Here is a 120,114-nt window from a genome sequence, read left to right on the forward strand (position 1 = left end):
GTAAAGCCCTGATCCAGACATAACAATCCAGTCCCTTTGTATAATTTGAAGTGTTCAGGGTGTTTCACTGTTCCTGGAAAGCAGCAGGCAGAAAAAGGGAATGAATTCCCACTTTTCAGTCATCTCTACGAGGTACACTAAATGTATATAGTCTTGTCAGAACAGTGAGAGTGCAGGGCGGACATGATGATATGATATAATGCAAAGGTGTGAAATTGAATCAGGGCAGGTGAGACAGCATGCTAAAGTGAGAAATGCTTTTTCATTGTGAAATGCATTGGTTTAATAGACTGTGCTCTGCCAAAAGCATGCAATGTCTGCTGCACTGATATAGGATATGCTTTATCCACACAGTATTCTCAATTTGTACTCAGGTTACCAATGTCTTAACTACACCATTCCCCTATCACAGAGAACACAAGGGATTCTACATATATAAAGTGTCATTATAAATGAGTGTGGCAGCCAAGGCTAACTCAGCATGATTAGCAAAAAAAAGTGCTGTAAAAAATAATTTCCCCACTGGGGACAATAAAGTCTTAAGTCTAGTCTAGTCTAGTCTAGGGGGAAACAGCTAGTCTGGTTTTGTCCAAAGGTAACAAAATGTACCTCTCTGCACACTTTAAGCTTAATGATGGACTTATGACATTTGTCCAATTCAAACACAAGTACACATAGTTTAAAAATGACATGTTTAAAGGAATCTATGTGCTTAAAGGAGCCTTCGCCCCTGGAAAAAGCCACTGTCAGTCAAAGCTGGTGTTCTCTGTAATCGATAGAAGCAATTCAATTTCAAATTGGCGCCATAGCTGCAGAGAAAGTTTTACAAACAGCTTGTGGTTTCACCCATTCTACTTTCCTACAACACCCAGTGTGCATTGCGCCCCTCCCTCTGAAAGGAACGCCCAAGCGAGAGAGCTGGAGTGAAATAAGACCGTTTTCCAGTCAAGGACATTGATCGCTGCAGGCAATGGGTCAGAGCGGTACAGAATCCGAAATACGATGAGAATATGCCAGTGAATTGTCTGGTCTGCAGTCTACATTTCAACTGACTATTTTGAACAAGACATGACATGGCGGGCATGCATCCTAGATTGAGGAAGTGTAGTTTAGCAAGCACCATGGCCTCAGCGAGATGACACGTTTTACATAGTCTGGCGGAGGTTTTTCAGGGCCCATTAGAGAAGCGGATAATGTCCTACAAAGTCACAGAGCGAAATTGCAATTTTCTTTCTACCATGGTGGCATTAGGTCCCCATAATAGCATGATAGGTTGAAAATCGGTGAACTGCCCCCTTAATTATTACTTGGATGGGTGAAGTGTCACCACCATGTGGATGCCACGAAACCAGCAGATAATCCAAAAACACACAAAAAAATGGTGGTGCGTAAACTCCTGTTTCACCATTGCTACCTGTGGTCAGAGCCAGGCTAGCCAAAAAGCAAAAAAAAAGAGTTGAAGTACATGTGTCAGATAAATGAGTATGCATAATTACAGTATGCCTGCCTAAATTTGTTGACAACTTTTAAGACTTTTTGAGTAGTGTGCAAATAAGTTATTCAGTCTTTTGTATTTTTTTATTTGTAACTTCTAACTTTTGTGTTGCTTTACCAAGCTCCATGACTTGAAGCTTGTACAGATGGGATTGCTGCTAGTAGCCATTGGCCTATGTCCTCCCCAGTTCTGTGTATTACCTCAGTGGTATGGAAGTTTCCCATGGTTGTGTGGCTGGAAAGACCATATCTGGACATTGTTGATGAATAAGCAGGATAAAACTTTATTATTCAATAAAACTTTGCTCTTTGACAAACAGAGATAGTTCTTTTACATAAATAAATGATGTTTACATCATCTGTAATACCACTAATGTCATTACTGTACAAACAGACAAACATTCTGTTACACAGACAGATTTATTGGAAAATCTGTTACGTCTTTCCATGTATGTTTTGTTTTGTATATGTGTGCGTGTGTGTATTTGTGTGTCTCAGGCTGCAATGCATTTATAAGCACTGAAGCTGTAAGGGTTTTTTGAAGCCCATGCAAAGCCTAAAGCAACGGAGAAGAGGTTAGTATTGCTATCATAATCTTATGAAATTAAGTAAAATGGTTCGATGCCTCTCTCGTTCGATGATTTTAAGTCCATTCCTCAATACAAATACAATTTAATGATACATACATGTTATAAGATTGGACAGATGTTTTGAATGTTTTGGCACAGTTTGTCAAGCTGCAGAATTGTTTCTGAGCTATGTCAATAAAGCGATACAATATGATGTAATGCAATTTATAATGTTATAAATATAGTATACAGCCGTGAAAATGAAAAGAGGTTTTGTGTTTATGCAAAGAAATAATACATGTTCAGAGGTCTTTTCTACACAAACCTCTGGAACATTTTTGTGAGATGTAGTGTGACGGTTGAGACATGTAATGGAGCAGTGGAAAAAAACCAAAATCTAGATAAATAAAATGCAACCGCAAAACCAGCGATCATAGAATCACGGCAATAATAACATATCCTTTTTGGTATTCAGCTGCTGCACTTTCCTAGTGATTTACAGTGAGGGCAACAGCTTTAAAGATCACCTATTAATAAGGATTATAAGGAGCCAGGACAACAACACAGCACCTGGCCTTCAGTTCTCTGTAGCATGAATGTGTACAGGGGAAGTGGTGTGAAAATAAAACAAAGTGCAACGAAAGAGGTAGTAATGATTTTGTTTCCAAGATCAAACTAGTCCTCAGTTTATCCAAACACAATATTGTCAACCATATGAGCAATAGAGCAGTAGTAACGCATTACTAAAAGTTATAATGAGTTTGTTCTGTGCCTTATGTGGTCATTATTAGCATGTAAACACTGTGCTTTGCCAGTAAAAGTCATTGTAAGGATTGTCTTCTATGCATCAGAGAAGGGGGAGGGGGGAAACATTACAAATCAGTGTGCTGTTGGTGAGTTGAAGTGGTGTGAGCAGATTCACGCCTTCAGTTTATAGCTAATCCTTATACTTTACACAATGGAACTAAAGATAACACCAATAATTTTGCACCTTGTCCACAATGTCGACTCAGAGTTGGTAATTACAGTGTAGAGAGGATGTAGGCCCCCTTCAGAATCACTATCCAAGGCTTTGTTACTGTCTGTCAACCTGGGCTAAATTTAGACTCTCTCTGTGGATCCAGTGTGCTGAATACTAATTAAAACTGTTGTAATGTGGCCTCCTTCCACAAGGGGGCTGACATGCACTCTAGATCCACAGTCACAGGAAGACACAGGGTCACAAACTGTGAGGTAAAGTTTACCTCAAGTAAGATAGTGGACATTTTGGTCAAGCTCATTCACTTTCTATTGTGTGAGAGTAAATAAATGATTCCTAGTAATGTATTTTTAATGTAGAAAATTTAAATGATTTTCTGTAAAATTAATCCACAAATTGAGCTCAGTGTCATAAATATTGCTCATTTTGAGGTACTTCCATTCTTCAAAGATGGTTACAATTCAGGCATCTTAAAGAGATAGCTCTGTTTTTTTTTAATGGAGTTGATGATGTACTTATCAATACACAGAGTATTACCTACGATTTAATTAACTATTGATAACTAAGAAACCCCATACAACCCCAAATTGTAAAATTTGACCTATCCCTTTAAGAAGCCTTCATTGTAATCCTCTTTGAGGAACCTATCCCTTTAATTTCAATAGATGTTTAAATCTCCAGTTTTTCTCAGAAAATTTTCAGTGCAATTTTATGAACTTATGACAAGTTTAAATTTGTTTTATTGATTTCCCAATAATTTAATCAAACCAGTGATAAAGGAGCCTTGGACAGCGCCATCAGATCTTACCTACATCCAATCTGAGGTTTTCACTTACAGTGTAAAAACTTACAGTAAGACTTGTCATTTCATTTCACCAATAATCTACAGTTATATGTAAAACAACATGTACAGTATAATCACTATACATTAAACATATTCAACTATATGCAACATTGGTTCTCCCATACTTTAACTATATGCTGTCTACTGCAAAAAGCCTGTAATGTCGGCCATAAAGTACTATGACTATATTTGTGACTTTTCGTAACTAATGCACCCAAACATTGTAATAAACATATTTACAGAGTTTGTGGTTTATATTTACATTCTGTTCATTGCACATAATGCTGAAAGGTCACAATGGGATACATGCAGAACAAATGATATACAATTCAAATGATCTTTCCATAGGCTGCTTTATCTTTTCAATTGTGCTCGGTTTCATCTAAGGTTTGTGAACATTGCAGTCAAAATAAGAGAAATATTGACAAAATAGTATCTATTGTGCTAAGATTTATACCAACTTGAGGCAGCACAACGTCTTGACAATGATAAATTATAGAATCATAGCAAATTGCACAGGGAGCTACCCTGCAGAGTTTAGTGCCTTTACATCTATTCATTACCTGAAGCCTGAAAAGGTTTGACAACAAAAACACAAAATAAATACTGATGTTCTTTTCTCCATCTTCCCCTTATATAAACCTAGATTGTATTACTGTTGTGAAGCTGTTAGCTTCAGCCTGCTCAAACTTTACTTTGTCATACAAAGTTTCAAGTACAAAACAAAAGATTCTGAAGGGATATCACAAAAAGTGTTTGTATGTGTGTTTGTAAACATATCAAAAAGATATGTGCAATATATGGCAAAAAAACACATGTAAAGTCAGATACAACTATTAAGACAGGCTTAATATTCTCAAATTATTTCTTAGGTTTAAATTACCCGCTGAGTCAAAATGAGAACTGTGCTTAATTGTCAGCTACAAACACCAGGGAATGAAGGAACGTTGCTAATTTGTGCTTGGATAAGCCATATACAGTAGGCTATGCAATGTAATATAAACTGTGCACTTAGTTTTATAGCCACTATATGTCAAATGTCCTCAGTGTCTTCTGTCCTCTGTTTTTAGTTGTAGAGTTTCTTTATTGAGGCTGATTGAGGCCTTTCACCTTTTGTAAAAAGCACTGTTTATTGACTCAGTATTAGCTAAATGATCTCTCTTAAATATGGATGTGTCGTGGAAAATTTCAAGGGAATAGGCTAGTGAGGACCTTTCTGTCTGTTTTGGAAAAGGCACACCTGTACTTGTAATATACTTTTTAAGATTTGGAGTTACTTTAATAAATGTACAATTGGAAGAGAAAAACAAATCTTAAAGATCTAATCTTATACCTTTTTCTAAGCTAAGTATGTAATGTGACACATTTAAGTAAAATGTACACCATTTTCCACAAATCATCTAGCTGTAGTCTCTCGCAGTTTAAAAACTGCATGTAATGGTGTAATCTAAGCAGCAGCTATTGTATGTCCTGGTTTGTCTGACAGTTCATAGCACTTTTCCTAATCAAGGGTTTGATTTTTAAAGTGCTTTGATGGACAAAAAGTGAAAAGGAGCAGAAAAACCTTTCAGGGGGTGGTCTTCAATTATGTCCTCTTCCCTTAGAGTTTCTCAGTCGTCTGTGTTTGTGCGTGCTGGCATGTGTGTTTGTTTCTGTCTGAATGTATGCATGTACTATGTACAATATATACAGCACATGTATTTATATGTATATTTCTGTGTCTGAGAACCTTGGTGTGTAGGGTCTATGTGTTCAGTGATATGCAGGTGAAATGTGAATTTTAAAGACAGAGAGGACGAGGGCAGAGGGTAGGAGGCAGTCAGGTGTGTGGATGTGTGTGTAAACCCGCTCTGAGTGTCTCACTCAAAGCGTTCGTAGTTCCTGGTCTGCCTCACACGGGGCACCATATCTTTCAGGAGTCTGTGGAGACAGAAACAGGGTCTTATTGAAACATGCAAAAATTAAGCTGACACGCATATCTTGCATTAACAGAATATTGGTGGTGCTTTACTGGATTGAATAGAAATGATAAAATGTTTGAAATCATTAGGTCAAGGAAATGTCGACATTATCACATACTTGACGCCATATGCCAAAATGATTAATCCAATGAGAACTCCGATGGTCCCGTCCAGAAACCAGACTTCAGGTTCGTGCTTGAAGACTTCCGCACTGATCAGAATAGAAAATCCCATAATAGCACCGACCAGAGAGTTAAAGCCTGAAAAACACAGAAATAGGGAAATGTCAAGTCTGTTTATGAGTATTTCAGTAGTGGCTTTAGCTTAAATACGCTTTACTACTGATAATGACCCATTAATAGCTTTATACATGTTTATTTTTACATGTTTTTAGTGGTACCAAAGGAGTAGTCAAAATTGACGTATTAGTGAATTCACTTTCTCACCTCTATAGAACACTATTTATTGAGTTATACCTCAAAGTGTTGTTTAAGGGGTATATTTCCTGGACTATGGCTTGGCCGGATGCAGTGATTTCCTGTAATTTAAAGGTGAGTGTTTCACTTTTCGTAAGAACCAAACTATTTGTTTCAGCCTTTATCTAGTCTGTATGCTTCGATAAGCTAACAAGCCGACTGTTTTGGCTAATATGTACCAAACAGAAATGAGAGTGGTATCGATCCTTTCATGAAAATATTGGCAGGAAAGAAATTAAACATTACCCAAAATGTGCGATTCCTTCAAACAGACCTTTTACCACAGAAGGTGGCAGATGAAAAACATTGAGTAGTAGTTTTTATTTTTAACTCTCAGTTTATAGCCTTGGTAATTGTTAACTACACCCCCTGTATTTGAGCTACCCTGTATACCTGCTGATGTTATTTTATAATTACATTTCTCCTTGCGTGAAAGCCAGCACACTGGGTTATTGTCTCGCCTGCAGTAAGTGTATAGTCTTGAGGGAAATAAATTCAAGCTCCAAGAACAGCAACCTCAGGTTTATTGGATTGATGCCCTGTGCGTTCTGAGACCTGGGGATATCAGTGTGCAGTGTGCATTTGTGTATGTGTGTGCTGAGAATTTTGCACGTGCATGTGTCTATGAACAACCAGGGGGGGGTTGGGGTCATGACCTGTTAGTTTTCTTCGTTCAGTTGTGTAGGCAACTTTCTCCCACACAGAAATAATCACAGTGTTTTGTGGTTTTGCGTTAATGCTTCAGTCTCATTTCGGTCATCATGCCTGTTTTGTGTTGTGTATTATTGTGACTGAACCTTAATCATGGACTTTTACATGTTATGTGGGGTTATGGAAGGGTTAGTCAAGTGTTTATGGTGCTTTATTCTTCTTCTTCACTTCATTTTATAGGGAAATGTTTTACTTTTAACTCCAGCACATTTGTTTGACATTTATAGCCACTCTAGTTACATTGCAGATTATTGGGCATATAAAATATGATGTATTGTTATGGAGAAAATTAAACCAACCAGCACATTATACAATAAAATTAACTCCCTCTATATCAGCTAAACCACAGAAATGCATCCGTTATAATTATACTGCATTTAAAGTAAAAGAATCCTTTTACTTTTGATACTTTAAGTGCATTTGTCAGATAATACTGTACTTTTACACTGTAATATTGCTAATTTAACTTAAGAAATGGGTCTGAACAATTCTGCCACAGTTTCTACATAAGAAATGTTTTAATATCAGCTTTATATATATTCAAAAGTGTGTGTTTGTTTTAAAAACTCTCATTTGAGTTGTGTTAGTTTAGTTACACACAGGGGCTGCTGTGGCTCAGGGAATAGATCTGTGCCTTTGCAGATGATAGGAATTGCTATTAAATCCCCTCTGACTCCTGTCCACATGTCCAAGTGTCTGAGGAAGCTGAACACCTAATTGCTCCAAATGCTCAAGCCAGCAGTGGTAGCTTGCTGCCATCATTGTGTAGTTTGTGCATTAATGGGTGGATTGGTTGCAACACAGTAAAGCGCTCTGGATAAATATAAATGTAGCCATTTACTCTATAATATGAAATAAAATGCTTTCATCTACATTTGATTTTTTTCCTAGTTGAGAACCATATAGTTGTTTATATACAGTTTTATACCTCCCACCAATCTCCCTCTATTCAGTGCATGAAAAATAATCTCTGTGATTTTGTCCCTGAAAAGCAAACAAGCTATAGAAAGTGTATCAGCTCTGAAAGTGTTTTGGTTGAACAAGTTTGCCCTAGCAGGAAGGAGACACAGAAAGTGATTATAATGGGCCAAAGAAGTGGCTAATGAGCAGCTAAAATAAAGCAACTATTTGTTCCATTTATCAGTGCTAAGAGAGACTAATTTATGTTTTTTTGCCATATGTGGGCACTGTAAAGAACACTTTTTTGTTTTGATTTTTTTGTGGTACTCATTTGTTTATATTTAACTAGGCCTAAGTGTGTGTATGTTTGTCCTGAATTTCCCCCCAGGGATTAATAAAGTATTTCTGATTCATTGTGTGTTTGTGTGTGCGTGTGTGTGTGTGTGTGTGTGTGTGTGTGTGTGTGTGTGTGTGTGTGTACCCTACCATCAGTGATAAGTGCCCGGCTAGTCAGCACTCTCCCCAGCCAGAACTTGGCCACGGCCAGCAGAGAGCAAGTGAACCCGCTCACTATAGACACACTGTACAGGAAGTCATCCTAGAAGAAGACAGAAAAAAAGAATATTAAAAGCGAGCTATTAAAGGTTGTGGTAAACCATGTGTAAATAAAAATAGAAAAGATAGAGATAAAGAATACAAGTAGAAGACAAGTAAAGTCCACATGGTGTCTGTAAAGCAGACACTGAAAGCATTAGCCTGCAGACAGAATGACCCACAAAGCTTTCGTAAGCTCAGCCATTAATAATATATATACATGCTTGACTTGGTGCATCAACACAAGGTCATACAGATGACGCCTCTAAGTGATGTAGAGGTCCAGTGTTTTCAACTTCAGTCTCACAGACTCAGCAAAAACCTAGACTTGACCCAAGAGTGTCTCTTTTTCAGATTTAATTGGCCCAACAGGGGGTAGGGAGAGAACAAGAGAAACGAATGCAATAAGAATGAGAGAATTTTTTTCTTTTCTAACTGTAGGTATTCATAACCTACGTATAAAGCATATAAAGAAATGCTGGTTTATGAGGGCCTCCACTCCCACAAACAAGTATATTAGGCCTAATCCCACACAGATATTTGACAGACTGATAGAAGAAATAACATAAAAGATGGCTTCAGAGTCCTAGTGTTTCAGATTTCAGGTCACATGGAGCCATCACATGACATTATTAGCAACACTTTCCCTTCTATTACAAGTTTCCTACTATATCTGCATAAAAGAAATCCAGATCTCTCCAGATTTCTAACCCTCATAAATCATCATTTGGTTCCATCAAAGACAGCTGTAGAGTTGAACAAGTTTTTACTTTTACATAAAAAAGATATTTTGTGTTATGCAGTTATTTACCTTGTTTACATTTGTGTTTCTCTCTATGACAAACGCGTAAACCAATATGCACAACCTTATAGTTTCAACTCCTACTTGAGCATCAGCTTTAAATCCCTGGCACCCTTTTATTCCCATTTCCTTGAATTGTGTAGATGCAAAAGAAAAGGGTGGATGGATGGATGGATGGAACCATGGATGTTCTAGAAAAGTGCACAAGATTTAATTTCAGGGAGCTGACAACATCGCAGTTTGACTTTTTGCATTTCTTTTCTCGTGATAACCTATCCCTTATGGCTGCCTGCTGCTTGTATTCAATATCTCGGTTTGCACAGATATTCTGTCTTCTTAATGGTGCTCTATCCTATTATGTAATACTTTATTGTCCCTCCATGTTGCACATGTATTGTATTTCTTCAAAAGGCAAGACAGACCAGAAAGTGACCCCTTTTAGTTCTTCTCAAATATTCCTTTTTTAGATTATTTGTTGGTGGTAATTACTGAGATCAACATGTGAGATCTGACCAAGTTTGCTGTAGGTGTGTCACTGCATGCATGTGCTTTATGTATGTATTTCTTGCATCAGTGTGTATTGTCCTCTCTGCATCCAGAGCAGGGGCCAATCTCAGGTCTCCACGTTTAATCAGGCACTCGACACAGACAGCCTGCCATGAGAGCACCTGCCCCAGGACGTGATAGGAATCAGGATTCCTGATTTTACTCACCCTCTCTGTCCACTCCATGTTATTTTACTGCCTTATTCTCCAAGGTAGCAACAATTTACAGTATGCACAGTGTTGCTGCTAGTGAATCTACACAAGGACAGGGAAATCTTTCAGAAGAGGACACAAGACGATGCCATCCAGAAACATCCAATTCTGACTGCAGACTTTAACTCCCCCTCTTCTGAAACTTTCATTTCCCATTATTTCTCTCTGGCTCCTTCAACCGCACAAGCTGCACAGCAAACACATCCGAAGAGAGCACATAAACAGATCACTGCTGGTACGATAAACCATCCCTGACTGCTGTTTGATGAAGACTTGAGTGAAAGAGCTTGTTTCTGCCACAATAGCCGAAAGGTGGATACAAAGAGAGAGGTGGGCTATGAATGACAAATATGAGAGTGTGAACACAACAAAGCAGTGAACAGAGTCATGGTAATGGAGGGAGACAGGTGAGCTTGTGGGGAGAGGTTAGGGAAAGAGAGAGACAGGGTGTAAAGATGAAACAGAGGCGAGATAAGGGTATGATATGGATGGATAGGACAGAAGAAGAATGGAGAAAGATAATGAGTCGGTGGAAGTAGACAGAACATAGATAAATGAGACAGAGAATGATATGAACCTATCCTTTATATTCAGCCAGTGACAAAGACAGAGCCAGACAGTTTCGGTCACTCTTACACAAACTGATCAATCAGATGTAGCCAGAAATAATCCACAGCATGACTATACAGAATCTATATTTGCCCTTTTCTTACACAACATTCAATAGAGGCCAAACACATATATTGATATGAAAGGGCTGCTCGAAAGTTTGTTACAAAGAGACACCTTGGTATAGCGTGCGTTTCGATGCAGGAATCTTTTAATTGAATATAAAAGAGAAGCAGAGCCAGGTGAGACAGAAAATGTTGGAGCGCCTACTGAAAGAATAAGAAGTGAAAGAGATGGTGAAGAGAAAAGAGGGAAAATGTCAAAGAGACAGGCGGTGGTAATAGGCTCTTGCTGGTGTCAGGAAGCTCCTCTGAGACCTAACACCCAGAGTTTCCATTAACATAATGGCACTGGAGCATCAAACGCAGTCTGCAGAATAGCTGCATGCCTTCAACCTGCGTCGGTGCTAGCGCCAGTCTCCTGGCTTTATCTCTTTTCATTTGTGGTCAAAGAGTCGACAGTGAGTCAATATTTACACCGTAAAGCATGCGCTTAAAAATGATGAAGACACACACTTGGTTTGCTTTTACAATCATCCTTCTCAGGCAATTTATTTTATCCAAACAAATAGAAAGTTTTCTTTACCTTTATCTACTCTGATCCATTGTTTCTCACATTGCTAATGTCATAGTTAGCCTAGTTATCCTTTTGTTATCTTTGGCTATGTGTGAGTAACTTCCTAAACAATTTGTTTAGTGCTTCATTGTTTTTAATGCTTTACTGTTTCAGCGTTGAGAGACATAAATCGAGGGGAATCAAAGAATTAAGGCATGGTTTTTCAACATCTGATGCATATAAAGTCAAGACTGAGCTAATGCAGGCTAAATTTCCTGGGTCATCACTAACTGAGACCTAAGAAGTTCCCCTGCAAGTTGATACTGTCTCAACTTCCATTAAAAATTCACCTTTACCCCAGGTATTATGAATTATCTTCATAGATATAACCTAAAACAACGAGATGAAAAAGAGAAACGTGGATAAAAATGTCAGTGCTTCTAGTTAGCTTGTAGCTAGCTTTTATCAGTAGCCTACATCATTTATGGGTGAGTTTAAATAAGCTTTTACATAAATTCCTACTGGTCACTGAGCTTTATGAATCTGCTGCATAAACATACACCTTCAAGGGGGATAAAGGTTGGAGACTGTGCATAGCCTTTGGTCGGTCCATCTGCTGCTAGCTAGCTTTAAGCTAACATCTGTGTAGTCTGTTTTATAGGCCTACTTTGGGCCAAACAAATACAGACTGCACAAACAGCCTGGTGGCCAAACTTTGATACTAACAAGAGCTGAAAACGACTATTTATGGATATCTTATGATCAGTAAAATAACCATGGTCAAAAAATATGTATTCATTAGACTTAAATCACTGTGTAATATAGGACAGCCAGCTACAACTTGTTAACTTAATAAAATATAGTTTAAGCAGAGCCATAAAAACACTCTTGTAAAGGTTATTAGAGTAAACTACAAGCAAGCAGACTTGTATTCTTCCTTAAACTAGCCCTATGCGTTTGTTTGTATATTGTGCACATGCACAAGGATGTACAACACATGTACTAGCACACATTTTAAATTTCTTATGACGATATTCACCATATTACACTTTATATAAATAATCAAAGAAAGGTATGCCACAGAAGACAAGGAAGAAGAAGACTGTTAGAAGATGTAAACTCGGATATAACAAATCCAACTCTGAAAATATTTAAATAAATCCGCTTTTCACTATTTTTTTTAATTTATAACTGGGAATTAAATTTATTCAACCAATTTGTTAGGCCTCAGGTATATAAACACTTGTATATCTGTAAACAGTAAAACTCCTGAGGGTACTTTTAAGATACACTCCCTGATTCTGTTAAAGGCCCAAACAGTCTCACATTTCCTGTCAGTTCACTGCTGCTCTGAAACTCAAGTGTAAACTGAGCTGAGATAGAAAACATCAACAGTAAGATGCAGAGATATTTTGGGGATTTGAGTGCTGGGCTCCATAACAAAATCTTCTTTCAGTGGAACTTAACACTGTGAAACTACATTATAAGAAACACAGACTGGAACTAGGTGTTTTTGGAGTGTAAAAATCTGGCCTCCTCTGTGCTTAGTGAAACTGACAGATGGTGAGGGTTAAATCATTTACAAACCAAACAGGAGGGTTCAAAGCAGAGAACTGGAAAGGATGCGGTGGACACTCCCCAAACACTGTGACGATAGAATAGCTGGGCCGTGCCCCAGCAACAGAAAGATGAGACTATTTTAGGACCTTATTCATAGTCTTAACACCTCCTGAGAGACATACGGTGGGGAGGGTGATGTTGACATTAAAAAGAAAAGTGTGTGTGCGTGTCTGTGTCGGAGAGAAAAAAAGAAACAAAAGTCAGGTGCAGGGGGAGACAAAAACTCTGACGTCAAAAGAGCCACAGCAGAGGGCTATAAAAAGATGCCTCCCTCGCTGCCATGAATGGAGTGTGTGGGTATTTGTGTGCTGCTCTGTGTGAACGTGCATTGTATGTGGATGTATTGATTGGAACTGAGCGCGTGTGAAACTCCAGGCTCTAAGGTGTCTATCATTTTGCCAGTTTGTATGTGTTTGTGTGTGCATGTGTGAAGTACATGGAGGGGAACTTGGTGTGCATGGTATCTGTATGGCAAGTTATTCATACAATGAACACACACACACTTGCACCTGGGTTTTTACTTAACACATGATATATATATTTTTAGTACAATTCTGCTGTATTTTCAAAAAATACTGCCCGAGCTCAAGGTAAGATTTAAACAGCTGCACTGTAATGACATTGGCAAACCCTGAAAAACTCATCAATAATCAATATCATAAATATCAAAGCAAATATTAAGCGCAATACAGCACCATAAGAATCAATATTATGTTAATCATAATAAGCAAATAGAGAGTGTATGAAGGGAGGGAGCAGCATAAGCGAGAACAAAGCCTTGTGTCAGAGAAATAAAACTTCTATTTTTGATAGTTTTCAAGACTATTTGTTCGATAGCACACAAACACGACTACACCTCCGCAAAACCCTGCCAGAAGGAGATGGTGTGGCTGTAAATCCAGCCGAAGCCAGTCTTCACTTTGCCCTGTGTGCCCTCTGTTCTGTGTGTGTGTGTGTGTGTCTGTGTGTGTGTGTGTGTGTGTGTGTGTGTGTGTGTGTGTGTGTGTGTTTGGGTGTAGCACTTGACCCCACTCAAACGGACACACAGGACCTGGAGGCTGTTTGCTGGGGGCTTCATACCACTAACACTTACATGTGGCAGTGTACAGATTTCAGACATGAAATGAGATGACGTGTCACAAGAATCACTACACAGCAGAATAGAACAATTGTATGATCTATTTTTTGTTTACTTTTCCAAGGAAGGAGCTTCTAAATGGTCGTATAATAATAATAGTTGAGTTTTATAGAAGTACAGTAGACAGTAGGAGTGTTGAGGTGGGTCAAATAAAGGTGGGTCTGAGTTGCATTATGATAAGTGTAGGATCCATTCTTGAAGCTTGACCTATGCCTGTGAAAACATAGTAAGTATCCACCTGCTTCTGATTTAAAGTGCTATGCTCGAAGATTTCAGTTTCGTTCTCTTTGGCGGCACCTATGGCGATAAACGGTGATTGTGGGAGCACACTTCCCAGATATCCAGACAGTGTCGCATGTGTGACGTCCACAGTTAGCTCCGGTTGTAACTCTTGATTTTCCTCGCTGGCGGTCACTTTCCTTTTTAGACTGTTTGCCTTCATCGTCGAATTGCATTCTTTTTCTTTGGATTTTCACTTATGTTTGAAGTTGTATCTGTAGTCATCGATCTTTTCTTTGTTTGTTCAGCCATAGTAGATTACTGTTTACTCGCCACACTTGCAGAGACCGGAAAGGCAGCCGCTTAGCTCAGCCTACCCTCTCTGGCAGACCAACCTCTGCTGGGTGATGAATAAACGCGTCACTAACTGTGTGCTGCTTGTGATTTTTTCTGTGAAAGTCGCCACAGACATGCAGTCTGTAATACTGCAAATGCAAAGGCTTTCATGTGGGCCATAGGCTCAATCACCATTGTGTTACCTCATTTGGCAATAGACAATGACTTAACAGACATTTATTTAAATTAAAATCTTCAATATTATTACTTTAAAGATTTCAAGGAAGGTTCTAGATTCTAGTCTTGTGACACTTTAACTGTTGGTACTTGATGTAAGTTTCAGACATAAATCCTTACTCGAAAAATTGTTCACTATCAACTAAATTCCAACAAAGTGTGGGCTGGTGTATATGAGTGTGTTCTTACCACTTCTGGAGGCATCCCTGTAGCCAGATTGTGGATGGCCTTTCCAAGGATGCACAGAGAGGAGAGAGCGAACACAATCCCAAGGATGACACATGCTCTGCAGACACGCAAACAGACAGAGAGCAGGATGTTAGGAGTTATCTGCAGTCAGAGTGATCTTTTAAAGCTGCCATGAGGAATTTCAAAGAATTCAACTAAGAAGAAAGAAAGGCTCTTAAAGAGCGGCCTCATTTTCTCCTTGTTATGTTTCCTCTTTCTTGTTTTTGACTCTGGACTATTTAAAAATTTCCTTCTGCAGGGAGGAATCAAACAATGTTCAAAGTATCCAGGAACCAGATGTTCTAAATAATTCTTGCAGTAGCCTTCGGCAGTTTTCAAAACTGGGTAAGGTTTTTTTTTTTTTTTTTACAACTACCTGTTAAATGTTAAAGGAACAGTTTAACAGAAAATATAAAATTCAACCTTGAAGAACTCCCGACTGCTGGTTTAAAGCACGGCCTAAATTCCAGACCTTTAAAAAGGACCTATTTTATTAGCACCATTCATGTTACAGAAGTGCTAGTGTCGGCCTATTGAAGTTATTTTAGGCTAATGATAGAATGAGCCACATAACACTGTGTCTGCCACAGTGCATCGTAAATAATGTTGCAGCAGTGACATTGTATGACTGAATCTGTACTTCTTTAAGCATGACTTCAGATAACAAATGTATTGCTGCTTTAGGGTGACACTTTATGATAATTATTTATGGAAACATGTAAGAGATAATGAAGTGAGGGTCTATACGGGCTGGGGCTACAGGAAGCTAATGCACACTCAGTTGCTCTGGAAGCAATAGAAAGAAGATATAATTATTTATCACCTCTGCTTTGCTCAATCATTCATTTCCTCTGACATTTGTGCTGCATGGGCCTGAATTATAATATCTGCCTCCCATCTATCTCACTACAGCACAGAGGCACTGTCTGACAGGTGCAGTGGTGTTTATCCTTTATGGTGGTGGTGAGAAAAAGAAACTTTGTAAGTGTTGTAAATTTAAAATTCAAAACAAGAATGTCTTAGAGAGAAAAAATTTTAAATATAGAGTCACTGCTATTCTTAATGTGTCAGCTTTATAATGCAATTTCTATTATAAAACATATAAAACTCTTAGCCTACAGCAACAAAACTAGGAAGGAACTGTACTCAAATACAAAAATAGCTAATAAATATTTTTTCAATACAGGTTAAATAATGGTCCACCCCACTCTTTTTCCAAAACAGATGTTAACAATTCACCATTTATGTGACTCTTTTTGCTCTGTCTATTCTGTCAGTGAGTCATACTGCAACCTGAAACCTCATTCTGTCTTGTTCATGCATTTTTATTATTTCATTTTTGTTCAGTATTACAGGAATATGCATATATATATATATTTACAATAGTCGTGTCTTCTATTTCCCATGTGTGGTGGGTCAGAAGTTTGAAATGACACGAAAATAAAAACTAGCAGAGTAACTTCAATGTACGAAGCTACAAAAAGTCTTTGGACCCTATCGTACACCCGGTGCAAAGTACACAGCGCAACTGTCATTGCTATTTCCCCCCCGACCCAGTTGTCATTTTCACACCCAGCGCCCACGTTGTTTTAATAGCAAATGATCTTGCGCCCACGTTAGTGCCCATGGGCGTGTTGGTCTTAAAATGAGGTGTGCTCAGGCAAACGGGTGGCGCATTGCATTCTTGATGACGCAGAAAGTGACTGCTCCATAGACCAACAAAAACCTGATCTAAAGTCTAGAGTCTATGGCGCAGTCTGTCTCTCCTATTTTAAGGGCGCATTATGGTCATACATCAGAGTTCACAACACGAGTCGGTGCTTGTCATGCGGGGACGCACAGCAGCGCTTCTACTCATAAGGAAAAAGCAATGTATTTGCAAATACAGTAAAATAACGTTGTTTACAGGACAGAGGACTGTAAGACGGCAAGCTTTTGTTTCCCTCCTCTCCTTAAATCATGATACTGCTTAAAGTTTGTTACCGATCTGGTGAGAAGTTCCTGGAAGACGTGGTCAAGCGCACTGCTGCCTCCACACACACACCTGCTTCCTCTCAGGCAGATTCCTGCTCAAGCCACGCACGGGCCAAAAACTGCTGAGACACCGAGCTCTCTATCATGCACGCTCATTTTAAAGTGTGCTCCCTCTCTAATACACGCAGAAACAGACACACTCACACATGCAACTAAGAGATACATTTATTATAATCCTCAGACATAACTATCGTGCCCATAACAATTGTGCCCACAGATATTAATACACTGTCCAGTGTCTTACACATACGCACTGGAGAATACAGCCATGTCATCCAGCAGCAACAACAAGTATGAACATCTCCAGCCGACCTTTCTTTGATGGTCAGCACACAGAACTTTAATGAACATAAGATCCTGTCCGTCTGGTGACTTTAGTTACACTGCTGTGCCTTGAGTGTAAAGGTACACAGGCCTCTCTTAATGTTCGTTTCTGCTGGGCAGTGGGATTGCTTCAGTGGCTTAAACATCAGTCTGTGCATCGACATATATTGTACAGTGACCTGTGTGTGCAGGGGCACAGTGGAAAGAAATAAATTAAATATGCCGGCCCCGCCCAGATTGTGCACCTAGCAAGTCGGTTGGACACGCCCAACATGCCCAACACGCCCACGTCAAACTGTAATTGTTTAGTTTCATTCAGAGGGTTTCATGAGTTATCATGTTTAGTTTGGTATTTAATTTATTCTGTGTTTCTGTCATGATTTAGTTAAGTCTAGTTCTGTTTTTTATTTGCATTTCGGTGTTCAGATATAATTTCCTTATTTTGTCACCTCTCCCGTGATCTTCCACTTCCTGCCTTTGTGTGTTTCCTGCTTCTTAGATTATGTGCCCTGCCCTTATTGTTTTCACCTGCTCCTTGATTATTTTAGTCTTTGTGTTTCCATGTCTCAGTGTCAGTTCGTTGTTTGTCTTGCATCTAATCCTTGTGTCTCGTGGATTTATTACTTGTGGGATTTCAATAAATAAATAAATCTAAAGTCTGCATCTGGGTCCTTTGCCTTTTTGTTTCAGCACAAACTGGACAGAGGGATGTTATAGGAATCACAATGTTTTGTTATGGTATGTTTCAGTGTATAAAATATGTGTATATGTGTCTATACATGTGTGTGCATGTATGGATTATCCATAGTGAGTAGGCTGTAAAGTAGAAAGGATGTAAAGTATAGAGATATTTTCTGTGCTAATGATTTCATACATTCAGACAGTGTGTGTGTGTGTGTGTGTGTGTGTGTGTGTGTGTAACTGGATGTTCAAGTCTTTATTCTGCAACAGCTCTGAGCTATGCAGAGGTGCTTTTGTAAGCGCTAGGCTCTGTGCAACCTGAGAGACACTTCATGAACCCAGTTGTTCTGCAGCAGCTTTCAAACCTGATGCACTAACAGGCTTGAGTTTGCACAATGACATGCAGGGAGTGACATTGTTCAGTTTATCTGTTTGACTCCCTTCCACTTTCAAATGAAGAAATGAAATGATTTGATCTTTCGAGCTGTGTGTCAGAGACTTATCAGACAGGGCTTAATGTCCCCAAGCCAAAAATATGACTGTACCCCATCAGCTGAAAGTTGAAGTTTTTCATCTACTTAACAAATAAAGATTAGAGCGTGGGCAAGAAGGCACAGCAATGCAATATCTGAACCTTGAAAAACAACCTCTACCTGTTCTTTTTCAGTCACCGGGTCTTAACCGAACACCCACAGTATGACAGATTATAAACCACTGTGTTCAGCAGCACGGAATGAGGAACTATGTTTGTAAAGTATGGGCTTCATCCCTCCAGTGGAGTTCACAGACTTGGATAACCTAAGCTCAGGGGCATTGGAGCTTTTGTGGAGGCCCCTGGAGGACCAAAACCCTGCTAGGCTTTTTATCTGTGTCATCTAACTGTATTTTTTCCATCTCTTTCTCCTCACTTCTCCCAGTTGCATGTAGAGTAACAACACCTGAGAGACAGATCCACTGCACTAAGTTTCCCTGCTTCCTCGGCTCGGTATAATCTCTCTAAAAACACAGTTAAAGAATCTCTTCCCCTCTTCCCCATTCATCCTTCCTCCTAAATCTATTCATCTCGACTAAATGTTACCACCAATAAAACTTTAATCACCATTTGTTGTGGCACAGTTTTTCATTACTGAAACCAGCCAGTAAAATACTGACAATACTAAAAATAATGCCATCATTTATTTAAATGTGCCACTTGAATTAAATGTTGCATTTGTGTCATTGTAAAATTCACGATCAGGGAGGATAAGCAGACTAAATAAAAACAAGAGAAGAGCATAGTAGAGAGGCGGTGAAATGCACAAGCTGTGTTGTTTTGCTGCAGTAGAAGGAAAGTTACCCACATCACATCACGCTGCAAAGATTGATCATTAATCAAACTTTAATTAAACTCAGCAGGTTGTTTTATACTCACATATACTCTCTGTGTGCAGAGTGCACAGCTGCTGCATTGCTGTAACGCCAAATGACAATGAATGATGACATGACGTCCAGCGTGGCATCAAACTGTAGCAGAAACAGGAACACAAGAGAGAAGAGGGTCTGTAGTAACAAGTTATTTAAGAGGCTATCTCACTTTTTATATTAGCTGCAGCATTTTATCGACACAGAAAGGAAGGTTTTTCAAAGGGGAACCTAATAAGTTCATATCACCTCAGTGTTCGAGTCTGGTATTAGATCTACTGCACAAAACATTTTATTTTACAAAAATCAATATGTCACATGAAACCATATCAATGCTGCTGGGATGCTTCTGAAATCTACATGTGCCACAACACTCTAACATATCAAATGTGTTGGGACAGACAGTATCTCCCAAGTATCACAATCTTATCAGTGGGGTTGGAAATAAAACGCAAAAATCACAACAGTGAAGATAAACAGTGAACTATTAAGATAAGGTTATATACACTTTCTTGTCCCTGAAGGGAATTTTGCCTTAATTGGCCAATAGTGCAATAAGACATACACCTTAGTACAACTTGATATAACATGAAAACAAACACAACAACAATACAACTGTCAATAACTGTCAATAGAGAATAAAAGACACAATAAACAAGATTTATGAAATGCACAATGATGTTGTCGGGTAGAAATCTGTCGATACAGAGTCTGTAGATATACTGAAACATACAGGCAACTGACTTTAGACACAGGCACAATAACAGATGTGACAAAGCAGTGTTTAAGTATTTAACAAACACAGGTTTTTTTCCCCCCACTTCCTGAAAAGTAGTGGTTTCGGAGATACAAGGTTTCAGACGATATGAAAGGGTGGGGTGGTAATAATGATAATAGTAATTAACTGGGCATTAGAATATACTTGCATAAAATACTGAACAGAGCATTGATCCTATTGATCTTATTGGGCACTTTTGAAGATCCATTTAATGTTTGCTCTGCTGCAAATCAAACAGGAACAGCTTTCAAATATGGTGGATGGCCAAGAAATGATATTGCCCCAGGTGTGGCTTGTAATTATCTTTATCATTAACATTAAAAATGACTTTGTACAGTATTTGTCAGTTATCGTGTCTCAGGAAGACGAAGGAAAGTAATATCTTCCCTAAAGCTTAATCATAAATCACTGCAGGATTGTTATAATTTAAGTTTCAAATCTCAAAAATGCACCCCTTAATCTAAAAGAAAAATGTCAAGCTTTATTTTAGTACTTGCTAACAGTGCTGATTATCAGTTGCTGAGATCTGACCCCTTGTGTTGGGTTATCACTTTATTGTCTTCTTGCTGCTTTAATAAAACCGTCATCGACAGCAGAGCACTTGCTTATTAAAATCAAATCTTTAATAAAGAGATAGCTAACACGGCAGATTATGGTTTATAACATTTTAATCACATTATGCTAATCAAGTTTCCCTCACCGCTTTTATGGATGCTTTAATTTTCACTTCACTTTGATTAAGTCTTTTTTTTTTTTTTACTTAATTACACTCTCAATCACTTCCTCTCAATAATAAGGAGTGATAAGAAGCTTTATTTTGGTGAAACTAGAAGATTCACCCTGAGCTCTGTGGTCAGTCCCTGTTCTTTGCCCTGTTACCTTGGAGACAAAAGAACCAATTGCACTATAGAGGAACAGGAATCATTAATAAATCACCAAAGTTATGACTAATTGATCAAATGGGGGGGAGTAGGAAAAGGAGGTGGGACTCACGGCAAATCCAAAGGCTGACGCACTGTGTCTCATGAATGATACAGCTGTGGAGAGAGACAGAGAGAGAGAGAGAGAGAGAGAGAGAGGTTACAACTGATTCATTAGCTTTTTTATATATAGCCATGGCTGAATACAAAAGACTATATAACTGTCACATTTTTTGCACAGAAAAACACAAGCAATTGCTCAGGAGTTAGAACAGGTGGCCCACTAATCAGAAGATTGTTGGTCCAATCCCCAGCCCAGACAAGGCCGCATGCCAAAGTTTCCTTGGGCAAGATATTGAACCCCAAACCAATGTGTAAAGCGCTTTGATGAAAACTAGAAAGGCACTATTAGGTGCAATCCATTTACCGTCCGTTTAATAATGTGAAACAGAAATATCTACATGATCATTGACAGAATGGTAACATAGCAGCTCAACTTGTTCTATCTCAGAAGGAATTACAGATCATATGATTGGTGTGTGTTGTGGAATGGGAATGATTGGGTGCATGTATCTTTAAGAACTGCTGGTAGGGGCACTCGCAATTTCGTTATATTCTGACAAAAAAGGTTTATCTTATCTTAACCCAGCGGTGTTGAGCTGGGGGTAAAAAAATGTGACAGTGTTTACAGATGTCTCTTGTTAAAATGGCCTTTAAAGATTTAGGCTATGTCACATGAGGGAGAGTGATGTACTGAATGTCAGCACCGCTGCAGGCTGAGTGATGCCAGCGTGCTGATATTTATCCCATCACCACCCCAAGTGTGATAATGCTTTTATACAACAAGTTACAAGCAGCATATAAAAGTAAACTCAACAAGTGGTTATTATTCTTGGTTTATTGATTCATTCAGTTGGCTCCACCAACCCAACTAATTACGACTTGACTGGGACTGGACTAACGCCGAGCAACACAAACATTTTGGCGCACTCATAGTACTCTGTGTTTGCTTTCATTTTCATTATCATTTTGTTTCAGAAGAGCAGCTAATTTGTATTAGCTATAAGTATCTGAATGTGTCAATTTCATTTGCAATCATGCACTGGTGCATGTGATTCATAGGTACTAGCTTGAACAACAAAGACAGTCTGCTGTAGTGTTAATTAACAATAATCAGAACACCTGGCTGAGGCGGAGTGATACACACAGTAAAAAGTCCCAGTGATGTCGTTCTCTATATCAGATTCAGATCAGATTACTTGAAACTGCCAGTTGTATGAACTAGAATGAATAGCTTTGGATGCTAGGAGGGGCCTTCTGAGACTATACACAACTATATGCTGTTCTGTAAACATTTCATCACAACTTTCTGAAGGCTCCGTTGAGCTTAGCTAGATTCATGAAGGTTTGAATGGGATGGAGGTGATTGTACATTCATTGCAGTGCAGTCCCTGTCTGCCACACCTGCGCTGTTATTTTACCCTTCTGCTTGTCCTTGTGTTACTGTCTCTCTCTCTGGCTCTCTTCCTCTGTGTTTTCAGTCTCAGGGGACAGCATATCGGCAGTTAAATCACCATGGTAACAGGAGATATGAGGCCAAGCTGGGAGTTCGTCTGAACTACAGGGCTTTCATCATCCACCCTCCTTTTTCTCGCTTCTCCGTTCTTTGTCTTTGTCCCCTTCCCAATCTTTTCTCCTGGACTCCCTTTCCTCTCACATTCTGATTTCTCTGTGACACATTAATATTTCTCTCCCCTCCGTCTCGGTGTCTCTTGTCACATCCTTGAGTGGCGGCCCTTTTTGGCTGTTTTGTCTTATATTCGGTATGATTAGAGCTCACTGCTCCACAATGGCAGACCTGTAATGACGCTGCATTTGGCCAGGCACTAATGAATATTTAAACACAAGTTACAAATAACTTCCAAGCCTATCTTTCGATGCTTACAGAATCACTAATGTGAAAAAGAGCAGCTTCAGTCTGACCTGTAGTTTCATTAAAAGGAACCACAACAAAGAGTAGAAGGTAGTATGAGCAAGATGAGGAGGTATTAAAGAGTCTAAAGAGGAGAGGGCAGACCTGTGATACAGGGCAGATGGTACCAGTCTGAGTGCATAACACATGACTGCCCACAAACACACTCACACATACACATATGCTGTCCCTGTACTTCGCTCTGTGCTGGAAACCATCACCCAGAGGCTCGCTCTCTTTCTTACTATGTCCTCTTTCTTGATTGTCTTCTCGCTCACGTACACACACGGGGTAAGATGACTCTCTGGAGCTACACAAGAACTCGAACCCATCTGGAGAGTCGACAAACTGAGCCAAACCGAGAGTGTGCCTGCATGCTTTTTCCAAGAAATCAAGAGCCTGACGGGGCATCAGACTCCTCACTTTACTCCATGTTACATATTTCTTTTTGTCACTTAAAGCAGTGTCCAATAAACTGGAAGATTCTTGTGAGCTGGTCAGACAACATTTAACAGAAAGTTAAAGTTTCTTTATCTAAAACAGGTTGTCTCATTAATATCAGGATGCCTTTTCAAGAAGAACCTGTATACAAATAAATAAACATATACAGTTTTAAAAGTTACAACCTTTAAAATGTTCAGGGGAAGTTAGAGAGTGTAACTTCATCGTCTTTTGGAGCTCATTCCATTTGTATGCAGGAAAGTAATTGAACCTAGATTTCCAAGTTCAGTGTGAACAAGAGGTACAGCTCATCTTAGAATGTCCTGTGTCCTGACATTGTAAGAACTGTGTTTAAATATAACCAGACAGCAGAGGTTGCAATGGACTAAATTTAAAAAAACAACAGTACACTGCTGCTACCGTATGTTTAAGTAGGACCATCCCACCTTTTTTATATAAGATGCAATGGTGGGTGAGAAATGAATGTCCTGTGATGAAGCACAGTGCATTGTGATACACAAAGTCGAGAGGCTTTAACATGGAGGGAGAAACATGTTATTCATTAACCATTAGCGTAGACACAATTGTAGCAAAAGAGAAACAAGAAACAACCCAACTTTAACCTTAAGTAGCCGAATAGATGTTCCACAAAGGTTTAAGGTGAGTCTGTGATTCAACCAAAGCCCCAAAGCATTTGTAACATACAACTGTTACAACTTCAGAACCCTGAAAGGTTTGGATATGGGCGGTACTTTTTGAACTAGAGAATAGTAGTGTATACATTTAGTTTTGCAGAATTAAGTACAACCTTATGTTTGATGAGAGTGATCTGAAATGTATCAAATGCAGACTGTATATTTGCAATGGAGCAACTGAAGAAGAGCCAGTAGCATATAACACAGTGTCATCTGCATAAAGAGATACACTACAGTTTGATGTGGCAAAATAATGTAGTTATATGCTGAATGAATGAGAACCATTAATGATGTTTAATACTGTTCTGTTCTTTGAGGAGAAAATTAGGATATCAGATAAATAAAGTGAGGAAGAAATCACATGCGTACACACATAAATGTCAAAGGGTCAATAACATGAATGCATCTTCAGACTACAAAGAATCGGTTTGTATTTGGGCTCTTGCCTACATTACTGACATTTCACAGCATATGAGTTAACTTCCTGAGGAAGAATGATAACTTGCAGCAGGTAATTGAGATAATGTAAAAAAAAAAAAATCTGCTTATTTTCAGTAACAAACCATGAAGTCATAAGTTATCCAAATCTGTAACAGAAAAGAACACTATTATATTAAAGAGGATATTCTTATAGATATTTAAATATTAATATAATTTCAGATCTTTAGAAATAAAGCAAACAAAATGTATACCAAATGTTGAGTAACCTGCACCAACAGACTTGTTGGTTTGTGCATATATTGTTGGAAGCTCAGTGAGGAAATGGTGGATCTGCTTCAAAAGGAGCAAAAGTAAGACTTTAGAGACTTTATAGGGAAAACTGCAACTTTATTTTTTGTCAACTAAATCACTGCATATTGTGGTACAGAGGGGGCCTTCTAATATTCGGGTGACTTTTTTATTTCGTGTTTCATATTGTCAACATGTAACATGTTTCTATTGACACCATACAGTCAAACTTAATGGAACACACCCTATTTCCACTGAGTACACATCAATGACTGTATAAAGATGGACAATGGGGTGCTGGTTTAGCTCAGTTGGTAGAGCAGGCACCCCATGTACAGAGGCTACAGTCCTTGACGCACTGATCGCAGGACTACCGGTCTGCAGATCATTTGGTGCATGTCATCCCCCACTCTCTACTCCCCATATTTCCTGTCTCTCTTCAGCTGTCCTATAAATAAAGGCAAAAGCCCAAAAATAAATCTTTAAAAAAATAAATAAATAAAGTGGACGATCTGTCTCAACCATCTTTAATTGTATAAAAGTGAAGCCACAGATCTGACATACAGCACCTTCCGCTATCCAAAACACACATTTAATTTACAGACAAAGTGGGAAAGCAGGGCAGCAGGGCAGCTTTTTGTGTTGATATTCATGGTTATGGACAGTTCAACAACTGTAGTGTTAGTGTTAGTTACATCTCCTCTTGCCGTTCCTCCTCTACTCTGCTATTCTGGAACAGATTGGCTGCTTCTTGTGTATTTGTCAACAGAGCTGTCAGTTATGGCGTTACACCCCTTTTTATGGCATCAAATAACGAATTAAACAAAACTTTTCAAAACACTTGGACATAAATCAGCATGATAAGAACTAACTATGACGACAGATGTTATTTGGCGTGCATTCTGATTTTATAGTTTGACTCATTTCAAAAGTAACCCTTTTGTCACATTGATGCACTCGAGCTGACTGACGAGTGTCTTTAATTTTGCATGCATGATCATTCAACATGGCTCGCTGCCCATAGTGCTCGCTGCTGCGAGCAGGGAGGAAGGGCAATGCCAGGGAGCACTCCAACCTGACTTTTATTCAATCAATATACTGTATGTGTTCAGCACGGCAAGCAAACAGGAATTTATTTATTCATTAAAAAAACCGGAATAAATGAACTCTGAAGTCTAAAAGGCCAAACCGCAGGTGCTCAAGGCTCCTTTGGGGTCTATTTTGTACGAACACGCTTTAATATGTGAGCAAGCCTGCAAGAGAGGAGGTAAGTGCATGATGTTCCTGAAAGCTGTACTGCCTATTTTCTGTCTAATTAGCGGGCCTGCACCACTCCAGAGATCTGCCTTGGACATTCATAATCCCCCCTCGGTGGGTAGTTTTAATGCTTAATGCTCTGTTCAGGGCCACTTAATCCCCTTATTTGTTCAAAATTTCCCACTTGCTAGTATAAGAGGTGAGTAGATAGTACTTTCATGAAAACAAAATGCATAATCAGTGTTAAAAAAGTCAACTTTAAAGTATGTATATCAGCTTTTTTCTTTACACCTAATACCTTAATAACAGCAAATATCTCTCTGTGGGATCTTTGCTGTTATTTAGATTAACATGTAAGTGATGTGTTAGGTCGACCTTAATAATAATTGGCTCTTAGAACTTAAAGCTCCTATGTGTGACTGTGTCTACATTCCAAGACCACCTCTGATTAGAGCTGAAACCTACAGGCCGAGAAGCACTGACCCCGAACCTGTCATGGGTTTAACCTAGTTTTGTGGTTTTCATATATAACATGAAAATACACACGGATGCAATAGTATAGTAGCATATGTCTCTCCTCTACAAGAGAAATTCAAATCTCACATGGCTAACTAATGTCTATATTTTATCACTTGTGACTACAGCATGCCTGTGATCAGGGAAACTGTGTCATCAGTTTGCAACTTCAAGGCCATGTGTGAAATTTCCTCATAATTCTGTAGATAATGTAAAATGGATCATATTATGGACTGGACTCAAGATGAATGGGACATTACTTGTTAATGTTAAATTAGCGATTGGATTTTGTCCAACATCGGACATAGATGTCATGAGTTGGTATTGTTTAATTTTGTATTTAAGCTATTCCGTGCTCCTGTCATGATTTGTCTTGTTAAGTTTTGTAATTAATTTGTGTTTCGTTGTTTAGATCAATGTTTCTCAACAGGTCTCGCGTCAGGACCCACCACTGCCTCCTTAACGACAAATTGCGACCTGAATTTCTGAAATTCTTTAACCACTCAAATTTATTTAATGAAAAATGGTGCAGTTTGGACCTGAGACGGAATGAAACATTGTAGTATGTCAACATCACAAAACACAGCAGTGTAAGTCAAAAAAAAAGACCAGCAGTGGCAGTGCATAAGAGGAAAATGTTTCCTCTACAATTCATGACATTACTTTTTTCAACGGAGCAACATAAAAGCAACTACTCTAGGGCTCATCAAGTTGCACAAATATAAATGTAACTGTAGCTGCGATTACACAATCAGTGGAATAATGGAGTGTGAATAAACAACACTTCTACTGCACACACATCATAGGAAACTCATGTCCTTCAAAATAAAAGCAGCATAGACTTTTTTTTTTTAACCTACTGACCCACTGAAAGCGGCTCTGCGACCCACTTTTGGTTCCCAATCCACTAGTTGAGAATAATGGGTTTAGACCATTTCCTGATTTATTTTGCCGCCTTAGCTGTATCTCAATCCATGAGTTGCAGCCTTTGAAGGAGGCAGTCCACGGAGGATGCTCCATTCAGGATGCATCTTTAAATGGATGAATGAGACGGTCTGGTCTACCCTTAAGTAACTAGCGGGCTAACTAGCTAGCATAACTAACGTTGAGTAAGTTAACCTATTATTTTAAAGATAATTTGTTGCCCTTTCGTTTTCTTAAACATGTGTAACGCTAGTTATTTGAGTTGAAACCGTATACTTTCACATTTTAAAATGTATTTCTCCGCAGTTTAAAAGTCCACTATTTCGTTTGAATTGGCACGCAATGCATCTCGGGATATGGTGGGCCGCGAAGGATGCACCCAATGGATCCTTCATGGCCCAGGAAACGGAGGACGCATTTGTCGGATCGCATCTGAAGGAGCCTTCGAATTGGGACAGCCCCTTCGAAGGCTGCAGCCCCTGGCTTGGGACACAGCTCCAGTGATGTTCCACTTCCTGCTTTTGAGTGTTTTCCCGCTTCTTTGATCATGTGCCCTGCCCTTATTTGTTTTCACCTGCCTCTTGATTGTCTCACCTGTGTCTGATTAGCCTCACCTCCCCAGTGTATTTAGTCTTTTGCTGTGTTCGAAATCGGACACTATATACTACATACTATATACTACATAGACTACTGCATACTGCGGTCGGTGGTCGGTCCAAATGTATTTTGCAGTATGCAGCCAGCCGCCAGCTTCCAGTTTTGGAAACAGGGAAGAAAACGGAAACCTGCCAATAGCAAAAAGCTGCTTCTTTAACTATAGCGCCCCCTTCTGCTCTTCTGCTGCCGTCTGCTATTCCAACTGCCGTGGTGACGTGTCGGCGCTTTGCATTGTGGGATACAGTGGACGAGGTATACTGGTCCGATGCACACTGGAGATTTTTTCTGAATCAGTACGATATCTTTTGGCATACTGCACATGAATAAGACTTAATACTTAGTTTAAATCAGCGTAAACTCATCAAGCTGCTATAGGTCATGTGATTTAACAGATAAGGGCACAGAGGATAATATTACCTAGCTGAAAAAGAAAATTATCACAAAATATTTACCACCTCTCTGGGGAGAATCAGTCCATTTCGAATTTCTCGCTGTATAACAAATTGTTGTCTGACTCTCTGTCTTCAGAGGCAGCGCAGTGAGTCAGCTGGAATGGTAATCAACACTTTTACTGAGGAAGCACTTTGTCTACACACACACCGTGTTTTTTCCACTATGTTTAAAATATACTCAGCTCCAGCAGGAGCAGATGTCCTCTCTCTCTCTCTCCCTCTCTCTCTCTCTCTCCCTCTCTCTCTCTCTCTCTCTCTCTCGCTGTAGAAACTCATTTGGAAGCTTTCACTTCAACTTGAGCTCATTTCTACTTCCCTGCATCTCATGTCCCTGATTTAAACATGCAGTCATTCAAAAACAGTCGATTTTTTATTAATATGTTCACCAGGACTAAAATTCTACCCTTAATTCCATATAAGTCTCTTTTCTAATGTAGGTTGTCTTCTCCCACAAGTCATTCATTTTCCAGCGTCTGCTCTCAAGCTCATTTCTATGGGCCAGCCGTCTGTGTGGTTGTGCCTGCCAGCAAATCGATTCCTCTCTCGGGGAAGGCCGACACTATTCGATGCAACATCCTTTGGGTTGTTAGTTAATCAGGCAGGCAGGCAGGCGTGCGTGACCAGTGCTAACAAGACTGTGGAAACTGGGGAGAAAGGGAGAGGAAGAAGAGGTGGTAGAGGGAGGAAAAGAAGAGGGCGGAGGTACACAAGAGGGTGGAACTAAAAGAAGGTGAAAATTCAGACAAAAGAGGGAAGAGGAGGATGAGGAGAAGTCGAAGCTTAGATAGGAGTAAAGAAGTGAGTGTTATGATTGAGGAGTGGAAGAGAGACATGCAAATCAAGCACAAAATCATCATTTGTGCGTGCTGTGTGCAAAATTACGAATGACTAGTACCCTAATAGCCAAAATGTGTCGGTTCTTTCACTTTATGTTTCTTTAAGCTTTGCATGGAAACACTTATCTTAAACCCTATAAGCTGATTATGCCGTTAAACACAAAGCCATTGTGTCTCTTTGGTCTATTTCTACCATTTGTGTTTCTATTATATTCCATTTCCCCCCCTAGTCCACTCAGATATCCTGCCAACACCAAAGCAATGCTTAAGACTTGGCAGGAGTAAAACCCTAATTATCAGTGAGTTATGCAAGTACTGGGGCCAGTGCCAGCGCTGTACACCCATACTCTCTCTCTCTCTCTCTCCTCTCAGTGTTCACTTAGCACTGATTACAAGCAGAGGGGAGATGAAGCAGCATCTTATCGGACAGTAATTCCACATCAGACTTTGAACTGTTGGGGGGGTTGAGGACCTGCGAGCAAGACAGCATACACACGTTTTTTAATATAATATCAAGTATTAGTTAATCTGTCCGCTGCTTGAGGCGACGTGCATGAATGAAAGTAAAGGCTACGCACCATATGCTATATGTAATCCACGTACTAAGGAAATCTGTAAAAGGTGGCCTTATCATTTTAGAGCAAAGTGCATTTTACAGCAATTTCTTCTAGATGTGTGTGCTGTGCATCTAAGCGCATGGCAGGATCCTTTTCACTTGTTTCCCTCAGTTAAAATTTGTTCTGCAGATACAATCCAATTTCAATTCAAAGGAGCTTTATCGGCATGGGAAACATACGTTTATACTGCCAAAGCAAGTGTCAGAGAAAAAATAAAGAGATTTGCCCCTCTTCTCTGTGTTTCTCCTGTGATCCCTTCCCTTGTGTTTCTTGTTGTCCCTGGCTGTGTTCAAAATGCCGTACTACATATTACATACTATATACTACTATATACTACATACTGCTTAAGGCAGTAGCATGTAGTATGGAGGAGCGTTTCAAATTCATTTTGCAGTATGCTACGCCAGGCAGAAGTAAACAATAAGCGCCGCTTCTTTAGCTATAGTGCCCCCTTCTGCTGGAAAGCTGCTGCTGTCCGTCATTCCAACTGCCGCTGTGATGTTCCAGCGCTTTGCATTGTGGGATACAGTAGGCGAGGTAGACTGGTCCGATGCATGCTGGAGATTTTCTCCGAATCAGTGCGACATCTGGGTATTTTTGGCACACTGCACATTTTGCTTTTGTTTGCATACTACATGCTACATTTTGGCCAAATCAGTACGTCCTTCCTCCTGAAGTTTTGTTCCTTATTTCCAGGGTGGATTTTCTTGTTGCTCCCTGTGTTTCCCATTTCCGTTAGATTTGTGGTTGTACCTTTTTTTGTTGGACTTCATGTTGGACATTTGATTCCTTGGATTTCTCAGTAGGCATTTAGGATTTTGCCTTTTTGTCCTTTTGTTTGTTTAAGACTCATTCTGCCATTTTGGATTTAGCCTTTTGTTAATTAAACTTTTGATTTCTTAGTCTGCATCGGGGTCCTCTCCTTTTTTGTTTTAACTAAAACCGTGACTTTAGAGGAATGAAGGTCAGTGCGAAATTTCAGTTGAGATATTTGATTTTGAACCAAAGTGAACTGACCGTCTGACGTTGAAATCCCCTGAGCCATACTGCTAGCTTTAGCTACCTAAAAATACAACTTCATGCACATAAACTATTAATAAACATAATTCTCTCTCATCTACAGACAAGAATAGAAGATGACTGTTAAAAAGGATAATTGGACAATTGTTTGACATTATATTTGTTCTTATGATAAACTCGGAGCAGACAGTCCTTACTGCACAGAGGTAGCAATGTAGACTGATGGGGATAGAATCACTGGCTTAGGCTACCACATGGCACACGGCAAGAATAACAGCACCTTTTGAGATCACAGACATAGGCAAGCAAGGGAAGAGGTCATGTTTGCCCAACTTCAAGAAATTATAGAGACCACTGCACTGATTTAATCTCTGTCAGTAACATCTCCTGAGCTATCATTTGCGATGAAAACAGGATTTATTTGGAATTCAATGATGCCCACTGTCATAAATCTAATACTGAAGGAAGTACAGTGTAACAGAAACTACATGTGTTTAATCTTTTCAAGCATAGCTGCCAACTCTGCACCCATAACCGGCCACCTGCTCGTGCCTGTGTGAGCAGTATGAAAAAAAGCCCATATCGAATTAGCAGGATCGTTTGCAGCCAAACAGAAATGTAATTACGTCCTCCTCTGTGTTCCTCAAGGGCACGAGCTCGATTCAGGGATGTGAAATTCAATTACGTGACAAGGAGCGAAGGAATAATCTGGGAGACTGGGAATGAGGAGGAGAGAGGGAGAACGAGGCAGACAGGGCAGCAGATGGACACACAGAGCGAGACAGAGGGGCAGTGTGGGGTCGAGAGAGTGAGTGGTTGATGAAGTGACAGAAAGACAGACAGAAAGAGAGAGAGAGAGAAGACCTGAGAGGCTGTAAGAGCCACTCTCAGGCTGCCAATCAGCCTTCTGAGCTTCCAATCTAATCTAATGATTCATCAGTGTGAAAACCACTTAATGGTCCCGAGATGAGGGACGGTTTCAAAGCGTCTGAAGTTCAGATGTTCGGTTCAAAAGCAGTTCATTATATTTCTGCGCTGTGTTGGTGAGTGTAGATCTTTTATTTTTGCAATATAAAGATGAGAGGGAAGCACAGACAGGTTAGGAAAAGGCCAGAGTGAGGAAGTACAGAGATGAACAGAGAAGGCAGGAAGGGAATAAAAGGGGCAAGTGATTGCAGGAGGAAGGGACGTTAAAGGAGGAGAGCACACAGGGTGGAGAAATGAGGCATCATTAAAGCTGTGCGAAACAAGCTTTTTATGCAAATACACCTGTCAGTGCTTCAGCAGTGCAGCAGGGTTACACTGGGGGAGAACATCCCGAGAAACTGCAGGTTAACAGACTTAGCTGGAAAATTCTTGTGCATGAAAATATCAGATTTAAGTTGTAGCTGAAAATATAAGCGATGACCTAATGCAGCATTTATACGTGACGACAGGGACATTTAAATGGTATCACCTGCATGCAAATACAAATTGTGTATTAAGATTCACACGTATGTGTCTAGGGAGCATAAGATAGCTATGGGACACCAATAATAGAACTATGTGTTGCAGTTTAATGCCTCTGCCCACCAGTCAAGCTGCAGCTTACATCCATCAGTGTTAATGAGGGGGAGGGAGGATATATTTTAGGCCTTTATCGAACATGTTCAAAAGAATACATTACCCTACATAAAAACCAAGGAGGAAGGCCTGCATTAAACAGAGATAATGGCAGAGAGCATCTCTCCCTTTCCCTCTGTCTGTCTCTGTCATTGGTTCGAAATAGCATACCGCATGCAGTGTTCTGCGGTAGTATATAGTATGGTGCTGTTCGGATTTATTTTGCAGTACGCTACGGCAGGCGCCAGTTTTCGCTTTTGGAAAGTGGAAGTAAACAATAGCCCGCCACAAGCAAACCGATGATTCTTTATCTATAGCGCCCCCTTCTGCTGGAATGCTGCTGCCGTCCGCTATTTCAACTGCTGTTGTGCCTTCCAGCGCTTTGCATTGTGGGATACAGAGGGCGAGGTTGACTGGTCCGATGCATAATGGAGATTTTTTCCGAATCAGTACGACATCTTTTGGCATACTGCACATTTTGCACGCTAAATCTATAGTAACAGTAGTATAAAATTAGAAACACAGGCTGTGTGTTTCTCTGCGCAGCATGGGATTGACAGACGACCCTTCTCACATAAGCAGTAAGAGCAGGAACGCCAGCAAAGATAGTCAACTAAACTATTGTGGATTGTGTTTTTCTTATAGAAGGATACATTAACATTTGATAAAATTCCAGATGTTGATGAGACCTAACCTATAACCTAATCCTGAGAATGTGACGTACATGTGATCTTGACCTTTGAACTCTGACCACAAGTTGTAATCAGTTTATCTCTAAATCCAAGCACATGTTTGTGCCAATTTTGAAAATCATCCCTTCATGCGTTCCTGAGAAAACGCTTTCGAAAGAGTGCAACGGATGAGCAAAAAAGCGGAAAACATAATGCGTCCATCCACGACTGTCGCCGGAGCGGAGGCATGACAACCAGTGTAGAATGTGTCCCTGTAATGACGGAAATTACAGTGAGGCTGAATTTACAATGAAATCTCTCACGTCTCTGTCTCATTATAGTGGGAAGAAGAAGGTCCAACAATTTCTACAAAAACTATTATACAGAGGGAACATTGAGTCTGCAGGGCTCCTTTTATCTCTGATGAGCAGATGCTACCTAATAATGTGTCTGGGTGAGACAGCATTTTTCTGTTAGGGGAGGGGGCCTCATGATGCGATACATTCATGTGTAAGTGTAGATGTATCAATGCTGCTTAAGTGCACAGGTTATTCTCCCACAGGTGTTTTTAGCAGTAAGCATAAAGAGTTTTATTGTGTTATCACAATACGATTCAGCCCAATCCTGATTTGCATGTAGCTTTTGAAACCCACTCAGATGGAATCAGATCTGCGTCGGCTAATGCAGACGTGAATATATCACAAAGTTAATAAAAAGTGCCTTTAATTTCATCTATATGTTTGTTTGGATACAAGGCTTTAACCTGAGTCTACTAGTTTCCTAAACCTGCAGACTGGAGCCAGGGCAACAAAAAAAAAAGCACCATCCCCCTCCACCTCCTCTCTGTGACTCCTGTGGTTCATAAATGTTGTGCTTGATTCATAAAAAGTGAATGAAATGCTGCCATTGAAGAAAATCCAGGCAGCAAATACGTCTTTCAACACAAACAAATGTATATTTAAGTGTAGTTATTAGGAGATAAGGATGATGGGTAACTGTAAGTGGAAAAAAACGACTCAGCACCAGAACTTGTGTGTGCATCTGTGTGTCTTAAGTCGCTGGTTGATCTCCACTGGGGCAAGGGTTTAAAACAAACGCCCTCAGGACATTGCTTTCTTATTAATTAGCAGCTTTAAATTGGGATACACACTCCCTCTGATGACCACACACACACACACACACACACACACACACACACACACACACACACACACACACGCAAACGCACTCAAAGCAACAAGCATGCATCATATCAAAAATAAAACCATTACGCAAAAGAAACCAACTAAAGTGCACTCAATCACAAAAAAACACCCATCTGAGCCCATGTAAACTCTCATGCTAGGCGTAACCCACACACACACACACACAACATTTGCCCCCTCAGCAGATACATCCGACATGGCCGCGGCCGCTTGCTCAGTTGCAAAATATTGCGTTTAATAATTCAGGACCTACTGCTCGGCTCGGCTCGGCTCTGCAGCACGCCTCGCACTCTGGCTGAGTTCACCCTGCGGAAATCCCTGCTGGGATGCTTCCTCTCTCACTTTCTCCTCCTCCTCCTCCTTCCTTCTCTTTAAACTCCCCTTTCTCTGTCCCCATGGATGAACCTCTTTGTCCATTGTGTCTCTACATGTCTTCAAAAGAAAAATCATTGCATTCTCTGTCCTCTTTGCTGCAGTTATATCTTCATTCCTATTTTCTGTCTTGCCCCTTCATCCCTCCTCTGCTACACCGTTTATCATCCTTCCTCACTCCCCCTCTCATTCCTCTTCCCTACCACTCCCTATCTATTTCCATCCCTTTCATTTTGCTCCTCAATATATCTCCCCCTCTTTCCTCTTCTTACCTACATTAGTGTCCCCATATTCCCCCTTGCTCCCCCCTGGGCTTCCTCACCCCCTTGCTCCATCAGCCCTCTCCCCTCGCCCAGCAGTATTGATTTGTAACCGGGCAGGATTGCAGTAGATGGGCGCAGCGAGGGCGGTGCCATCTGCGTGCGGCTTGGCACTGGGGACTCACCGGGGCTCATGCGGAGATTTACTAGGACAAGCGCACGGCTGATTGAACTAATGCTTCCTACACACCTGCAGGTTTTAAAGAGGTTCATTCTGGAAACGTTTTAGCAGCTTGAGACACTTTCAGAGGAGTTCAAGATTCTCCAAAAGCAGAATCTATGTCCAGTTCTCTATCCTGCTTCCATATCAGGAGAGAAGCGTCACTGCTGGGCTGGACATTGAGTTTCAGAAGTGATAATAAGATACACTCACAAAAGGCTCATTATTAATCATAAATTTCAACAGAATGCTTCCCGATTACACAGAAATTAGAGTCATAAGTGGGCGATGTTGGTTTAAACGGTTCCTACTGACGACACATTTTCTGTTCATTTTCTCACAGCAGAGAGATTGTCTGCGAGGCAGTTAGCTGAAGGGCATCTTACGACACCCAGTGTGTCAGTATTATGAGGGAATTCAATTTCAGCAGGCAAAATATCCACTCAAGGCCTCCACTGCTGTTTTTGTGCTCAGCTGCATCGCAGTGACAGTCAGCGCTGTGCTTCAGCTGAGAGCTGGTATTTATCTCATTCAGTGTTTGATGGATCAGCAGGGTCGGGTTTTATCAGCCCATTAAATGTTCATCATCAGATGTCACCAGGGTATAAATATGAGGGGGTATTCAGAGTCTGCGGAGATAGACATGATCATATAGGTAAGGTGAAAGGCTTATATTTACATTTAGGTGGCAATGCATAGCGGCAAAGCAAAGGAGGAAGCCAGGTGATATAGAGATATCCCGCATAAGGATGTGGTTGGGGATGTATTGATGGGTCATATCAGGGTATGTCTCCCTTGTGAGACTACCTAAGACTAACTCACCTTCATCAACATGACTTTACACTTCCTTCTCTTGCTTTATTTATGTCAAAATCGGAGTTCAAAGAAAAAGTAGAGGACCCGGGAAACAAAAGTCTAAAATGCAGCCACACAGAAAGTCCAATCCGGGAACACTGGGAGCAAGGTTTTAGGTAGAAGGACGACAACGAACTAGCACAGGCACATGGCAAGACAAAGACTATACACTGGTGAGGTGAGACTAATCAGGCACAAGGCAGGAAGTTAAACAAGACATACATGGGGCAAGAACTACAAAATAAAACAGGAAATGCACTGGACATGGTAATACAAATCAAAAACATAACGTAACTCATGACAATTTACTGTATTAACTAACTATTAACTAACTATTTTAACTGGAATTAACTTCCAAACCTAATCAAGCAGTTTTGGTACTAACTAAACTACACCACAAATTTCAACGTGTTATTACTGTACCTGCGACAAGACAGCTTGTTTCACCTTTCACTGCGGAAGTTGTTGCAAACAGGCTGTTAATAGTAAATCATTATGCCCTCTCTAGCAAAGAGGTAGGGGTAGTTGATCCCATCTGAACCATTCTGATCGTAAAGACAACATCTTATAACGGGCCAGTTCATGGTCTGAAAACCAGTGTTTTGGTTTGCCTTGGTTAGCTAACAGACATCTGGATAACTGATATTGTATATCAGGGCCAAGACTTCCTCTTCCATCGCCTGGTCTTTGTTGACAGTCAGACTAACAACTTGAAATGTCTGCAGAAAGATGAAGTTGAGAGACAACATCAGAAACAGGATTGTAATCTGCACTCATATGAAGGTGTGTTTTTAGATTAAGGGTGCTTTCACACCTGACAGCTTTGGTCCGGAACTTTACTCTGAAAGTCTGGTTTGTTTGGACAGATGTGAACACGCAATCGAACTCTGGTGCGGACCAAACAACCGGACCATGGTCCGCTAGAAAACACAGGTCTCAGTCCGTTTCCAAACAAACCAAGTCTTTGATTCAGACCAAACAAACGGACTTTAGGTGTGAAAGCGCCCTAATTCATATGCAGACATCTGTTTAAGAGAAACAAAGAGAGGCTGAATGAAACAGTCAGACTTCACACATCAAACATTTGAGTTCTGCTACGTGCTAATACCAAAACACGACGCTATACATTCTTTAGCATGCCTGTGTGTTGTATTAGCCACACTGCTTACTAAAAGTAAAGCATAACTCTCATTACAATATTACATATACATCTAATTGAGTCCCTAAGGACTTTAAACCAAGTTCAAATGCACTGCGCACTAATTAGCCTAAATCATTATAATTCAGTAGTATAGAGGAACCAAGTGGTTTATTTGTATTCTTATAGAAACCAGTAAACAGGAAAAAAATTGACCTTAAGTTGTAGTTCAAGAAAAGCTGACAAGACATCCCGGCTCTCAAACATTTACACCAATGGAGCTCATCAAAAGTGAAATAATGATAAAAATAAATAAAGATAAAATCCCTCTTGTATTTAACACTTCCCATTTAAAATATTTCAATGGTCCTTTTTTCCAAGGCAAAGAAAAATTGGCCTTAAAAACAAAGACAATTTACAATTTAACTACAAAGTGCAACACAATCTCACAGTAACAGACAGGTGTTAGACTTGTGCTAACACTGTGGGAAATTGGCAGAACTACACCTACAAGAATGGAGCTTTCCATTCTTGTTGGTGTTTTTTGTTGCCAACTTGGACATTATCTGCTATTGTTGGACCACTTAAAATAGAAAATAAATTGACTACAAAACAAGTATGAGAGACTGTAAAAGTTCCAGACACAAATCTCCAAAATAAGTCTAGCTAACTGCTAGGACAAAGAGTTGTATGACAGTATGTCCACTGTTTCTGTTATATTGAGATCTATACAACATGCCATGTGCAGTATGTCGTGGTTTGCACATATGGTAGAACACTGTCTGCCTGATGCACAGCCTATGATACAAGCCAAATCAAGTATCCATCCATCCATTGGCTGGAGCCAATCCCAGCTGTCACTGGGCGAGAGGCGGGGAGGGCTGAAACATAGAGACAAACCGTTCCCGCTCACACCTACAGGCAATTCAGAGTCACCAATGAACCTAGCGAACCAAGTCTGTCTTTGGACTGTGGGAGGAAGATGGTGTACCCGGAGGGAACCCACGCATGCACGGGGAGAACATGCAAACTCCACACAGAAAGGGCCCCTAGCTGTGAGACAGCACTAACCACCGCACCACCGTGCAGCCCCAAATCAAGTATAGATTTCTAAAATATACATCTATCTTATACAGATTTTCTTGTCCCTCAGGAGAAAAGTGTCTTCAAAAAATGCTTAATGCATACACAACATGTCATGTTTCTGCTGCCTGATAAGAGCAGGGTGAAAAACAGGTCAAGGGGTTGTCAGGTGTCATGTGCTGTGACTCTGCTGTTAGGATCTGAAAGGGTGGGGGTTGGGAGATCAAGGATATTTGAGACCATGTGTGTAATATAGGACAGCTTGCTTTCTATGGAGACAGAAAGCATGGTGAAAAAAAATAAGGGAGCTGTGGAGTTTTATGGACTCAATTATGCTTTTGTAATGCAACATCTTTCGTGGCGGCCTTTGAGGACGTGAGTACTGTGTGAGTTTATTCCCAAGGGTGATTTCAAGGCATCTGAAGCTGTCAAACATCTCCACAGTTTCACTGCATGAACCCAATGAACTTAAAAAGCTCAACTTTTTAAGTCAACATGAATGAAGAACCCCTGACCTCTTCTACAGATGTCTGCATGTGAGTGCAGAATCAGCTTTCTGGTGTCATTCTGGTTTCCATTTGTAGTGCGAGTCCTATTGTCTAATCATGTTTCAGAAGGCTTTTGCACTGATATCCTTCTACTCAACGACTAAACTGTCAACAAAAGATAGACAAACAGTTCGGAGATTGAGATGATGCAAATTACTGAATGTTTTACAGTAGCATCTAAGTTGCACAGTCATTGATAGTGTCTGAGTGTCACTGTTAGTTGCCCACGGGGAAGTAAGCAACGATGGAGAATGTAACATTAAGCTATAGGATTATCCCATCATGTCTCACAAGCTACATAACTGTTTGCAAGTTAAGCCAAACACCGGTCTACACTATATTCATATTCACGTACTGTATAGCAGCAATTCACCATCACATAAGCAGAATCAGCAGTCTAGTGGATACAGAGCCATGCACTGAGAGGCTTTTTGGCAGTGGCCACAGGCCCACAGAGTGATCCCTAAATGGATATAGATTTATCTATAGATTTGAAAAAAAAAATAGTATTAAAAGGGTTGCAGATAGGCACAGACACGGCAGTAGTGCAATACATCCCTGGTAAGGAGAACCGTATTGATTAAAAGTGTGTCTGTTCTGCTGGCAGCACGGTGGTACAGTGGTTAGCACTGTCGCCTCACAGCAAGTGGGTTCCTGTTTCGAATCCTCCTGCTGGCAGGGGCCTTTCTGTGTGGAGTTAGCATGTTCTTACCATGGGTTCTCTGCGGGAGCTCTTTCTTCCTCCATTCCGCTAGCTTGCTAGGTTAATTGGTGACACTAAAATTGCCAGTAGTTGTCAAGTAGAGTGTGAACAGTTGTCTGTCTCTCTAAAGCCCCTATTACACTGCCATTTCAAGAAGGGATTATTACACCTCTGTTCCATCTTCTATGTAGAACGCACGGTGGCGTAATGGTGTGGCGAAGTCGTTCCGCCTCTGAGCCGGTATCAGAGGTAGTAACAAAGGCTGTGTAAATAGTGGAGGCAGCAGGACGGAGCAGCGCTGTTTGTTTACACCTCACGCACGTTTTGCTTCTGCAACGCCAGGACACTATTTAAAAACACACACTGGGGCTGCTTTATGCCGCCGTTGAGTGGTCCAATTTAAAATGACAAAGGGTGGCATGAGGACGGAGCTTCGTTACGGTGCTGAGGTGGAACTGCAATGTAAAAAGGGCTTATGTGTCAGATAAAGAGGTAAAGATAATGGATGGATGGATGGATCTGTTCCCTAAGACACATGAGATAAAGCTAAAACAAGTCTGATGTAGACGATAGCTTTGTCCCAATCCAGGGCCTGCATCCTTCGAAGGGCGTATTTGAAGGCCGATTGCGTTGAAGATGCGGGCAAGTTCATCCTTGGCGGCCCAATGTATCCCGAGATTCTCTGCGCACCAATTCAAGCGAGATGGCGAACTCTTTAACGGCCGAAGAATACACTTTAAAATGTTAAAGTCAAATACCTTGTGATACAAATGTTAAAAATAACAAAAGGGGCCTTGAAACAACTTAACTTTAAAATGATAGGTTAAGTTATGTGATGTTAGTTATACTAGCTAGTTAGTCCGGTAGCTACCTGCTGCTAGGCGGTGACGCTAGGGTACGGACAGGAACAGCTGGTGACGCAAACAGGAAATGCTCCGTAGACCAGACCGTCTCATTTCAGTTCAGGCTTTAATGGTCTACACAGGCTATGAACGGCGCATCCACCGTAGACCACGTCCTTCGAAGGCTGCAACCCCTGAATTGAGACACAGCTTATGTGTTTTCACCTAAGCAAAGCTATTTAACTTATAAACTAATTTTATGAAGAAATCAGAATGTTGTTTACATTTTTGGCTCATTCACTTTTCAAGTCTTACCTGTACTGCTGTTTTTCAAACATCAAGTTATATAACTCTATTATTTGCATCTTATTAAACCACCTGGACCCATGAGATCTCGTTCTTCTCCATTTAATTACAACAAACAAACAAACTCAAGTATACGGTTATGAGCTCTTCCTGTGGGTCCATCAGAGCTCTGCCTGGCAGAAGCATAAAAAGTAATCTCTCCTCTGTTTACTGTTTACCTTCCTAATTTATTTGCTTTGATATGTTTCAAGTCTTGCAGCGGGCCCTGGCAGGGAAACAGTGAGCAATAATTAGCAGAAATCTTGCAACTTCATTATCCCAAACTAGACAGCTGCGACGTTTAACTTCGACCAGTGAGAAGTGTTTAAGCTGTTTCAGTGAGGAGTGCGTGGTAACAAACCACGCTGCACTGCTCCGACCTGTCAGGACCGAACGGGCTAATGAGGCACCGATGCAGATTAAGCTGTCCGCACACCACATGAGGTTCACACAGGTCTGATGAGACCATATGAACATATGCATGATCACACACACATACATGTAATGCTCCCATAATGCATTCTGCTTATAGCAAAATGGATCCTCCTGAGTCTGTCTGATGACAGCTTTAGCCCTGCAGTGAGAAGTTGTGCAAGACACCTGAGCAACTCCACCACCTCTCTCTCTCTCTCTCTCTCTCCCTCTCTTCAAAGATCCTATATGCACTGGAGAGCTACAGTAATTCAGCAGCCTCTTTTTGAACTACTATCCGTCAATTTCCCACGACACCTCGGCCCGAGAGCATTTTTCCTCTATGCTGCAGAAACTGCAAACACATTTCCTTGTTAAAATGAAAGGGCTGAATAGCAAAGGCTGGCCCTGAGTCCAGATCCCATTTAGCATTATAGACATACTGCAAAATGCTGCAGGGAAATCTCATCCAACAAGAATGCTTACCCTGAGGCTTTTAAGTTACTGTAAAGTCTCATTTGTCGGCTTGTAAGATGATGCTTGATGCTTTCAGTTATTCAAATGTAAGAAATAGTAGTTGTTTGGAGGTCAAGCTTGCTACGTTTTAAAGACTTCACTTTCAATTCAGTAAAAGATTTCTATGCAAAGCACTGGTTATTGGTATTTTTGGTATTTGGTCTATTTTTGAAGTTATGTAAGGAACCCTTGGTTTGCATTCAATGCGTTGATTCACAGGTTATGGTGCGCACACTGTTGCAGCGTCAAATTTGAAACATTAATGTATTCAGAACGGGGCTCTCTTTCTCTCTGACCTTGATCTCGAGCTGCTGATTCAGACATTACCAGAGTAAGGATTTATTTCCAGCACGTAGAAACTGAGATAGAAAAAGGGAAAGTGAGAAAGTGTTGCGCGAGAGATTGACAGCAAAGTGACATGTGTGGGTGTCTTTTTGCACATATGTGATTTATTTTTTACCTGTACATCCTACGAGTGTGACTTGGCATGCGTGCGTGTGAAGTATATAAAGACAAGTGATGCAGGCAGTGTTGTGTTTTGAAGGCTTCAGCCGAAACCAAATTCACATAACTGTGTTTCCTGTGCAGATTTGACCGCATCACATTTCCCCCACAGAGCAATAATGAGCTCTGTGGAGGCTGATCTGCATAATCCAATTGAGACACACAAAGATGAGAGAGATATCGCACAAACACGCACACATACGAGCACACGGTGTGGTCTGCTATCAGCGGGATGTATAAATATTATTTCACTTGTCAAACACCAATTACTGGGATGTGTGTATCAGAGGTGTCAAAACCACATACGCACGTGACTCTCTGGGATATAGACATGCAATAATGAACATAAACAAAATAACAAAGAGAAAAACTGTTTTCATTCAAAGATTTTGCAACTCTGCACTCACACCCTGACCTATAACTACTTCTGCAAAAAGAGAAGTCCAACACACCTGCTGCAACCAAATCTCTATTTACAGATTCTACATAGCAATGTAGAGTAGTATAGTCAATTGTAGTGTGAGGCGTATGTGGAGAGCAAAAGCAGGTGGAACGAAATGACAGCCCGGCTTTAGCTTCTTATTAATCTCTATAAACAGACATCTACATATAAGTACAGTCAACAATCTGGACTAGATCTAAAATTCAACTTGAGATAAATTCCCTTGATGCTGTGTAACAAAAACCGCTAAGCATTCAGATTTCCCGACTTCCTTGAGCGCATCGGAAATGATCGATCCGACCTACGTTCAACAAACAGCATTTTAAAAGTAGTTTTCTTCTCCTCTTGAGGACAGACCTGACAAAGCTTAATTTTGACTTTTTACAAATGTGCATCATGATGTTGAAATTTTCGGCAAACTGGCCTGCTGCAGGCGTAGTGACACTGGATTGTTCAAGAGAGACCGAAAAAAGGCAGAACCGGCCAGAAGTGCGACCACTTCTTGGACTCGGTGAGTAAGCTAATAGCTTTGCATCCGCTACACTGCTAGCATATTTCAAACAACTTGGTGTCCAAAAATCTGAACCATCCCTTTAAGACCCGTTAATTAAAATAAACCACAAGAAAATCAGTTTATTTTTCTGTAAACAATGCAGCATGCGGAAAGGGAAGTCTTGACAGGTAGGCGTTTATCACTAACTGCCGGCTATACGCCCATCATGTTCACCGTTGTCCCCAGAGGCTATGTCGTCGTCAGACTATAGCTGATGGGCCCTGAGATGCTGCACCCTAACATTCATATTTTAAAAATCTGTTTGACATTTTCCAGTATTTTCGTTAGTGCACAAGCTTCATTGTGTGGTGTAAAATCAGAGACAACAGCAATTATATGAGCTGAATACTGACATTTAAAAGGACCAGGTGCCATTCCTTTTAATATTCCTTAACACTCTTGTTAAAGGAAAACACTTTAATAGTCTCTCTTGCGTTATTCTCTCCTCACTGAAAAGTGTCTCTGTCTCCCTGCTGCTCTTTCATTATAACCGCACGCAACATTAATAAACCTGAAAACCAAACACGGCAGCTGCTAATTGGTGACACCAGAGTCAACGCGATTCATACATCGCAACATCTCCATGAGAAGGCGAGGGGTTGTTGAGAGACAAGAAAACACCTCTGTGGACCGCTCACAAAATTATAATAAATGTGGATGAAATGCTTCCTGGGTTATTAAATCAGTGTTGGAAATGTGCTGCCAACGATGTTTCACTATTGTAAGAAGCAACCACAGTGATGAAGATTATCCAAGCAGTACATTTAATCAAAATATTAACCATCCATGGAACATTATGAGTCATAGAGAATCTGCTGGCTGCGGTACCATCCAATTATTATAAATGTGAGGCCAGTCACAGGGGAAACATTTGTATCCCCTCTGACAAGATAAATAATGTTATTTATGTACTGTACAATGTTATTCTTGTTTAAGGCCAGCGAACAAGCACTGATAGGAAGGAAGGTATGCTTTTGTGCAGACTTGTGTTAATATGTATTTCTGGTTATACATGCTACATAAAGAGGGGGATAAGGACCTTCTAGATGCACACAGTGACAAGCAGCCCTGTCATAGCAACTGGCCTCCTGTTTCCTCCTCATTCAGCGTGGTAACACGAGCACAGAAGGCGCTGATAGGCTTCTCAGTTTTAAAAAAAACAAAACTGCATGATGTGTTGGACTCAGTAGTGTTTGGCAGATGAGGATGGGCTTTGAAGCAGTTTTAGATGAAACTGTAGTTCAGTTCAGTTAAAGAAAAACATAACAGAACTTGACGTCAAATATATAAAGAAAGGAGTGCCAGATTAGGCCTTTAAAAAGCTGTGCTGTCAGAACTCTTCAACCGTCCTACAGTACTCTGTTCTCATATGTGTTTCAAACAAAAAGAAGGTTCCAGATCACGTGCCAGCACAGTCCTGACTTAACATCTTATTTTTTCATCCCAAATATCCTTTCTGAAACAGACCCACTATTTCTGCGTCTGAAATCGTTCTTTGAATTGAGACATAGAGAATATGCCACAGTTATGTACGGAAGCCCTTAGAGGACATGCATCCATACGTTCTATTTACTCCGGTTTCCCCGTGATAACGACTTATTTCTTGCTTTCTCGAGATCTCGACTAAAAGATAACGGGGCACCACCATAACGTCAGATGATCATAACTCATATCCCCAGAGCTGCAAAGGCACAAAACAAACATAGAAACAGGCTTAACTTCCCTCATTAGTGTGGGTAATGGGAGCTGTAAACTGAATTGCCCGTATGGGATAAATAAAGTTTTCTGAACTGAACTGAACAAATGGCAGCATGGCATGTCCTGGTCTGTAATATCACAGTGACCAGCCTGTTGTTTTGTTTTCTAGATCGCTGGAAAATGATCCGTTATCAGCTTAGTTTTCCAGAGATAACGAGAAAAATAAGTCGGGAACTCGACCGGAAATAACTCGTTATCATGGGAAAACAGAGTAAATAAAATGTATGGATGCATGCCCACTTAAGTCTCTGTTTAAATAACTGTATTCACTGTAAGCTCGCCCACGTTCATGCAGAGCAGCTGCAGCCCACTTTCACTCACTCAAACAACTCAACACCTGCTACACCGTTTCATCCTGCTTCATAATGAAAGAGGTGTCAAGCATGACAAGCAAGTATTTCCATCTATTCTGATTCTCTGCTGTCGCTCTCTGTCAGTCTGCAGGTCTAATTCTTTGAAGAGTTAACACGGAAGGACATGTAATAGATGACAATGGTCTGTTCATATTATAACTATCCCCAAAAAATCTCTCAGCAAGCCAATTCTGTACGTCAACAAGCTCAGTCAGTAGAGCAGGCGCCCCGAGTACAGAGGCAAAGTCCTCAATGCATCGGCCACAGGTTCAGCACCAACCTGGGCCCTTTGGAACATCTTATCCCCACTCTCTCCTCCCCACAGTTCATGTCTATCTTCACTGTCCTATCCAATAAAGACAGCAGCTCTGTGCAGTCATGCAGTGAGCTAATGTTATCATGCTAATGTTACTTTGTATAATGTTGTCCATGTTATTCTAGTGTAACAGTGACTTAACTTAACACACAGTACCTGAGTCTGATGGGAAAGTCTTTATTTTTGCAGGTATGTGGTTGTGAACCAAAGTATTGGACAAACACATTTTGACCTGTTGATTGCGCTAGATGTACCTTTAGGATCACCAAAGCTATTACAATTCATCCAGGGAACATGAATGTCTCTTCCAACACTTCCATCAATCTAAAGGTAGGGACTGAGCGGGTGCTTATTAGCAAATGTTAGTATTTAAGCACACTGAAAGACCACATACAAAGCTAGCATGTCACTAAAATGTTTGAATCATGTATATCTGAATACAACCCTTGTAGACTAATTCTAACGCTTGATTTTACTCCTGAATATCTATATCCTTATCCTTAACCAGGATTAACCAGGCCTACGACACACTGCATGCAGTTAACATAACACACAATGTACAGCCGGTTGAATCTAAATGTCCTAGGCAATTTGCACCATACTACTGTACTAATACACATATAGCAAAAAGCATGTTGCTCAAACTCCTGCGGTGTCCCGTGGGCTGTCCTGGTCGTATTTTCAGGAAGCACAGGCTGACATGAGTTTGCTGTCAGCTGACATTTCTCACTTGGTCATCCTGACGCTTCTTGGCTCTGAACGTTTGGCCATCAGCTCACTCTCTCACACTTTTTTTCTATGTGGCCATTTGCATTTTTCCCTCTTCTCATCTTGGCTCAATGGTCCTGCTGTTTCTCACATATCCAAATAGCTTTTCATTTCTGAAAGCAACACACGCATGTGTTAAAGAGGTGTCCAAAGGTGCCAGCCTGCATTTCTTTTTCTCCTATTTTTATTTTTGTACCAAATGGTTCTATTTTGTGTATGTCTAACATGGATTAGAATCACATAGAGATTTCTACACCTTATTGTTTTTGATGTATTCTTGTTTGTATTTATTATTATGTGAAAATCTGTCAATTGTAACGCTTAAAAATCAGGAAAATATGTACAATATGACAGAAGTGTATGCTTGTGTTGGATATAAATATAGAACAGCAGACTGTGGCGCAGCCACCACAAGTCATTTTTAAACACAGTCTGTAACACCCATATGTCGCGATTATTCATCAGGGTTATAATCATGATGCTTCATATGAAAGACATTAAAAATAGAATATAAGATTATACACATGCAGCAATGATGAATGAGCATTTGTAGGAAAAAACAAAGAACTATATTTATATTATCAATATGTAAATTGTTGCAGACATGATAATGACCTCTTTCCTTTTTAAGTTGCAAAAATATACAAGGCATACATTGAAGGACACATCAGAATGTGTTTCCAGAAACCATTAACACTTTCTGCACCAGGTTGTTTGAGGCCTTGCAATTTCTAGCTGGTGTGAGCTTTTCACAACAAAGGCTGGTCACATATACTTCTCAGATATTGTGCATCTCTAGTTATCACACTGGAGAAGCAGAGAGAAAAGATCCGCACATAAAGAGGAGGATCACACATGTATGAACAGGTTAGTTATTATCGCTCTGCGCTGATACTTTCACACTTTATAAATAACACGTCCAATGATGCTGGCACTGATGCTGTTTTTGCTTTGATCTTGAAACAGGAACTGGCTGTGATACAATATAGTGTGTGCTTGTGCTGAGTGAGAGGCTGTTACTGTCTATACAGACTGTGCTTTCAGGCCACAGCTGAGCAGTTTATGGAGCTTTGATAGTCATCCAACCGTTATCTTTAGCGCTTATCCTGTTCAGGGTATAGCAGGGGGGGCTGGAGCCTATCCCAGCTGTCACTGGACACTGTGGACTGACCGCCAGTCAATCACAGGGCTGACACATAGAGACACACAATCAAACGACGGCCAATTTCAGAGTCAACAATTAACCTAATGAGCATGTCTGTGGACTGTGGGAGGAAGTCGGAGTACCTGGAGGGAACCCACACATGCACGGGCAGATCATGCAAACTATCTACAGAAAGGCCCCCTACGTCTGAACCAGGATTCGAACTAAGAACCTTCTAGCTGTAAGGTGATAGCGCTAACCCCTGCACCACCGTTTTTATGCATTAGATGAGCTGGGGGCGTAAAACAGTGAATATCTTAAGCGCAATTTGACAGTTTAAAACTACTTATTTCAAGAAATATGTGACATGCACCACATGTACATTGTAACAGTTAGAGTTGTGATGTTGCTGCAGTACCAGGTAGTACCACAGGGGGTGTCTCCCTCCTGATCTGCTGTGATGTGCTCGAGTTAAGTTGTGTTCAGTCCTGAAATGTTACTTCGACCGACAACTACAAGAGAGAACTCTCATCCATGTTCTGCTCATGTATGACTATGGAACATAGCTCCGTTGAGACCTGTCATTGTATGGTCGATGTTTAGCATTATAAAGAACTGTGGGAATCTCCATTCCCTTGTCTGTCGAGTCTTTAAGCTAACTGGCTATTCCGGAGCCCTGGCTAACTAGCCTCGCTGCCAGCTCTCTCTACCTACAGCCAACAACGTTACAACATGCACAACTACCCAGGATGGGAATGCAGAACTGTTACAAGGTGTTTTTTCTTGAGGGTAAAGGTCAAAGTGTAATTTAAGCTGTCATCTTATTCTCACCAGATCTCGGCATAACACACACAGCTACAGAGCACGATCCACTCAGTGTCTTTGTGCAGCATGACATCTTCTGCAGGCTGTTCATTGACCAAAAACATTCTAGGTCACTGGTGAAAAAGACTTGTGAAAATAAAAATCAATTTCTGGTTTATCAGCTAGGATCATTTTGGTAGACACCCACACACGGACACACATCCGCTAAGAGGCGTAATATAAGTAGCCTTGGTCATCTCGTAGACTGGGGGCCAAAAATTGAGTGCAAATTAGTCCTCTGTCTCAAGTGTGTGTGTGTGTGTGTGTGTGTGTGTGTGTGTGTGTGTGTGTGTGTGTGTGTGTGTGTGTGTGTTTGTGTGTGTGCTGTCCTGACATGGCCCTGAACGTGGCCTTTCGCCTTAGGGATATAGATGGATCAAGACAGAACACTTGTAACTGTCAGGTTTAAATTGCTGCAAAGACACAATCCAGAAAGAGGTTAATAAAATGTCACCTGGAAACTGGGCTGTAACTGGTGCTAAAAGTGGAGGAAGACAGTCACACATCTCAGATACTACATAGCCTCTATTTTGTTATACATCTAAACTTCAGCTGCACAGAAAGACTACTACCTACAGATGATGTTTTGTTAGACGATCATGTTCACAGTCTGACTGATGAATTTTAACTCTGCCCGACAGAATCAAAATGAGACACCGCTTTGACTGGTTTGAGCCAGAGGAGGGTTTGTTTGTATTCATACCAACCGAGCATGAGTGGGTGGTAGAATTCTGTCTGCACAGTGCTCACGAGAGGATACTATGATTCATTCTTGGAGAAAACTGGTGCCCAAACTGACAAAAGTATCTTGTGTAAACTGTGGACGGATACTACAGAGCATGTGCATTCAGTAAGTTTGCATGTGCAGGTAAATTTACCTCTTGTTTTTTGTCAAATGCCTGCACTAGCATACATCCACTTTTAGAGAATATTTCTATTCTAAATATATTTTATTGTTAATTTATTGTTAATCATCTTGAAGATTTTAATTTAAATAAATGTCTGTTAAGTCACTTTCCATCGCTCGAATGAGGTAACACAATGGTGATTGAGCCTATGGCCCACTGATGAAAGCCTTTGCATTTGCAGTATTACAGACTGGGTGTCTGGTGACTTTCACGGAAAAAATCACAAGTGGCGCCCAGATAGTGACGCGTTTTCCATCACACAGCAGTGGTTGGTCTGCCAGAGAGGGCTGCTTTTCCGGTCTCTGTGAGTAAACAGTAATCTACTATGGCTGAACAAACACCGGAGCCAACCGTGGACTTCACACATGCGACACTGTCTGGATATCTGGGAAGTGTGCTCATGCAATTACCGTTTATCAAAAGAGCGAAACTGAGATCTTCGAGATTATAACTTTAACATGAAATCTGAACTCACAATTTATGTATTAAATTATGTGTAAAACTAAACCACTTCAGAGCAGTCGAAGCACCTTTGTCCAATTGATTAGGTGTACAGCAAATTGGATTGTTCCCAACAGAAACTCTTGTCACATCTCCTTTAAGTATAGTAGTGTTGAGTGTGGCATGGCAGCCATTCAACATTTCTGGTTCAGCTGCTCCGTGGCAAAAAGATGATGGAAATGTATCTCATTCTAAGCTGTCATGAAATTCCCTGCTTCTTTTCTTATTACACTCTCTGACTGCTCATTCCTCTTCTCTTTCTCTACTTGTCTCGACTACCTGGCCTGTCTCTCACCCTCCCTCTGCCACCCCATGTGCGCCCACGTCTGTCTCTGTCATGCTTTCTCTCAGTCGATAAAACCAAGGAAATGTTAATGCTTTGAAAGCACCATGGAGATGCCAACATTGGTTTCACCATCTACCCCTCAATGCTCTGCAAGAAGACGAAGAAAGAGACAACAACCACCATGTGCAATGAAGATAAATGATTTTCATCTCTCACTGTACTGTTTCCTTTTATTTTCCCTTTCATGCTTGCTTTAACATCCTCTCCCCCTTATAGTCATTGCCCCTTCCTATTTACATTTTCCATCAGCCAAACAGGGTAGTGCTCGATAAAAATCATGCATTAAGGGGGAAAAAATTAGGCCTTCCCAGTCCCTGTTCCCTGAGGCCACCCTCAGCAGTACACAATCTATTCCCAGGTAACAAATTGCAGCACGAGGAAGCCCAGGCTGGTTGCTAATGGATCCATTGCAGGCATCAGTTTACCATCGATCACCGCGGGCCAAGCTGTTGGCGGCTGGGGGAGTTTCACTGCCTGGTCTTCTGTGTTCCCTCGCTGCATGAGGCAGGAGAAGCTAGTAGCTCAATAAGAGTCCATTATCAACAGCTCGATGCTCCAACCATTCATGAATTAAAGGGATGCGAGGAATCCACGGGACAACGCTGATGTGATATATATAAAATGTGATTTTTGTAAGCGAGCTCTTTGATTTGCTGCTCCTGTTCCATCTTAGAACATTTTGACAGTATTGTTTGTCTTGTTGCATTACCTGTGATGTTCCTGACTGGTCACCTTACCTTGTATTTTGGGATGCATAAAAGGGGAAGACTGTGGAGAAACTTTACACTGACATTCTTTGTCCACAGAGGATGAATCCTAGTGATTTGGGACCTGACTTTTCTTCCCGCAGTATGAAGAGTTTGACGGTTTAGGTTTTTAGGAAAAAAGTCTTAAAACATATTGGATTCATTACAAAGAACTATGGAACAGATATTCATTGTCCCTGATGGATTAGCCTTAATGACTTGACTACCTCTAGTGTCAGCTCATAACTTTCAATACAGTGATTGAAGCAGCAGGCAGCTTTAAGGGCTTTGATTTGTCGGTGTTGTCCAACTCTCTGACCAAATACCTGCAAAATAAATATAATCATCAGAAGATAATTTTTTAAATGTTTTGTGCTAATCAGCAATGCTAACATGCTAAACTGAGATTCATCATCCTCATTCTTGGAACCCATAGGCTATCTGATGATCTGATGGCAATATAGCCACTGGGAGCAACGGTGAACATGAAGGGCATGTCCGGTTTAGCCAGCGTTCAGCAATAAGGACTTCCAGCCAAGACTTCCTTTTCCACGTTTTGCATTGTTTACAGTCCAGTTAGCATTTTGAGAAGCGGCCGGGTGTTGAGATCAAAGGCGAAGCGAAATTCGCCCCCTTCCAGATATGTCAGCAAAATAAACGGCGTCATTTCTTGGTTCATTCAATCCCCTGTTTGTGGTGAGTCTCAGTTGCACTGTAAATAGTAAGTTACACAGAGGCTGCACTCTAGCTAACTACTGTGATATGAACCCGAAAAAGAAACCGCTTTTCTTGTGATTGACTTTAATTAACAGGTCTTAACGCTCCTGTCGTGTTCGTTTCTCCCCCTTACTTTGGTGTTCCCTGTCAAATTAGCATTACATTAACACACTATTAATCATCACCAAATTTTATTTAATACCTTTTTAAGCTGTAAACAATGTCTCAGACTAGTGGTTAACATGAATAACTGCAGTGAATATACAAAGAATAGACACTGAAAATGTATTCCAAAATCCATCGATGTCATCTTCCATTTCTGAGACCCCCTCCTCTACCTCTGCTTCAACTTCAATCTCCTCTTCTTCTGATTCAAAAAATCGGTCCAGTTGTTCAGTCTGAAATGTATGACTCACGTGGGGGGATGTGTGGGTGTGAATGGGGACGTTTTCCATCTGATGGATGAACATAATCTACTGTTACCCATTCATTTCCTATATGGCGGTCATTTTTGATCAGGAACACCACAGGTGTTACAAAGTCGACTAAACCACTGAAACATCAATGAAAATGGTGATCAGTGATTTTATATGTTCAAATGCCTCTTGTGGAGGATATCATAAGACCTTGAAGCAATCGAATGTAAAACACAATATTTATGATTGATGAAAGTTGTAAATCAGTCAGATTTGACCCGAACACAACAGGAGGGTTAAGTTTGCTGAAATTTAAACATCATTATGCAGATTTGTAAAAAGTGAATAACGTAAACAAAGGCAGTTAATCGCTTCGTCTGACACCTAACCCCCACCAGCAGTTTGAGGCATTAAAAATAGCTATGTACAAATAATCAATGTTGTCGCTTCAGTTTCAGTCTGTTTCATAACCACCAAAAAACTCCTCACAGGAGCTTTAACAGAGAGCATGCATTGTAAACAGGGAAAGTGCCATTTGAAAGCATGACCTCATTTAATAGACAGGGAGGGTCTAACTAACAGGACTACTGAGTTGGATTATGGGAACTGTAGTTTTTTTATTTGTCCCTCTGCAGCCTGGATTTTGGACATTATAGACGACTTGAAAGTCTGACTGTAATATGAAACCAACAGTTAGTGTCTTTAAAAGAACTCCCCCCACCTTGTTCTCGACTACAGCACTTCTGACTTGTGTGGCACAGAGCCATTATTAATATTTAATGACATTCACGAGACTGTTCCCATGTATTGATCACGTGCAACAGCACCAGGGCAAAGACTGATAGACACAGATCAAGGAGGTGAGATTACCGCGACCATGGGGTGTCTTACACACCATGACACCGATAATTACCCAAAATGCATCATGTCTGTCAGTCAAAAAATCCCTGTTGTGTTCTGTTTCAGTGGAGATGAATATCTGAGCTGTTTAGACGAGCTGCGAAACGCTACACTTTGACATGATAGCTAGAATGTTACAACACTGCGTGACTAACAGGAAATATCCTGAACACACACACATCCACAGACAATCTCGTTGGATGTTTGTACCTCATCACACCGCACCACCTCACTTCTTTGGTTTATCAGTGAGGAGTAAAAATAGTCAAGTGCTGCTGACTGATAAAAGAAGGTGTGATGCTGCCTGGAGAGGCTGTCCTATAATTATGCTGCAGATGGAGAGTTTTTTGAAAGCCAAGCAAATACACAGATAAAACACTTCGTAGCCTCTGATAAAAATACCTAGCCAGAGCTCCCTGACACATCAACAGCAAGGTGAAGATTTGTGCAAGAGAAGTACAGTCTGCTAACCCACACTTACAATAAAAATCATACCAGTCAGCATCATTAAGAGCTGAGAATTTTCACAGCTACCATACACACCTTCCATTCATCTGATTGTCAATGATTTGTCTTTTATCTTATTTGTCTTGACTTAACTGGATTTCTTAGTTTAAAGTAACAATGCAGAAAGAGAAAGACTTGATAGACAACAAACATTAACAGGTGGAATAAAACACACTTCAAGCCACACTTCAAACTCGGTTTGAAAATAAAAACTCTTACTCTGTCGGCTCTGTCAGCCCTGAAGGATTTTTAAAAAAACAATTACTTTTGAGAAGGGGATCAATAGTGTCGCGTTACTGCTGGGAGGTCGAATATCCTCTATGGCATCGACTTTAAAGCTGCATCAGCGAGTTTTAAGAATCAGTAACCACAAGTCATACACACTGCACTACCAGTCAACTCATGTGTCCTATGAGGGAAACATGTGGGGATGGAAACATAGAACTCGAATGTTTTTGTATCAGGATGGTCATCACTGAGACCATTGTGCTAAATGTGCTCATTTTTCTCTCATAGATTTACATTTTGATCTTACTTTGTGCAAGATTTTTTGGGCAGAAATCAGACAAGAAGTCACTACAGGCTGAAGTATGTGACATCAAATAGGAGGATGGATGAGTCTGTTTAAGCCTCACCTTTATCAATCACACTGTTCTGTTAGTATTGCGATCCCAAATGCATAACACCTAAGCTTGCCTGACTGGAAAGGCTGCATTAGAGCCACTTCGGCCCATTAACCACGACAAAGCCACTAATTAGCCCGGTTCTTACATCTTGACCACCTGCCACACTACAGGTGGGATCGCACAGTTAATGTAGTGTGAAACAGAAATCCATTTAGCATGAGAACAAGGCTAAGCAGCAGTGCTGAGATGGACTGAAGTACCTTGACTACAATGGAACAGCCTGTAACCAAATGCAAACAAAAGAGTTTCAGTTTTATAGAAAATATCAGAAATAAACTTCCGGTTTGTTTTATATGTCTTAAATCTTTAGCTAAACAGGCTCTACAAAGCCAGTTTTAATATTCCAGCAAGACCAGTGAAGCTAATTTATTGCACTTTATAAAGGAATTCATGCTAGCAGTATGCTGCATAACCTCCATATGTGTCTCTATATGTTAAAACATGCATTCAGAACATATTACTTTTGATCACAAGAAGTAATGGACCATGCATGACCACATGGTATCGAACATCAAGGGCCTACAGCACAGCACTGACAAACACTCACACACACACACACACACACACACACACAAACATACATATATGTTAAAAGGCTTTCGAGTTTGACAGATGTCACCCTACATCATTTCCATTCCATTTACAGTTATAACCACAGAATGAGCATGAGTGCAAACTGAGTCATGTTTGCTTTGATGTAGTAAACATCCTCTATTGTGTATCAATGTTAATATCAACTGAAGTTTACATCATGTGAAGCTGGAGTGTGCAACTCTGCAGAAACCAGCAAGACAACGTTACAATCTGAAGGCTCAACCAAAGCAATGCTAATGTCACTCCCCCAAACTGTGTCAGTGTTTAGCATATTGCAGCACAGCTAGGCAGACAGGTGGGTAAAGAGGCAGGTATGCATTCCAAACATTATGTACAACCCAATGATTTTTGCAGTTTTTATTTGTGAGAGCAGTTGATTTGTTCATTGCTGTGGGCATGTAAACAGAATTTCGACAGATAGGAACTTTAACCAAAGTTATTGTGCAGTTACTTGTGTTCAGACAATAACGCTCCAGAAAAAAATAAGAGATCACTGCAAAAAAGTTGGTTCTGCTATTGTGTATTATGAACTTTTGTTTTATTGTAAACAACATTTGTCCCTACTTCAAAATTAAATATTCTCATTGAAGTCTTTTATATTTGCAGAAAATGAAAACTGGTTAAGAAAACAACAGAATATTAATGTTTTAACAGCTCAGGAATCAATATTTGGTGAAATAACCTGGTTTTTATTTACAATGTTCTTGCATCTTGGCATGCCCTCCACCAGTCTGTTACATTGCTGTGGGTGACGTCTTTGTTCGTTGGCTTGTGACCATCCATCTTCCTGTTGATCACACTCAGGAGGCTTTCAATGGGGTTCAGATCTGGATCGGGCTGGCCATAAGAGATGCTGATTAAAGGGACATTTGGAGTGTTTTTTTCCAGAGCTGTGTATGAAATTTGTTAAATGATCAAAATGTTAATATTCCAGGCTGCACGGTGGTGCAGTGGTTAGCACTGTTGCCTCACAGCTAGAAAGGTTGTCTTTCTCTATGTGTCAGCCCTGTGACTCCAGCCCCCCTCACCCTGAACAGGATAAGCAGTATAGATAATGGACGGATGGATGTTTATATTCCTCCTGGTCAGAAACCTAAGACACTGCTGTTTTGGTATCAGTAACAACACTTCTACCAGCATAAGTATTAATGTCAAAGACACACAGCTTTAAAATTAAAGTAGTTTTGAACAAACCTCTTCCCTGGTTCAGGGAAGTGCGAGTAATCACAAGAAACGAGTAATTACAAGAAACACTTCAATTAAACACAAATCTGCTTCATTATAATTCCATGACTGGCCATGAGCCAGACGGAGATGTAGAGTAAAGAGAAGGCCTAATAGAGAGGAAGAAAAATGAGTGTTTGGGGGAAAACATTAAGACTGTGATTTATAACTGTGACAATATCCCCGGCCTTATGAACGTTTCATAACCAGACTTACAGAACAAGAGAACTGAGAACATGTCTCACGCGCAGAGCAAACACCCAGTGGACGCTCCGGTAGCTAAAGATTGAGATTAGGCTGAACGGGGTCTCTGTAGGAAAACCTTTTCAGGGCAAGAGTTGTTTGAGGTTTCGAGGATTACACCTTTATCTGTTTCTATCTTTATCCGACTGTTTGTGACACTTGTGATTGTTCTGCTTTAAGAAATGTATTAATAACCTCAGCCCACGTCACACTGCCATGTAAGAATGGAACATCTATATGTGTCCCCCCTCGTCTCTGTGTGCGATTTGTTAGCATCCTGATGGTGCTGAAGAGGAGGAGGGGAGATGTGACTGAAGCATCTGGTGTGAGAAAGCGAGAACACAGATGACAACCTCAGAGCTGCTCTCAGAGGAGCTTCACAGAGTGTGAATCGCAGGGAATCTGTTTATTGTGACAGTGAGGAACAGAAAACCATGTAGTTATGATGTGGGAATAATAATCCTGTTTATTACAAGTGCAACTGACATGAACGTCTAAATGCATTCACATCTACAGGAGTTCAAACTTTTGTAAACTTTTTTTTTTTTTTTACCAAAAACTTTTAGAATAATTGAGCAATAAAATAATAAAATATTAAATAGCTTCTCGTTAATCAAAGAGCTGAACAGATTTGTTGCAGAGACTCATATAATTAATGGGGAGAGGTTTCTGGTTAGCATATTACAGTAACTTGTTTTCTGGGTAATTAATCTTTATTTCTAGAAAGAACAACGAGGGCTGAAACAAACATAAGCATTCAGCAAAACAGTAATTAGCATCGCTTTCACACTTGGAGTGCACATCAGTTGGCTCATAGCAGTGCTGTGACTAAGTCATCTTTGCTCAAGTCTCAAGCAAGTCTCCAGTCATTTTTTCTTGAGTCAAGTCAAGTCTCAGGTTATGTCAAGTCATGTCAAGTCGTCCCGAGTCAAATCACTTTTTCTCCCACCCAAGATAAAGTACACTTATCTTACATATCTGGCCTTTATAAAGAGAAAAGACAATGTGTTAATAGCCCGTCTAAAATGATATTATTGGCCAATTTATATAGCGAGGAGTTTGACTGACAGCCAGTCATCCAATCATGACAATCACATACTGGGGAGTTTTTTGAGTCGTCCAATCATGATTCCCAGTTTGCGCTGCAGACATACTTGATAGTTAAAAACATTGAATTATATCATTTTATATTTATCAGCTAACATTCAAACTTATGAACACACTCAAGTCATCTGAGTCATCAGGCCTCAAGTCATGTCTCAAGTAATTTATTTTTTGTCAAGTCAAGTCGCAAGTCATCAAAACAGTGACTCAAGTCCAAGTCACCAAGTCTCCAGTCCAAATCTCACTAATTATTTTACAGATATTAAAAAATAGATGTCTGAGAGCCTCAGGCTGGAACCTCCTTACCATTCCCACCTCACACTTACCGCTCGCATCAACTCAAAACCCTGTTGCTCTGTTACAAAACAGCAACAAAAACGTCTCCTGCCTACCTGAACGCCCTCATCCAGGTCTACACTCCCTCCTTCATGCGCTGCCAATGAAAGGCGCCTGGTACTCCCATCACAACAGGGCCCTAAGTCGCTAACTAGACTCTTCTCCTCAGTCGTCCCCCGGAGGTGGAACGAGCTACCAAACTCCATTCGGACCACAGAGTCCCTTTCACCTTTAAGAAGAAGCTAAAGACCCGGCTCTTTCATGAACACCGCCAAACTTCATGATATTGATTTCATTGATGATGATGTTGATATCGATTAGGATATTCATGATGATGATGTTGTATTAAATCTTGTGGCTTTGGACAAAAGCTTCTGCTAAATGAAATTGTAACATTGTAACAATAATTTTTATCGAAAGCCTTTCTTGTATTTTTTATATTTTATTCATGGTGTATTTTTATTTATTGTCTCTTTAAGTTGTTTAAAGTTGTTCCTCTTCAATTCTGAATGTCATCCTGTTTTATTCCTACATTGTTGTGTATGTTTGCATGTGTATTTTCGGGATCTAATGTTATGTAAAGCACTTTGTAATGTGGGTTTTGTTAAGTTATATATAAATAAACTTTATTATATTGTATTATTACCAGGTCCATTTTCACCATAACCTATTACAAATGACTCAAAAAGGCGAGAGGGTGGTTCATTCATTAGACAGTGTTGGTGACTATCACTGTGCATCATCAGTGTTACATCATCCCACGACAGGAAGTCATCCAACATTTGGCTGTTTGGAGTTCATTTATCTAACAAAGGGATCATTGATTATGAGTATTATTAGTTCATACTGCTGCTTCACTTACAAATAATGATTGATGGACATGAAAATAAGTTTTGTACTGCAATCTCACAGGAGGAGAGCTATGGTGTGACAGTTATCTTTTTCTAAAGGAGAACTGCTTAAGTGAAACTCCTCTGTTTATATTCTTTTCATTTTCTAATGTTGAAGGAAAATCCCTCAAACTTTCTAAGATTCAAAGTAATAATCTCAGAAGATATTCATTTAAATAAATGTATGTTAAGTCATTAACTATTTCCGAATGAGGTAACACAATGGTGATTGAGCCTATGGCCCACTGATGAAAGCCTTTGCAGTATTACACACTGGGTGTCTGTGGCGACATTGGCAGAAAAAATCACAAGCAGTGCCCAGTTAGTGACGCGTTTTCCATCACCCAGCAGTGGTTGGTCTGCCAGAGAGGGTAGGCGGAGCTAAGCAGCTGCTTTTCCGGTCTCTGCAAGTGTTGTGAGTAAACAGTAACCTACTATGGCTGAACAAATAATGAAAAGATCGATGACTACAGATACAACTTCAATAATAAGTGAAAATCCAAAGAAACAAATTTGACACTCAGATGAAGGAAAACAGTCTAAAAAGGAAAGCGACCGTCAGCAAGGAAAATCAAGAGTTATAACCGTGACAAAGGTAGCCAACCGTGGATGTCTGGTTAAATTGGGAAATGTATTATTGCCATTATATGATGCCAAAGAGAACAAAACTGAAAGCTTTGATGCTGTCAGTTTAAGTAATCTTGATTCATGCCAAAATCACAAATTTACTATCACACAATATTTTGCTTTTGTGTTAGTGTGATGTTGAATCACAGCATAATATTAACAGGACAGTGTGTCAGAGAGAATTTTATATGGATTGAGGCACAGGCCTTTATTTTGAAGGAGAGGGTTTGGCACTTCTGCTAGCAGGTCTTCTGTGTACTTTAAGTTTTTTTCATTTTTTGTGGTTTTATAAAATGTGTTTAGGTTTATTGTGTATAATGTTAAGGTTATAGCGGTTTTCATGGCAACATTTTATTTTACCTTCACCATTTGCTGCACGTCCGTAAGCCTTACTTCCTGTTTGTCTTTGGTTTTGACATGAGACGGTGCTGAGAACATGTATGTCAGTAAAACCATGTGACTGTTTTGTTTCTCCACAACTACAGTAGCTGTTAATGGGCGATAATGGCTGAAAAACCATTTCATTAAACAAGACGCTCAGTTTGACACGCAACACTAACTGCATTAGAATGTCAATCGACAAGATCCTCTTTTTTTACCCTGTCTCGCTCCACTTCTTAGATTCACACTTTTCAAAATATAGAGTTAAGATAAAAACATTTTAATAATAATAATAATACATTTTATTTATAAGCGCCTTTCAGGACACCCAAGGTCGCTGTACAAAAAACACAAACAAGAGTAAAAACACCAACAAGGGTAAAACAGACCAGATAAAATACATTAGGAGTGGGTGAGGGGCAGTGCTTAGAGTTGGGGAGAGTAGGTGAGGCGGAACAGATGGGTTTTGAGATTTGATTTAAAGATCGGGAGGGTGGTACAGTTTTGGAGGTCGGGTGGGAGGGAATTCCAGAGCTGGGGAGCAGAGCGGCTGAAAGCTCTAGCCCCCATGGTGCTGAGGCGGGCAGGGGGTACGGTGAGGTGGATGGAGGAGGAAGACCGGAGGGTGCGGGATGGAGTGGCAATGTGCAGGAGGTCGGAGAGGTAAGGAGGGGCGAGGTTGTGAATGGATTTGAAAGTATACAGAAGGATTTTGTAGGTGATCCGTTGGTTTATTGGGAGCCAGTGGAGTTGCTGTAGGATGGGGGTGATGTGGTGGGAAGAAGGTGTTCTGGTGATGATTCGGGCGGCAGAGTTCTGGACAAGCTGAAGTTTATGGAGGGCTTTCTGGGGGAGGCTGAAGAGAAGGGAGTTGCAGTAGTCAAGGCGGGAGGTGACGAGGCTGTGGACAAGAATAGCAGAGGTGTGGGGAGTGAGGGAGGGGCGGAGACGGTTGATATTACGTAAGTGAAAGTAAGTGGACCGGGTGACGTTATTGATGTGTGATTGGAAAGATAGAGTACTGTCGAGGATGACACCCAGACTCTTAACCTGAGGGGAGGGGGAAACAGGGGTGTCGTCAATGGAGAGTGAGAAACTGTCAACTTTAGATAAGGTGGATTTGGTGCCGATAAGAAGGATTTCGGTTTTATTGCTGTTTAATTTGAGAAAGTTTGAGGTGAACCAGGATTTTATTTCAGAAAGGCAGGAGGAGAGGGAGGGGGGTGGGAGTGTGGAATTCGGTTTGCAGGAGAGGTAGAGCTGGGTGTCATCCGCGAAGCAGTGGAAACGGATGTTAAATTTGCGGAGGATATGGCCAAGGGGGAGGAGGTAAGTGATGAAGAGGAGGGGCCCCAGGACAGAGCCCTGGGGCACACCTGTAGTGACTGGGGAGGGGATGGATGTGAAGGACTTGAGCTGAATGAACTGGGTGCGGCCTGTGAGGTAGGAGCGGAACCAGTGAAGGGGGGTGTGAGTGATGCCAATGGAGGAGAGTCTACTGAGGAGGATGGGGTGGGAGATAGTGTCGAAGGCCGCACTCAGGTTGAAAAGAGACTATTTTTTCAAGGATTTTTGAGATGAAAGGTAAGTTGGAGATAGGGCGGAGGTTATTGTAGTCGCTGGGATCTGAGCCAGGTTTTTTCAGAATTGGAGTGACCGCTGCAGTTTTGAAAAGTGAGGGGACGGAGCCGGAGGATAATGAAGAGTGGATGATGGTAGAAATAAGTGGAAGCAGAGAGGAGAGGCAGGATTTGACCAGGGTCGAGGGGAGGGGGTCCAGTTGGCAGGTGGAAGGCTTGGATTTGAGGATGAGGTCGGAGATTTCAGAGGCATCGGGGAGTTGAAAACAGGAAAGAGACTGACTGTACAGGAGGGGATCAGGTGCAGGAGAAGGTAGGTGGGAACAGAGGTGCTGGTGGATGTTGTTGATTTTGTCATTGAAAAATAACATCAGGGAATTACAGGTGCCAGATGAGTAGAAGTGGGGGGTAAGGAGTGGGGAGGCTGAATGATTCTGTTGAGCAGTGAGAATAGTGATTTGGTGTTTCCTTCATTGGAGAGGATGAGACCGGAGTAATAATCAGATTTACGGTGAGCAATGGAGTCCTTATAGAGAAGAATGTGAGCCTTGTAAATGTCCTTGTGGATGGTGAGACCAGTTTTTTTGTAGAGCCGTTCAAGTTGGCGACCTTGTGCTTTCAATGACCGGAGTTCAGGGGTGTACCAGGGGGCAGTGGATGAGAAGGAGACTGACCGGGTTTTCAGAGGGGCAAGGGAGTTGAGGATGCTGTGTAGACCACTGTTGTAAAGTGCTGTGAGATCATCAGGGTTGGAGAGATGGCCCGGGATTGAGATATTGTCGATTTTGGAGCAGAGAGTGTCAATGTTGATGTCCTTCAGATTCCTGAATGAGATGAGACGTGGAGATTTGATTGCAGATAGGCAGAGTGCAGCGTTGAATGTGAGGAGGAAGTGGTCTGTTATATGGAGTTCGTCGGAGGTGCAGTTGAGGGGGGTGAGACCAGAGCAACAGATTAAGTCCAGAGTATGACCTTTGGAGTGGGTTGGGAAATGGATGTATTGATGTAATCCAAAACTGTCAAGGCAGGATAAAAAATCTCTGGTGAGGGGCAGATTATTGTTGTCGATGTGAATGTTGAAATCTCCCAGCAGTATTATGTTAGATGAAAGAGTGGAGATTTGAGTGAGAAGAGTGGCAAAGTCAGTTAAAAACTCAGGGTGGGGCTTGGTAGAGAGTGGCGACAATAGTGGGAGTGGGTCCGGGCAGCTTAAACACAGTGCATTCAAGCGAACTGAAAGCAGGGACTGGCACAGGCAAAACTTTCCACTTCTCGCGATAAATTACCGCGAGACCTCCGCCGCGACCGTTGCCACGGGGATGGCAGATATAAACAAAGCCGTGAGGAGTAGACTCGTTTAGCTGAGAAAAGTCGTTTGGCTGCTGCCAAGTTTCAGTCAAACAGAGAAAATCAAGCTTACGGTCTGTGAGGAAATCCTGGATGAGATGACCCTTGCTCGTAAGAGAGCGGATGTTGAGCAGACCGAAGCGAACAGTTGTGTTGTCATGCTTGACAGTAGCATTAGCCGACCTAGCCAGGCAGGCTAATGCACCGCTATCAGCAGCCCTTTCCCATCGTCCCCCCAGAGTTTCTGGGGGGACGATGAGTGATGGACCAGAAGGATTTTATTTCTGTGGAGGAGATATCTCGGTGAAAGTTCCTGTGGGACCCACGATGGATGTATCTCCGGCGCCAGAGAGCGATGTCCGGGTGAAGATGCAGAGCTGGCGGCGGTGGAGGCACGGGTCGATGACGGCGGATCCAGCGGAGCTCGGCGGCTGTATACCGGAGTCGTTCAGCCATCGGATGAGGGCAAAACGATAAGGCTGACCAGGAAAGTGCAGTCCAGAAATAAAGCCGAGCAGCCCACATCGGGTCGGTAGGAGGCAGGTGGATCGGTGGAGCCAGGTGCAAGCATCCAGCTAGTAACCTAGTGCTGGCTAGTGCTGGCTAGCGAGTGCATAACAACACAGGAGCAGCAGTTGCAAAAAACAACAAAGGTTTTTTATCATCTGCTTCTTCTTTCAGCTCAGTGAGGGCAGATTATCAAGCGTTGTAGCAGTACAGAGCAGCTACCACCTCAGTAACCCCCACTCAGTCCCTGAGTAGTCAAAGTACCCTTGTCCCCATTCTGTCACAGCAAGACACTATATATTAATGCTCTGTGCCGCTGAGGCCGGTAAATCTTACACAGACAAATTGCTATTCATTATGTAATTGCGAGTAAATGTTAAATACAGTCTCAGCACATGCCGTCAAATCATTGGTTATAAAAGAAAGCATTCTTCTGCTACAACGCAATGCCTTCGTAAGACACAGAATGAGTCGTTTAACCCCTAAGATTAACATTCCTGTCTGTGGACACATTCTGCTTTAGTATTTCACATTGTCCGCTATTGTTCGAGTGTAGACCCTCAAGGATTTAAAACCTTCTGGTATAACAGGAAGGCCACTAAACACAGAGCAGGTATGTTGAGTGCTAGATTGCAATCATAAGTGTTCTCTGTGAGGATATCTGTGATTTAATTTACCCCATTTATCATTTGTAAGCTGTAATTCATGTTTTAAAAGTAGGGATTCAGGGCAGATTACCCTCTGCAGAACAGCAACCCAGTTTGAAAAGTGATGATTTAAAGTAATAATGGCTTTCTCTTTCAGCAGCTGGCAGATAAGTGGAGGGAAAGCTTGTGGCGTTTTACATCTGCACTCACAGTAAGTGAGGGAAATTACAACAGTTGTTGAAATTGTTCAGGAAATACATGCAGAGTGTGAAAAATTCACCTTATTGGGCCTTCAGGAAGTGGTTCAAATGATACATTTGCTATAGTGACTCAGTAAACCCCCTTAAGAGTTTGCTATCCACTGTTAAGCCCCTTTCCCACTGGTCAAAAAACCTGCTAACACCCACTAACACCCGGCTTTTTGGCTTAGTGGGAAAGGTTACAATCGGCATTCAAATCAAGTCAAATGACTCTGCAATAGACGTGGGTAATTATTGCCTCGGCTCTGATCAGCAATGATGGGAACACAAAACCTGTGTCGACATGCTAATCTCCACCCTCTTTCTGGCACGATGCTATGCTCCGTCGGTAACTTCTGCGACTCCTTGTCATCTCAGCTACAAATTCTGCCCGCCTCCGTCCGAGCAGTGCTCGAACATCGTTCCAAATTTGTCGGCCGAGTTTGATAAATAGACTTAATGAGTAATAGATACAATAAAGATCTAACCACCGCAACATCTTCTGACACAGCAGAAAAGAGACCGAAAGGAGTATACTCCACTGGCAATGGGAACAGAGACAATCAGCATTTATTAGCAGATCTTCCCAGGTCTGCAAAACCTGCATCAACACACTAATTCCGGTGGGAAAGGGGTTTTAGATTGCTATTGCGGGTTAATGTCAGAAAACCAGCAATGTCCCTGTCTAAAGCACAGACATGATGTGTATGGTCCAATTCACACATCGAACTGTGTTGACATTTATCAACATAGTCTTGAGTCTAAAAAAGAAAAGAACAGGAAGTTTTAATGTTTTAAACTGCAATTGGCTTTGATTTAATGCCGTGTATATGAAAGGAGGATGCCCAGATAAATGAAAGAAGTTCTTAAGTGTCCATGTTAGGCTCAGCGTTCCGTCTGTGGCGATGCCCAAGATAAGATCATGAGATAAAAATAAAACTTGTAATGAACAATAATGTGGTGAAACCTAAATAAATATGGCTCTCAACGTCTCAGTATCAAACTATTTGTGGCTATTGGCTTAAAGCCTATATTTAGTACATTTTAGCGAATCTGCATAATGGAGAGCCACGCTGCCTGGCTTTCATTGGCAAAATATATAACAAACATTAAATACAAATGTTTTTAATATCTGTTAAGGGCACATTGTGTGTTTATATTCAGATAAAATAACCTGTTTGTGTAAGTTGCATTGCTGTATCATTGCTGTCTGCAGGCAAAAGCTGTGACAGATGCTCCATCATCGCTCAAGTCAACATGCAGGCCCTGGACATAATGAACATAATGAATGAAAAGGTCAGTCTTTCCAAAAGCTAGTAACATGGAGTGAAATAAGCAGCTCCAGCAGGCAGTATGTAATGACTGAAAACTGCTGTCAAGAAAAAGAGTCATGGATATACTCATTGCAAGAAAGCAAGGCAAGACGCTACAGTTGAAGAGATGTGTTGATTTTTGGCAGATGTATTGCAGATACCACTGGAAGACTATTAAGTCTCAGGAATGCAAATGCACCTTAAATACTGAAGTAACAAGTAGATAAGTTTGGGGAAGATGATTTTCAAGAGGAAACAAGGTGTTCTGCTGGTTATATTCCAAGACAAATGTTTACAAAAACAGACAGATGCTAAATCATACTTTCCGTCTAACACGCCCACACATATTTACACACAAACACTATAGGTATACTTAAATTGTTCCAATACTGATATCAGTCTATAAGCTTCTGACACTGCTTTGAATGCCATACTGGGTACTGTTGAAAAGCTAGTCAGTGCACCGATCAGATACCGCAACCAATGAGCTGGTTTTGGGGTTATTTAAGTCTAAAGTGTCAGCAATTAGGCTGGGTTGCACCAACTAGGATTAATTAAATCTAAGATTAGTTCTATCCAGATTTAAAATTAAGCGGGGCTCTGTTGCACAATTAAATCCAAGTTTATTGACGAATAAAGAAATTTAAGAGTTAAATTAATATAGAGATGCTTGCTTACCCAAATTAAAATTAAATATATAAATAAATAAAAAGGTTAATATATAAATGAATAAAAATAAATACTTCCTCGTGCTGTCGGGACCTGGTAAGTATAAAAGGGGGGAAAACGTTAACTTTCGGGTGCTCTGTGTTCCTTTACAATGCTGCTTTTCTTTCACTACCATGTTTGACAGTTGGTCCAATCTTCCTGCTCAGCTTGATAACAGTTTCCTTTGTGAACCGGTATCTTAATTGAAATTCAGCAGCATTGTAAAACTCAATTTGGTTCTGTCTGGCCCTCAATTTCCTATGAGGATCTTCATTATTTTCCTCAATCCAGCTTTAAAAAACAACATTTTTAAAAGTTAAACATCCACAAATCTAAGTTTAAAGTTAATACTCACATTTTAACTTGGAGTTTAAAGGTTTGGTGTCACAGAATTCAATTTAATCTAGAGTAAAACTAAACTGAGGTTTAAATTTGATCTCTCTGAATTTTAAACTAGTTTGGGGCAACATAATTTAAACCATGATTTAATCGGGTTTAAAAATCAATCCTTGTTGGTGCAACTTAGTGTTTTTCCATCAATATTATCAATGATATATGTTTTTATTACGCTTGTATCAGAAGGTATTGGCTTGTCTGTATCAGCCAATACTCAAGTATAGGGCTGGGTATCGATAAGGATTTCTCAATTCGATTCGATCACAGGGTCCCGGTTCGATTCGATTTCCGATCCGATCCGATTTGATCTGATATTGATTTTTGTTAGGGGTATTTCAGTTACAATATCAATGCACCTCCAACCAGGTGCATTATAGAAAATGTTTATGTTTACAATAACAATTGAACCCAAAGAAGTCACATCATGTACTTTTTATTTAAAATGACAAACACACAGCAGTCTGTACATCTGGCTCATGGTTTTCATTAAACGAACTGGGATTCAACTTGCACGAGATTAGGCCACAAGATCTCATAGTGCGAAGAACAAAGCCACATGAGAGTTATGGGGAAAGGCATACTGTATAACAACATGCCCAAAATACACTCGCGGCTTTGGCTGATGCTAACAGAGAGTAACATAAACATCAGTGCAAAACTAACTTACATATTCATGGACGCATACATGATAAAAAGAGTCTGTCGGCGATCACTGATGTTTTTGTAGTAGATGCAGTAAACAAGTCCGGGCATGTCTCCCTCACTGCCGTGTTTCAGGGAAAAGCGCTGAGTCGTGCTGCGTTCAGGAGCGCTCAGAAACGCTGAGTGGTCAGACACGTTTTTACACATATTTTCAAAGATCGATCTCTGGATTTATGAATCTGTATGTATCTGTATTGGTATCAGTATCGGTATCAGTATTAGTATTGTATCAATATCAGGAAGGGAAAAACAGGTATTGGAACATCTCTGAGGTATTCTAAACACACTCACACTCAGTCATGCATTAATGATCCTAATAATCAGTTCCTTAACACACAGCTGTGCCTCATCTGAATGCTATGTCTGCCCTTCATGCACATTTGTGTTGCAAAAGTAGAATAAACAAACGTGTTGGAAAATCGTACATGACAAAAATGAAAAATGCTGCAGTGATTCACTTGGGACTGGAAGCTGGGATAACAGACAAGGCATGCAAGCAGCCACACTCAAAGTGACAGCAGGGAGGGTCTTACAGTCCTTACAGACTCGTTCCACAACGGCACACATCAGCTGACATTTTGGAAAATACGTGAGAGCGACATGTAAAGGCTGCTGGTTGCTGCAAAAACACAATGGCACAGAATAGAAACTGCATACAGACAGCACAAACACAGAATTAATAAACCTGCTCTATTTATGCTAATGAGTTCACAGGCAAGGCAAACAAAAAACAAAGCAGAAGAGCTAAAGGCATCCTAAAAATAATTGCAGAGAAACAACAGGAAGTAAATGATTTTCATTTCAAGGTTTAACACCATAGGCTGTCGTCTAGCACTTTCCCTGCTGGCAACTTGGTATTTACCAGTGAAAAATAGACTGCGCGGAGAGGGAAGGGAAAACAAATGAATAAATGATTGTGTTTTCTATTCTGAGACAGACAGTAGGTGGGGGCCAGGGTGGGGTTGGGCGTACGAGTGAGGTGGAGGGAGAGAGTGAAGGAAACAGAAGATGGAGAGCGGAAGCTACAGAAGGAGGATGTTTGAGCAGAAAGGGAGAGAGGAGGGAGAGAGGATGGGGGAATCAAGAGGAGAGAGGGATAGATTTGGAGCAAGAGAGGGAGGGAGGAGAGGAAGAGACAGCTATTGGTACGACTGTGTTACTGCCGAGATATGATGAATGGCCTGCAGATAGCACCGTGCAGCTGAATGCAAACATCTCTATTGTGTACTCTCTGCCTTCTGTGATTCATCATTTGTTTTTGCCCTGGCTGTGTTATTCTTCAGATCCAGCAAATGAGGAAGTGGAAGCAGCAGGAGTCAGCAAATGCATCGCTAATGACCGCAAACTAATCCTGATATTATTACAGCACTTTATCACAGTGTTAGCATGTTAACATAATGGATCATCATCCTCTGACCTGTAATCTATTGTCTCAGTCAGGGACATATTCATTATTGTCTGGTACGCTGAATCATTCATCTTTGTGAGGTAACAATCTTTATAAGTCTGACAAACACTTTAAGTCACATTTTAAAGATAAGGTTGTTATTATTTTAATGAATATTTCCCATTGTCTTTTATAATAATAATTTTTAATGTTATATCGGTACATTATATGTATAGTTTGATTTTATTTAAGAGTATAAGAGGTTGCCTTAAACAGCTGAACACTAGTTTATAGCAAACATTTCTACATTGTTGGGTCATGTGATTTGTTGACAAAAATAGTATATACATAATCTTATTGTAAAACATGTGTTAAATGTACAGTGTTATAATAAAGTCCAGTAATCCGATATGATTATGTGACAGCAGATTCATAATCCATCTATCCATCCATTATCTACACTGCTTCTCGTTGTGAGGCAACAGCCTCCACTAACACCACCGTTAACCACTGCACCAATGTGCAGCCCAGATTTATGATTAAATCTGTAAATGAATTAAATCAATTAGTCAATTACAACCAATAACAGAGAGAGAGATTTATATGCAAGTAGGTCAGAGAGGAAATACGCAAACTCAGCTAACGCCATTATTTAAAGGTGCCCTGTTGAGATTTAATGAAAAAATACAACCATAGTCAACACTGAACACCTGCAGCCTTCAACACTTGGCCCGTGTATGGTGCTAATAGTGGGTTTAAACAACTAAATAGGGGAAGTAGAGCTGCAGAGATCCTATCCTGTGATTGGACAGCAGACGTAATTATGTAATAAATACCAAACGTAACCATGCCAACTTCAGACCCTTAAATACTTAAAGCTCCTGTGAGGTACTTTTGGTTTGTGTCGATTTTAGCGCCCTTGTGGACAAAACCGTACCTCTTATCTCTTTGCTGATCTTGTCCTGTACATGTATACGAAGTGTTTCTTAACCACAAAACTCATCCTGCTTTCTTTAAACATTCAAACGTATCACTGGCTGTAAATCTTTGCCATGGAAAACAGAGAAAAAAGGCTGATTTGGCAGCACGAAGTTAATTTCTTCATCTGACAGCCACCCCCCCGCTAGCAGTTTCAGCCCTTAAAAATAACTATATAAAAATAATCTTGTTTGCCTTGTTAGGTCATATAGAGTAATCAGAATTCATTTCAGTCTGTTTCATAACCAGATAAAAACTCCTCACAGGGGCTTTAAATAATAACTTCCATCCATCCATTTTCTATACCGCTTATGCTGTTCAGGGTCGCGGGGGGGCTGGAGCCTATCCCAGCTGTCATTGGGCGAGAGGCAGGGTACACCCTGGACTGATCGCCAGTCAATTCACAGTCAATTCACACCTCCGGGCAACTTTAGAGTCACCAGTTAACCTAACAAGCATGTCTTTGAACTGTGTGAGGAAGCCGGAGTACCCGGAGGGAACCCACCAAGCACGGGGAGAACATGCAAACTCCACGCAGAAAGGCCGAACCTGGAACCTTCTAGTTTAGAGACAACTATGAGCTTTACACTGGTGAGTCTACCAGCTCAACAAATGTTTATTTGTGCCCTTCCCACTCGTATATGCTGCTAAAGTTGAGTTACCTTTAACTCGCTCTGTCTGTCTGAGCTTCTTCTCTCTACAACTACAAAGTCATGGCACAGATAGATAAAAAGATGGTTTATTTATAACCACGTTGGGCTTTTGCTTTATGTATCTGGGTTAAATCTGTGTAATTACAGCTCTACTGAGACAGAAAGCAACAAGAAACACCAGAGTAAGAAAGAAAAAAGAGCAGGTTGAGAGGGAGGCTGTGCATTGAAGTCGTTTCCAAATGAGTTGTTCTTTCTTCCTGTCTTTAGTCCGACTGTTTCTTTCTCTTCCATCTATCACTGGCGTTATTTCCATCTTTATACCTCCCTCCCCTAATGTTCCACTATAACTTTCTCAATATTCATCTACCACACAGCAGATTCATCGTTGCGTTATATCTGAAGAAAAAAGAGTGAAACAAAGTAATCATCAAGGAAACAGCAATAGGTGAAATGCGCCCACCAAGGGGTCTTGGGACTTCACTGCCTCAAGCATGTATTTAAATTAGGGAAGAGAAAACATTAATTAGAGGTAAAATTGGCGTCTTTCTATGGAAATGAGCTTCGCTACAAAAAAGTCCAATTCAAACCTAAGAGGGCTATTAGCCCTTTTGAAAAAGAGTAAAACTGAAAATTAGCATCCTCTTTAGACGGCCGAGGAGACAAGCTCCCTTTTGCAGTTTGGTTCTCGCAGGAGATCCAGAGCAAGCTGGAGGGATCGACGAGGACCAAAGCAATTTTGGAGGAGATCAGGAGACCTTACACTCGGCGACGGTCGTTCTGGAGTCGATGGCGGAGGACTCATTACATTGGCAGAGCGCTTCAGATAATAAGTTATGTTTTAGTTTGTCTTGTTACCAGCCATGCATTACTAGGCTGTGTTTGGTTTGGTCGAGACGGTCTGGACATGAGGCGCAGGACAGGAATGAGACTTTTATTGCATCTGGATGACTTGTTCCTGCTCGTTTCAGAGGGGATCTGTATCTTGTATCACATCTGTCAAAACTGGTCTTCATGTTAAACTGGAAAAAGTGATTCCCCTTCCCCTCACAGCTCATCATCTTTCCGGGCTGGAATTGAACTCAGTCAACGTGAGTGGAGCTGCTGACAGCTCCTCTCTGCAATCAGACCACAAGCACTCGACTGCAGACCTTATGGGCATGTTTAGGCTGTAATGTCATTTGCACTTTTTTTTTTTGTGAATCAAACCTTGAGACAAAGCAGATAGCAACTGGAACTGATGCGCCATTTATTGTGCTAACAGCGGCCGTAATCCATTCTTAGTGAATTTCTTACTTTACTTTTTGTTCTCTCCTCTTTTCCCTTAATCTCTGCCACTCCTTCCTCCTTTCCTCTTTCTGTCCCATTTCCTCCTGCTCAATCTCAGCTTTCCTCCCCAACCCTCCATCCCTCATGTTCCTTCCTCTGTTACTCCCTCCTAGCACAAGCTTCCTAACATTAAATGCTTGTTGGCAGTGCCGCTGATTGATCGTGCGGAAGCCTATTAGTCCACAGGCCAGCTCCTATTGCCCGCTCCAAGAAGGCCTGTGAGGCAATCTGAGAATCATCCTTGTTGGTGTGCAGTCTGTTCCCCTCTCTGAATATGGATCAGCATTTCCTGTGGTCGGTAAGCCGGCACAATACAAATGCATCACATAAGCACAAGTCAGAAATCCCCTTATACCTGCATGAAACAATATCTAATTACTTACACTCCTTGGATATAAACCATAGACCATAGACGCAGAGGTTAAGTGCTTTAGTGCAAAGATACTCCAATGGAGTGCATAAATACGATCTTTTTTTTATAACATTTGTACTTTACAATCTGAAAACGTCCTCTTATCTGATTGAATTAAAAGTGTTTATCATACATCATAGTTACCGACAACAGTTTAACCACTGTTCCCTCATGTGCAAGCTTTTATAATCTGGCGTCAGTTCTGATGCTCTGTTAACAAACGACATACTGTTCTGAGTGTTTCTCTGTTTTGTTTGTTCGTATGAGGGCACGATAAGGAACAGGCACATCCATGAGCAGGCGGAGGTCATGCTTCACATTCCTGCCAATGCTGTCACACACTTTTCCACTGATCGATAGGCAGGGGTGTCAAGAAACGCAGCAATACGCATATAAAGGAAGACAAGAAGACAATAACAAGTGAACATGTAAACATTGTGACAATGTAAGTTTGAAGAGATTGCGAATGTTTTCGCAGACAGGAAGTGCATTTTTTCTCATTTGTTAGACCACAAAGATACACGTGTATCTTTTCGCGTCTTGGTCAGAACCCTTGCATATAAGCAGAAGCTTGGTGTGTCTACTAAATAAACTTAGTAGTTATAAAACTAAAGCTAAGGCAGTGAACTTTTTTTTTTTTTTTTGTAATGAATGTTTAAATGTGCTTTGCATCCTGCCAGCAAGCAATAAATCAAATGACATGAAAATATTCTGGTAGCTGTGGCGAGCGCAGGCCTGCATGAGCCCATCCAATTAATTATCCAATCTAAATTGTATGATTGGATGGGCTATATGACTGCCTTCCTTTATGCCTCTATACCTGTCTACCTGCATGCACTCTACCTGAGCACGCATTGTGCATGAGCATGTGCTGATGTTCTTCCCTCAACACTCTCTCGTAGACTCTACCTGCATCAGTAATGAGATGGAGCATGTTCATGTATTTAAATGACTAATAATGATTTGACTTTTGACATACCTTTCTTTGTTGTGGTAAGAACTAATCAAAGGTGGGCTTCCAAAGATGCTGTAGGTTGTAGCTTTCTTTAGTACCTCTTTAGGGCCCGATCAGACAGAACACGTTTTAGCAGCTGGGGCGGCTTTTTTGTCATTGTTTTCAATGAGAGGGATGTTTTTGCGTTTGTTTCCCGCTCTGTGCACCTCGCGTTTTTGAGGAAACGCTCTGAGCACTTTGAGTTGAAAAAACGTCAACTCAAAGCAGAAAAGCACCTGACGTCATTGGCGTTTTTTCTGATTGTCCAATCGGATGAAAGGAGTGGCGGGCCTTCTGTCAGTTTACAATACAACGGTTAGGTTAATGATAGCTAATGATTTGGTGGTTGCCTTAACAACAGTAGAAAAAAAGGGGCAGCGAGCTGCTCTTTTTTTAACCGTAGGCTTCAATAAAAAAATTCAGTGCGGTGCGTCTCGCGCTTTACAGCCTGCAAAATGCGTTCTTCCTTATTGGGCCCTTAGTCCACTATCTTGGTATGTAAGGATAACTTAACACTAGGGCTGTCAATCGATTCAAATATTTAAATGCGATTAATCACATGGTTGTCCATAGTTAACTCGCGAACAATCGCAAATTAATCGCACAATTTTTACCTGTGGTAAATGTAGTTTAGAGATATTTTTCAAGTTTTAAATACTCTTATCAACATGGGAATGGACAAATATGCTTCCTTTATTCCAAAACAATGACAAATACTGTCCAGAATATTCTACAGAATAATCTCACAGATCCTGTATGCTCCAAAAATATGCTGAAAGCATAACATGGCAAACTGAAGCCAAACAAGCAACAACAGACGGGCATATTGACCTGAATGTAACATTCCTAAGTAATAAGTCATTGAGTCTGCAGTAGGAGATAAAAATAACATCGTTTTAGTCAAAGTTTAATCACTTAAATAAATTTTTTTCACAGCCTGGGGCTCTCTGCATCAGCTGTGTGCTTGCCCAGCAAGCATGGTAACTCCGTTCACATCGTCAGTAAATACGAATAACTTTTTTCTTGTCTAGAGAACCATCTAGCAGGGCTTTGAGGCTGAACTTGCCATTTAAAAGACCCTTTTCTTTATCCATTTTTGCTTGCTATCCACAACATTACTGCTGCATCGCTTCCTGATTTGCCAATTTATGGGGCGGGCGGAGGGTCATAATAATAGAATGCGGGTGCGTTAATCACGCGTCAAAATAAATAGTGACTTTAAAGGGAATGTGTGTTAACTCATTATCGCGTTAACTTTGACAGCCCTACTTAACACATATATTTCCTATTTCACAGGGATTTATAACAGAAATGGGAAGATAAAATTAAGGTAAATATTTATGTTAAAACTGCCAATGTCTACATAAAACAGTTTAATGCTGGCATGACTACATTTCACTAAAACACTTGTTCTAAATTGCCAGCAGCAAAAAATACTGTCTTGGGACGTCTGTTGTCTCAGACACTATTTACATAAACAATAGAAATAAACATATGTGGGCGGCTGGTAGAGTCTGCTTCTCTATCACTTTGGATTTTTTTTCTAGTGAGGCAGAGAATCAAGTCTTTTTATGTCATCCTCAAATTATTTTGGAACAAATCTCTTTACTATCCATCAACTTGGAAATGAACAATCATGATTAAGGGCTGGATGAGCCGAGGTACCGAACGGCATCTCAAGGTAGTGTGCTTGTCTGTCATGTTTGGCGAAGTTTGTCTAAGGAAGTCTAACGATAACATACCTGCTTTTACCTCTTTAAGTGTTTTCTCTGCTCATTCTCTGAGCCTGACATGTCTTGTACCACTTTCACAGGTGAATAGCAAGCCAAGAGAGCACAAAAGACAGCTTCTCAGGGAAGGGTTGGAGCTAACACAGAGCAGCCACTTATGACCGAGACATTCACAAGCTGATACAATAGACAGTAAAGCGGAAAAGGATGAGCCTTGAACCCTCATCGCTTCTAAATGTTAAATACTGCTTAAGGTCACAGAAGGGCACAGGAACAGGAAAAAGATAGAGAAGAAGAGAAAGGATAAAAGAGGCAATGAGGGATGGATATGGTGAGAGAGCACATAAAGAGGAGGTAAAGAAAGTAAAGGGTAAGAAACAAGCTGACCGGACGTTGGAGATAAGTGATGGAGGAATTGTGATGAATTGTTCGCACACTGATGTCTATTTACATATTCAGCAAACAAAAAGGAACATTACTGGACTGCTCGTTTGTGTTTATGACTTGTCCCGTGTCCAAACCCGCCTCTTCCCTGCTGCACTCGTCCTACAATGTCTGCAAGCTTGAGAGCACATATCGCTTCCAGTAGGGCCCACTTCCTCCGGGTTGCCAGTGTGGGAGCAGGTCCTCGTAATCACATCGTCTTGAGACTCATCCAGGGTCATGTTCAGCCTTACCTCTGTGCACTTGTACTCTTTTAGTGAGGCTAGGGATAAGCAGTTCCAGAGCACCACGGCAAGAATTCAGCCCAATATTGACTCTGATTGTAGCTCAGTTTTGGGTCTGCACCGACTTCACCAAAGACAAATGTCCCTTAAGCTGTTGAATCCTTTTTAGCATGCAGGTATTGAGAGCCTTTTTTGCTGAAATCATCTTTTTGCTGTTAAACAAAAAAACACTTTGACAGCAGTAGGAGAGAAACAAAGCATTAACGTTGCAGGCAGAAAAACAAAAGCTCAAAGACGATGATAAAATTCATTTACATGTAGAAATGTGTTCCAAAGTTCCATCCATTATCTATACCGCTTATCCTGTTCAGGGTTGTGGGGGGGATGGATCCTATCCCAGCTGTCATTGGGCGAGAAGCAGGACACACCCTGGACTGAACACCAGAGAACCTTTGACGCTCACACACTCACAGCTACGTGCACTTTTAGAGTCACCAATTAACATAACAAACGTGTCTTTGGACCTTGGGAAGAAGCCGGAGTTCCCGGAGAGAACCCACGGATGTACGGGGAGAACATGCAGACTCCACACAGAAAGGCCCACTTCGTCCAAACCAGGATTTGAACCAAGAACCTTCTATAGACAATAGCACTAACCACTGCCCTGTTCCAAAGTTAATAAAATATAATCTTTTTTCGTGCAGCTTTAACAAGAGTAAACATCAATGTTAAATGTTGTTCTATACAAGAACCACATGCCCTTGCCTCCCTCTACTTTCCTTGTAGTTGTTTTCTTTTGTACTTTCTAAGTGTGAATCATTGCAGCTGCATCACTTAAAGCGTGTTTGTGCTCAGTCAGCACACCACGGATAAGACAAAAGGTTTCAATGGACGAGGACACGTTGTGACTTAAAGCTGGTGCTTAGCCAGGATGACAAAGCAACATCCTGTGTTGCACTCACAGCGGTACAGTGCACGCTAAACATCCTCTATATCATAAGACAAGAAAACGTGTGTTGAAACTATTGCGACACCATTTCACAACATCAGAGGGGTCACAGAAGAAAAACCTCCAAAGTGCATCACCAGACAGACTACAAAAGGAAACTAATGATGCTAGATCTGATGTTGTGAGATTCAGTCACCAATGTATGACTCACATCGGAAAGGGACATCAAAGCAGGAAAAGACAGCGTGGACAGCACGTTGGACATGAAGGACACTTCCAGCTAAGAAACTACTTCTTTGAAACACTCTGAGGATGAAATCAAATGAATAATGTTAATTTATTATAAGACTTTAGACTGATACATTCTCAGACCACTATTGTGTTAGTATACAGTATACACACATGTAAGTGTGTTTATTAAACTGGTCAATAAATGGACTGCATATATATATAGCTGCTTTTACACTACATGTCCCATTCAGCCTTTCACACACTCTTGGCAGAGGCCTAAGTGCCAATCTCCAATCAGGATGCCTTCAGGAGCAATTTGGGGTTCAGTGTCTTGCCCAAGGACTCTTCGACATGTGACTGTAGCAGTCAGGTATCGAACCACTAACCTTTCCATTGAGAGACGACTGACTCTAACACTGAGCCACAGCCGTGATAAAATGAGTGAAAAAGTTCTGTCTCTTACTTGCAACTACATTTGAATATACATAGTAGTTACTTTCTATCCTTTGTCCCTCTTCAGGCGGGTCCTTATGAACTACATACTAACTGCTCCATTTAATTTTAGGTACTCAGTCTAACTGCCTCATAAATGGCAGGGTGCTTTACAATTACAATTTCATTCAGCTTTTGTCCAAAGTCACGTACGTCTGCCTTAAAGGTATGAAATTGTGAAGGAGTTGGGCCATGTGGCTCTAACTACATACAACAATTTTCACTGCATCTCTTGTTTTGACCTCTCTTAAACAAGAAATACCACTGTTTCACTTGAAGTGTACTGCTAATGAATTTGAATCACTTTTCACAACTGACATTGTACTACTGATGAGCTTACAGATTTACAGTGCATCATGGGATAAAACTACGTGACGTTCCTAATAAAATTTTCTGAACCAAACAAAGATCTCAAGTTCTCAGCTATGAAAACTAATTACTGTGAAGCGGCGACCTTCATCAGGTCATCATGGGTTAAAGGCACATGCTCCATGTCATCACATTGTTCATAACATGTGTGAGATCTGTTTATAATATGCTGATTTCAAATTAGTGACACATCATAAGGGCCAGCATCCAAATGCCTGACCTTTACAACAGAATAAAAAGGCCTCTTTTATAGAAACTGCACATGCATCCAGGATCTTCAGACATATTGAAAATGTGGCCTTTATGCAGCGGAATCAATTTGCTCTGTGTTGTTTCATCAGTATTTTTAACGAGCTGCTTTACTCGTTACATATACATTGGAATTTATGGACTGTAAGGGTTACGTTTTGTTCAATCAAATGTAGCGTTCATGACCTTTGACCTCAAATATAAAGATAGTATTAAGACCCACTACAGGACTTTTTTTTACCATTGTAGAACAATGCACCTCAGGCCATCTGTATCCATTTCAACCCCACATTATGTGCAAAACTGACTACACCATTACCCATTTAGATGACAACATCTTCTCTGAGACAACAGGGAATTGGGAAATAAACTGCCACAGTCAGTCTTGTCACTACTGAACAGCACACACTGTAAACAAAAGTAACTGTATCACACTTAAGTCCATGTTGTATGCCCATAAATGAGTGTTTTAAATTCTTACTGAAAGCTGCCACCGCCAGTATGAGAGTGACCACGATGGAGACCCAGGACACCCAGAGCGCCTTCTTCCTGTAGCTCTGAGCCTCATGGGGCTTCAGACGCATGCTGCTCTCCAGAAGACCTGCAGGGAGACACAAAGACTCTGTTACAAGAACAATTCTTTCTTTCTTCTTTTCTGTTTTTTTTTTAATGGTTTTTTTTTTATGTCATAATTTATCATGTGATCATATGAGGCAACCAGAGGAAACTTAAATGGGCATTTGACCTTTTCAAACACTTTGATGCTGTAGGACTTATGTAGTCCCCCAGAGCATTGCAGACAAAACAAAAGTCTCTCTGCTCAAAGTTGAACAATGGTGCGTTTTCTTTGGTCATAATGACAAAGCATTTAACATGCAGGGCAAGCCAATAAGGTTAACATGTAGTCATTAAAAACTGACCACAAAAACACATTCCAACTGCAATAATATTGCCACTAGACAACCATATTTTCACATTTCATTTCACAAAACTTCATGGACAGGATCTCAAGGCGCAGCCAGGGGGAGGAGGGTTTCCAGTTTGGGGACCTCAGGATTTCATCTCTGCTTTTTGCAGATGATGTTGTCCTGTTGGCTTCATCAAGTTGGGACCTCCAGCAGGCATTGGGGTGGTTTGCAGCCGAGTGTGACACGGTTGGGATGAGAGTCAGCACCTCCAAGTCTGGGGCCATGGTTCTCTGCCAGAAACCAATGGATTGCCCCCTCCGGGTGGGGAGTGAGTCTTTGCCTCAAGCGAAGGAGTTCAAGTATCTCAGGGTCTTGTTCACGAATGAGGGTAAAATGGATTGTGAGATTGACAGGCGGATCGGTGCAGCATCAGCAGTAATGCAGGCGTTGTACCGGACCGTGGCGGTGAAGAGGGAGCTGAGCCTGAAGGCAAAGCTTTCGATTTACCAGTCGATCTACGTTCCAACCCTCACCTATGGTCACGAGTAGTGACCGAAAGAATGAGATCGAGGATACAAGCGGCCGAAATGAGTTTCCTTTGGAGGGTGTCTGGGCTCAGCCTTAGAGAAAAGGTCAGGAGCTCTGAGTAGAGTCACTTCTCCTTCGCGTCGAAAGGAGCCAGTTGAGGTGGTTCGGGCATCTGGTTAGGATGCCTCCTGGGCGCCTCCCTTTGGAGGTTTTCCGGGCACGTCCAACTGGGAAGAGACCCCAGGGCAGACCCAGAGCTCGCTGGAGGGATTATATATCCCGTCTGGCCTGGAAACGCCTCGGAATCCCCCAGGAAGAACTGGAAAATGCTGCTGGGGAGAGGGACGCTTGGGTCACCTTACTGAGTAGTCTGCCATCGCGACCCGGCCCCGGATAAGTGGAAGATAATGGATGGATGGATGGATGGATTTCACAAAACATTTAGTTATAGTAAAAAATAAACATTTTCACAGGGGTATTTGCAGTGGGAGGTCAGAGGTCAAGCTCTGCTGCATAAATGCTCCATGAACTGAACTTAGCTTTAATCAGTCTGAGGCCCAACATACCTATCAATGAGTACTTATTCCTGTGTTGAACAATAATGCAGCTTTGTCTTTCACCATGTGGGCTTCCTTCCCTCACATAATTCACCACATTTTCCAAGAGAACACCAAAACCTTTGGGGATGTACACCAAGGGCCTAAAACACTATGTAAAGCCTGGGGGACACTTGTTATACTGCAGCTTACAGCTCAATGTTGAAGCATAGCTTTGGGACAGCTTGTCAAGTTTAACTTTCTTTACTGACCTTCACAGAGTTAAACAAAACTCAGTTTATCTGTAACAGTGCACCATGCAAAGCACTTCAACTGCAGAGTGCATGAACTGTATAAATAGTTTCTCAAACTAATTTAATAAAAAGCAACTGGGATATGCTAGGACTGGGACTATAACGCTTATCCTGTTCGGGGGGGCTGGAGCCTATCCCAGCTCTCATTGGGCGAGAGGCGGGGTACACCCTGGACTGATCGCCAGTCAGTCACAGGGCTGACACATAGAGACAGACAATCTTTCATGCTTACATTCATACATACGGCAATTTCAGTGAGTCACCAATGAACCTAACGAGCATGTCTTTGGACTGTGGGAGGAAGCAAGAGCACACAGAGGGAACCCACGCATGCACGAGGAGAACATGCAAACTCCACACACAAAGGCCCACTATGTACGCTGTGAGGCAACAGCGCTAACCACTGCACCATCCTGAAGCCCAAGTTCACAGATATGTCACCAAAAATGAACATTTTATAACAACTGATTTTGACAACAAGAACAGTCTGTCTAAACCTCAATTTCTTTTTAAGGCACAGTTTCCTCAGTCTTACAATTAGCATACATTTCCTATGGCTCACACAGCTCTGTTTCTGTGTGAGTTTTTTGCCTGAAGTCACAGACAAAACAGCCCGAAGCTGCTCCATTGTTATCTGGCATGCTCTGCAGATTCATGCAATATGTATAACCCTGAACTTTTTCCGTCCAAAAGAGCTTTTAATGTTATCAGTTGTTATTCTATCCAGAAATGAGTCCCAAGGATCGCCTGTCGCCTGTGAAATGTCTTGAGACACAGAAGATGGTTCAGGCGGAATGAGAACTAATGAGGAGAAAAAACAAGACTTGTTTAACCTTTAAACCCACTGAAACAACTTACAACTCAGTAATGACATTTGAAAGTTACTGGTTACAAATATGACTCAAAGGGTAAGGGATGGACTTTTAGGATCATTGTCTTTGTTTTGTTCGGTTAAGATTACATCTTTAATTGTCTTTCATTGACACAAATTAACAGAGCTTCAACAGTAATAAGGTGCCATTGCCGTGGGGTAGTTGTGCTCAAGTCATTATACAAGGTTGTGCAGGAAAATGCTTCCACAAAGCAGACTTCCACCTCATCCTTCTATAGGAAACCATCACTCTTTGCTTACCATGTGAAACCCCACAGAACTCGTCATTTGTGATGTAAATAATCAAATGGAACACTTCACAGGTTGCCTCATCTTTTGATCCACAGAAAACCTGGAATAACTGAATAAACATGTACAAATCAGCCAATCACTCTTGAGCCTTGATGTTTGTAACTTAAAGCCGGATTAGTACAAGACAAAGATATGACATCTCAAAACCAGCTGTTGTTGTACAGTGGACAGAAGTTTGTGATCGACCACCTGATACTGAACAACTCAACCTACAAAACATATTTAGAAACTGAATAATGTGACTTGCAGTTCTGGGCTTGACTTACTGAGGAGAAGGAGGAGTGTGTGTGTGTGTGTGTGTGTGTGTGTGTGTGTGTGTGTGTGTGTGTTTGCGTCATAATGAGGGAATCTTGCCAGAAACAACAGCTGATGGAGACCTAGAAAAGTCACATGCTTGCGCCAAATCTAACCATTTAGGACTTAAAGGAGAACTACAGTGTTTGAGTATTTCTCTTCCAGGAATTTATAGGACCAACAAAAGACAGATTGTTAAAGAAGAGTAGAAATCAAAGCAGCAGAGGCCGAACTATCCGGACTTTTATTCCTTGAAGTTTTTATTCCTTCTTGATTTTTATTGATTTATTCCTAGTATGGGTCAAGCTCAAACGATGCTAGAGCCTTACGTTTACGATAAACTCCCATTCACGCGTTGCCCTTCTTGAGAAGTGGTCCGCATGACTTGAGAACTGAAACTTTGAAAATCCCCTTTATGTCAATGAAAAATGTGACAAATTAATTACAATACCCTTTGGCTAAGTTAATTTTTAAAGCATTTTGTAGTCTCAAAAACATAATGTAGTGATAAAATAAGCCCTTTTAACACAGCTTCAGTCTGCCATTTATATGTTTTTCTTTTTCTCTTGCATTGTGGGCTGGCGAGTTCACCGTCCATGCAGCCTGTTGTGTTTGTCCAACTGTTTGTCTGGAGTGGGTGTAGACAGAAGGAGACAGGCAGAGCATCCAGGGGGAGTTGGTGCTGCTACTAGGATATGATCCCTCACCAGCGAGCAAGCACTGCCAACTGTTTCTGACAGACTGCCAGAGTTTGCACTCTAGGCCATGTTACACTTCAACTGACTTTAGTTTAGTTCAGGCAACTAGTATCCAGACTGTCAGAAAGTACTTTGTATCCAGCGCACACATATACAAGGGTGTCATCTGTAAAATAACACACTTTTTGGGAGCACATTGTACAGCTGCTGTAGCTCTGTGTCACTATGAGAGGCAAAGAGTTTGAATGAAATACTGTAAGCAGCTTGTAGCCTTACTGGGAAAACCTCTTTGAGGAGTTAAACTAGTTTTAAATATGGAAAACATTTATCTTTACAGTAAGTGTTTGATTCATTATGTATTACATTTGCTGTCACTCTCACAGTGAATTCATCACTCAATCAATTTGTTGACATGAAGGGGCAAACACCAGAAACCTTGTAGCACGTGCTTATGACAAAAACACATTCACCCCTTGACCGAACAATCTAACTGATGGGAAATCCTTTCATCTGGGCGGAACTGATTTCTTGGAAGAGAGAAAATCAAAGAGAACCACGTGTCTTGTGCGTTAAGGGAATAAAAGTCATCTGAAAGCGTGAAGAGAAAGATCAGTTTGCAGAATTAGTGGCAAATTAAGTCACACGAGGCAACTGTGTCCTTGTGTGTGTATTTTTGTGTGTGTTAGAAAATCACTTAAATAAGCCGTAATGTCTGTTTGTCAAGAAAAAAAAACAAGGTCAAGAAAAGATTTTTGTTTGTTGCATTCATAAACTTCTTTTACACTGCCAGTCCAAGGCAGGATTATTATGTTTCTGTTACGTAAAGAGTCAGAATGGTCTCTGAGCCCGCATCGGAGGTAATAACAGAGGAACTGTGTCAGTCTAAATGGCCGAGTTGGCAGGGCGGAAAAGCACTGTGTGTGTGTATGTGAAGCTCGCACTGTTTGTTTACAAGTCTTGCGTGCTTTTTGCTTCCGCAACGTCGGGACGCAATGTCAAAACGCACACTGCAGCAGCTTTACACCGGCGTTGGTTGGTTCAATGTAAAATGGCAAAGGTGGTATAACGGCGGAGCTTCGTTAAAGCTCTGTGGCGAAATCGCAGTGTAAAAAGGGCTTTTGCCTGACATGGAAAATGTGTAATTTAAAAATTGCATTATTTTCAACAATACCAGTTCATGTTGAGTGACACTGTATTTGACATTTGTCCTGATGGCAAAACCGACCTCTTATAACCTCTGGTTTGACATGCTCTAATAACACCTTAAGGTGATTTGGTAAGGACATGAGCAGAGTTTCCATCCCAGAAATTGTCAGGTCACTAGTAAGTAACACTTAAAAGTGAGGAAACAAACCTTCCTTTCCTCATTAAAAATTAATAATACTGTGCTGTCTGCGATATATACTGAGAGGACAGTTTGTCAAACCATTCCAGCTAGACTAACTGACCGGCATGTGGGCCTGTTTGCCTGTGTGTGTGTGAGTGTGTGTGTGTGTGTGTGTGTGGCAGAGGGGGAAGTGAGACAGCATGCTTAAATCACTGTGCTCACATGATCGCTGGCTGGGGGATCAGACGGGGAGGCATGTGCTCAACATCTCCTCATGCATCTCTCTGTTACGCGCACACAGGTTTGTGTGGGAGGGTGGGTTGCTGTGTGTGTGTGTTTCTCTCATTCTTTTGACACTTGTCTTTTGTCACACCTTTCTTTCTTAAAATATTTAAAATACGCTTTCACAATTTCCATGCATGTGTGCAGAACAAAGAAAAGCTAATGACTAATGACTGAATACAAAACTTCTGGCAGGTCTGACATGACGGGATAAACACTTTGTTAAAGTAATCTCAATTCCTCACCCTCACCTTCACCTGTCTTAATGCTTTCTGATACAACTATACAATAATAATAAGTATTCATACATTATAAGGATAGATAGATAGATAGATAGATAGATAGATAGATAGATAGACAGATAGATACTGCTTGGATAAGCAGGATCAGAGGACTGCAGCAGTTTCCTTACAGCAATGGCAGGGACTTTTATGTAAATAGGGGAGAGATGAAGAAAGCGGAGGAGGGAGGCAGACTGGGAGAGTGTGTATGTGTGAAATATATTGTGCTGGAATGTGTGTGTATGAAGTCTGAGTTTAGTTAAAGCTTGTTTTTTTCTTTACATCTACTTAAATTGTTGCACTTTTACACAAAGCATTCCTCCCTGATGCATGTCATGGCCTTTAATGTCTCTGTGAGTGTGGCTCATTTATATTCATTACCTCACCTGACATCATCAGCAAAAAGTAACACGTGTGACATTTAAAGGTACACTCCGCCAATTTAAGATATTTAAATCCCTGTACTAGTGATCATTAGTACATGTTCACTCTGTTTCAACTGTTGAATAATGACATTAATGGTTTAAGATGAGCTGTGAAAATAATCCCGGTGATGTCATCAGAGTTATCTTCCACTGCGTTCCAGACAACTTGAGAACTTCCCAGTGGAAATTTCCGATTTCCGACCTCAGAGCGTTCCAAGTGCACGACGCCAAAGTAAATAAAAAACATGGCAGACTGTAACAAAGTTGTTTCAAAGATGTTTCTTTCTTTCACAGATTATTTATAGTAACCAGCTACCTTATCATATTAGTGACATATCGTATAAACGTTTTGATGCAGAACATTTGTTGCTATGTGATAGTAGTAGTTATAATTAAAAGCAGCCAAATATATATTACGTTGCTTTTCAGTCGATAGTTTACCATTAACGATGAGCCTCTCCATGGGTGTGGCCATTATTGTGTGACGTCTGATTCTCGTGAAGTCGGGGGAACATGAATCTGCTCCGAGTTCACAAGTAGGAACTCCGACTTTGAATGGCATTTCAGAGCAATTTTTCTAGTCGGAGGTCGGAAAAACTCGACTTCTGAGGTTGTCTGGAATGCAGCATTTGTTTGGGTTTGGAGACTTCATATTCAAGAAGTTTTGATCTCAAAGTGTGGAGACACAAAGACAAAGTGATGAAAGATTGAACTAAGGGGCATTATGGGGAATGTAGGATCCAGTGGTTTTATGTTTTTGTACACTTTTTTTAAAGAATCTGACACAGTGAAAGAAGCAAAACAAAAGTAGTTTTAAGCATCCATCCATCATCCTTCATTCTGCCCATTCCTCTTTCTTCTTACAAGTAGATACCAATTAGATACTGTTGGTTGATTCCAGCTCCCAAAAATAAGCCAAATCCAATCCTCATAGCAACACTGAATCCAATACCCTTTCAGTTTCTATCACAATTATATTAAATAGGCTACACATTTTAATCAGCTTCAACATCAATTGTCTCTTGGAATCATATCCAGTAAACATACATGGTATTCAGTAAACCAGGCTTAGGATGCAGGCTATTGTATAACTGAGGCCCTCTGATTATCCTAATTGGAATGTATTGTTTCACTGTTTTTCTGCATTTTGCATAAATGATGACTGGGATTATAGAAGCAGGAATTTCCCTCTCACTTACTTACATGTGCTTTAACCAGTGCAAGTGCATGTAAGGGTTAGTTAGGCGTGCATGTGACTGGTACCAAAATCTAGCTCTGAAGCATGACTGTGAGTCTGAGACTGTGCGCCTCTGGCTGCATGTTAGATGAAACAACTGAATCCCTACAGGCAACTTTGTTATATTTATTATGCAGAGCTGAAATGATGGAATGAATGAATGGCTTGTTTTAGAGACTATCAATCGAACAATGTTTTAATATTTCAAACTTTGCTTCACTCCTTGACAACATGAATCCTGCTGATGTAGGGCTGTCATAAATTATTCAAATGAGAGCAGACTAAAAATACCTCATATGGGTAAAAATACCCCTCCCATCTCAGCCCCCTAACGCGCACACATTCGCATGCATGCACATCCATAACTTTTGAAAAACATGACAGAGATGGATAAAGTTACCTTCTCCCTCCACACTGTCTGTGATTTTCATCTCCTGGCCCGTGTTTAACGCCTCGGGCTGGCTGGGGGTTTTGACTTGCTGGTGGTGGTTGTTGGTGAAGCCATCTGGGGCGCACTGGCCGTTCCGCACTGTGGCCGGGCAGGGATCCACGATAGTCGGGTCTGGGACAGGGTAGGACTCCTGGGTCGCCGGGTCTGTCATTGTTGCTGCAGTTGCTGGTTTGTTGTCAGGCTCAAAAGGCAGATCAAGATGATGATGATAGAAAGATTCACGCCGGTTCGCTAAGTGCAGCAGCCATCCAGCGCGTCCGATAAGCCACCGGTGTCGACTCAGTTGCGAAGAGGGGGAGAAAAGAAGAGATGGCGATAAGAGAAGATGGGAGATAACGGATTTATCTCCCCAGCATCAGCAGCGAACCAACTCCCTGCGCGTAAAGTCCACAGTGCAGGAGCAGCTCTGCAGGCTCAGTGTAAACACTCCGTCCGGCTGAGCCACTTACAGACAGTTTAGGGTTAGATGCGCGGATGTGATAAATTGTTGAGATCTGCTGAGAATCTGTCAGGCGGTGCCAGCAAGTTTTCTTTCCTCCTCCCCTTTCTCCTTCTCTCCTCCTCCCAGAACTCACCTCCTAATTCCTGACAGACCACTGCATAAAAACATTGTTTCTTTAACCTATAACCCCATATTTGATCCTTTTTATGAAGACTGATTCTCTCTATCAAGTTGATTTATTTATCAGTCTGTGTATTTAGGGCATAAAGTATTTATTTTAGATCTTAACTCATGTTTTAGCTCTTTTTTATACGTGTTTATACGTTCTTTGACTAATTGTTTGAAAAACGTCACGTGTGGATTGGTTTCAAGTTTATAAAGATGAATTTACCCGTAAATCCCTGAATTAAATCATTATATATACAATACAATCAGTATAAAATACAATAAATAATAAAACGTCGAACTATTCTCGAAGCATTAAGGCATCATATTGAGGTAAACAACAGGCACTCTTAATGGTTTAATACATTCAACATTATAGCCGGACATAATGCGAATATAGTAAAATAAATACATCAAAATATATACAATATAATTCAATAACTTTAGAGTAAGTAGGGGCAATAAAATTATAGACAATTCAAATCATAAACGTAAAAGAAAGGTTGGATTTTTGACACCTCAGCCTTGTTAATGACACAACGTGACTTCATGCCAAGTTCATGCTGAAGGACTTCACACGGCTTCACTAATCAACCACTAGGAGGCGCCAAAACGCCGGATCGTAAGCAGGTGAGGATATAAAGTAGGCCTAATGTTAAAGAAGGTACATTATGTAAATATGACTCAGTTTGAGACATTTTTTTTTTTACATATTATGTATGGTGGTTTTGCATACAAAGTCAAATCAAGCGGACAAAACGTAATTAAACCAAGTAAACAAAGAAAAAAACAAGGAGGTAGTATTAATGATAACAATAATGAAACAGTATAGATACAGTCCATACATGTGTAAACTCCAAATTTCACACACAAGTACACATACACATACATCTAAACAACACATATGCACACACGTGTACCTACACACTCACAAAGATATACGCCTAAATAAGTAAATATTGTATAATGTGTTATTAGTGTTAATAATAACTTTAACAGTTCTGTTCTATTCAGTTGTCTGAGAAAGCCATGACAGACAGTCAGCATGCACACAACCAGGGCCATGAAATTGAAGCAGCTAAATGGAATACAGCCATCATTAATGCTACTATAAACACCTGCGCTTTTCCTCCTGTTGGATGTAAAAATGTCCACTGTGAAAAAGGCCTATAATGTAATTGTATAATCTTGCAGCCCCCAACATGGTCAAAACTATTAGCCTATAACTCTGCAGACAGCCATCTGTTCTGGTGGATGAGGGGGTGGGGTGTAAATAAAAGTGTAATGGTTTGATTATCTCTTGATGGTTCAGAATATTAACTATAAATGGCAGTATGTTGGCTACACACACAAATGATTGCTCTCCTGCTGTAATGACTGGCTAATGAATGACCAGGGTGCACCAGCAGCAGTCACTCACCTGTTGGTCATTGGTTTCTAACTGAGGGCGTGGAGTTAAAGCGTTGGATTTACGCTCAGTTACTGCAAGAGATCTCTGGCAGCAGACCTCCAAATATTCCTGAGGGTGATCGTAAGGATGAAGGTTGATATTCATAATCATATTTTACCAAAGGAGTGGCCCGATTTGAAGCAGGTAGGCACCCAGAAACACAAGCTCTTTCTGAATCTGAGAGGTTTTAGTAGATATAGCCTGGAGTAAATCCACACAATCTATAAGCTCCAGCTCTTTCGTGTGATTGAGTGGGTTTAAAAGAAACACATCTTTGTTTGTACAGCTCTTTGGCAGAGAGAGCTTCACCTTAATTCAATGCTATTAAAAGCCAGTAAAACACAAGTGCAGACTTCTCCCATTGGAGTGTCAGCGGGGAGTTTAACAGCTCACTCCATAAATCTGTGTTCTCTATGGATGGTTAAACTTTAATCAATAAGTGGCTCCGGCCTTGCTGTTCCCTGTCCTATCTGCTCCTGCTCTTATGTCTGTGTCACTGTGGAGGCCTGCCCTTAGATAATCATTTGCCATGTTTAGGGCTGGACAGGAAAGACAGTGTGCAGATTGGAGCCTTCATGGCCCTGTATGTAAAGGATGTAATGGCCCTTTGTTGACCGTTCCCACGTAACGGTCTGACCTCTGGTGTCCCAACCCTCTCACAAGCTTTCTACACTTGTGTTTCCTTTCCTTGAGCATGTAATGTATATAATATAATATAATATAATATAATATAATAAAAATAACATATAATTATAATATGACAGACATGTTTTTACATAATATTGTTTTTGTCCCGTAGTTTCTGTGTTACTTGAGGCATCTGGCTTTAATGTGACTGATTTCTAGCATCAAGTAATTTTATTTGTCACACTTGAATAATACTGTAATTAATCACTTATGCATGGTAAACCAACTGAAGGCCTGATTTTAAAGCTAAGTATAAATTAAGTCCCGATCTGTTGTATCTCTGCAGGTCTCTAAGGTTATATAGGCCTATTGCTCATACTGGCAAAAATCAAAGCTCTGTTTACATGAGCTTTGTATCACGTTCCTTCTGCATTGATCTGATTAATACCTCATCTTTTGTAGAAGACTTCTTAACATGTCATTAGTTTGATTTAGTTTTTATGAGCAGATCTCCTAAAATTCCAAATAAGCAAGTAAGTACCACGGTGAAAACAATATTCATTGTGTTTGTGAGCTGTTAAAGAGGGCCTGGTCTCTCAGGACCTCAAACGAAATGTTCACTGTTAAACTGGTAAGCATGAATCTCATTCAAAGCAGGCTTTTATTGCAAAATGTATTTAAAGAAATAGATTCACACTTTTAATAAAGGAGGTTGTTAAACCCATCTGGCCTTGTGAAAAGCTCACGCAGTGCTGCAGATCTGTGCTGATATGAAACGGGGTTGTACTGTTATTGTAGACCTTTTGCAGCTTCATCTGTATGCAAAGGAGTCAACAGCCTCAGATGGCATTCACTTAGAGTTATCCAGCGTGTTAGAGTGGATAGTCCTCCTGGATGAAGATTGAACTATCACAGATGGGATAACACAATCAATAAAAGCTCTTCCACAGTCAGACACAGGAGGAAACCAAGCTCCGCCCATGTTTAAACAGAGATTTTACATCTTAATTAAACTAAAAACTAAAGTATAATGTGTGTTTTTCAGAATAGGATGCTTTAAAAGCTCTTAAATTGTTAAGCATGAAACTCTTTTGTGTTTCAGAGGTATGGATATGATGGCTTTGTCCAGCTTCACCATCACTGCAAGGTGAGGCACACTTATTTATTCTTGTCTGCATGTCAGCTCTGAGAACAGGTTATGCAGTACTGCATACTATGCAGGGGACACAGCAGGTTCTTCCCTGCTGCACCCCACCCTGTGGACCTGTCAGCCTGGTCCTCACTGTGTGAGCAGCTGCAGAACTCAGCACGTTGCCACTGCATCAGCGGAAAGATTCACTTCAAATACGCCTGCAACACAGCAGAACACAGAGCAGCATGGCAGCTCTGTTAGCGGTGAAACATTCAGCGGCAGATGTTGGTTGAGCCTTTGCCATCAGAGGAGTGCACATAAGGAAGGATAGTTGAATGTGTCTCAGTGATGCCTTTAAACATAAGCCATGTCTTGGCATGAACATCTGTTGAAGTCTACATTCTGATGTGAAAACAGGATCGAGGAAAACTTCGGGTCATACTGTACCACAACACGATGCAAATACAGATGTTGTTTGTTGTTGTTTGTTTTCCAAGAGACAGAAAGAATCAGCAGTCTGCTGCCATCATGTGGTTGTATTTTAAATAGTTTTTAAAGTGAGTGAAATCATATAGTATCATGAGTTTGAAAATTAAGGCAACAAGATGGCATTAGTCCTCACTTCATGTGCAATGGTATTGGCTTTAGGCTGAACAACTACTGCCCAAATGTTGACCCCAGAAATGTCCCAAACACAGAGACATAAGAAAATACAGGCAGAGGTCAAAGTCAGACAGCACCTCACACTTACAGCGAGTCATAAGTGTTGATTGAGAGGGATTATTTCTGTATGAGCCTGTACATTTAGCCTAAACCTTGTCGTTCTGCCTTTCTTGAGTAAAAATGACGTAGAACAGGTGAAATGCAAAATGCAGCATGTCGTCTTAATGTTGTGTTTCAGGGTGAAGCACAGATGATGAAGGATGGGAAGCTGTTCAGAGTGATTCAAGAAAACTGCTGGGATGCAAACGCACGCATGCGGGACATGGATCAACATGGTATCTGCAGTATACAGACGTTAAAGACAACGGCAAGAATAACAGTGTTTTACCTCATTGATCATGTTTCTCTGCCTCTTCAGGAGTCACTGTTCAGGCCCTCTCTACAGTTCCTGTGATGTTCAGTTACTGGGTAAGTGCTTGTTAAATCTGAGCACCCAAGAAAAACATATTGGGCCGGTTTCACAGACAAGGCTTTAATTAAGCCAGGAGTAGGCCTTAATGTGTACTAGTTAAACCAGGAAATTTAAGTGGCTTTCATGGACGTGGCTTAAGTTTAGCTTAGTTAGTCGGTGACTATGGAGTCCTGGAGTAAGCTAAGTAAGCCTAAAAGAGAACACCAGGGTTAAGCCTCATTAGGTTAAGTGTGAGAACATGCTGTTGGTCTAATGGTGCTCATAAAAACCCGGTATGGAATTGAAAAATACAGTGACTGGTGTGAACCTGGAGATAAAACAACGGCAGAGGCAAAGAGAATTTGTTCAAAATACTTTAGTGAGTCTGAAAAAACTAAAACAAAACTGTGTCAAACAATCCAGTAACTGAAAGTAAAAGCCAGACTGCTTTCACTGAGCAAGAGAAGAGTGGTTGGGCTGCAATTTGCAGTAAATTCAACACAAATTAAAATATAACAAGAAAAGTTTAACTTCTTGTGAGATATCTTTATTGTTTTCAGTGTTTTACTTTTCTCATATTTCTATTTTTGTGACATACGCTTTAGAATGATATCTGCCTTTGTAGACTGTGGAAGAACCTTAAACTGGTTTTTAACAAATAGAGAATGCAGAGATTGGAAGAGAGCGAATTAATACTGGTGAATTGTACACCACATGATGACCGAAAGTAAATTGGTCAGTGTTTTTGGTCAATATATTCCACTGTCTGCGTCAATCTTTATTCTTTTTTCATACTAAGGACCAAATGAGTTTATTGCTTCTAATGGAGTATTTTAATCACCGCAAACAATATCTTAAGACGGCCTTGATTTTCTCATTTAATTTTCCGTGCACACTATTTAAGTAAAAAAATAAAATTAAAAAAGCCATAATAAATACACTACATATTTAAATGCGTCTCATCTGGTTGTGCTTCAATGTAAAAGCTTCTCTGTATGCAAGTCCTTGTTTGTCATTGCTGGCCTGAGCCATGGGCACATCTGCTTGATCCTGATTTTCCATTGGAGGATCAGGACAGCAGTGCTGCTTCAGGTAGTTGTGCAGCACTCCGATTACACTTATCCACAAGCACTCGTCTGGCTGGCCTCTGTAGTGCATGTTGGTCTTCATTTAGATATTCCAAATAGTCCATTCCTCTTCACAAACAGGACTAAGCAGAAGTTAAACCTGCCTCTTTGAAGGATTAATTTAAGCTTCAATTTAGGCCTAGAGTAGCTCTAACCTTCCCTCTTGCAATCAGCTTAGTTTAATCCAGAACAGGCTAAGTCTATGACTATTTTAGAATAGGTCTGTGCAAGTCGCTTTTAGTTAAGACAGCTCAAACAGGCATTTTAGTCTGGGACTAGGCTTAAGCCTTGTCTGTGAAACCGGCCCATTAAGTTTTATTGTTTATGTGCTTAACAACCGAAACACAGTGTTGTTTACTGTTCCCCAAATAACTGTGAGCTACACCTACCCATCCTGTTAGAGATGAGAGGAGAATTTTAGGTTTCTGTGCAGCACAGGTTTATATTTAGGTTCATGAGTAACAAAGAGATAAGAACAAATTCTAATGCAGCTTTACTTTAATATTTACCTTTTTTAATGTTATTTTTGGATTGCAGGCCAAACCTCACGACACACTGGATCTCTGCACCCTTTTAAATGATGACTTGGCCCAGACGGTGCGCAGCCACCCCAAGAGGTTTGTGGGCCTGGGCACTCTGCCCATGCAAGCCCCTGACCTGGCTGTGCTGGAGATGACGCGCTGCGTGAGGGAGCTGGGCTTCCCTGGGGTGCAGATTGGCTCACATATCAACAACTGGGACCTCAATGCCTCTGAACTCTATCCTTTTTATGCTGTGAGACATCGAATACTGCAGTGCATGCTTATATGATGACACAATGTTGAAAATGTACCTATGTCTGCACTGGTTTGACTGGTTAGTTTTCTGATGAAATACATGATATTCCTTTGTATTCAGAGGTCAAATTCTCATCCATCGAGAAATACTGATCTCGCAGTGTTTCTTTCATGCAGGCAGCTGAGGAGCTGGGCTGCTCCATATTCGTGCACCCATGGGACATGCAGACAGATGGGAGGATGGCTAAGTATTGGCTGCCCTGGCTTGTGGGTGAGGGAGATTGAGTAGTAACAGAAGATATTGAATCCCCCCCCCACCCCCCCAGTTCCAGTCAACAGAAATAGAATGCACTTTTTTCTTGACAATACAATCACTTTGTGACTAAAAGGGGTGCATGTTAAATTTTCTGTACATAAAAAACAAACCATTAGCAAATACACAGCTCAAGAAGTATACTCACGATTTCCTAAAATGATAAATGAAAACCAAATCACTGTATTACCCCATATGTTAATGTCAGTGTCACATTATAAACAGTTTAAATTATTTTGCTTCAGCTATTTAGTCTATTAACCCTTCCCTTTGTCCTATAATAACAAGCAATGTATTAAAGTACAGTATGAGAAGATACATTATCTTCTGTTGTCTCTTCCATCCCAAAGGCATGCCGTCAGAGACCACCATGGCCATTTGCTCGATGATATTTGGAGGTGTCTTTGAGAGATTTCCTAAACTGAAAGTCTGCTTTGCACATGGAGGTACAGTACTGGCCTACATGTTTCAAATGTACAACATGAAAGTCAAAGCAGAATAACATAGGCCCTTCAATATATACTCACTTCATGCAAAATTAAAGATGCAATGAGCCACTGCATGTTGTAGTTTGACCTCTAGTGCTTTTGTAATTACAGGTGGCTCTTTTCCTTTCACCATTGGCAGAATTGAACATGGCCACGCAGTCCGCCCTGACCTGTGTGCAGTGGACAACAAGATATCACCAAGGAAATACCTTAGTTCTTTCTACACAGATTCCCTGGTTCATGATCCCATCGCCCTGAAGCTTCTCATTGATGTTATAGGAAAAGTGAGCTTGTATTCCTCTTTTCAAACACACTACTTATGATAGTGACTACTAATTTTTCATCAGTTTTACAGAAATTCTGTGGGTGTGAATATTTACACATGTTCAGTACTAACATGCATGTATTCCTCCTTTAGGATAAAGTGATGCTGGGAACAGATTATCCATTCCCTCTGGGTGAGCTGCAGCCTGGATCATTAATTGAGTCAATGGAGGAATTTGATGATAAACTAAAGGTAACAATATTTCCTTCATGAAGAGAATACATAATTTTTGCTGTCAATCATATTGACTCTACATAACATAACTAGGCAGAAAAGCTTAATTAGCAGAAAAGCATAGAATACAGTACAATTAGTCTTTGGTAGAATGTTAGAAACCATTCCAAACATTTTGACCTAAAGAAATGCCTTTGGTTTGCTTACAAACTTAAATTGTGTAAAGTAATGAATAAATATGTTTTAACAGCATTTAGGGTATTGTATTTCCAGTCCAGTGTTCAATACTGTGTGTACATTTTTGTTTTGCAGGATAAATTACTTGCTGGAAACGCACTGGAATTTTTGGGCCTGAAAATTGAGCAATTCGAGTAACTTGAGAATCTGCTTCAGCTGCTACACTCACTGAATCAATGCAAAGATTATTTAGATGAGTTCTAAAAATCTGAGTTGCTTGTATGGTTAACGTATAATGTTATAAAAAATATTCCCCAATTTTTTTTTTTGTGGAGCGTATTTCTTTGAAATCAAGTCATGTGACACTCATTAGCCGTAGGACATTATGTGAGGCGTAAATATTAACTAAATTGTATGGTTCCTGCATCCTTGGCTGTCCATTAGACTGCCAGACACTTGTGGGATTGCAGTGTTTTTGTTCATTATTTACAGTAAGAGGACATTTATCCACACTTTATTCTTACACATTGTCAATGTTAATGTAATCTCTTACTTCTGGACAGACTCTAATGGCTTAAAGCTGCACTAACAAGTGCTTAGCTTCAAGGAGTTAGGCCAATAACTGTATATATAGATGGACAACGCGACTCCATCTGCTCCCATTGTACATAATTGATGCCAAAATAGCCCCTGTGATAGGCGCTGCCATCTTGCAATGGTGACGTCATATGGAGCCAGAGACTGCGCAATAGAGATTGGCGAGTGAAGCAGCTGTAGCCACTTCCGCTAACCTAAACACACACTTAACTTAACGAAAAAACAGCAAAGACCACGCCAATGGCGTGTTTAACAGCAGAACAGCTCTCTGTGTTGGTCTGAGGTTAAAGTTCACAGGTATGGAAACTTCAATGACTGTAGTGATTGTTTTAGTTACGTTTCCACTCGTGGATCGTCCTCCAGTCTGCTCACCCGGAACTGATTGGCTGCAGGAGCCGAATTTGTCAACAGAGCTGTCAATCATCATTTTGACAGCATCAAATAACTAATTAAAAATAAACTTATCAGAAAAATGAACACTTGCACGTAAATCAACATGATAATAACTGTAATGACAGAAACCATGTTACAGAAAAATGTATCGGGTGTGTATTTTTATTTTATAGTTTGACTCATGTCCCACCTGTTAACATGGAGGAGGCGGGCTTTATGACCTATACTGCAGCCAGTCAGCAGGGGGCGCCCGAAATGTTTTGGCTTCACTTTTAGGGAGCTGTCATGTCGTCCATCTTTTTATACAGTCTCTCGGTGTGTCCGAAACTGCATACTATCATACTAATCATACTAACCCTGACGTAAAATTGAATATGTCATGCGTTCCCATCACAGTACTAGTATGCAATTTTGTGTATGCGAGAAATGCCTGGATGTACACTAGATCGGCCCGGATATTTGATTATGAGACGAGAGCTCACTGGTTGTACTCAACCGCCCCAAAATGCATTGCGGCTATTCAGCTTCTACTATGGCGGAGATGGACCGGAGATCATACCGGACACGATTAATCCTAATAGTCAGGTTAGTAGGCAGTATGCAGTACATACTGTTTGAGTATGTAGTAGGCAGTATGTGAGTATGCGGTTTCGGCCACAGCATATGAGTTAGGCATAGACTTGTTTGCTCATTAACTCAGTTTATAGGTATAAAGCATATTTCCTACCTTGCTTGTCTAATGAAAATAAAAGAAAGCACATACCTCCAATAAGTAACTTTAAGCTCTAAAGAAATTAAAACAATTCGATGTTTTGTCGAGATATAATTAACCTATTATCGAACAAGCATCGCAATATGAAATAATATTTACAAACGTGAACACACCACTTGCTGGTCCCACCATCGAAGAAGTCGTGATTTCCTGTGCGACACGACGTCACGTCCGCGTGCTTGATGCCCAAGTGAACGTTGGAGAGCAATGGCGGCGTGCCGGGGATCTTCGTCGAAATGGTTTTTCACCCGGGAGCAGCTCGAGAGCACGCCGTCCCGCCGATGTGGAGTAGAACCGGACCGCGAGCTGTCATACCGGCAACAAGCGGCGAATCTGATTCAAGACATGGGTCAGAGACTCAACGTGTATCCTTTGTAAACAAACTTATCCCTCGACCAGACTAGGAATAGACATGGCGCTCACCGATAGAGTGGGCCTGTTAGCGCGAGCTTATTTTAAGCTTAATTCTGACGTAAGAAAGCAAGATTTGTGACTTTTCGTTTTGTATGTTTTCATGTTGTGGCGGTTTTGAATGATGTTATACTATAAACATCTTTATCTGGAGTCTAAATACCATAGGTAATGTTTAACTGTACGCTAACATAGCATGCTAAGTAGCTAGCTGAGGGTGGACGTCTAAAGGGCCGTTAGGTGAGTTTGCAGCTGTTGCTAGACACATGTCGATTAAAGTAAAATGTCTTTCGCCCTGGTTCCAATTGAGCTGTTTTATTTGAATCAAATAACGACATGCTTAGTTTTAATACTCAAAGTTGTTACTTAATATGTTCTTCCTATCTGTTTAAAGCACAAGCTGAAATGTAGCATAGCTAACGTAAGTCACTTAGCATGCCATACAGTGTCTGTGAGGCTTTGGATTCTTCTTTACTCCGGTCGACTTAAACGTTACTTTTGCCAGTTATGAAGTTCCAGTACGTTTTTCAATTCTGTGATTTTTGGCTAAATACAAAATTGCTAAATTGTTCAATATGTTTGGGACGCTGATTATTACTAAGTGAACTTTGGAAATTACCTTGACCCGCTGCCCAGCTCACAATTAACAATAAATACCGCCATTGTTTACATGCATAGATTTTATATGCAACACTCTTTCACCAAATTCCACAGGAATGTAAGTATCCTATTACATAATACTGCTATCGACCTGCAACCTAGTGCACGTTAGGTTAGGATTGTTACAAAAATTACTCTGTTTAGTTACTATGGTTATGAATGAAAATGTCTTTATGATTTTGTACAGATAATATCTCCAACCACCTTGTTTTTGGCTGCAAAAGTGGAAGAGCAACCTCGGAAACTCGAACATGTGATCAAAGTAGCACATGCTTGCCTGAATCCCCAAGAGCCGCCTCTAGACACTAAAAGCAATGTAAGTTCAGGAGGCTCTTCATATGGTATGGTCGAAAGTTTTCTCTTTTCTATGTCTGACTTTCCTGTTCTCTCAATGGTCATGGTTTCCCTATCTAAATGGCTGGCGAAAATCCCTTGCCCACTGCGAAGGGCCTTATCTTAACTGCCCTAGCCTGCTGTTGGTGTGTACCAAACACCTGCACGCGACAAGGCCTGCATTAATCGTAAAATAAGTTTCTTTTATAGCATGTATGGCCATTTGAAATCAGATGTTAGGGGCATAGATTAATAGACTCATTACAATTGTGTTGTAATGACTGTCTATCAAACTTCAGGCATACCTCCAGCAAGCTCAAGAGCTGGTGATACTTGAATCCATAGTGCTGCAGACCCTGGGTAAGTAGTGGTGACTGGAGTGGATGACTTGAGAGAAAGAGATAGCCTTTGGCTTATCATAATTATTATCTTTGGTTTATTATCATCAGTAAGGGAGTAGTGCTATTTATCACTGTTGAATATATTTATCTCAGCCTGTTGAGTGAAATGTTTTATTAGCTGCTGTATGGGTATTTTATCGTGTACATATTTTCAACAAATCATGTAAAGGTGACATGCCATTCTCTTAATTATTGGTCATGAACCATGGTATTAATTTGTTTTTTGCAAATTCACTGGACATATTTCCTCAATTTGATGTCATGCAAAATTGAACTTACGGCTAAAACAATTTGTGCTCGCTCATTGATCAGAGTGAAGGTGGTCAGAGCCGATTTGATTGCATTTAATTTGCAACATATATACACAAATTGACCATCAATTTTCATTATTCATCTTTACGAATACGACATCTACTATAATCTGAATTCATAGCCAAAAGTGAAGCGGTAGGTCTGTTTGTTCAATCCTTAAATGACATGTCACCTCCCAACTGTGTTTGTGTTAAACTCACCTGTCATGTATTTTGTTCCAGGCTTTGAAATTACTATTGATCACCCACACACTGATGTGGTGAAATGTTCCCAGCTAGTGCGAGGTAGAGGCTTCCTTCTTTGCTCTTTGTGCCCTCTGCTCTTTTTTGTCCCACCTCAGATATGGGTGGGGAGGGGGGTGAAAACCATGCGGATTTAATGGTTTAATGATCACACACTTTGCCCTTTTCATGACCTTTTGAGTGCATTGTATGGCGTAGCACATAAGTGACATTCACTGACGCATATTGGGCCAAGTCCAAGACTGTATTTAAATTACAATTTACCAAACTGAATATTTGTAATATGCTAACATATGATAATGACTCAGGAACTGTTAAATTTATTGATAGATATGATTTCATTATCTCCCTGTTCTACTTACTGACTTGATTCCTAAAGATCATCCAGCTTCCTGAAAGTTTTTCAATTGTAGCAACAGTTTGTGTCAAGTATTGTTCTCAGTCTTGTTCTTGGCTTAATCAGTGTATTGGTAAATAACTAAAATGGATAAACATTTAGTTCCTGCCCGAATGTAAATAACATGCTTTGGTTTTGCAGAAATGGTAATCCCCTTTTCCCTTTCTTCTTTTTCTCTTTTCTGTCTCCTACAGCGAGCAAGGATCTGGCACAGACTTCCTATTTCATGGCTACCAACAGGTTGTTATCCTGCCCCTCCTTTGTTGCACTTTGACTGCACACCATAGCTTCCTGTAATGCAGGGTGCCCTTTCAGTGTCCAACGGGCCCTACTTGCGCTGGTGGCTGTTGGGATGCTTGCCTCTTCCCCTCAGATCCCCTTCCTTGTCCAAAGGGAGTGGGACAGGGTGGCTTGTAGCATTACCGGCCCCAGTCGCAGTGCGGTGTATTGTACAAGGGTCCACGTGTTGGCACAGATGGGTTGAATGCAAGATGCGAAGTGTAGTGGTGCGCTTGAAACCCACATGTTTGTTCGGTTGCGAAAAAGTGCATAATTCTAAAAGAAAGACACTTTGGTAGCCTGAATAGCAGCTAAAGATTTCACAGATGTAAACATTTCTCGTAGAGGTCCTTCCGGTAAGTACCGCACATTCATTTTTCAATTTTCTTTTTCATATCCATTTGTTCAAATATTTTTCCACTTTTTGCAATTTTTACTTGTCTTAAAATGCAAAATTTTCCAAGCTCTTCTACTACATTCTTTCATGCATTTAGCCCTTTTCAAAGATGTTACAAGGAAAACTTTATCCTGACCCGTTAAGGACTTGCAGAATACATAATGCATACATTTTATTTTAGTGTTTCTCACACTGATCAAAATACATTTGGAGATTATTTATTCCAACTAAAAGGACAAAAATGTCCTTGACATGTTTTTAGTAGAAAACTGGGTCCTTAAAGGGTAGAAAGGAATTGATGTTAATGCAATTAAATTTGTCTTTAACTACTTTAAATCAGTTGACAATGTCTGGATGCTGACTGTGAACTGTAAAGTTTTGCAAAGCTGACACTTACTAAGAGTGGAAGCTATGGCCAGTAACTGTTCTCATAGTAGCTCAGTACTCTGAAATAGTTTTATTTGAATAAAGTCAAGTACAGTCATTACGAAAAGTTTGAGGAACTTTAAAGATGACTTAAACCATTTGAGATGATTCAATAATGGGATTGAAATGTTGTCATCCAACGGCTTGTACATGTCAGGTGTGACAGAGCTTTAAGGCTGCTGTAATCTGACACATCAGACTCCAGACATTGTTCTTGCCTCTCTGTACAAGGTTATCCTGCAGCTCTATCTAAACATGTTTTACATGCAGTGATTCAATGTTATGCCTAGTTCATATTTTATATACAGCTTTGTGTGGAGGCAGGGTGTTATTCTAAAGTGAAACTGGAACTAGCTTTATCATGGCCTAGGTTTTTCCTGAGAGTCTTTCCTCAAACTAATTTAGATAACAATAGCATAGCCATGGCCTAAGTGTCTGATAAATTACGGGGTGGGAAAACAATTTTTTATCCTTAAAAAGCAACCGTAGTACTGATGTTGTAGTTACTGATTTTTGGTAAATATCCTATGGTGAACTGTGTCTCTAATTAAGCTACAAGTACTGAGATTCTTCATTTGTTACTCTATTGAAATTGAGATCAAAATATGCATTAATATTATTTTACCCTGGAATTGTAGGTCAGATTAGCTATGCTATTTAATTTAGGCTGTCATTATGGAGAACACTCGCGCACTTTAGTGTACCCCTAACACTGGCAGATTTGTTACCAAGTTGTTTAATTCATCTGCAGCATCCACAAAGTTCATTCCTTTTCACACAGCAGTGAAAAAGACCAGTACAGAGAGCACCCCATCAGATAAACTTACAATGATGCAACTGTCACATGGGAGGCCTCAGTAATTCACAATGGGCAGACTACACTCAGCTAATACCCCTGGCCCCTTCCCACTTACCTCACTGTTTTCAAACCATCCAAGAGTTTTGAAACTCTAATCATTGTCACATGATGCCATTTGATGCTTACTTTTAAGCACACTGGCAATTATGTCCTTATATTTTGATTCATAGTTGTGAGTTGTCACCTGTATTGTGATGTTTTGAGTTTAATGCATCAACAAAATCTTTTGCACCCAAATCCTGCAGTAAATTAATGTTGCCTGTTCCTTCTTGTGTTTTTTTTCTCTTTTCTCAAAATGTTGGACCAACCGTGACTCCACCTGGCCTCAATCAACTCCCTTGCATACATATACCATCACATAAATAATAATCATTCTTTCTTACACACATTGCACACACATTTATTCCACATATCCTTACACACTACACAGTCTACACCTCACTACCTTCTGCCTCCAGTACAAGCCCACAGTGATCGCCTGTGTGTGCATCCACCTGGCCTGTAAGTGGTCCAACTGGGAGATCCCAGTTTCCACTGACGGAAAACACTGGTGGGAGTACGTGGACAACTCTGTCACACTTGAGCTGCTTGACGGTGAGTTTTGACATGTTTAATTTTTTCTGAAATGTATTACCTCCAAGTGATTTGTTATGTCTTCCTTTGTGCGTATTAAGTAAAGTCTTCTATATGACTGTGTATGGAAAGCTTGTTGACCTGGGATAATGTTATAGAATACACATAGTTTTAAACTTTGAATTTTAGTTTGTTTGACAAAATTCGTCTTTTTACTTGCAGAGTTGACACATGAGTTTCTGCAGATTCTTGAGAAGACGCCAAGCCGGTTAAAGAGGATACGCAACTGGAGGGTAGGATACATTTCTGCTCTTTACATCTGTTCAGTGGGGAGACATGTATTGTCTGTTAAATTTTATATTTGATTCTTAATGTATCAAATAAGTTAGTCTCTCAAAAAAAACCACGTGATCATTTGGAGCAGTAAAAAGCTGAAGTGCCAAAAGCAGTTCTGAAAACAATTAAAAGGTCTGCAGTGTAGGAACTATACATTTTCAACCCAGTTTAGTAACCAACTATATGGCAATGATTTTGGCAGTGTTAAAACAAAATACATTGTGATAATGATTATTTGTCCCACAGCCATGTTTACAGCTAACTAAAACTAAAAACTCTAAAATTCATCACAAATCTCTTTCTGCCCTTCAGGCAACACAAGCTGCCAAAAAGCCCAAGACTGAGGGCTCCCAGTTGGCAGACAACTCCTTTACTGGGCTCCAAGATCAAGGTGATGTCTCACTTCCAGGAGTCTCCAACCCAAGTTTTTCCAAAGCGGGCGGCATCTTCACCGTGTCCATGCCTGGCCAGTCTGGAGAATCAGCCCTGTCTCTGGACGCCTTGGCTGGCACATACAATCCAGCTAGCCACAGTGAGTGGCCCCAGGGCAACCAGAGCCAAACAGGGTACCCTTCCACCTGTATAAAACAGGAACCTCTTAACATCTCTATCCAAGAGCCAACACTATCCTTGCAGACCTCCTCCTCATTGCTTCAGCATCCACCACTATACAAGACTGAAAAAATGGACTTCAACCCTGTCAAACAGGAACAAAAAGGAGCTGGTGGGTGCAGTGTAGGCAAGCATCAGCCACCTCAGTCTGCTTACCCCCCACCAGCTCCTCCACCCCAACCATCTCCAGCTCAGAAGCTGTCTCTGGACAAATACAGAGAGAAACATGCTGCAGAGCTGACTGTTTCTGGGCAAAAACGCAGTCAGGAACAGCATGGAGGACTTATGGACTGTGATGTGAGGGGGGATATTTTGTCTTCCTCCTCTTCTACCTATGCACCATCCACTACAAGCCAAGTAGACCATAGAAAATATTCACAGCCCCACCAAACATCCCATGGAGGTGGTGGCAGCACCACTGCCTCCCCAATAAAAATGAAATTCCCCTCCTCTTCCACTTCAGGGCAAGACAGACGCCATCACAGTGAGAAACGGGACAAAGGCTCGCTGAAACTCCGCTTGGCTGTTCCTGGGTCTGGTGGCAGCTCGCAGACAGATAAAAGTGGACAAGCAAGCAAAGATGAGCTTAAGATGAAGATAAAAGTTTCTTCATCAGAGCGCCACAGCTCATCAGATGAAGGCATGGCAGCAAATAACAAAAGTAAACATTCCAGCCCTCTGGTGAGCAAGGAGAAACATCGAGGAGCAGATCATAACCTCCACCGCCACCACAAGCACAGTCATCTGCACACACACAGCGGGAACGGACGGGGAGGCCCAGAGGGTCCAGGTGGCGGTGGAGGCCTGCCACGGGGTCCTCCAGGACTTGTCGGCATGGAAGGGACCACGCTTGCTCCTCCTGGATCCACCTCTTTACCTTCATCCTCATCGCGAAGGAGGGCATACCCCGAGGCCAGCCACAACCACCACCCTTCTTCCTCATTCTCCACTTCCTGCTCCAAAGTGAGCAAAATCTCCAAGGGTGGCACTGGTACTGCAGGTACTACATCTTTTTCTCTCCCCTTTCTTCCTCCTTGCTCCTCTCCTGTACTGCAGTGTGTCTCGTCTGGCTTGCAGCTCTATGGCTAACCTCCCCCTCCTCCTCCTCCTTATTCTTGTTTCTCCTCCTCCTCCCCCCTCCTGTCACACCCAGGTGGGCTGCGGACCTCTCAGCAGTACCCGCCTCCCAGTGAATCGCCACATGAGGTGGGAGAGCAGAGACACTGAGTCCACCACTCTGCAGCCATGGCCAGCTCATGGAAATGGCAACAAACTACCCACAGTTCAGACTCTGAAGACTATGCTCACCTCCCTGTTAAGTGCCCTAGAAAAAAAACTCTTTATGTGATGATAAAACCCTTTACTGAAAGGCAGAAATATGTATCTGCAAAAAAAAGAAAAGTATTGTTGGACTTTTCAATTTCTGTGAGAATAGAAAGATGAAAAATTATGCTTCCTGACCGTCAGATCTCTGGGTTGTGATGCTCAGTCCTGTCTTTTTGTTTAGTGTGTTGAATTGCTGCTTGGTTCTCCTTCCTCCTCAAGTGAGTCTAGAAATGTGCAAAGGTTGGTTTGTGAAAGTCCTTCCCTACATTTCAGATCTCCAAGTGGGAATAAAAAGTATTAGTGAGTACTGTAAAAGGCATGGAAGGCACACTTTCTTCATTTTCCTCCTATTTTTTTAAAGAGTAATTTAATTAAATCACATTCTTACGGTTGTATGGAGGACTCCATTGGCTAGACGGAGATGAGTTCAAAGTTATGTTTGCTGGCATTCCATTTACTACTTTTGATGGATGCAATTTTTTTAGGTGTAAAGTTTCATCTCCTCAATTACTTTCTTGTGTTGATTTTTTTTTATACTTAAGTACTGTGCGTATGATTTGCATGTTTCAATCATCAAAGGGATTTGAAAGGAGAATGCGTACTTGCTGTTTACAGAAAGTGGAGATAAATGTGCATACGTTTTTGTATGTTTAAGGAAAAAATGCTATACCATGACTACTCAGGTTTGGAGCTGCTTGTAAGTATAACAATATAACTATAATACCTATAAAAACTTTTATTTTGTTGATCAAAGGATTGGGCATCATTGGGTGAATGATTTCAGCATTCCAGTGATGTGTGCTTCTCACAGCCTTCCTACAGAGGGTGCTGTACTGTGCTTTTTCACCACAGGAAATATCAGTTGATACCCTCAGTAACACCGGCACATCCAACACCTACGTATCACATCACAGCGATGCAATTTGTACCAAAAAATAATTTTTTTGGACCTTTTAAGTAGACCTTAAGCTGGATGCCAAAGGTTGTGCCTCAAAAAGAAAACAACGACAAGGACAGTAGTAGTGTGCTATTAAAGTTTACATAACCCTTTTACTTTGAAGTGCATCAGACATTATTTTATTACATGAAGCTGTAGCCCTTAGATGTCAGCCCATAATGGGGGCACATGTAAGTATTATTCAGATCAACCATTTACAGGAAACTAGTCAGAAAAAAAAACTTCCATCCCAGCAATAGCTGTCAGAGCAATGACTAATATGCAACATGACCTACTGGAGGTTTCCAAAACCTCCAGTCTCTGCATTGTGGTTATCTTTTACAGGTTTTGTGACCAATGTCCTCATCCACTTGGTTAAACTTAAATTTACAATCATGTAACTGTCCAGAAACGTCTTTACATCAAACTTTATATCATTCTGAAGTCTTGACATGACCCTCACCTCTGTTCTTGATGGGGTTACTAATTTATTGTGAGTGGGGGGGGGAGCTCAATAAGCCGGCTGGATTGTTTGTTCCCTCATTAGAGATTCACAGAACAAAAGCAGTTGTGGACAAATGAGCGCGAGCCCCTCTTTACATTTTTTTTTTCATTTCAATATTTCAAATAAACTTCAAAGTTGCCACTACCCTGACACAGTATAAATCCTGGTTGTTTCTGTCATTGTATTATTCAAATCATTGTACTGAAGTCTAGTAGTAAAGAACCTTGTTGATTTGTGAATATCACAATATGAGGAGACATACAAGTATGTCTCAGTAGATTATTACTTATCATTGGCAGGTCTGTCAGGCACCATTTTACACACAGATTCCTAAATAACTCATCAGTGGGAACAGAAGTTCACATTATTAGGACTGACAAATGTAGGTTATGAAATTGAGCTTTGTTGTGTCATGTAACTGAAATAAATTACAGAGACCTAGTGTTATGCATGATGTCAAATTAAGGTATTTACAAGATTGGCACATTTATAACTAAAGGAAGACGGTAACAAATCTGGCACCTAATCGCTTCACATTTTATAGGTTCTATTATTGTTACAAGTAAAATGTATATAAGTGCTTCTCATGTAGATCCCCCTAAACCTCTGAAGAATGCAATGAGGACTCCAGTTTTTTCCCTTTGATGCATCATTTGTTGTAGTTTTCGAAAGGTCTGGAGCAAGATGCCTCCAAACACACTTCTGATGCACCACTAAGGATAAGTGGCGGGCCCTCGTATTGTACAAAAACATGTTTGAGTTAAGAATCTAAATAACCACTTAAAATGAAAAACATTTTGTACTAATGTAGATCCTTGTTATCCACACAGTCCTTCTAGGTGACCACAGCAGTTCTTTTTTTGTGTTTTCCAAGAGTTCACGCCAGTCTCATTTTGCTGGATGAACGAATGCTTGAGCAGCTGGTCAGCAGATGGCCGTAGTCTCTGGTCACTGTAGTTAAGAGAAAACAAATGTTAATAAAGGCACTTATTCCCATACATGTTTATATAAGAATGTGCACAGCATTAAGTTGTAAACTTCAAAGTTTCAAACTCAGAAAGTATCTTTTTCGTATAAACATAACATTCACTCAATGTATCTTATATGATTGTACACATGAACTTAACTGATTGATCAGTAATAAGTTCACTGGATAAGTGAGCATCAAACCAATTTGAGTTTGCACTGACCAGAGAGGACAACAAGTCTCACCTTGTCAAGCAGATTTTGACAAAATCCTTGACGTTATCCGAAAACCCGTCTGGTAAGGAGGGCATCAACCCTCTCTGAGCCCCAATGTAGAACAAGGCAGCCATCTTGTCCATGTGTGCCAGTGGTGGTTTCCCTGTGGCCATCTCAAACACGGTGCAACCAACACTCCAAATATCCGACTTCCTGCCGTATCCTGTCTCATTGATAACCTAAGGAGTGGAAAAAATGCATGCAATATAAAGTTCAGCCAGCCAATGAAATAAATAGAACGCCAGTCTTATAAAAAGCTTTACAGTTGTATAGACCACCTAAATGAACTATATCTACCTCTGGTGCCATCCAGTAAGGTGTTCCATGGACAGACTTGATCAGATCTCCACTATTGCTGGAAGTGTGGTTCAGACAGGTGATTCGACGGGCGCAGCCAAAGTCTATGAGCTTGATGACACCAGTGGGCATCAGCATGACGTTGTTTCCCTTCAAGTCACGATGTATCACCCTGTTCGTGTGAAGGTAAGTCACCCCTTCCAAGATCTGATGGGTGTATAGAGCCAGGACGCGCTCTGGTAGGGGACCAAACCTGGGGCAGTAACAGGGACAATTTGTATTCAAGGTTAGTAAAACCATTAGTTATATTTATTTGGTCATATAAGAGACATTCCTAAAGCTCAATGTTTCAAAAGATTCTTTGAGGAAAGCTGTCAAGCTATTTCGAATCAAACTAACCTGTGAAGGATGCTAGCAATGGATCCTCCTGGGATGTACTCCATGAAGATGGAAACTACATGCTGATTCAGCGAGGTTCCAAGGAAACCCACAATGTTGCTGTGTCTAAGGGTTTTAAGCAGATCCACTTCCCCCTGCAGACGACTGTACTCTTTCTTTGCAGTGTCAGGGTCAGAGGCATCCAGGCTCACCTGCTTTACAGCTATCAGCTGCCCCTGGCTGGTCAGACCACAGTACACCTGATGAGAAGGCAGCAGTTATATCCAAGGTTAATGAAGGATCAATGTCTGCTGCGCAACAATGGTGACGCTAAGTGCAGGATGTAAGACATGTTTTCGTATACTTAAATGCATTATTTGCTTTACTTTGTTTTACTTACTGTCCCATAGGCTCCCCTGCCGAGCACTTCACCCTTTGTCCACGTGATAGTGTCATCTACAACCAACCCAGAGCCAAGCAGAGCTGCACTTTCTGTTGTATTAACCTGCCAGAATATACAGACAATAAAGGTCAGCAATGCAGAAAGAGTTGTTGAAATTTAAGTGAACCAGTATTTCTTTGTTAGATAAGTTCATTAAGACATTTCATCAAGTCTTATAGATTAGAAGGCTACATATTAATCAACAAATCAATCAATTTTAATTGATTTATATGATGCCAAATGACAACAAAAGTTATTTCATGAAACTTGAGAGCTAATCAAAATCGTCTCATGAGCAAGCACTTGGACAGAAGCAGACTTAGCCAGCCATCTGCCATCTGCATAATTATTCTGCATGACAAGGAAACAAAAACCCTCACCCAGGTCCTAAAACAGCCAGACTACCAAATTTAGCTGTCTAATTTTCAGATTCCACTAGGGATAAACCAGCAATTCAGATAAAGGTACATGTGTATTAAGTTGCAGTAGAAAGTCACTTGGATATTGAAGTCTGATGAAATGATGTGGTTGTGGGTTGTAGACGCCCAGTGAGATGAGATTGTAGTCCACCACATGAATGCAAATAAAGCAGCATATCTAGGTCTCACTTGATTAATTCCACATAAAATGGGTAGATCAACTAACAGACTTAAGACCCAACATGACCCAACACGATCAGGACCAAAAATGTACCTTAGAGAATGAATTTCTTCCTGATGGAGGATCGTTTTCTCCTTTGCACTCCTCTTTACTTGGATCCACATCTTCAGGACATGGCCCTGTGGATACATCCCTCTCATCCAATGAGATCAGCTCCTCGGCCAGACATTGTAGCAGGTCATCTGTAAGCGGCCCATCTCCAACCTCATCCAAAAACTTCTGGTAAACTGGGGACATGATGGTGTGGCTGTTGCTGCTAGAGGACGTCCAAGTATTGATCTTGGGTTGTTGGGGGTTTTCAGAGTACGTAGCCCCAGAAACTGGTGGGTTACGGTTTTCTATTGAAAAATTCCCATTACTTTCTTGCCTATTCAAATGCATATGACTGTATTCTTTGGCACAAGATGTTGAAGTTAGTTCAATCAATGTTTTTTCATCAGATTTCAATGTTTGAGACCCATATCTAGAGAGATCCTCCTCTATGGTAGGTAAGATATGATCTTCAGCCTCTTTCCGACAACTGTCAACGTCTTCAGAGGGAAATAACTCAGCCTCTGCATGCCCATCCGATATGGCCTTCATTCTGTGTTTGCCTTTGCTTTGTACAGGTGTAAGGCACGCTTTCACTCTAGGGGATGCAGGTGTTGGGTGGCTTTTAGCCAAAATGGCTGTACTTTCCGCCAAACGTCTCTTAAGCTTACTCTGAGCTTGTTTTATTGGTCTTTGTTTGACTCTATGTGTCTTTCGAGGCGGCGCAGATTGCACTTGTCTGTCCTTAACTTTCTCACAGGAGCTGGAAACTCGAAGATTTTCGTAGACAGGACCGGCAAACATCTCGTAGATGGCTGGTCCTTTGTCTCCGCTCTGTATCTGCTGAAACATGTCTTTGTAGGTGATGCTATCGAGAGCAGATTTAGACCTTGATCCTTCTAGACTGGGTCTCTTCAAATGCCAGGCGCTCTTAGGCTCTGTTACTGGTGGATGCTGTTCAGCCATGTTGCTCTGCAACTTGTCAGGATTTGCTCTCCTGGACTGTGCATGATCAGTAACCTTCTTTCGTGGTGATTGGCAGCCAGTGTTACTGTGAGGGCCTTTAACACACTTCAGCCTTGATTTTACTTTTGTGACTGTCTCTCCGCTGATTATTAGCTCATTGCCCTTCCCTGTCTTAACTTTTGCTTGTGTGGTAAGTGACAAGTTCTTCAGATTTCCTTTGGTCTTGATCCGATTGGTGTTGCTTCGGTCTGTGTGTGCTAGTATATTAAAGGATTGTGGGTTTGTTTGTATATTTGCTCCTACTTCATTCTTCATTCTGGTTCTTCTCAACTTGTTCTGGACAGGCTTTGAGGCGTTCAATAACCTCTCATCTCTTTTGGGATGCACATTTCCAGCTGGAGCGAATAGCTGAATTCTATGTTCAGTTGTCTTAAGTTCCAACTTTACATCCTCCCTACAACAGATTGGATTATTTACCAGTGTTCTTTCTGTCTGTTTTATATGCTGCCGGTCATTCAATGTATTCCCTTGGGAGCCTGCAATAGCATCACTCTGGTCATTGTTAAATGTTGTCATTTGGCTAATCTCATTATTGGGTTCTGTGGTGTCGCCCATTTTGGTCTTTTCCTCCATAGAGTTAGATGTGATAGGGAGTTCATTGCTTAGTGAATCTTTTGTAGGATTCGGAGTGTCTCCTTGTTGTGCATAGTAACATTTTTTAAAAGTCTGACTGTCAAAAGGTTTTGTTGCATGATTCATATGGTGGCCTTTGCCTTCACAGTAAGAGTTGATATTTTTTCCAGTGCTGAGATTATCACGTGTTTGATTGATAGGTTCTCCATCCCGATCATGCGCTGATTTGTGGAACCTTGGGGCATGACTCGTCCTTGGCTCAACTTCAAAATGCTGCCGTGTCTTCCCACTCAAACCTGCTTTACAGGAGCTCACATTGTTTGAATGCTGTAACAATCCAACAAACTTCTGATGGCTTCCCCCGGAAGCTCTCCCATATGTATCCTTCTCATCGTCCTCCTCGTCATCCTCCAGGTCTATGGAGCTTTGGCTGCTGCTGGACCCGCTCTCCTCGCTACCACCCTTATTGATCAGAGGGCCTGTGCGCGGGCTGCCCCAAGATAACCTCTCTCTCCTCAGCCGGGCCCTAGAGCAAATGGGGCTCCGGCTAATGGGCTTCAGGGGAACATGGTGCTTTAGTCCTGGCAGAGGCGTAACATCCCTGCGCCTGCTGGCTAGTGGTGCCAAAAGCTTGGGTGTTCTGGGATGCGGCGCCAGTAAGAGGCCCTCTGAGAACTACAGAGAGGAAGGACATTGAAATTCAGTGAGTATGACTGACCAGAGAGACAAATCTATTATAAGAAAAAGGATTGCATATATGAAAAGGCTAGCACATATAAGGAGATTGGTTGTTTGAAATGTACCTTTTGTTCATTCACAGTATCCTGAGACCCCAGTCCTGCAGACAGGAAGAGATATTTGCAACTGAGTCAAACCTTTAAAAGCTGTTCTTATTAACTTATCTGGAGGTTTATATATTTGTGTTGCACATTTACATACGGGTTTGAATGTGCGCTCTGGCCTGCATCATAATGGTTGAAGACAGAAGGGGTTCAATGATGCTGGGGGCTGATTGGCTGAGCTGGCTAGGCTCAGCCACGGACAGATGATTTCGGGAGGATGGCAATGTGGCAACCACACTTCTTGTTCTCTGTCTGGGAGGGACAAATCAAAAAAGAGATTTGGTGTAAGTGCAGCAGATGTCTTGTGTATTCTAATTACAAAAAAGTATAATTACCACTATTCAAATGAGCAGCAAGTAAAATAGGAGATGCGGGGGCTGGGAGTGGAGGTGTTCAGAAGTGGTTAAAATTTAACCAAACCCTAAACCTTTAAGCCCGAAATCTTGACTTGGGTCCACAGAATGTGGTTCTCAGTCACTCAGGCGAGTGCTGTGAAGTCAAGGACTCAGGATGGACAAAGGTCAAGACTGAAATAAATATCTGATGGTTCTTTCAGTCTATTCCATCCAATGTTTTATTTCTAGCTGTTACACGAGGCTCTAAGTATTCTTCACTCTTCCTTTCTCTTTGTATGGGACGATGACATGGAGGGTTATGAACTGGCTATCTGCTATTGATTGGTTTTTATCCAGCACAGTATGTACCTGTGTCTAGGTGGTGCGGGAAGGCAAGTACTCAAACCGGATGAGGGAGCAGAATCCAGGTGGCTCCAGTGCCTGCTGTTGTTGCTGAGGCTCGGCAGAGACAAACCTCCTCTGCTGATCAGAAGGGGAGAGAACAGAGAGTGGTAAGTTTTGCCCTGGATAATTCTCCATAACACTATTAGAGTTAAAATTACAAATGCTGATGGGGTTTATTTCCTTGTGCTGAACTGAGCATAATGCCAAAAGCCTAATTTTCCTCCATCTTTATTTCTGGAATCTGATGCTATGAAATTAGAGACCTGCTCAAAGACCTTTATTCTCCTTGGAGAGCTTGGACTTGATTCAGTGGTGAGCACTCAGACTAACAGACAATGGGCTGATTCACCAGAGCCCTCTCTCCCCCTGTCTCTGTGTTTCTAACCTGTTTGGGCAGAACAGGTTGTCCTCTGGACACAGTGACAGGTGCATGCATACAGGACAGGAGTGTAACCGGATAGGACACTGTTCCTCTGTTGATGTAAAAGTAAGGAGCAGTTGTTGACTAGCTCGGGGAGAGTGTGCTGTTTATACAGGAGATTGTGTGTTGGGGGGATGGAGTGTTAACCGTACACACACTAAACGTTTGTGTGTACACAACTGTTTGTTGTTACGTATAAACAGATGTTGATGTGCCCACGTGTCCACACCGCCAATGCTAACAGCTTAGTGTCGTCAGCTTGCCTCTTTAGAGCCTTTACAAATTCAATAAGATTGTACTTGACAGAGTGTGTGTGTGCCCACCTGCTTCCCCTCCCTGCATCCTGGTAGCCTTGGCTGATGTCAACCAGTGTTTCCATGGCGTTTTGGAAACAGAGGGGGATCCCCTTATCTGCTCCACACACACACACACACACACACACACACACACACACACACACACACACAGTTACACCCAACAATCCTAAATCCATTGTATTCTCTTTGTGTTCTCAGTGACAGACAAAATTGAAACAATATTGTTGACCATAAACGAGCCAAACATTGCTGTTAACATTCAACAAATTTGTTCGGAAAAGCAAATAATTTCACTTCGCACTTCCAACATCATAACACTAAAATGCGCCTTTATAACAACAGGTAAGTGACAGAAAACTTTTATCACTTAGAATAGAGTAATATACAATTATAATACAAAATGCATAATGACACTTATCCTGAAAAGAACAAAACATGGGTTACCTGTTAGCCCGCTTTGCTCCCATATTAAGACCTTGTTAAGGACTTCCTGTTTATTCCTGTAGTTCTTTGCAGCTTATTTCTCTTTTTGCTCCCAGTGTTCTCCTCATGCCCACTCCTCTTTCTCTCTTTAAGTGACCTGCTCTAACCTCTCTCCCACTCAACCGAACTGCTGTGCCTGAGGTACTACATGGGCAGGGCAGGTTTCTCAGCTGAGAGGTCGTATTGTGTGTAAGAGACCCCTCCTATCCAAACACGCCTCCCTCCCTCCCCTTCCTTTAGAAGGTGATTTGATCTGATGGCCTATTTGGGAGCTGACCAGTACATTTTTCGGTCACTATAAAAGCTCAGAAAATAGTAAAAGTGACCTGTGTTAAATAGTAAGTTGGCGCTCAACAAATGTTTCCACCTTGTACCCTTTTATCCTTTTAGACTAAGAATACAATTATGTCCTTTTCTAGCAAACGTACAAAGGAAAAAGTTTCGAACATCAATAGTTCACACCTTAGCCCTAAAACTCCAGGAGTCCTTGAAAGAGTCCTTACCTTGGCTGAGGGTTTTATGGTGGTCAGATAGAGGAGGGTGCCCTGGAGAGTCCAGCACTTCCTGTTAAGAACAAAAGTGATTATCTGCCACAGTCTGTTACCAAAGAGGGACTTCAGAGGCCAGAAATCCCAGTTTGAAGAGATTAAAATAAACAAAACAATTTTTCCAGATGGAGTAAGTAATGTCCTGATTTCTCCTTGTATTCAAATGTTCTGTGTTCTCATTCTTAACATTAAGATAGATTAGATTTTTTTGTAATATATAATTACAATCAAAATGATCTTTAAATTAAGTATATTTCTATAAATAAGTGAGTGTGTCAGTGGGCCTCTGAGACACGTATACTGTAACTTTTCCCCGTAAACCACCTGCTGCTCTCGTCCAGATAACCAGCTGCCCTGCTTGTCTGCTCCATCTATAGGGACACCGATAATACAGCACTATGGCAGCTAGGTGTCAGCTACCCAGAGCACCCCTCCTCCACACACACGCACACACCTATTTAAACAGCCAATTACTGCTTCCACATATTTGTCTTCTGGGTGACCACTCACTGCCAGTCTGCCTGTGTCTTTAAATTGTGGCTCCTAATGGCAACATTGAGGCTATCAGTCACTTTGCACGTAACTGCTTTAATTAATAGATCATTATTGAGGCAGATCATGCGAGTTTTGTTGCTTTCATATTGGTCTTTCTTAATATAAATGTTGTTTTTAATATTCAGTTACTGAATAGAAGCAGCCTCTCTCCCAGAGCTCAGGACAAAAATGACAAAAGCTTTGACACCTTGACATATTAGTGACATTTCAAAGCATTTTCTTCCTGAGTGGCCGGGTGTTTATCACTTACCCCTGTGTGGCGGTGTGGCTGATGGGTTGATGTCTGCGAGAGGGAGGCAGCTGTCGACTGATAAGGAGAAATGCTCTCAAGGTCCAACTCCGAATCTGAATCTCTAAACTCCGAGTCCAAATCCTGGCAGGAGTGTATGTCAAGGGCTAGAGTGGACGTGGGGGCAGCATCTGCACAAAATAAAAATAGAAAATAATTATGAACCTTTGTGGCCTATACTGACAGATAAAGTAGAAAAACTTCATCTGTTTCTCCGAGTCACAACAGTGCAGGGTCCAGGGGTGTGGACCTTGTGCATACCCCCAGTGTTTGCACAACTCACATAAGTGCAGCTTTGAGTGCAACAGCAGGTTTTAGTCTGAAAAACAGGATTATGAATGAACGTGGTATGCTGTTCATGTGTACGTCTGTATGTGTGTGAAAGAGAGGGAAAAAGGGGTGTGTGCTTCCACGTGGTCATGAATAGGAGGATATATTACATATACTACATGTATGCTTTCCATTAACACCCAGTTTAATAAGTAACACATCAGTGAATCAGTTACTAAAGTAAAGCTGATAACATGAGGAATTGAGAAAGACTCATTTGGCATCAACATTATTTTTTTTAATGTAATGTGAAGGCAAAGATACAAAAAAAAATAAACAGAGAAACACACTTGTGTTTATTACGATCGGCTTATTTATGAAATTATTTATGTCATACTAAAGTATCATGTTCTCCTACAAAGTTCCATGGTTACTTTTTTCCTGATCGAATGTGTTTTTGGTTATCCCAAAAAGCAGTATATAAAAGTATCGCTGAGAACGATTGTTGTATCTCCAAGCTAAGCAGATTCATTTGATCACTTGGAGCAGTGGCGGAAAAAAGCTGCAACTTGTTGGCTAACTAAGATCTACTGCATACTCACTAGCTACTAACTGACTTTGTCTGCCTGCTCTCTGATGCTAACAGGTAGGGTTCAGTGAGTTTATCAGAGCTTGCACACTGAAACACTGTCCACTGCACTTGGAAATAACACAGATGAATGCTGTGATTTGTCACTTTAAGTCATAAGTTTAAATTATAATTTCATACAGTGTTAACAGAAAAATGATTAGTGCACCTTTGAACTGTAAATGACTATTAACTGTATTCATCTGCACTAGCTCATACTAATGATTTATGATTATTCTGTGCACTAGTCAAGCGTACATGCAGGTGTGCGTGTATTTCACTGTTTTGTGAATGTGTGTACCTGTGTGACCTAGGGCCTCCACCATCATATGAATGATCTCGTCCTTCAGAAGGCTGTTAATGTTAGCAGCATAGTGCAGAGCAGAACAGCCACTGGGGTCTCGGACCTGCAGATCGCTGAATGGAAAAAGACAGATGGGTCAGGTCAAAAGCGGATTTCTACCAACGTGAACTTTAGATATTAAATAAGTAATTCACTTGCTTATACATTCTATTTGGTGCAATAATGTAAGCAAACATTCATAACTTGAAGCTATTGCAGTCTGCAACCTCCTTTGACAAAGACATAACAAACATACAGAAGCAAATGCTGGAAGTAACATTGTAAAGAAATGTGTGTGTTATAGCCTTTATATTAATGCATGCATGAATATATGTTTTCTTACACTGAGAGTCGCAGCAGCTCCTTGACAACTTCCACAGGTCTGTGTTCCCATGGCAACGGTGCCTCTATGCCCTCAAAAAGGTCAATGTCCCTGACAGCGAGCATGACAGCTGTCACCCCGTCGCTGTTAGGAGCATTCACATCCACAGTATTTGTCTGAACCTGAGACATGCAGACATACATATTACTAACATGGCACACCTTGGCAATCAGTGGGGAGTAACATGCCAAGTGCTGAGGTCACATGTTACACACATAAGACAACACATGTGTAATGCCCTGCAACCTTACGCACAGTCATCATCTTTTGATTTAAGGAATAAGGTTAGTCATGCATTATTCACACAGTGCCTGCTATTTAGATAACACCTATTGTTAAAAACAATCACCTCCTCGAGTAGAGAGTTGTTGATTTATGTGAAACTATTTATTAAATCCCCAAATACCCTTTTTATTCTCCAGAGATTTATACATAATCTCAGTCAGGCGTTTATTAGAGAAAGGCTTCATGAAAACATCCTGCTGAATACTCATATCAGCAGAATACCCAATTGTGTTTTTCTACCAGGGAAGCTTTGTAGTCTTTGCTCATCAGGGACATCCTCTACCGCGCACTCTGTATATCTGTGTGGGAGTCTTACCAGCAGGAGCTGCAGGGAGTGGATGTCTCCCTGCCAGGCAGCCTGCAGCAGCTGTGCCTGGGGAGGCAGATGAGGCCTTGACATCCACCCAAACACTTTCCCCTGGAGCTCAGAAGGGCTCAGGTGCAGCGCCGTCTGCTGTGTGGAGTTACACAGGGTCACATCAGCCCCGGCTTTTAGCAGCTGCTGTACGACCTGTTAACACCATCAGGCACAATGAGAAATGAAACAAAGAGTAAAATTAGCAGGAATAAAAGATTATAAAACAGTTGATTTTAGGGTTTTCCAGTGTTTCTGAGAACCATTAGCTCACTTGGCAGGGTATCACTAGGGGGTGTGTCTTGATGTGTTACCAGTAAGTCATATGCTTGTTTTGAACTCAGCTCCCAGAGGAAGAGTTACACAGAGAGCGAGATTTAGGTAATGTAAATCCCACATGCACACAATCACGTTATTGTTATTGAGAGGAAAATTACAACCTGCCACGCTGTGTTATGTTTGCCCCCTCCACCCTCAAACCTCTCACAAACATGCTCACCTGCAGGAATTTTCCACTCAACAATAAACTGACATTAGATCTGCTTAGTGATATAACAGGTAGGTCGGTGAACAAAGCTATATTACACAACAATAAACACCCCCATGCCAAACTCTCTCTCACACACACACACACACGCACACACACACACACACACACACACACACATATAAAACTGACCTCATCCATGCCTTTACGACAGGCTGCAATAAGCGGAGTTGATCCCTCTTCCTCATCCTCAGTATCAGACACCTCCAGCTCCTCCTGGTCCTCCTCCTCTTGTCCAAGACTCCCAAAAAGAACTTGATTGTCCTCCTCCTGCTCTCCATCAACACTCCTTTTCTCTGTCCTACTTGACTCCATTGTTCCCAGTATTCCAGCACATTCTGTGTGAGGTGCAGCCAGATGCAAAAAAAGAGTCCTATCAGGCCGGACAAGACTTTTATTATGTTGGAGAAAGAGGTCAAAATAGCACACTAAACAAATAAGGCACTGATATATCCGTTGCAGCCTCTCAGCTTAGCGTCTGTATGCTTGTGTGATTATTACTGTGATGTTAACCCCGTGATGAAAGTCTCTGATGATCTATTGGTCCCCACAGACACAGCACAGAGGAGATACTTTCTCACATTATTACTGCTGGTGAGTCACCAGAAATTACATCAATGAGCTTGTCCGCAGCTATGACGGTGTGTGTGTGTGTGTGTGTGAACTCTCTCGGGGTCAATGTTTGTGTCACAGAGCAACAGGCAAGATGGCTGACGTGTCTGCATTTAAACATGGTTAAAGTCATTTAGATAAATTAGAAATGTGCCTTTTAGAACATTTGAAGGAACTTTTTTGGACAGCATTGTCGACTGTCAGCAGCTTTAAAGAAAGACTAAAACAAACACTTTCAATCTTTACTTACTGTTGTGATGTCATGTCATTAGTTTAGATCCACTTCTTCACATTCCTTATGTCGTGTGTCTTATCCGTCCGTCTGTGGACGTTTGACAGTCCAGCCTTTGATCCTTTCTAACAAACTCTTCACTCTAGTGTTTCCTCTCCTTTCTTCTTTTTTCCCCGCACGCCTCCTGCTGTTGGTTTACACTTGGTTGCCTCGGTGACGGTGAGACAGAACGCCAAGCTAGCATTGGGTCTAAATGCCAGCAGGCTGCTTGTGGCCTGACACATTAAGACAAGCGTGGGACCTGGGATATCAATGTTATGCCAACTCTTTTGAGTATGAATGTGTGTTGATAGTCAAGTTGATGAAGCTTGACTTGAAATATCTTGTTTCACTTGATTTCTAAAGGAATAAACAACTTTTTCATGCTGATTTTAAGATTTATTTTTGTGTTTTTGAGTGTGTTTTGCGTTTTCAATCTTTTAAAAATGTTTTCATATATAGCAACAAATCACGAAAGTTATGACTTCAAACTTTACATAAAGAGCAGGTCTTGACTGTACTCTTTGAAAATTACTTTCAGAGTCTCAACTTAATCCACCAATGAGCAAGCATTGACAACAGTGGCGAGGAAAAACGTATCTTAAGAGGCAGAAACCTTGAGCTGAACCAGACTCCATCTGCTGCGACCGTCTGGGCCGAGATCGTGGGATAGAGAGAGACAGATGGAAAGGTCATTCAGTGCTTAACAAAATGTCCCCACTGTTGTTTGGGATATTGAACAAAACATATAAAAAAAATACAATCACATTGTAGAGTTAGCACGTCGTGTTTCACATTTGTGCACTGACACTTTCCTGTTATGCTATCCTCACCTTCAGGAGGTCGCCTGATGAAGTTGTAGGTGACACGAACCAGTGCTGTACTGACCTCTGTGGGTTCAAAGATGGAAGTGTGTTCAACAGTAGTTTGTCCTTGTAATAAGTCCTTAATGTCTTTTCAGTCAGAATAATAATGTAGAGAAAATGTCTGCATGAAATCAGTTGTTGATATAATTGTGTTAATGATTCATAATCAAAAAAATAATGAACTTCTAACTTGTCTTCCTTGTTCTGCCAGTTCTTCTCCATCGGAGCTGACTCAGCTTGACTTTACGTGAGTAATCACTTTGCTTCATATACTTTTTTTTAAACTCTCCATGTTAGATGCATCTATCATTCTCTTTCCTTTTAAAGACTCTTCTACAAAGAGGTGGTTTATCTATCTTTCAGTTTCATCTCCTCTTCTTACTTTCTGTGTGCTGCCTCAAACACGTTCAGGTTTGAGCTTGGAAAGAGATTTTCAACCTACAATCTGCCTTTCCTACTTTTTTTTATTCCTTCTTCCCTCGGTTCTACAGAGATAATACAATATTGTCTTATTTTCTACATGTTTCTTCTGCACACAATCATCTTATCTTTCTTCTTTATTAAAATATCCTTTCTGGTGTTTCTGCTTGACAATGACTTGACCATTAGGTGAGGACAATGTCTCCTTTCTGTCTTGCTGCTCCAAGCAGAGCTTTGTTTGAGGAGATGTGTCCAGACCTAGTGCTCTGTCTTTGCATTGTCAGGTCTTGAATAAGGCTCAGATGCATGCTGAGAGCCACTCTGAATGTGAGGATTCGACCCGTTGTTTTTGCTGGTGTCACTTCGGTAACTTTAAATTGATTTTTAAGAATTCCCTGAATAAACCCATGTGATATAACTTTCAGAGAGACATTTTCTTGTCCCTGTTTCTCCTGAGGCCTCATCACTCCCAAAAGGGCCAAACAGTCATCTTGTCATCTGCCTCAGTTTCATTTTGCAGAATATAATGGATATATTTGAAGATGAACATTTATGTGCTCTTGTATCATTTTCTGGGCCTTTCAAGACTTCTTAGTGCCACAGACTGATCTGAGATTTTTGCAGCTGTAACTTTCTTTGTGAGGCAAGATGTCAATTTTCAGCTCTTCTTACCTGTGATATGACCCTCCTGGCTGCCCTTACATTTGCTTTCTATCCGTAGGAGAGGATATGACCGGCTGATTTCTCTGTTGTCTGGGAACTTTTTCTGTTGCACTGATGTAACATCATCAAGCCACAAAACAACACAGGTTTGACTAAAATAACAGTCCCTACAAACCCACATAGATGAGTCATTGTTTAGGCCTTTTTATATAAATGAATGTGTATTTTCACGCTGGGTTCAAAGTGAACTGCAGCAAAACAGAGAAC

At 41.0% G+C, this 120,114-nt stretch overlaps 4 protein-coding genes across 6 annotated transcripts; 2 read left to right on the forward strand and 2 right to left on the reverse strand.

The window, feature by feature from the left end:
* Positions 1–4,433: 4,433 nt before the first annotated feature.
* tmem163a (transmembrane protein 163a) lies at positions 4,434–78,419 on the reverse strand. Its single transcript, XM_069663333.1, has 7 exons — positions 78,302–78,419; positions 21,302–21,345; positions 19,541–19,632; positions 15,052–15,148; positions 8,421–8,532; positions 5,966–6,107; positions 4,434–5,806 (listed from the first exon to the last, which is right to left on the reverse strand). Exons 1-7 carry the CDS (start codon positions 78,402–78,404, stop codon positions 5,746–5,748), a joined length of 651 nt encoding a protein of 216 aa, XP_069519434.1. The 5' UTR covers positions 78,405–78,419; the 3' UTR covers positions 4,434–5,745.
* A 9,960-nt stretch (positions 78,420–88,379) lies between these two features.
* Positions 88,380–94,792, forward strand: acmsd (aminocarboxymuconate semialdehyde decarboxylase). Its single transcript, XM_069663722.1, has 10 exons — positions 88,380–88,485; positions 90,071–90,115; positions 91,002–91,098; positions 91,182–91,231; positions 92,879–93,115; positions 93,295–93,388; positions 93,781–93,876; positions 94,030–94,202; positions 94,337–94,435; positions 94,730–94,792. Exons 1-10 carry the CDS (start codon positions 88,429–88,431, stop codon positions 94,790–94,792), a joined length of 1,011 nt encoding a protein of 336 aa, XP_069519823.1. The 5' UTR covers positions 88,380–88,428.
* A 1,760-nt stretch (positions 94,793–96,552) lies between these two features.
* Positions 96,553–105,512, forward strand: ccnt2a (cyclin T2a). Of its 3 annotated transcripts, XM_069662905.1 has the most exons (10): positions 96,553–96,721; positions 97,404–97,485; positions 97,615–97,743; positions 98,060–98,120; positions 98,695–98,757; positions 99,307–99,352; positions 101,504–101,667; positions 101,869–101,939; positions 102,295–103,594; positions 103,748–105,512. In XM_069662905.1, exons 1-10 carry the CDS (start codon positions 96,564–96,566, stop codon positions 103,819–103,821), a joined length of 2,148 nt encoding a protein of 715 aa, XP_069519006.1. In that variant the 5' UTR covers positions 96,553–96,563; the 3' UTR covers positions 103,822–105,512. The 3 variants fall into 3 exon arrangements, 2 of the variants coding, with proteins under 2 accessions (XP_069519006.1, XP_069519005.1); XM_069662904.1 differs by having other exon boundaries at positions 102,295–105,512; XR_011308215.1 differs by lacking the exons at positions 101,869–101,939; positions 102,295–103,594; positions 103,748–105,512 and having other exon boundaries at positions 99,307–99,747; positions 101,504–101,576.
* A 668-nt stretch (positions 105,513–106,180) lies between these two features.
* map3k19 (mitogen-activated protein kinase kinase kinase 19) lies at positions 106,181–109,377 on the reverse strand. Its single transcript, XM_069663503.1, has 7 exons — positions 109,170–109,377; positions 108,415–108,701; positions 107,680–107,784; positions 107,301–107,539; positions 106,902–107,154; positions 106,575–106,783; positions 106,181–106,313 (listed from the first exon to the last, which is right to left on the reverse strand). The coding sequence occupies exons 1-7, from the start codon at positions 109,375–109,377 to the stop codon at positions 106,181–106,183; spliced, it is 1,434 nt and encodes a 477-aa protein (XP_069519604.1).
* Positions 109,378–120,114: the final 10,737 nt, after the last annotated feature.

This window comes from Semicossyphus pulcher, unplaced genomic scaffold (genome assembly GCF_022749685.1).
Source record: "Semicossyphus pulcher isolate SPU_LCO1_2020_fin unplaced genomic scaffold, fSemPul1.0.p SCAF_15, whole genome shotgun sequence".
Classification (NCBI taxonomy): domain Eukaryota; kingdom Metazoa; phylum Chordata; class Actinopteri; order Labriformes; family Labridae; genus Semicossyphus; species Semicossyphus pulcher.

Coding starts and splice junctions, on each gene's coding strand:
- tmem163a (XM_069663333.1), bottom strand. CDS start 78,404: ATGCGTCTGAAGCCCCATGAGGCTCAGAGCTACAGGAAGAAGGCGCTC. Junction 21,346..78,301: donor ACTGGCGGTGGCAGCTTTCA/GTAAGAATTTAA, acceptor CTCTCTCCACAG/CTGTATCATTCATGAGACAC. Junction 19,633..21,301: donor CGTCAGCCTTTGGATTTGCC/GTGAGTCCCACC, acceptor TTTCTGCTACAG/TTTGATGCCACGCTGGACGT.
- acmsd (XM_069663722.1), top strand. CDS start 88,429: ATGAAGGTTGATATTCATAATCATATTTTACCAAAGGAGTGGCCCGAT. Junction 90,116..91,001: donor AGCTTCACCATCACTGCAAG/GTGAGGCACACT, acceptor GTTGTGTTTCAG/GGTGAAGCACAGATGATGAA. Junction 91,232..92,878: donor CTGTGATGTTCAGTTACTGG/GTAAGTGCTTGT, acceptor TTTGGATTGCAG/GCCAAACCTCACGACACACT.
- ccnt2a (XM_069662904.1), top strand. CDS start 96,564: ATGGCGGCGTGCCGGGGATCTTCGTCGAAATGGTTTTTCACCCGGGAG. Junction 97,486..97,614: donor TCACCAAATTCCACAGGAAT/GTAAGTATCCTA, acceptor GATTTTGTACAG/ATAATATCTCCAACCACCTT. Junction 101,668..101,868: donor CACACTTGAGCTGCTTGACG/GTGAGTTTTGAC, acceptor TTTTACTTGCAG/AGTTGACACATGAGTTTCTG.
- map3k19 (XM_069663503.1), bottom strand. CDS start 109,377: ATGGCTGAACAGCATCCACCAGTAACAGAGCCTAAGAGCGCCTGGCAT. Junction 107,540..107,679: donor GCAGGGGAGCCTATGGGACA/GTAAGTAAAACA, acceptor CCTTCTCATCAG/GTGTACTGTGGTCTGACCAG. Junction 107,155..107,300: donor ATTGCTAGCATCCTTCACAG/GTTAGTTTGATT, acceptor TTACTGCCCCAG/GTTTGGTCCCCTACCAGAGC.